The sequence below is a fragment of the Neophocaena asiaeorientalis genome, unplaced genomic scaffold (genome assembly GCF_003031525.2).
Source record: "Neophocaena asiaeorientalis asiaeorientalis breed wild unplaced genomic scaffold, Neophocaena_asiaeorientalis_V1.1 scaffold242, whole genome shotgun sequence".
Lineage (NCBI taxonomy): Eukaryota > Metazoa > Chordata > Mammalia > Artiodactyla > Phocoenidae > Neophocaena > Neophocaena asiaeorientalis.
Window position 1 is genome coordinate 6,006,373 of NW_020172451.1, and position 105,196 is coordinate 6,111,568.

Consider the following 105,196-nt stretch of genomic DNA (forward strand, 5'->3'; position numbering starts at 1 on the left):
GCCCGGGCGGCGGCCGCCGACCGCCCAGCGGGTTGGGGCGCTCCCTCCTCTGGCCGCCCTGACAGAAAGACGCGCCTCAGCCTCCCCCGGGCACGAGCGCGCCTCCCGGACGCTTCTCCTTCCCACCGTGACCGCCCCGCCGCGCAGACACTGCCGGCTCTGCGGGCAGGTCGCGTCTCTTCCGGTGCCTCATTTCTCCTATCTGTAAAGTGGGCCGATAGAGATCACCGATCTCAGAGAGGGCAATTACGTCGCCTGACGGCAGAGCCCTGAACATCCTTCTACACAGCAACCCTGGCCACCATCTCCGGAGGAGAGCCCCAGTTCCTTTAGCTGTTGCCCCAGGACAGGAGGCAGCCCTGGCCCAGCCTCTCTGCATGGTGGGACTAAGGAGGATGCCACATGGTAATGCAGGAGACCACAGGCGCTTGGCATTCAGTGACCATCACAGCCCAGAGGTGGCCTCCAGTTTGCCAGGTCACCCTGATGGGACAGCGTGTCCAGGCCCAGGCCTTGAGCACTTCACCGCCTCATCTGCATGCACTGCTTCTTTATTACTGCAGCCCAGGGCCTGTCACTGCCCCCTTGACTAACTTGGCCTGGCGGGGCCCGCAGACTGCCAGAACCACAATTGCCCGAACTGGACACTTGGGGTGGGGGTCGGGAGGCCCAGGTGAACCCTGCCTGCTGCTCCTGGGCTGACGTCTGACTTCCCGAGGCCCTGCCTTTTTTGCCTTCATGGACCTCTTCTACCTTTGACTGCGTTTGTATAAAGGCAGGTATAATCCAGGCTGGGTTCTTTTCACGTTTTTCTTCTGATTTTAAAAGAAATGAAAATATTTTCCTGGATCCCTCAAGGTACCATGGGCCCACACGTTGTGGGTACTGTTCCTCATGAAGTTGGTCTGGCCACGCCTTCCAGCAAGCTGCCAGCCCTCACCCTCTTCCTCTAAGGAGGCGCCCAATGGCTTGGCTGAGAGGCAAACCCGCCTGCCGCGGAAGACCCGTGGCGGGGAGGCAATGCAGCTTCCCTCCCGCCTCTCCCCTCCTGCTTGCAGGGCTCAAGGCCCACAGGGCATCCTGGGAGGCAGCGATTTCTGGTCCCAAATACTTGCTGGGCACCAGGGCCCGGTGCAGGGGGCGGGCAGAGGACAAACACACTAGGCCTGCCCTTTTCACAGGTGAGCCCCTGCAGTTCAGAGGGCCAGTGGCTGCCATAGGGATTAACACTGAAGGTCTAGATGAGATGTGGATGCCCCTCCTGGGGCGCTGGGAAGCCTCCCGTTACTTGTGCCCCCCTCTGCCCAACCGCACACACCCCACCTAAGCCTGGGCAGCGGCCATCATCCTCCCTAGCTGGCCCCCAGGGAGTCCCTTCCATGCCCCTCCTCTGCTCGGGACCCTCTGTGGCTCCCTTAGGATACAGTCCAAGCCTTTTACCTGGCACTCAAGGCCCTGACTACCTGACCCTATCCCACCTCCATGCCTTTGCATACACTGTTCCCCCTGCACAGAGGATCCTTCACTCCCACCCTGGGCAACTCCACGTGTCCAAGTCTGACTGCTCCCCAGTGTCACCCCAGGAAGCTCTTCCAGAACGCTGACTCTGTACCACCCCCACTCTAATCGGGCAGTGACCTCTGAACTTCACAGCACTGAGCATAGGAGCCTCTCCTGGGCATTTGGCATGTGCCAACCTCAAGGGATGTATATATTGAGTACCACAGGTTGCCCAGCTCTGGGCTCAACCCTGGAGGGTACAACACAAGCAAACGCAGCCCCCGGCCTCAGTTGATCGAGGAAGGAGACATGGAAAACACCCTCCCAATCCCCAGAGAATACTCAGAGAGGTGACAAGGTCACATAGCTTGTCAGTGATGCAGTCAGGATTTGTACCCCGGCAGTCCAGGGCCTGCGCTCTTAACTGTCGTGTCATTCATTAGGCTTCTCAATTCTAAGTGTGATTTGAGTACAGTATTTTCTTATATTTTGTGTGTTTACTTTCTTACATGAATAATTCATATTTATTGTAAGGGAATTGGAAAATACAGGCAAAAGGAAAAGAGTCACCCACTCTCCCATTACCCAAGCACAGTCAACACTTTGTGAGTTTTTCTATGCCTTTTTCTAAGCACATGCACGTGTTTCTTTACAAGAATGCCTTCATGAAATAATTGGTTTTGTAATTTGTTTTCTTCCCCTTACAATAAATCAGAAACCTCTTTCTACATTATCAAAAATTTGTCTACATTTAACACGTGTGCGCTTTAGGATAATAACAAGATGCCGTCTGTCCACCCCCAGGTTAATAATACGAAGATTCCCAGTGCCCTAGGAACCTCCTGGCGCTCTCTCTGGTGATTGCTGCTGCCACTCCAGAGGTCACCTCTGTCTTGACTTTTGGGTTAAACACGCCCTTACTTTCCTTTAGAGTTTTATTAAGACCCTTAGGTATGTCTCCCTGAGCCCTATATTGATTCGCTTCAAACAGCTGAGGGGCAGCATGCAGCTGGCTGGAGAGAGTGGACACGATGGCCGGGGCAGAGGAAGACCCCTACAAAGGTGAAACTGAACTGAACCACTGGGGCACAGACTGGCCTCAGCCTCCCTGAGCATTGACAGGAGTCCCTCTGGGGCAGCTGGCGGGCAAGGCTGGGTGTGCAGCTCCCCTGTCGGCACATCCCGCCAGGCTGTGGTGTGGACATTCAATATGAAATAGAGGCATGGGCTGTGTGTCTTCTTGCTTCTGAGCTCACTGCACCTGTGTCCAGACCTCAGGAGCAGGGGTGGACACTTCCGTGAGACGGAACAGTGTCCTTCACGGAGCCAGGCAGTAGAACATGGAAGGGAGAACAGGGTCTCATCAGCCTGTGATCAAGACGGCCAAGTGTGGATGGGAATCTAGGCCAGGCTCACCAGACAGTTCCTAAACAGGCAGGACAGTGACAGGTGGCAACTTGGTGATGACAGCCCTCTGTGCATCTCTGATGTACCGGCTGCTCGAAGGCCTGGTGCACAGGTCATCCTGGGATCTCTCTTCACCACCAGCCTGGGGGTGGCCTTGACCCCTCTGGTAGCTGGCTTCTCATTTCCTGGACAGCACATCTCGCCCTTCCTGGTCCCCCTGTGTTGGCGATGAGCCCATCCTCCAAGAATGCAGTCTTTTTTTTTTTTTTAATGTATTGTTTTTGACTGCATTGGGTCTTCGTTGCTGTGCGTGAGCTTTCTCTAGTTGCGGTGAGCTGGGGCTACTTTTCATTGCGGTGCGGGCTTCTCTTGCTGCGCAGCATGGGCTCTAGGCGCGTGGGCTTCAGTAGTTGTGGCGTGTGGGCTTCAGTAGTTGTGGCGTGTGGGCTTAGTTGCTCCGCAGCATGTGGGATCTTCCCGGACCAGGGCTCGAACCCATGTCCCCTGCACTGGCAGGCGGATTCCTAACCACTGCACCACCAGGGAAGTCCCCAAGGATGCAGTCTTAAGAAAGGCTACATAGGAGGTATCTTTTTTGAGATCTTGCACTCTGTCCTGTGGTTGACTGATGTTTGACTGAGTCAAAATTCAAAGTCGGAAATCATTGTCCTTCAGCATCACGCCGTTTTCCAGCTGCCATGGTGCCAATGAGCAGACTGAAGCCATTCTGTGTTCTGAGCCTTTGTGTGTAACCCCCTTTGTTCTTCCTGGGAGATTTTAAGCTTTTCGTCCCCAGAGTCCTGGAATTCCATGTTGATATTCCTCGATGTGGGTCTAATTTCATCCAATGTTCCAGCTCTCAGGAAACTCATATCTTTTATTTTTCAGAAACTCGATTTTTAGAGGGGATGATTTCCTTCCCTCCATTTTCTCGCTTCTCTTTCTGGAATCCCTGTTACTCAGAATCCTGGACTTCCTGGGCTTGTCTTCTAACTTCCCTTCCTCTCCTGCTTCTCATGGTTTGCTTTCTTCTTTTTCTGTAAACTTCTGTGACGTTTCCTCACCTTTCTCTTCTTGGCCCTCTATTGATTTTTTTAAATTCAGCTATCCTATTTTTTTATTTCCAAGGGATTTTTGTTGTTGTTGTTTTCTGAAGGTTCTTTTTTAAAAAAAAAATAACTTCCTGGACTTCCCTGGTGGTCCAGTGGTATAAGACTCCATGCTCCCACTGCAAACTTCCTATACATTTTTCACTGATGCAATCAATGTCTTCTTTTACCTCTCAACTATCAAGGATAATTTTCTTAAAACAATTATTTTCTTCTCTCATCATAGTCTCTGATTCCTATGCATTGTAGTTATTTTATTTTATTTTTTTCTGTATGTAAGAGGCTTTCCTCAGATGCTTGGGAATCTTTGCCTGGCTGCTCATGATAAGAAGACAAAAGGAAAATAAGTCTTTGGATGGTATTTGTTGAGTTAGCTTCACTGTAAGTTGAACTTGTTGGTCATTTGTCTGGTAACTTCCTGGGCTGTCAGTATCTTCAGCCTTTTCCTCTTGTACTGGTCAGACTCCCCAAGGCCCTGCAGTTCTTGCCTGGAGGGTAGGTCTGGTGGCACATTTCTGGGAGCATGGGAGGAGATCTCTGCATTCAGCAGTCAGTATCCACCTGTTTCAGCAGAGAACCCACATTCACCATGATCCTTGGCCTGCCCAGCCCTTTCCAGAGCTAAGCATTTGCCAGAATGAGGGAGGGGTATCACCCAGGGGCTAAAGAGAGGAAAGACACCTAAAGATCTAACTGTTCTTCAAAGACACCTGCAAATAGTTCTCTTAATTTCAGCCTTTTTTTTTTTTTTTTTTTGCGGTACGCGGGCCTCTCACTGTTGGGGCCTCTCCCGCTGCAGAGCACAGGCTCCGGATGTGCAGGCTCAGCGGCCATGGCTCATGGGCCCAGCCGCTCTGCAGCATGTGGGATCTTTCCGGACCGGGGCACGAACCCGTGTCCCCTGCATCGGCAGGTGGACTCTCAACCACTGCACCACCAGGGAAGCCCAATTTTAGCCTTTTTTAACCCTTAGATCTAGAAGTGCCTAGGGCTACCAGTTCCTAAGCATTTAAGGATTCTGTTGTATGAATAAGGGTTGGTTCTCAGCCTTCGGCCGTCTGGAGTCTGCTGAATCAGATAATACTGTTCATCCTGGTTTCCAGCTTGAAGAGATTCTGTTGCTGTTCCTGTTCTCCCTGTCCTTGTGTTTTATGTCTTTAAAAGATTCCTTTCCTCTGGGTTTATGTGCTTCTGGAGGCAGCGTGTGCTCTGTTCATGTCTTAACCTGAAAAACTCCTCCATATCTTTTATCACCACAGCATTGTATAGATTTGCCATCACTTATTTAACTAATCTCCTCTTGCTGGATATGCACCTCATTTCCTCCTTTTCCGTGTCAAAAGCAAGGCTGCTGCGGATGACCTGAGAGCTCATCTGATTCTTTTCTCAGGACAAGCTCACTGTAGTAGACTTGATGATGTAAGTCTGATCTCAGAGAGACAGCAGTAAGCAGTCCTGAAGAGAGATTGTAGTTCCCTGCCCAGGAGTCGAACCTGGATAGCCTAGATGAAAACCAGGAATCGTAGCTGCTAGACCACGAGGGGCTAGAGACTAGAAGCAAAGGGGCCCTAGCTCTTTCCCCCATTTGAAAGCAAGAGTGTTTCAAGGAGGCAAAAACTGTAAAATCAGGTACAAAGTTTATTATTAGAGACACAGCATAACATGTGGAAGAGCACACAGACAAACAGTTTGTTTGAGACAGAAGCAGGGCAGAAATACACACCTGGAGGGAAAGGCTACCAGCCTCCTCTCTAATGAGGGGGGGCCAGTAAGTCAGAAGCTAGCCAGAAATATACCCACAGAGAGGAGTGTGGGAGTCCTGAATGAGGAGCTCAGTAAAGAGGTGATTTAAATCACGTATATAGGACAGTTCTTCGGGTCTTGGTTTACATTTGGCCAATTATCTCGTTTCTTTTTTCACAGCTGACGGGTCCCAGGACCCTCCCCAACGTGCATGTGCAACATTTTGCTAAGATGGATCCCACTGCAGAGGCCTTCTAGCTGGGTGTATGTCCACACATACTATGGGGTGGCGGCTGCTCCCTTTCTGACCCCCAAGGAGCCTTCCTGCGCATGTGCAGACAGAGAAGTTTTTATTGACCTCAGGAGTGGGCGCCTTATCTCTTTACCTTAGCAGAGCTCAGCTTCTGCCACTAGCTTTGTCCTTGGAGTGCCTGGGTGAGAACAAAGCTTCAATTTTACTCCACTTGACAAACCCCAGCTGTGCAGCCCAGCGGCCCATCTATCTCCTACCTCAGGTCTACCTAGATCTTTCTCATTCTGAGGTGTGGAGTGAGCGTGTGTGTGTGTGTGTGTGTGTCCTGCGCTCCTTAGAAGAGGCTGGCAGGGAATGAAAGAGGAGCAGGGGGCGTAAAGGGGTGTAGTTAGAGATGAGGTCAGAATTAGACTCTCTCTGACCCAGCCTTGCACCCCCAATTTCCAGTCCTCCTTTTATCACTAACCACCTGTCTTTGAGCCCTTGTCTACTCGTGTGTAAACTGAGGATAATAATAGCACCTATTCGTCACAGCGTTGCTGTGAGGAATTAAACAGACTAATGTCTGAAATATATCTAGGGCTTTGTTCAATAGGACAAGTATTTATTGGACGATTATTTTGGGCCTGGCACCGTGTCTGGTTTGTAGGAAACATAAAAGGACAGCGCTGGGAAAATCAGATGCAAGAAAGAATGTGGAAGCGTTTCAAGTACTTTTTCCATGCTAGGTTGAATATTACATTGCATTGGGTTGTTTACTTAATAAATATGTTTGAGGGCTCACTGTGGTGTGGTGTCGTGTTTTATTTTTTCCTGCGGAGGTTTAGGTAAGCGTGTGGATCACCCGGCGCGCAGCCGACAGTTTCAGAGCAGGGACGGAATCTGTAACAGCGGAACCTTTCTTCCCGCCCAGCGGTGCCTCTGCCCGCCGGCAGGAAATGCGTCAAGGACCGCGCCGCGCTGCACCGCGCCGCCGCTGTCGGGCCTCGGTCGCCCTGGTAACGCGCGTGGGGCCGGTTCCTCAGCATGAACGTCCGGGTCGCGCGGGCTGCGTGGGCCTTGGGCCGGGGCGTGAGGTGCAGGAGCAGCGCCTCGAGCTTCCTGCTGCCTCCCTCGGGCGCGGTGGACGTGGAGGAGCTGCTGCGAGATGCGACAGCGGCGGAGGAAGGGCCCCGGGAGGCCTCGGTGCGGCGGTTGCCGGGCCAGTGCTCGGTGCTGCTCTTCCCCGGCCAGGGCAGCCAGGTGGTGGGCATGGGCCGCGGTCTGCTCCGCTACCCGCGCGTCCGCGAGCTCTACGCCGCCGCCCACCGCGTGCTGGGCTACGACTTGCTGGAGCTGAGCCTGCATGGGCCGCAGGAGGCCCTGGACCGCACCGTGCACTGCCAGCCCGCCGTCTTCGTGGCTTCGCTGGCCGCCGTCGAGAAACTGCATCACCTGCAGCCCGCGGTGAGGCCCGAGGCCCTGTTGCAGGCCGGGGAGAATGGGCTCCGCCCGAGCTCTCACAGCTCCAGCCTGCCAGGCCGGCGTGCTCCAACGTCTGATCTGTTCGGCAGATCCTTACTGAGTTCCCACCGTGCCGGGCACTGTTGTAGGCCCAGTGGATACAGCCTACAACAAACAAAACAAGGATCCCTGCGCCTGGGGAGCTTGCATGTTAGGGCAAGGAGATAGATAATAGAGAATAAATGTGCTATGTAAATTACGTAGTGTGTTAAAGATGAGTGTTTCAGAAAGAAGAATAGATCAGGGAGAGGGGCCGGGGAGTGGAGGGCTGGGTTGCGATTTTAAATGATCCTTAATCATTTAATTAATTACTAAATGATTTTAGCATGATTAAGCTTCACCCTTAAAGGAAGGGTCATTGAGAAGGTGATATCTGAAAGTATCAGTTCACTTGAAGTTGTGAAATGATTGCTATTAATATTTATTATCACAACAGTAAATGTTAAGCTCGTACTTTACCCCCATTTCATCATCACAACAGCCTTGTGAGGTAAGTACTGTCACTGAGTGGGTAAGGAAAGAAGACTCAGAGATATTAAAGGAATTAGTTTAAGTGGTCATGTCGAGTCATGATAATAACATTCATCCAGTGCCTGTCCTGGGCCAGGTCTGTGTTGAGCGATTTAGGGGTGTTATCTCCATGTAATTCTCTCAGCAGCCCTGTGAGGTCGGTCCTGCTGCTCTCCCCATTTCACAGATGAGATAACTGAGGGGCAGACGTTAGGGTACTCTCCCAGGCTAAAAATCAAATCCAGAGGTGATTCTGAAGGTCATGCTCTTAACTTCTGTACTTAGCGTCCTCTGTCTCCATCAGCCTGAGGGGCAGCACCAGGGCAGAAGCAAGAGAATCCAGAGCCCTGGGTTGGCATCACAGCTCAACCAAGGAGTCCGCCAGTAGGCTTTAACTTGCCTTGCCAGTTAAAGTTCCTCATCAGTAAAGGGCTGGATCAGTGATAGTCAAGGCCACTTCTGTGTGTTGTCTTCTGGCTGGAGCACCAGGCCAGCAGAACCTGGCTCACTGAACTGCTGAACCCCTGTCAGCTTGCAAGTGCAGAGCCCCGGACTGAACTCGCCTGAGAACTTGGCCTCATGTTCTTCTGCATGTGTCGCTGCAGGTTATTGAGAACTGTGTTGCTGCTGCAGGATTCAGTGTGGGAGAATTTGCAGCCCTAGTGTTTGCTGGAGCCATGGAATTTTGTGAAGGTACATAGGAAGAGGTTTGGGGTTTTTTTGCTTTTTTTAATGTTTATTTATTTGGCTACATTGAGTCTTAGTCGTGGCATGGGCGATCTTTTCGTTGCGGAGCGCATGGGCTTAGTTGCCCTGTGGCATGTGGGATCTTAGTTCCGTGACCAGGGATCGAACGCACGTCCCTGCATTGGAAGGCGGATTCTTAACCATTGGAACACCAGGAAAGTCCCAAGGTTCGGTTTTATGCATGGGGTATGGTCTTGCTGGGCTTACTGAAGACAAGGGGCACTACCAAAAATAATTCTGGACCTACTCAGGGGTAATAGAGAAGAGAGCCATGGGTGGGGGTGACAATGGGACCTGAGGACCAGACTTCACCTTGATTCCCTTTTAAGCTTGAAGGGTTCATCAGGGAATTTCTTTCTTCCTGTAGTCTTGTGAAATCTTCTTGCTTTAGTGTCTCCCACTACTTACGTGCATTTGTAGTCCACTCGTGTACCTCCAGTGCCTGTCGTGTGGTAGATCATCAGTAGATTCTCATTAAGTGAAAAAGAATAAATCAGTGTTTGATCTTGAGCCATATCAGTTACACCTTTTAAGATTTTTGTGTATAAACATGTAAACATTTTTGCTTATAGCTAAATACAAAGGACTTGAATAGACATTTCTCCAAAGAAGATATACGAAGGACCAATAAGCACATGAAAAGATGTGCGACATCACCAATCATTAGGGAAATGCAAATCAAAACCGCAGTGGGGTACCACTTCATACCCACTGGGGTGGCTTTAATTTAAAAAACAAAAGAGGAAAATAATAAGTGTTGGCAAGGATGTAGGAACCTCACACATTGTTGGTGAAATGTAAAGTGGTGCAGCCATTGTGGAAAACAATTTGGTGGTTCCTCAAGTTAAGCATAGAATTACCATGTGACCCAGTAGTTCTCCTCACAGGTCTATACCTAAGAAATGAAAACATGTCCACACAGAAAAACTTGTACACAGATGTTTATAACAGCAGCATTAGTCATAATAGCCAAAGGTGGAAATGATCCAAATGTCCATAATCAGATGAATGGATAAACAAATTGTAGTAGATCCATCCAGTGGAATATTATTCAGCCATAAAAAGAAATGAAATACTTATGTTGCAGTGTGGATGAACATCAAAAACGTGCTAAGTGAAAGAAGCCAGACACAAAAATCACATATTTTTATATGAAATGTCCAGAAGGCATAAATCCAGAGAGACAACAGATTAGAGGTTACCGGGGATGGAGGGGAGGAGAAATGAGGTGTTTTATGGGCTGATGGAAAGTTTTGAAACTAGAGCTGGTGGTTGTACAACATGAACAAAACAAATACCACTGAATTATACACTTGAAACTGGTTATATTTTATGTGAAATTCACCTCATTATTTTTTAAAAAAGCATTATAGGAAGGAATCATTATCAAGGAAGTGGAAAAAAATTTTCATATTTCCACATCCTAATAAAACTGTTTTATACAAATACAGTTTTATGTATATGTAATTTGCAGGATTATTGACATTCTGTGTTTTTTCACTTGACAATTTGCATAGTTATTTAATGCCTGCCTGGGAGGGTTTCCACGTTCCTGTGGGTTCTCTCCTGCCTGTTAACACAGGCTTTTAATGTATTTGCTCCACAGTTCTGCTTGTGTAAGGGCTAAAAGTCCAGTACAGACATAATACGGTGCCGGGTGAACGAAGGTGTGTTAGAGAGAAAGGGTGCAGGGTTTGTTCCTCAGACTTTGTTGTCCCGTCAAACCCTGGATCGGTCCCTTAACCGCTCCTTGGTCTGGCCCAGGACCAGGATGATAGCTGTCCAGTAATTGCAGTCCATTCTTTTTTGTTTTGTTTTTAAATTTTATTGAAGTATAGTTGATTTACAATGTTGTGCTAATTTCTGCTGTATAGAAAAGTGATTCAGTTATACATATGTGCTTTTTCACATTCTTTTCCATTATGGTTTATCACAGGATATTGGATGTATATCCCTGTGCTCTACAGTAGGACCTTGTTGTTTATCTATCCTGTATGTAATAGTTTGCATGTGCTAATCCCCAACTCCCAATCCTTCCCTCCCCCACGTCCCCTCCCCCTTGGCAGCCACGAGTCTGTTCTCTATGTCTCAGTCTGTTTCTGTTTCGTAGATATGTTCGTTTGTGTCGTATTTTAGATTCCACATATAAGTGATACATGGTATTTGTCTTTCTAACTTCACTTAGTATGCTAATCTCTAGGTCCAGCCATGTTGCTGCAAGTGGCATTATTCCATTCTTTTTTAGACTAATATTCCATCATATATACGTACCACGTCTTCTTTATCCATCTGTCAGTGGACACTGAGGTTGTGCCAGGGACAGCACCCTGCCTTTTGATGATGGTGGTACCATATATGTATGCTTTCACATACGTAGAACTGCGGCTTGTAGACTGGTGATGGATACCCATATCAGTGTCTCCAGCACACAGTGTGGAATTTGTGCTTTGTTTTTTGGGTCTGGGTTTCTCTTCTCCATTACATGCCTTGATTTTTCTAAATGCACTTCTCTCTGGGTAGGTTTGTATGCAGTGAAAATCCGAGCTGAGGCCATGCAGGAAGCCTCGGAAGCTGTCCCCAGTGGGATGTTGTCCGTCGTCGGCCAGCCTCAGTCCAAGTTCACCTTTGCCTGTCTGGAGGCCCAGGAGCACTGCAGGACTTTGGGCATAGAGAACCCCGTGTGCGAGGTGTCCAGCTACCTCTTTCCCAACTGCAGGGTGATCTCAGGACACCTGGAGGTGGGTGTTCACGGGAGCAACCTTCCTAGACCCCCGTCCAGTCCAGTCCAGAAGGTTGGAATTATTCCACACCTGGGAGCACACAGAGTGTAACAGGTGCTCTGCCCAGCCCTGGTCCTTGGGAGGCATCTGGGGGCCAGGGGTGTGTGTGGTGGAGCGAGCACTGCAGGGAGAGGCAGGAGGCTGGGGTACTGTCTCCGCTCCACCACGTACAGACCTTGGGCAAATTTCCAGCCCACGTGGAAAGTAAAGGGGCTGGGCCAGATAATCTCCAGGGCCTTCCTGTGATACGTTCTGGGCTTCCCACAGCCTCTGATCCAGTTGCTTCTTTGGAGAGAGAAGCTGTTTCCTGTTGGGTTACTCTGCCCTGCTCTCCATTTTCTTAGGTGTCTGTTTTTGCAGCCTTTCCTTCTGTCCATCCTTCCACTCACTGCTGCCCCAGACATCCTTTCTCGGGCAGCTCCTGTGTGGCAAGCACTGAGGACACACGGACGGATCAGCCGGGGTTCCTGCTGTCAAAGGAAGGCTGGCTGTGAACGGATGACTCCAGGTTTCAGGGCACAGTAAGGGTCGGGCTGACTACCAGGTTGCCAGGAGGCGGTGCCTGGAGGATGAGGTTGCCAAGAGCAGGGGCATCCCAGGCAGACAGGAGCGCCCGACGGAAGGGGCAGTTCTGTACCGTGTGCCTGGCTGGGGAGTGTTGAGTGCAGGCCGGATGGGTGCTTCCCCGTCTTGTCTCCTCCAGTCCTCCATCTGGTCCTGCGCTCTGTGGACGGGAGCTCTACAGCGGGAAGCTGAGGCACTGAGAGCCAAGTGCTTAGTGGTGGTGGAGGCAAGGTGAGAGCTCCCGTCCATGTGCCTCTGAAGTTCAGGTTCCCTCCACCCTCCACTTGACCATGCTGGCTCATCTCCCTGTTGAGGCCTTGCCAGTACGCAGGTGTCCTTACGTATCTCCTCTGAATCAGTGCGAGCCTCTGGGGCAGTTCTGAGATGACGCGAAGACCAGCTACGGTGGCCCCAAGCGAATCACGGAGCTGGTTGCTTATTCCCATTAATAGCCTTGGAAGGAAGCCCATAAGTGGGCCAGGAGGGGCCCCCCAGTCAAGGCAGGAGTCTCCCAGGCTCCCAGACAGGTGGGCATCCAGTGCAGGTGGCGATTCCTGGGATTCCCAGGTTTGGCCTTTGGTGCTGTTGGAAGTGCTACAGCAAAGAGCTTAGGTGCGGGCAGGGTCCCCTGAGCAGGTGAGTCCCTTTCCAACAGTGGATGTGAAGAAACTCCTTGCCCTTTGTTAGACCCATGCCTGGCCTGAGAGCCAGCCACAGGAGCCTCTGGACCCTGAGGCTGTGTCCTTGACTCCTGTGGCCCTGACCTGGGACTTGAGTTGGATGAATCCAGAGACTTCCCATGGAAAGCACTTAGAGACCATGGCAGTGGTGCAGAAGTGCCACCGAGTAGCTGTCTCCGTAGATGCCGGTGATCAGAAGTGTCCAGGCGTGGTGGGAAGGGCTTGGGCTGTGAAGTCCAAGAGTCTCCTGTTCAGAGAGGCGCTGGGGGCGCACCCCTCAGTGAGGTGGGGATGGATGGAGCGTGGAATTGGGTGTGAAGCACCAGGTCAGTCAGGTCAGGCTAGACTCTGCTGCAGTGACAGCCCAGACCCCTCCGTGCTTCCCACACGCATGGTTCACGCTCCATGACAGTTCGCTGCGCTGGGCTCTGCTCCACTTGGATTTCGCCCCAAGGCTCAGGTGGCTGAGCAGCCTCCGGGTGGAACAGATGGACTCACTCAGCAGAGGGAAGTGACACGTGATGAGCCTCGGGCCAGTCGCGCCTGGGCAGCAGGCTAAGCTCCTGCGGGGCGGGGCCCACAGAGAGGGAAGAACGAGCACCGTCCAACCAGAAACTTTCATCCCTCCCCTTTCGGGGCACAAATAGCTTCCCCGCTGTATTTTTTTTTTTTTTTTTGGCCGTGCCGCACAGCTTGCAGGATCTCAGTTCCTCAATCAGGGATTGAACCTGGGCCACGGTAGTGAAAGCCTGGAATCCTAACCGCTAGGCCACCAGGGAACTCCAGACCCTGCTGTACTTTTCCCGGTGGACATGGATGGGCTTGGTAACAAGTTAGTAATTGCTGCGCTTCTGTAGGGTTTGTATACCGAGCATAGTTCTTCATAGCCCTGTGACGTAACTGTTGTTATCACCATTTTACAGGTGAGGGAACTAAGGCACTGACAGGTAAAGTGCCCGAGGTCACGCAGCTGCCACGACTTACCTTGAGTCGTCAGGAGCAGCTGGCCCAGCTTCTGAGCAGGCCGTGGATGGTGTCAGGTTGGAGGGACGTGGCAGACGGTTTAGTGCATAGGAAGGCCTTTGGTGGATCCCAGTGAAGGGCTGTCAGGGTGGTAAGCCTTGGGCTGTGTCCCGAGGGCACGGGGTCTCTTAAGAATATATACTGTTCTAAAGATGTTTGCAAATGGTTCTAAGTTTGGGCCTGTTAGTCCCAGAGGCCCCTTTTAATCAAGCTCTTGTCTTCTCTAGAGTAGCCCAGATGAGGGGTTTCAGACCTTGGATTGTGAAGTGAGGCTGGAATCTTGTGAATTTTCATCTTGAAGGTTATGGAGTAACAAGAAAACAGGCTTAAAAAAATTATGAAGAGTAGCAGAATTCTAAGTGAAAACTAACACTTACTAGATACTGCTTTTTCATTCATCAGATACCTCCTATCTGATCACTTCCCAGCAATCTTATGAAGTAGGTGAAATTGTGCTCATTTTATGGATGGACTAAAAGAAGTTCAAAGAGGTTGTCTGGGGTCACCGGGCTAGTGAGGGCTTCTGGGACACTGACTTGGCAGCTGTGCAGGATGAAATAACCTGTGCTGATGTGTCGAGATAAGCATATCCTACACGTAGGACTGTGACGACATCAGCCAGTGGTGACTGCCTCTCTGTTTCTTCCCCTAAGATTTGGTTGGCTTAAACCTCCCTTCTTTTGCTTCCAGGCTCTGCAGTTTCTCCAGAAGAATTCCTCCAAGTATCACTTCAGACGCACCAAGATGTTGCCAGTTAGCGGTGGGTTCCATACCAGCCTCATGGAGCCAGCTTTGGAGCCCCTGGCACAAGTTTTAAAGGCAATTGATGTCAAGAAGCCTCTGGTGTCCGTCCACTCAAACGTTAATGGGAGTAGATACATGCATCCAGAACACATCCGGAAATTGCTGGTCCGGCAGGTGGTCTCCCCGGTGAAGTGGGAGCAGACGATGCACGCCGTATATGAGAGGAAGAAAGGCACCGAGTTCCCCAGAACTTTTGAAGTAGGACCTGGGAAGCAGCTGGGAACCATCCTGAAGAGCTGTAACCTGCAGGCCTGGAGGTCCTACAGTCACGTGGAGGTGCAGGAGGCTGACGAGGACCTGCACTAGAACCTGTAGGGGCCTCCCGAGGACCTTGGCGTGGAGGGCGCGTGGCTGAGGAGGCCGAAGGGGCTCCAGTGGGCCGAGCCCAGCCAGGCCGCCGCCTCCAAGTGATCGGGAGGGATTGTTGGCAGAGTGCTTTGAGCGCCACATAAAAAGCACTGAAAACGAGTATTTCTTTACATGACACAGTCCATTTCTCCCCCCTTGAAACACGTTCGAGTGCCGGGGAGAGATGCAGCCGTGACGGTTCTGTGAAGACTGGTGAGTTCCTGCCCTGCCTCTTGAGCAGGCCCCTCCGCCTCTTGGGGGCTCAGGGGCTCCTCTGTACAAGGGGCGGGAATGACCTGGCTGGCAGGTGTGTTCTGGGGACTGGGAAGGCCTGGCCTGCTGCTGTGGGTGCCGTGGGCAGGTGGCATGGCCACAAGGCTGACCAGTGGCAGATGGGCTCCTGCTGCCCCAGCATCCTCTGGCCACACACAGCCAAAGCCTTAGCTCCTTTGTCACTGAGGTTAAAGGGCTTTAGGACCCAGTGGGCTTTGGCAGCCATTCCGTCCACCCCTTCACTCAACAGTTGGGAGACCCAGGGCCCCATCTGTTTACTTACTGCACAGAAAGTATTGAGTGCCTGCTGTATGCCAGGGAGTGAGTGGCCTCTGCCTTGGTAGGGAAGAGGGTCCTTTAGCAAGGCAGGAGTGGTGCGGGGAGGGCGGCTGAGGGCCCTGTTTCCTCCCCCACCCCGAGTCATCCCTTTAGACTGCAATCACGGAGTGCCTGCTGTGTGCCCAGGGCCTGGTTCGGCTGTGTGCCCAGGGCCTGGTTCGGCTCAGGCCCACCCGCAGAGCTTGTCCTCAGCTGCTCCACACCAGAAGCAGGGCGCAGACTCTCTGCTCCTAATATCAATATTAAATACGAGTCATTCTAAACTTCTTGGGTGATTTTTTTCATTATCCAGCAATAGTAGGAAAACCATATTGGGAATGAAATCCCTGAGCTTGTTTTTTGGGGGTTTTTTTAAGATTTTTTTTAAATTTATTTTTTAATTTTGGCTGCATTGGGTCTTCGTTGCTGCACGTGGGCTTTCTCTAGTTGCGGCGAGCGGGGGCTGCTCTTCGTTGCAGTGCGCGGGCTTCTCACTGCGGTGGCTTCTCTTGTGGAGTGAGGGCTCTAGGCATGCGGGCTTCAGTAGTTGTGGCTCACGGGCTCAGTAGTTGTGGCTTGTGGGCTCTAGAGCACAGGCTCAGTAGCTGTGGCACACGGGCTTCATTGCTCCGTGGCACATGGGATCTTCCCGGACCAGCGCTTGAACCCATGTCCCCTGCATTGGCAGGCAGACTCTTAACCACTGCGCCGCCAGGGAAGCCCTTTTTTATGTTTTTTTGATGTGGACCATTTTTAAAGTCTTTATTGCTTCTGTTTTGCTTTGGTTTTTTGGCCTTGAGGCATGTGGGATCTTAGCTCCCGGACCAGGGATTGAACCTGCACCCCGTGCATTGGAAGGGGAAGTCTTAACCACTGGACCACCAGGGAAGTCCCCTGAGCTTGTCTTTAAATGTTGCTGTTGTGTAGGCACATGTCAAGCCCTGGGTAGGGTTTCTCTTTTTTAATTGAAGTCTAGTTGATTTACAGTGTTGTATCAGTTTCTGGTGTACAGCAAAGTGATTCGAACTCAAACCCCAAATTCCTAAGGGTTTCTCATTTTTAGTTCTGTGTTTCTCAACTGGGGCCCTGTCGGCCTTTGAGCAGAACTGGTCTTCATTGTATGGGAGTGTCCCGCGCTTGTGGGCAGCTGTCCTGGCCCCTAGCCATTACATGCCAGTAGCATTTCCGGGCATTGTGACCCCAAACATGGCCACACGTTCCCACAGCCCTTCCACGCTGAGAACCACTGCATATATTGCCACAGAACCCAATTTTCAGCATGGCCTGGGTTTGCGTGCTCTTTGGAGCATAATGAAGAAAGAACTATTATATTTCTTCAAACTTTGTTTTAGAAAATTTCAAACCTTCACAGAGAACTTTGTTATTGTTTTTAAACAATGCTGAAGCTGTTGGATCCCCTTTGCTGAGAGCTCTGAGAAAGCAAGCTCCCTGCACGGCCCAGGCTGTGGGTGTCTGGCTGGTCTGTGGGCAGCTCTGGGTACAGCCCCACGCAAGGGAGCCGGAGGAGCGGTGGAGGGCGGGTCTGCAGGCCTTACTGCTCCTCTGGACATAGCTCTTTGCCTCAAGGGCTGCCCAGTAGGAGGGAACTCAGGGACGCAGGTGGGCAGGGCTGCATCTCTACTTCAGGACCCCTGGAGGGTTGGTGGGCAGGCCCTTGCCCTGCCCCTGCTGACCCTGAATCTGGACAAGTGACAGAGGCGAGGGATTGTGAAGGGAGCTTTGGGAGGAGTCCTAGGGTGAGGGCCTGGGGGCCATGGTGGACCCTACATCCTGTTCCTTGGCAGGACCTTGGACAGTTCCTGTGCCCTTGGGGAAGCTACCAGTGCTGTCCTTGGTCCGCAGGATCTAGCCCACCCCGAGTTGGGACTCGCACCTGCCACCACATCTCTGGTTCCATGTCCGTGGAGAACCTTGGCCTGCTTCTCCTTCCAGCCACTTGACTCTCCAGGTCTACCTGGAACTGGGCACCGCTCCCCTCCCGTGGTCTGTGTGTCCACTTTGCGTGCGGCAGTGCCCCAGGGCCTGCCACAGAACTGCTGCAGGAGGTCGGGGGGGCAATTCTCTAGGAATAATGAGGCCAGTGGGTGACTCCTGCCCTCTGCCTGAGAGGGACAGGCCTCTGGCTCTTCCTTTTAGGGACCGGAGAGTGCTTTCTGGTACTGCCATTGACTCAGATTGAAGCCACTCTCAGCTCCTAAGGGCTGAGCATCTTTCCGCTACTGTGGAAACTGCCACGTGGAGCAGCCAGAGCGGGTTTGACTGGATCCCAATCTGATTGGGGTGGGAGGACCCTGGTGTGACGGAAGCCTGGGTCCCCTTGCTCAAGTCCCCTACCTCTGGGCCTCAGTTTCCCCCTAGTCGGGTGGGCTTGTCTGGAGCAGATGAGACTGAAGTGCTGGCCCAAATGGCGGGAACCGCATCTGCTCAGGAGGTCGAGCACCGGGTGGGAGCTAAAGCTGTAGCAGGCTAGCAAGGCCCCAGGGTTGTGTGAACTGGGAGACGCAGTGGGTCAGACACTGCCCCGAGCTGGCCAGTCTGCCTCCATGCCCAGGCCTGTCTCCCAGCCTAGGGCCTTTGTACTGCAGTTCGGATCCCCCAGCCCCTCCTCAGAGAGGACTTTTCTCACCCACCGCAGGCCCCATCATTTTCTCTGTCCTTTGGGGCCCTCAGAACACATCCAACAATACTCTTGGCTGATTTATGTGCATTTTTTCCTTCCCTAAAATGAGTGTGAGATCTGAGGCAGGCACCCATGCTGTCTTCACATCCCCAGAACCTGCCCCAGAGCTGATGTAGTACAGTGGGGGCTCCTGATACCCATGGGTGGGAAGAATGTTGCAAACCCCAGGACAGGATGATCCTGGGGAATGTATCCCCAGACTCCTGCAGGGAGAGGCCACTGCCCAGCCAGCATCAGCTGCCACCTGGGGGCCCCATATAGTGTTTCCAGTCTGTCTCTTCCCTGAGGAGCCCCACACTCCTTGAGAAGCCACAGGCAACCCTGGCCGCAACCACGTGGGTACATGGTTGGGTGGGCAGTTTGTCCTGAGAGCTCAGGATGGAGCAAGCTGGGTGGTCAGGGAGGACTTCCTGGAAGAGGTGCCTCTGGCTTTAGCCTTGCTACATCCTTGGCCACTCTGATTCTACAGTGGGTGCCCGGGCCTTGGAGTTGGTACATCCACACAGGGTGAGGCCTGGGGTCACTTCCAGGTCTATAAGCTTGGTGGGGATGGGGTACTTGTCTGGGATAGAAAGTGACCTTTCCAGATGAAGCAGCCTGCCACAGATGGGGCATCCAAGCAATTGCCTGGGAATTGGGAGATTCTGGGCTCACCCTGTGAGGTTCTGAGGGCCCGACATAGTGACACCTTACACAGGAAAGGGAGTGAAGTCAGGCCTTAAAGCTGCAAAGGGCCAGACGTTGGGGAGCTGTGGCATAAGGCCTGGGAGCCGCGTGGTCCCTTCAGTCATGAGGATTGGAAGGTGCTGGGGGAGTGGGCAGGATGCATCTCCTGCGGGGTCTGGAGTGGGGGCAGGGTCTGACCAGCCTGGCTGGAAGGAAGAGAGGCAGCTGCATCTGCTGGATCAGCTCCGGGGCTGAGTGGAGGGCAGGGAAGGCTCCCCAACCCTGGGCCCAGGAGGGGGCAGGAAGACGAGGCTGCAGGAGGTGCTGGGCTGGGGGAGAGGAATGTGGGTGGGGGAGCTGGAAGAAGGTGGCTCACCCCAGCCCACGGTTGGCATGAGGTAGGGGACTGGGGGTGGGGAGAGGCAAAAGGGCCTGGCAGGATCTAGAAACAGCGCTGGGTCCAGGTCTGGGGTGGGCCGAGCCTGCAGGGTGGGAGGCCTGGCATCCTGCCCCTGGTGCCCCCTGCCCAGCCCCCTCTCACCACACCGCTGCGAGAATCCCCACAGACTGCACTGCTCCAGAAGGAAGCGCTGGATAAGCAGATGTGAGGAGAGCAGGCAGCCCAGTTATAGGAGGCACTGACAGCCCAAAGGAAATAATCCCTAATGGCAGACTTCAGGCACTAAGGCTGACAAGGAGGGATGAACCAGCTTGTGTTGGGCCAGACACACCAGCATTTGCAGGTGCAGGAAGGAGCCGGGAGGCTGTGTGGTACACGCGGGTGCACAGGTGGCCAGGAGCACGCCCTGCCCTCCCCCAACCCCACAGGCAAAATGCAGCCCACACTGCAAACCCCTGCAGAGGACCAGAGGCTGGCTGGAAACCAACATTTTATTGAGCTCTCCTCACCCCGCAGAAATCTATTCCAGCAGATTCTTTTTACCACGGGCATCATGGATACGGGGGTGTGGCCAGCACTCCCCCTGCTGCGCACTATTTGACCGACCCCAGAGAGGGAGACGCCTCCTCAGGACAGGCCCCCGCAGAGCGGGCCGGGGCCAGGAGAGCAGGTCATTAACCAGTAACGACCCCAGAGGTAAAATAAATTCATTTCTCTTACAAAAACAAGGGAAAAACTAGTATGAACCTCAGTGTCCCAGCACTCAGAGTTTAAATATAAAAAAGGGGCAATAGAAAACAGTTAAACGCCAGCCAAACCGACAAGGCCACCTCCAGGGTGGTGGCGGAGTGGGCGGGGGTCCAGCCCCACCCCACGCGGGCCAGCAGCGGGTCAGTGGAGGCGGCGCCCCCAGCTGAGCGTCACCACCAGCAGCAGGGACAGCGCCAGCTCGGGCCACGGGCTGGGGGACACCTGCGGGATGAAGGTGGGGACGAGTGAGGACCTCCAGCCTGCAACAGGCCTGCTCACTACACACCCGCTGTGTGGCCGCAGCAGGGACAAGGCAGGCGAGGGAGGGGCGGGGGAGAGCCAGTGGCCCTGAGGACATGGCAGGAGTGGAGGCCAGCCCACCAGGGGCTGCCTGTCTGCTGGGAACTGGTGTGGGGGCCGTTCTGCTGTGCTGGCGGGGAGGGAAGGGGAGCAGTCAGGGAAGCTGCTCAGGACAAGGAGCCGCTGTGAGCCACCAGTCTGCCGCATGGAGGCGATTCCTGGCAGAGGGAGAAGCACGGCTCAGGTGTGGAAGCAGGCAAGGATTCGTGCATCTGGTCCACAAGCCAGAGTCTCAAACCCAGAGGCCTTTGGGACCAGGCAGCAGTAGAAACGGGGGAAGCAGGCAGGACCGCGTAGTAGGGAGTGGTGCGGACTGTGGCATCCAGAGAGGGTATGCCCCGCGGGGCAGCTGCTCTGCAGCTGGCACCACTGGCAGGAATGTAAGTCAAGGTCATGGAATCAAGGCTTACCCTGTCCCTGAGGGTCAGGAAGCTCCAGAGGCTTCTGTTCTCCCTGAGGTTAGTGAAAGCCACCATAAAACTTCTAAGAACGTCCCTCAGTCCTATGTGGCTGTAGGGAAAAACAAGCTGTAAGACAAAGGGGAGCAGGGCCATTACGCAGGAACAGGGGCGGAGACGGCCTTGGCTGTAGGTGACAACTGTCACCCTATCCCCCTTCCCTGGGCGCCTCCACCAATGGGAGGCCTCTCTCCGTGGGCTGTTTGTGGTCCCGTAGTCATCCTGCTAGGGGTCTGGACTTGCGTCCCAGAGCCGGACCCAGGGCAACGCCCCGCTGCCTACCGGCCCAGAGGCAGGTCCAGGAGAGGAGGAGCCGTGTTCTGAGAGGCCCGGGCTCCTCAGAGGAAGGCTGCCTCCCCGGAGACCAAGGGACCGTGTCAGCTTGCATCCCGGTCTTTTGTGGTAGGGTCTCTCCGTCCCCACCTGGGCAATTCTGTGAGGTTCCGAGAACCTGCAAGGAAGCCGGCAATTCCCGGAAGCTGAGTCCTCACGCGAGAGCCCGTCCCATGCAGAAGGCTCCGCCCACACGGCTGGGCACAGAGCTCCGTCTTGGCTCACTCGGCAATTCCTGTCATTTTAAGTCCAGGCTCTGCTGGAAAGGGGCTACCTCGGCTCGATGAGGGGAGGACAGAAAGGCGCCGGGGTCTGTGGCCCAGGCCAGCTCCAGGAGCTGGGGACCCAGCGGGGGAAGAGGGAGCTGCGGGCTTCAGGGCTGCCCAGGAGCGGAGCCACCGGGGGCCAGCCCTGGTCTGTGGGGGTCCTGGGCCGGGCAGGGGCTCGTCACCTGTACACGGTCATCCGGATGGGCTCGACGAACTGGGGTAGCAGCAGCCTCAGCTCCATCTCGTCAGCAATGGAGGCCAGCTGCATGGCCAAGTAATGGGGGCCGTCACTGCAGGGAGGCCACAGGGAGCTAGCTGTTGCGCTGGTGACCCACAGCCCCAGACCGACAGGTTCGTCGCGAGGTTCGGGGGCAGGGAACCTTCACACACCCCTCCTCTGGCTCCCACTTTGCTTCAGAAGAAGCCCGTGGGGTCCCCTCCCCTGGAGTGCAAGTCCTAGACCCCGGGGAGAGGGCTGCCCAGGAGAAGCCTGTGCCCACCGCCCTCCCCTTGTGGGAGTGCAGGGAGACACTGAGAGCCTGTGACAGCAGTCAGCTTCCCTTTCCCCTCCCAGGATGACTGAGTGCCCCAGAGAACCCTGGGAGGGACCCTGGCACATGTCCCCTGGACCCCAATCCCGAGATTACCTCTGATGGCACCACCCCTTCTCAGAAAGGGGGGGCTACCTGGCCCCTGTCTAGGCCCCCCATTCTCACTGAATGAGTCCCTGATGGAAACGGGGCCGTGCACACGCCCACCGGGCACCTGGGCCAGCTTCAGCTCTGCTCTCAGCGGGCTGCCCACATTCCATCCCGGTGACTTGGCTGGGAATTCCCAGGATGCTGAGCCCCTCCCAGCCTAGCCTTGGCCATCTGCCCAGTCTGGGGTAAGGGTTTGCTAGGGAGGGCTGGCCGGCAATCAGGTAGTGGGTTGGGTTCAAGTCAGGCAACACTGCCCCGGGCTCCATCTACAGATGCAGCGTGGAAGGGCAGGTGGCAGATTTTCAGGTCCCTCCAGCCCTAAAGTCCCGACCAGTCCCAAACCCCAAGTCCAGGACCTAACGGCTAAGTGATTCCTGAGGCCTAAAGCAGGGGGAAGCATCCAGAACCCTGGTGCTGATGCTGGGAAAATCTCTTCCTGGCTGCCCTGACAACTGGGTCAGGTCTGCATCTGAAGTGGCCTCCTTCTGACTTTCTAAAACTGAATCCATCTCTTAAGAGGCCTTGAGGTGACTGTGGTCCTGAGGGCCAGGAGGCACCCTGTCTTAAGGCCACAAGCTTGAGTCATTTTGATGGCCAGTGCCATCCTGGGACTATGAATATGCTGGGTGCTCTGAGGGGCCCCTCTGTGAGCTGCTGTCAGAGCACAGCTGCCTCGCCCAGGGCACCTGCCTGCGTGACCACGCCCGGGGAATTTCCACTCTGCAGCCCTGTCTGGAGAACCCAGAAGACTCTGCTAACCACCCGGCCACGGTCACTGACCAGGAATGGGGGTGGGCGGGGCCCAGAGGCAATTGGGACCTACCTGTAGGGGGAGACAGGGTGGAACTCCAAGATATTGGTCACGCCGGGTAGCCCCTCACCTTGGTCATCCAGGAAGCCAGGGCCATGGTTTTGCAGGAAGGTGTACAAAAAGAGGTTCCTAGAGAGGGGTCTTGCTTGATACATTTCTTCTCTGAAGAAAAAAGAAGTAGACTGGATGCTTTGGGGTGTCACTCACTAGTCACCTTACCTCTACCCTAGCTTCCCCGGCATGAATCCTGCTGTGTATGCTTGCTGTGTGCCTCTGGGCAAGTCACCGTGCCTCTCTGTTCTGTCATACACCCCTCAGGGATTTGGAGAAGACTCATAAGCGCCCTTGCCTTTTTCTCTTTTTTTTTTGCGAAAAGAGAATCAGGGAATTCCCTGGCGGTCCAGTGGTTAGGACTTGGTCGGGGAACTAAGATCCGGAAAGCCGTGGGGCACGGCCAAAAAAAAAAAAGAGCAAATCAGACTACAAACGTATGTTTCTAATACTGGCCCCCAAGAGGCCTGTAGTCAGACTAAAAAACCCAAGTGTTTGGTGTCACAGTGGCCTAAGGCTGGGCTCCAGCAGGAGAGCCAATTCGTTGGGTTCTGCCAGGTTCCAATTGCTACGCCCCTCGAGCAGAAAAAGCAAATGCAAGCTACACGAGGAAAAGTCACCCACAATCCCAACTCCCAGAGGGATACTGCCAGTTTCTAAACACATTCACAGCACACACATTTTCAAAAATGGGATCACTCCTGGGGCAGGGAGCGGGGCGGGGGGGGACGAATTGGGAGATTGGGATTGACATATATACACTACTGCTGTGTATAAAGTAGATAACTAATGAGAACCTAAAAAAAAAAATGGGATCACTCCTTACATAGTATTTTATAACCTCCTTTCTTCGCTTGATGTCTCACCTCTCCACTCCCCTGGCTCCCTGCTAATAGAACTAGTTTTTGGGGTGGCCCTGATCTGTGTTCATCTAAGGCAGTCTGACACTCCTGTTCTCAGTTTCCCGGCACGCCTTGCAGCTAGTGGTGGGCATGTAACCCAGTTCTGGTCAATGAGGTCTCAGAAGTCTGACATGGGGGCTGAAAGGGAACAGACACGGCCTGGGCAGCTGTGTTTACATGTTCACATCATCGCTTGTGATGGCTGGTGAGGCCTGTGACCGTGTTCACCAGAATTTACCCCACACTGTATCAAACAGCCTTCAGTCCGGAATATAGTGAATGAAGAACCAAAGGGCCTGAGTTCAAATCCCAGCTCTTCCACTCAGCAGCTGTGTGATGTCACAGTTTTCTCATCTGTAAGGTACCCCCCCGCCCACTGGGCTGTTGGGGAATGAAGGAATCTCCTTTAAGTACTTTGAGCAGAGCCTGGAACACGGGGGGAACAGGCACTGTTATGACCTCTGTACTTCAGTCCATTATTCTTATAATAATAATAAATTGTAGGGAATTCCCTGGCAGTCCAGTGGTTAGGACTCCCCGCTTCCACTGCAGGGAGCACGGGTTCGATCCCTGGTCAGGGAACTAAGATCCCACGTGCCGCGGGGCACGGCCAAAAAAAAATTAATTGTATTAATAACTAATTGGCTTACACCCAAGTCTCCTGCTCCCCAGGCCAGAGTGGACCAGCGTTCATCCCTGAAGTGGACTACAGGCAGGACGTGCACGGGCACAGAGACACGGAGCTAAACAAGCACGCGTGCGCTTACCACGTGCTTTCAGCATTAAAGGGTGACGGCTGGAAATGCAAAGAAAGACAGGGCAGGGGCTTGTGGGCACACAGGTTAAGGTTCCTGGGTCCTCCAGGTGTCTCGGGGCAAGTCTGGACAAGTTATTCTCCACAATGCATCCAAACTGCATGCAGAGATGGACATGATGTCATCAAGGGCGCAGACAGGTATTTGGGGGGTCTGGGGCACTCTGGCCTTTGAGAAAGAAAACCACATAAGGACAGCATTGTTCCAGAGAGAATAAATGCCCAGAATTTGTATCAAAGAGAGATGGTTGTTTCAGTTTCCTGAGAGGGAAACAGTTTTACATCTGTTCCAGATGCAAGCTCAGTGTGAAAGGCAGGTCCGCTGGGGCTGGAGAGATCAGACGTGTAAACACAGCCACAAAGGCCACAAAAGAGCCCCGGCCTGACATATGCCACCCGCACCTGTCAGGACAGCCCCTTCCCCTGTAGGCTGAAAGGAGCTGTCAGGTCAGATCTGGTGGGTGGAGGGAGGGTGGCCCCGGGCAGGGTTGGGGGAAGGGTGCTGCCACCTGCTGAGGGCACCTGCAGGCAAAGTGTTAAGAGCAGGCCTGACCCAGCGACTCCCCCAAACCAGCAGGGAGGGTCACGGGGACTTTCCTAAGACCCCACACCCAGCAGAGGTACCACTCTGGGTGCCTAAATCTTCACACATTTGTTCTAGAGACTGCTGGGTATCGGCGAAAAGCCATGAGGTGAATCTAGATCCACCGGCCATCCTTGAGGAAAAAGTAAGACGACAAAACTAGTATGGTTTGAAGCCACTTCTGTAGCCAGGGGTGACTTTCATCCCTTCCCCTTTTGATTAGGGGAGGCTGAACCAAGGTCACAAATCCTACTCCCAGGCCCCGGACCCCCGCGGGGTTGGGGCGGTGCATGGACACCACTTTGGGGCGGGGTGGGCTCAATTAAGTTAGGTTTACCTTAAGAAAACTGTAAATGAGTCTTAAGCTAGATCAACATACAAAAAACAGCATTCCTACAAGGCAGCTAGAAAATATTATAGACAATAAATACATCTACAGAAATATAAGGGTTTTGATCAGGAATGAATTTAAGAAAGGATGCTTAAAATCTTTATGGACAAAAATTTTAAATTCCATTAACGGACTTAAAAGACCCAGATAAATGGAGACAGGTTTTAACACTGCACAGGTTGTAAGCCCTGTGAACTTGACCTTGTGTTAGGCTGGCATTTCAGGAATTGGGACCAGGAGCTCTTGCTGCCCTCAGGCCCCAGGCCCCAGGGTGTCTATGCAAATGGCTATTTTCCAGGGAAAGCTGCCCCATCAGGGAGACTGATGTCATTTGCATCAGTCTCCCTGATCCCTCACCCCTCCACCCCCTCCCCAGCCCCCTGAGCACAGGGCTCTTCTCTTCCCAGGGATGGCTTATGGTCCCGTAGACACCCTTCCCAAGGGGTCACAAGGGAACTTCACTGGGCACATGGCCTGAACCTCACCTTGACCCACCGTCTCAATATCCCTCGTCCCCAGTAGACATGCCTAGAATCCCTGGGCACCTTGTGTACCAAATGGGATGAGGGGCCCTACCAGGCAGGTGCCTGACCAGGGACAGGGGCTACTGGCAGCTTGGCCAGGCTGGGGGTGAGGCCTGTGCTGTGTCTGACCAGCTCCACGGATGGCTAAGCAATGGAGTGGTGCCTCCCCAACCAGACTGAACTGTTTGGGGGCAGGACCCGCGTCTGCACCTTCAGGTGGGTCCCCAGACCCCTCCGGACCTCTCTTGGGCTGGCCTGGGAAGAGAACAAAGACACCAGACTCTCTTCTCCCCTTGCTCATCATCTGAGCCCTGCACGGATGCTCCAAGACAGGTGGGGGAATCTTGGGTTAACGTCCTAACGCACCCACTCACTTGCGGTGAGATCTTGGGCCAGACCCTCAATTTCCTTATCTGTTAAATGGGGATAATGGTCCCAAGATAATAGGGTTCCTCTTCCAGGCAAGAACAAGCACTAATTGTCTTATAATTCTGGCTCGTGTCTGGGTATCTACTATCGTCAGGCAGTGATTTAAGCCCTCCCTGTACATGGATTAACTCTAAAATGCTCCCCACTTAATCCCGTATCTAAGTCAGAGAAGTGAAGGTTGAATCCAAGTCCTCTGCCCTCTTGCTTCTAGCCAATGCAAAGGTTCTGGCTGGTATCAATGGAGGAGAATCAGCAGTCAGGCCTAGGCTGTCCTTGGGCCTCTAGATCCGAGCGAGAGAACAGTGTGGCCAGAGGGCTGGGGGCAGGGTCCCTATGGCAGCCTGCCATCTCTGGTCCCTCCCAGCTACCGCATCACCCCAGTGGAGGCCCAGGGCCGGTCCCTCCTGTCTGGCCCTGCTCCTGCTGGGGTCTCCAATCTGATCTCCACTCAGCAGCCTCAAATCTGACCCTGCCACCCCCTCTTAGCTCCCCAGTCCCCTTGGGAGACATGCTACACCATTACCAGGGCCCTCTTCTCCCCCTGGTTGCCTTAGCCCTGCCACCCCAATCCTGGACCTGGTTCCCACCACACTACAGGGCACGTGCCCAGACGTGCCAAGCCTCTAGTCTTTGCCTGGGCAGTGCCACTGGCCATCCTCAGTCTCCTTTTGACATCCCTGTTGGTCCCTGCTGGGTGTCCTTGGGTAAGTCAACCTCTGTGCCAAGCTTACTCACTCCTCAATGAGGACGCTAGCAATAGCCATTTCACGGGGGACAAACAGAAGCTGGGACTTCCCTGGAGGTCCAGTGGTTAGGACTCCTGAGCTTCCACTGCAGGGGGCCCGGGTTCGATCCCTGGTGGGGGAACTAAGATACCGCAAGCCACATGGTGTGGCCAAAAAAAAAAGTAAAAAGAAGCTGCCCTTACTGTTAATCTCTGCTTCCTGGCACACAACACAGAGCAGATAAATGCTTGTCGAATGACTAAACAAAGCCAAGTACTGAGGTCACTGCAGCTGCAGATCCAGGAGCCTGAACTGGTTTCAAGCATCTATTTTTTTCCAGCATATTTGCAAATGAGTAGTTTAAAACCCTTCTTTGGTGAAAGGAAGGCACACCCACCCAGGCTGCAGCCCACACACACCCTCCTGCACATGCAGTGGGGACCCGTCTTCCTCCAGAGCTCCGGATGCAAACTGCTGTCCCCACAGCCGTGAGGACGCCTGCAGGGCTTGGAAGGGAGGGCAGGCTCTGGACCAGCCAGCCTGCAGTGTCACTGGCCGTGTCTCTTCCACACACACACTGAGATGGGAACAGCTGCCCCCTCTTTGGAGGGGGGACCCTCAGTTGCCCGAAGCCCAGCCTTCCCCCTGTCCCTGCAGGCCTTGCAGCAAAGCAGGAACAGGTGATGACCCCTCTGGGACCACATCAGAGCCATCTGGTAAATGCAGTCCTGGGTGCCAGGCCAGTGGCTGCTGGGTGGATCCAGCTGGAAAGCCCTGGTCCCCAGTCTTTTCCTTTGGGGCTTCCCACCCCCTCCATGAGCAGGGCAATGCCCTGGCTTACAGAGCACCCAATGCTCAAAGCGTCAAGTGGAAAAGCCCTGACCTCAGCAAGACAGACCCAGCTTCCAGTCCCAGCTCTGCCACGGCTGTGTGACCAGAACCAGAGAGGGCTCTCTAGCACAGAAGCGGCACAGCCTCCAGGACTGTTCAGAGGAATAAAAGATACCACTGTTGCCCATTTTCTGCCACCTAGCAGGGGCTCCACAGCTGGTTAAGAAATCAACAGACCCAGAAGGGATTGGGAAACAGCTAGCCCCTACTTCTCTGGGGGCCAGTTTGACAGTCTCTACCAAAGTCACAAATGCACACAAGCCTTTGATTTCTGGAAATGCATCCTCCAGTGAGGCCGGCCTGTACCTGGCAGGATCTTGCTGGGCCAAGATCCTGAAGGTGCATGCACACAGCAGGGGGCACGACTTAACTGTGCTGCTACAGGGGTTAAGAAGAAAAGACAAACACCTCCACCTGCGTGAGTGCATCTCCTGAAGGAGAAAGAAGATTAGTAAAGAGGGGAAGGGGCCTCTCTGGGACAAAGGTAGGAAGGAGACTGAATTTTTACTATAAATGTTTTCCTCTTCCTGAACATGTGCTGGTATCACTGATTCAAAAAATAAAGCAAAAGCAACTGTTTCAAGTTCATAGCTTTAATTTGCGGTCTGAGATACTGATGTTTGTCTTAAAGGTCTGTTTCAGGAATCAGGCATCCAACCCCTCCCCAGCCCCACTCCCCGCCCCTGCACCACCGCTCCCTCCCCACCTGGCAGGAGAGGTCCAGACTTAGTAACCTGCAGATGCCCCAAGCAGCTGGTCTGACGTGGGTGGGGCTCACTTCCCTTAAGTGAAGGAGAAATACCTGGGGAACAAGGAGAGAGGAAAGAAAGGAGGGAGAGGGAGAGGAAAGTAAGGAGAGGGAAAGGTTATTTCAAGCAAAAGGTTGGAAATTCACCTGTGGGGTGGGCAGGAGTTAGAAAGCTGCAGCTTGGAAGGGACCCCCCTCAAGTCCTACTGCCGCAGCAGCACCGGAGCCCTCCCTCCACCTTGAACCCCAGCACAGGTGCTGGCCTGAGCCACCTGGGACCAGGCACAAACACTGCCAGCCACCGAGCAAGAGATCCAGGCTTGGCTTGGCTTGGCTTCCGGCTGGGGTGGCCTCAGGCAAAGGCTGCCCACTCTGGGCCTGGTGCTTACCGCTCAGTAACCCCACACCCTTTTTATTTGCATCTAGAGTCCAGCCTCCGTCAGGACTCGGGGTTGCAACAGGGTAGGGCTTGTCACACACATACGCGGGAGGAGCTACATTAAATCTGGCCTCAACCCCAGGACACACCCTTGGCCGCAGTTTAAGGTCACAGTTTGGCTGGAGTTGCTCAGGGCTGACTGGGCTCCAGGTCCCCAGCGCCTGGCCCGATGAGCTCCGGAATGTCAGCGGAAAGAACGATGCAAGACCAGCGCCCCCGTCTCCTCCCCACCTGGGCAGGTTGGCCCCGCACAAATGGAAGGAGCTGGGGCCTCTGGGTAGCGTGGAAAGAAGTCACGATTAGCTGTGAGACAAGAGCAAGCTAAGGACCTGCTGTTTATGCAGCTGTTGACTTCTCACTGCTTACACAGTATTTATGAATGGAAACGCTGTAGCAAAGGGGCCCTGGGCTGGGTGCACACCTGGGTTCTGCTCCAGCTTGGCTGTGCTACTCTGGATAAATTCCTTAGCCCCTCTGGACCCCTAATTCTTCACTTGTAAAACAAGCATTGGGGACAGATTCTTTTCTGTCCTTTCCTGCTCAAATATCCATTAAAAAAACAAACAAACTGTAGAGAAAGTGTAAAAGATTAATAATTCTCTTGACAACTAATTTTGAAATGGTTTTCAACCAGTTTGCTGAGGTCTGAAAGTTTCTGTCCCGCCCCAAATTCCTCAGTCGAAAACCTAATGCCCAGTAATGGGAAAAGGAGGTGGGGCCGCTGGGAGGCAAACAGATCATGAGGGCTCTGCTAGTGGGTTTCCTCTCTTCTAAACGAGGCCCATGAGAGCTCCCCTCCCCATCCTCCACTGAGGATACAGGAAGTCTGGGGCACCCTGACCTTGGACTTCCAGAATCCAGAACTGTGAGAAATACATGTCTGTGGCTTATGAAGCGTCCAGCTTGTGGTATTTTGTAAGAATACACACTTCAATGAATTGAACAGAAAAAAGGCAGGGGAAACACGGTGAGGAGACCCTGGAAGGCCAGGTCGGAAGGGATCCCAGTCGACCAAGTCCTGCTGACACCCCTGTGCTTCTCCATCACCATTAGAGAGGAAAGGTGCCAAGATACCGCCTGGGTCTGCCGTTTAAGAAGCACGTATTTCAAACAGTAAATGCCAAACAGTAAATGCCGAAGAGGGTGTGGAGAAAAGGGAACCCTCCTACACTGTTTTTGGGAATGTAAACTGATGCAGTCACTATGGAAAACAGTGTGGAGTTTCCTTAAAAAACTAAAAATAGAGCTTCCATAGAATCCAGCAATCCCAATCCTAGGCATATATCTACAAAAGGTGAAAACTCAAATTCAAAAAGATGCATGCACCCTCAATGTCCATAGCAATGTTATTCACAATGGCCAAGACATGGAAACAACCCAAGTGCCCATCAACACATGATTGCTTTTAAGATGTGGTGTGTGTGTGTGTGTGTGTGTGTGTGTGTGTATATATACACAATGAAATATTACTCAGCCATAAAAAAGAATGAAGTATTGCCATTTGCTGCAATATGTATGGACCTAGAGATTATCACACTCAAACAGAGAAAGACAAATATTACATGATATCACTTATATGTGGAATCTAAAACAGCACAAATGAATTTATTTACAAAACAGACTCAGACACAGAAAACTTATGGTTACAAAAGGGGAAGGGGGGGATAAATTAGGAGTATCAGATTAACAGATCCACACTATCATATACTATTTTTTTTTTTGGCCGCGCCAGGCGGCACGCGGGATATCTTAGTTCCCCAACCAGAGATCGAACCCGCTACCCCGTGGAGTCTTCAACACTGGACCACCAGGGAAGTCCCCACACCATCATATATAAAATAAACAAGGATTTACTGTATAGCACAGGAAACTACATTCAGTGTCTTGTGATAATCTATAATGGAAAAGAATTTTTAAAAATATATACTGTTGGGGCTTCCCTGGTGGCGCAGTGGTTGAGAGTCCGTCTGCCGATGCAGGGGACGCGGGTTCGTGCCCCTGTCCGGGAAGATCCCACATGCCGTGGAGCGGCTGCGCCTGTGAGCCATGGCCGCTGAGCCTGCGCGTCCGGAGCCTGTGCTCCGCAACGGGAGAGGCCACAACAGTGAGAGGCCCGCGTACCGCAAAAAAATATATACATATATACTGTTTCTGAATCACTTTGCTGTACACCTGGAACTAACACAATACTGTAAATCAACTATACTTCAATTAAAGTTCCTAAGAAGAATTTAAGTGAAGGACTACGCCCTGCTTTCTTCAGTTCTGGGTCTCCCTCCAGCGCTGTGGCGTCTCAACCAGTCACGAGATCCTGTCACGGAGCGCTCCAGTCAGCAGTCTTGGGGACTCCCATTTCCTCCCTGGGACAGATCTCAGCTCCCCACTCCCACCTTTTCACACCCTCAACCCCACCTTTACACCCTCCCTCTGCCTTCCCCAGGTTGGCGTCGGGGACCTGCTTCTTCCTCCAGGCCCAGCCCAGAACCCACCTCGTTCCAGGACAGAATTATCTGTTCCGTACCCAGCATCCTGTGTAAACAGACCTGGATTAGGCACTTAGCCCATTACGGGTCTCATTAAATGTTTACCTGTCTATCTGCCCCGGCTTGGAGCAGGAACCCTGTGAGCGGGGACAGCCCAGTGGGAACCAGACAGTACAATGTCCAATAGAATGAGGGAACTGGGCTCACAGGACAGTCAGCTCCTGGCTGGGGCACCCTGGACTGGACAGCCTCACCTTTTGAGAGGAGGCAGAGGCTGCATGCATGGTATACGGTCAGCGCTCACTAATGGGAAGCTCTCGTCTGGTGAGCCTGGAGCTCAGGAGAGGCGCATGCCCACCCTGTGTCAGAGCTGGGATTTCCCGGATGCGTCATTGTTGGCACACGGGAAATCCGGCCCATCTCCCTGCCTGGACTCAGAGCCTCCTCTGAGGTCCAAGCCAGACACAAGTGACCCTCCCCAGATAGCCACGTGGGGCTGCCCGCTCCGGCCCAGAGCTTGCATCTCCTGTCAGACTCTGGGTGACCCCGTGTCTTCTCCCACCTCCAGAAAAACAGGTTTACCAAGCAGTGCCTGACGAGGCCCAGCGGGTGTTTTGTGTTGTCACATCCTAATATTGACACTAGGATAATCAGCTGCCCTCCCCGAGCCGCCCCAGTGCCCTGACCACCAGGCCCGCCTCAGGGCCAACGAGGGACTTGGACCGGGGACTTATTTGCTTACATCCAGGGCCCGGCCCCAACCAACCCGCGGCAGGACAAAGCCACGACTGCACACGTCCACTCCAGACCCGCTGCAGGCTTCCTGGTGGCCGCCGACAACAAAATCCCGAGCGTGCCGGGAACTTCCTTGAAACCCCTTGGAATTGTTCTGAGCCAAGAAAAAAACAGCCGGACTCTCGTGGGATCCACTATGTCCACGGCAGGGGAAGCAAGAAGCCATTAATTGTCTACAAACTTAATGGGTTCACTAAAAACAGGATGCTTTCCAGGGAGAGGGGAAAACACCTCCGAGGTCAGGGTCAAGACCCACCGATGGATGGAGCCCTTCGCGGTGTGCCCCCTTCCATTTACTAGAGGATTGGACATGAAAAAATGGACTATAAAACTGCTGCTTTCTTTGCAGCTCAGTTTTTATACCTACTAACCACTTAAGAAAATTTACAATAAACATACATACAACCCTCTAACCAGCTTCTTCCCAGAGTGCCTAGGCTGTGACGGGCACTGGAGATGCTCTAATGAGTGTGACCTTTCTAAATTCCTCTTCTAATGGAACTACAGGCTAGTGTAAATCACACGAAGTGAGCACACATAATTCCCACACTGTCTCGAGTGTCCTGAAGACAGTATAGTCAAGTCTTAGGCCAGCCCACACTCTGGAGTGTTTCTCCCAAGACTGTTCCTCACTTTCTGAGACGGACCACATTCTGTCTATGGAATGTGTATCTCTCTAAATAAATCCACTTCTTACCTATCCAAAAAAAAGGTACTAGGCCAGAGGGACCGCTGGGAAGAGTGGGAGGGCTGTGGTTTTAGATCAGGTAGTCAGGGAAGACTTCTCAGAGAAGGAAGCAACTGAGTTGAGATGATGTGTCTGACATGCACAAAGCCTGTGCCGTTAAGTACATCACTCCATTTGTTTTAGGCCTCACACCCCCCCATGCAAGGCCACACAGAATCCCTGATGCTTGGAGAAATATTCCTGCTGACATAGTTCCACCAAAAAAAAGAAAAAGAAAGACCACCTGGCAGCCATCTTAGAAGATAGATTAAATATGTTCTCCACCCTTGCAGTGGTTAAGAATCCGCCTGCCAATGCAGGGAACACGGGTTCCATCCCTGGTCTGGGAAGATTCCACATGCTGAGGAGCAACTAAGCCCGCGTGCCACAACTACTGAGCCTGCGTGCCACAACTACTGAAGCCCGCGCACCTACAGTCCACGCTCCGCAACAAGAGAAGCCACCGCAGTGAGAAGCCTGCGCACCACAACGAAGAGTAGCCCCCGCTCACCGCAACTAGAGAAAGCCCGCGCGCAGCAACACAACGAAGACCCAGCACAGCCAAAAAGAAATTAAAAAAAAAAGTTCCCCACGCTAAAGGACATTTTGAGGCACTCCCTGAAAGCCCACGCTCTGGAAGCCACCCTCTCCAGACCCCTCAGGCATTTTAAACCAAACCCAAGCAAAAATAAACTTGTACAGTCTAATGTTGGTAAGGCTGAAGAAGCCACAGTGACCTTGAGGTTAAAACGGTGGGAAATCCCCAAATCCTGGAACGAGAAGGGAGGGGAGATGGGGGGGTGGTACACAGACAAGCAGCACCAGCAGCCAGGTGCTAAGACTGGAATCCAGGCCATTTAGGGATCAGGTGCAAATCACCCAAAAGGTGCTGTTCCTAAGGACCCATTCCAAGGGCATGTCCAAAATAAGTAGAAATAAGATTAAAGTGTTAACTCCAGAGAAGTCAGTAACAGCCACCAACACTTGGGGATGGTGTTCCTCCGTCCCTGTTGGGAAACCTCGTGGACCCATTTTACAAAATGAGCAAACTGAGGCTCAGAGGTGGAGTAGCCCGTCTAAGACAACACAGCTGGAAAATGGCTGCGTGGAGAGTTTGGCCTGGCTTCTAGGAAACGGCTCATAATGCCTCCTGAACTATGTCTCAGTTTCTCCATCTGTAAAATGAGGCCTACCATCCTTGGAGGCTGGCCGGCACAGAGCCTTCCCTAGCGTAGTAAGGATAAAGCCGATAACCCTCCCTTCCTCCCTTCCTCCCTTCCTGGGCAGCTGGAGCAAAGCCTGCGCAGAAAACCAAGCCACATGGGTGCTTGAAAAACAGCAGCGGCAGCAAGAGCAACAGCAGCAACACCCGGCCCCCAGGGTGGCTCCTCCTGGCGAAAATTACGGTAACAATGAACGGTTTACAAAACGACTCACACCCAGGAGGTAACGAGCCCGGGGCACCCCACCCCCACCCCCAGGGCTGGTTGGGGCCGCGCGGGGCTGGCGGCTGGAGCCCTCTTGGTCACCGGATAGAACGCGTCCGGCGGCCCCTCCAGCGCCGCGGCGCCCGGCGGTCCCCGGTTTACACAAGCGAGCCAGGCGCCTTCCCCGCGGGTCGCACCTGCACTGAGCGTGGGTAGGAGGAGGGCGCCGCGCCCGCTCGGCGCGCAGTTCCTGTTCCGGACTTCCCCGCGTCCCGAGGCCGGCCGGTCTCGGGCCCCTCGAAGGTGCGCGGCTCCGGGGCGCCCCGGCGTCGGCGGGGACCGGTGCTCGACGCCATCTTCCGTTTTTTGGTGACCGCGCGGCTGTACCGTCTCGGCCCTGGGCCTTGGCCCTGGGCTGGCAGCCCCGCTCTCTGGCCCGTCCCCCGAGGACGTGGGAGCCCGGCCCCGGAGGCCGCGCAGGAGGGAGGAGCGGGGCGATGCGGCGCCGGGTTCCCGGGGAGCGGCGCAGAGGGGCCGCCCCATTGCACAGATGCGGAGACTGAGGCCCGCAGGGGCCCCGGCTGCCACGGTCGCCAACCGGGAACTGGAGCCCCCGCCAGCGAGGAGGTGTTTCGGAGCCGGGGTCCCCAGACGTCGCCCGCGAGTAACACCCGGGACACGGAAACCTGGGTACGGGTCCCCCACCTTCCAGCCGGCGCCCAGGGCAGCCCCTGGGCGCTTACCTGCCGGGCTCGGGCTGGGCAGAGGGGCGGACGCCAGCGGAGTTAGGGTCACAGCAGCGGGGGCAGGGCTCAGACTCACCTCGCGTCGGCGGTGGCAATGGCGGTGACGGTGGCGGCGGCCGCAGCTCTCGAGCCGGGAGGCGTATTGTCTACGGCTAGGGGCCCGCGCGCGCGACCATATAAAACGCCGGGCCCCGCCCCGGCCCGCCCTCAGGGCCGCCTCCCCGGCCAATAGCACGGACTCCAGGACCCAGTCGGGTCCGAATGGCAACAGAGCTGCTACAAGTGTGATCTGTTTACTTGTTTACTGTCTTTCTGCCTCCTGCGGTCTGCAGGTTTGTTTTGTCGCGTGCGCTGGTTTGCTCCGGGGAATATTTGTGGATGAATCCCCTGGCTGCATTTGGGTGGGTATTCCGGGATCTTTATATCCTCAAAGAACTCCTAGGGGATTGATGCTTTTTTCTTGCCCGCGAGGCTCAAAGAGGACTTAATGACCTGCTAAATGACAGCATGAGTTCAGCGTTCAAATATTGGCGCTCTTAGTGCTGGCAGCTTCAGGAGTTAGGTTTTGTTTGGTTTTTTTTTTTCTTCAATTTTTTAAACTGTGGTAAAATGCACATAGCAAAATTTGCTATCTTTACTATTTTTAAGTGTACTGTTCACTGGTATTAAATACATTCATGCTGTTGTGCAACCATCACCACCATCCATCTCCATAACTCTCCATCTTTCAAAACGAACTGTATACCACTAAAAAATGACTCCCCGTTCCTCCCTCCCCCAGGTCCTGGCAACCATCAGGCGTTAGGTGTTTTTAAGCCTATTTCACAAATGTGAAAACTAAGACTCAAACTTCTGTAGAAACAGCATCAGCAGCATTCCACCAAAGCCTGGGGTCTTCCTGCCCCACTCCTTCCCACCCCGCATCCTTCCAGCTGCACCATCCGTCACACCTCCATTCCCACTGCCATAGTGGGGGCAGCCCGCCCTGCTCTGGCGCTCCTGGGCCTAGGGGGAGATGGGTGGCAGAGAAGGGCCCCCAAAGCCTCGGGGGAGGGACGAGAAATCAGAAAAGGTCCAGGTTGGGTGGTACCCAGCCCTGGGGTGGGCTAAGGAGGTGTAGGGTCTCAAGTCCCCAACCTGTTATTGCTGGGGTGTGTTGAGGTAGAGGAATGCAGAGCAGAGCACTGGGGTTACAAAGTAGCTGTTGTCCCAGGAACAAAACAAAGCTTGTTTACCTCAGTCCTGCTGCCTATTGGAACAGAGAAACAGCAGTGTCCGGGGAGCTCCCCTCCCCTTAGTTCTGCCATTTGCTACCTGTTGGAGATCCCCTCACCCCTTCTTCCCACCTCTGGAGTGATGACACTGATACGGATTTTTCCTTCATTGTTCTCATCTGTGAAATGGGATGACGGCATGCCCCCTCCCCCCCCCCCCCCCCAGAGAAGATAATCATCAAATGTTTAGTAAACTCCCAGCAGAGTTTAAGCTTCAAGGCCCCTCCCACCCTCTCTTCTGGCCTCTTCTGATTTTGTAATCCTTTCTTTGAGGGCCTCCCAAATCACATTGACTCCAAGCCCTACAACTCCTGGATTTCCCTGGGCTGCTAATAGCCACAGGGTGCTTTACAGGCAGAGGGAGGAGCCCTCCAAAATAGGGACCTCTCTCCAAAAGCAACTCTTCAGATGAGAAAACAGACTCAGAGGGGAAGCAATGGCATGGTCTCATCTATGTGTGTAAGAATGCTTCCAGAGGGGTCTCAAGGCTGAAGCCATGGTGCCAGGTACAGAGTAGGCATTCAGTAAACATTAGCGGAACAGCTGGAGGAAGGAGGACAGTTTAGGGACAGATGGAGGATAGAAGTGCCCAAGGAGGCGGTGGGTGAAAATATTTGCCTTGCAAGGTCCCCAAATAATATGCAGATCAAATGGACAGGAGGAAGCAAAAACCTTTTGAATGGGAATTGGGCCTGTAGAAGGCCTTGCCTTCCTATCAGTCCAAAAAAGATTAGATGGCAAATGATAATAGCAGTAACAATAACAATAGTAGCTGCCAGGATCTCCTCAGATCCCTCAACCCCAGGGCTAAGCACTTTCTATTATCACCTATAATTCTTACCACTGTCCCATGTTGCAGACACCAGTATACCCACAAAGGGTCCATGTACAGGCAAGAGAGACCTTGTGGACCCATTTTACAGATCAGGAAACTGAGGCTCTGAAAAAGGAGGCCAGCCACTTGCCCAAGACCACCCAGCCCTTAAGCAGCAGAAGCAGATTGAAGCCTGGGTCTCCCTACTCCTGCTGCAGTGTCCTTTCCACCCTCCATGGCTGGCCTCCAAACCTCCTGGGCCTCACCTTCCCCTTCCCCATCGGGATTTGCTGGCCTGTCCCAGGGCCATCAGGCTGTGGATCCTGCTGTCAGAAAACACCATGATCCCGTGGGCAGTCCCTTCCTTCCCTGGGAGCCTCCCTCCTGAACAGCTGCCTGCTCCGGAGCCTCTGGAGCCTCCGAGTCCCAGGCAAGACCCTCCTGCCGAGGCCGTGACCATGTCTCTCCGCAGTTCAGGGATCCATGACCCAGCAGACCCTCTGCTCCAACTTAGGGTTGAGTTTTGTCCTTACTGTGACTTTCTCTGATCATTCATTTAACAAATATTGACACCTACCATATGCCAGGCAGGGGGGTAGGTGATGGGGATCTAGAGAAGACACATTCATGGCATTAATACAGGGCCCACATCCAAGTGGGGGAAACAGTGGAGGAGAAACCAGTGACAGGAGAATAGAACTCTGGGCAGCTGGGCACACAGCATGCACTCAAGGAGGGAGAGTAAAGCCAGGCAGTGTGTGAAGAGTGGGGGTGGGGTGGGTCTTTTAACCAGGGTGTCAAGGGAAGCCTCGGTGAGGACGCAACCTTCCTGCAAAGGCTTGAGAGAAGTGAGGACGCCTTGCAGAGAAATGAGAACATTCCTATGAGAACATTCCTCCAAGGCCCAGGAGGGGAGGAGAGGGCAGGTGGGAGCCCCAGGGAGAGGGCTGGCCAAGCATGTTTGCCAAGTGCTGGCCTTGGCATCCAGGACCCACCTGTGGAGCCAGACGCCAGAGCAGGTTTTAAATGGCTGTCTTTCCACGTGCCATCCCAAACTATTGTCCCAGCCTTGGGACACCTTACCTGGAAAATCCTCCAGCTTTGACAGGGACTTTGTAATATCAGGAGGGACCCATCAAAGGGCTTCGAGGTTCTCTCCTGAGCTGGGCCTGAGCTTCTTGCCAGGAGCTAGAGCAACCTCACGGTGACATTCCACCCACGCCCACCTGGTGGACACCTTGTGGGGATACCTTCCCAGGACAAGAGGCTGTTGAGAGCCTGGTGGGCTGGGCGTGTTGCCTGGGTGAGTTCAGGTACCCTGCGTGGCCTCCTGAAGGGTAGATCTCCTCACTTTACGGATGAAGAAACCGAGCCTCGGAGATGGGTCCTAAGAGGTCCATGACCACACAGCCAAGAGATTGCAGGGCTGGGGCTTGAACCCAGGTCTCTCTGACCTGTCTGATTTGGGGGTCTGTAGCTAGGCTTCAGGAAGTCTGTGAACCCCCTGAAGTGAAACAAAATGGAAATTGGGGTAAAAGCATTTTCTGGGGAGGGAACCTGCAGCCTGGTGGGTGAGGGCTGGGACTTCGGGGCCACACAGCCCTGAGTTAGAATCCCGACTCTGCCACCTAAAACTTGCGTGGCGTCAGGTAAGTGCTTGGGCCTCTCTGAGCCTCAGTTCCATCCTCTGTGAAATTTCCCACCTCCCAGGGCTGCTGTGAGGATGAACACACAGGAAGCCCTCAGCGTGATGCCTGGTACCCAGTAGGTGATGGGTAAACCCAGAGGCTCTTATTGCAGACAGGGATTAAAAACTGCGGAAGAGTTTGAGGGAATTCCCCGTCGGTCCAATGGTTAGGACTCCATGCTTTCACTTCCAAGGTTGTGGGTTCAATCCCTGGTCAGGGAACTAAGATCCTGCAAGCCGCGGTGCAGTCAAATTAAAAAAAAAACAAAAAGCAAAAGAACTGGTGAAGAGTTTGACATATTCACAAAAGAAACTGTATCTTGGAGATGCGTCATTTATTAAATGAAATACACTTTACAGATCAGTGTGTCCAGTACAATCCCACATTAAAAAAAAAAATCCATATAGAAAAGTCTAGAAGGAAATACAGTCCTGCAAAATGGGAATAGTGATCGTCTCTGGGCATAAGGGTGATAGGTGGTTTAATGTTTGGCCTTGTGTTCTTCTGTATCTTCCCAGTTTTCTATACAGAAGTACATTAACTTATGCTAGTATCCGAAATACATCACTTTTTATTCCAGGAAGAGGAAGAAAAGTATGTTTGGTCTCATCCCAGGCCGGAGCTGAGCCAGAGACAGCAGCAAGCGCCTTTTGCTCCGAGTGAGACAGAACCAGGCTAGAGTACACAGTGGGGCTTAGGCAGGAAGTACAGGAGCTCAGAACCAGGATAGAGTACACAGTGGGGCTTAGGCAGGAAGTACAGGAGCTCAGGAGAGGGAAAACTAAGAGCTGGGATCCTAGAGAGGAGGCAAACATATCAGGAAAGGCTTCCTGGAGGAGGAGGTATTTGAAGGCACCCTGGAAAGGGGCTGGATTCCAACTGGAACAGAAAAGTGGGTTTGGCCTTATTGCCCTGTGGGTACCTGGGAACCATGGAAGGCCTCTGAGCAGAAGAGGGAATAGACCTTTGGGAATTGGAATCTGGCAGCCATGTGGGGAGGTATTAGAGGGGAAATGATGCCCCGGAGTCTCTGAGAATGTCCAGGGCTCCTGAACGGGGAAACCCCAGCCTCCATCCAACTGATAACAGTGCCCAGGTTGCCCCTCCCCCAAAGCTCCGCCTCCTTTATTTTGTGTTCCACACCCAGCCATACTCACTGTCCTCCAGTTAGTGAGGCCCTCTGCGGACAGAGCTGTTGTGAAGCCTCTGGGAACCTTATCACATCCCCATTTTACAGGTAAGAAGACTGAGGCTCAGAGAGGCCAGCTGAGCTGCAGGGTAGAGAGGTGTGGATGCTGAGGGATGAGAGACGGGACCTTCCCTTCCCTGGCCTAATGCATCTCCCTCACTTGCTGGGGAACGGGGATGGTGACACCCAACTCACACATCATGACTGTTCCGGTCACCCAGTGGTTGGTGGGGCTACTGCTCCCCCTCTTCCCCGCTCGCTTTATCTTCCTTCACGGCACCTTCTGCTCTTTGCACATGTATTTACCTGTTTACTCGTCTATTGCCTGACTCCCTGCCCCCCACTGAGACTAAGCCAGACTTGGCTTGTTCACAGCTCATGTAGTAGGTGCTCCGTAAACACCTGCAGAGCAAGCGAATGCCTGAGGGTGAGCATTGTGGGGCCAACACGCTCGTCTATTTTTGGTCTGTTTCCTCCCTCTGTCCCTCCCTAGGTTTTCAGACGCGCAGACAGTTCTCCCCCTTGAAGGACATTTTTTTTTTTTGAACATCTTTATTGGGGTATAATTGCTTTACAGTGGTGTGTTAGTTTCTGCTTTATGAACGACATTTTAAAATTGCTCACGGCTTCCTTCTCTTCTTTAGCAAGGCGTGTGAGGGGAGGGTGACGCTTCTCCTTGTAGGACCCCATGTAGGGGGTGAGGATGACGGTTGTCCCTGGAGCTGTGAGGGAAGGTGGGGGGATTCACAAGGAGCCCATGGGGGTTGGTCCCTCTCGGAGTCTGGTGATGGTGGTCCCGGGCCGGGGAGTTGAACCTTTGCATGGCTCAGTTTCCCCTGGGCATTGGGTTCAGAGACCTGGATCAGGCCAGCCCTGCCTAGACTTGCTGCCAGGCAGGTGTAGACTGACTCTACACAGGGCCAGGCAAGGCTGTGTGACCGGTGTAGCCACGAGGACCCCAGGCTTCAGGGTCCGGAGTCCAGACTGTGTGACAGCTGAGGGCACTCGGCCTCTCCGAGAACTCGCAGGGACTGCGGGGGTGACTGAGGTCAAGGCCAAGGACTGGCGCCTGGTGTGTGGTGGGTCTCCGGCCGAGGGCCAGTGGAGATGGAGAGGAAGTCATCGGAGTGGGGTGGGGTCCCTGGGTGCCACCTGGGGAGGCCCCTGGGGACAAGAATCGGTGGCAGTAAGATGATTTTTGAAAGTCAAGGCTGGTTCTTGGCAGCTTGAATAACATCTTGGAAACCCAGAGAAGAGAGTTACCCCAGCCACCTTTTTGGGGGGACTCAATTCCCCCCCAAAGCTTTGGCAGGAGCCTCCTCACAGCCATGAATAGGCAGATGGATTTCTGCCCTTCTGGTCCCTTAAAATTTTCTGCTTGTTGCAAACCCCTTGTAATGAGCTGGCCCAAGGCCAGCAGTGCCGCCCAAGCTCCAGGCAGCTGAACTACTGGGCCCCTTCTAGTCTTGGGCCAGCTCAGAGGGCCTCTGAACTTGAGGAGCTGGCGGGGGCGCCTGATGCAGGAGAGCCTCCGGCCTTGGAGGGAGGCCACAGCCGGCCAGGAGCAGAGCGCCACCAGGAGCGGGGACCAAGGGGCCCGGAAGCAGATGGCTAAGGCCCCCAGGAAAGCAGTGGAGAACAGAAGTGGGCAACCAGTAGACTTCACAGAAGCTTCTCCATCTCCCTTCCTGATATGTAAGAGGCACTCCAGGCCAATGCAGCCAAATTAAACTCGTCTCCCCCAAACTTACATCTCCCACAGTCTCCCCGTCTCAGCTGATGGCAGCTCTGTTCTCCTTGAATGTGGGTCAGATCTGGGGACTCTTTTTTTTTTGGCCATACCACACGGCTTGCAGGATCTTAGTTCCCCAACCGGGGATCAAACCCGTGCCCCCCGCAGTGGAAGCGCAGAGTCTTAATCACCGGACCACCAGGGAATTCCCTGGGGACTCGTTTCTAATGAATATAATGTGAAAGTCTGAGGTAGACCCACATGTACTAACGCGGAAGGACATCTGTACCTGTGCTGTGTTAAATGAGATAAAAACGTTGTAGAATAAGTATAATGTGAATTGATTTACGTAGAAGAGTGTTTTTCATTTGCCTTGAAAGTTCTGTAAGGAACACACTAGAAGGTCAAGGTTAGGTAACAGGTGTGGATATCACTCACTGGTCTTTTCTTTCTCTTGTACATTACTTGTAACTTTTGCCATAAACATGTATTATGTTTCTGGTCATAAAACAGTAACTTTTTTTTTTTTTTTTTTTAATTTTTGGCCTTGCCGTGCGGCTTACGGTATCTTAGTTCCCCAACCAGGGATCGAACCCGTGCCCTCGGCAGTGAAATCGTCGAGTCCTAACCACTGGACCGCCAGGGAATTCCCAAAACAGTAACTTTTTAACAGTGAAAGAAGTCAGACACAAGAGAGAACATACTGTATGAATCCATTTAGATGAAGTTCAAGAACAGGTGAAACTAATCTACATGATGGACGTGAGACTAGTGGGCACCTCTCGAGGTGGGATGGGTATTGACTGGAAAGGGGCGTGAGGGAACTTTCTGGACTGATATGCATGCTGGTCGCAGGGGTACCTACACCTGTAAATATGCACTGAGGTGAATGCTTCAGATTTGTGCACTTTTGGGTATGTGAATGAAAACTTGATACTACAAACTAAAGCGTAATAGCACAATGATCAGACCTGAGACGGCCAAGAGCGAGGATTTTAATCAAGACCCAGTTTTACAGCTCCCAGGGGTGCTTGGCAGGCTGAGCCCACGGTGGAGCCAGAGGGGCCAGCTGTGCTGGTGACAAGGAGACTATCGCAATTGAAAACAGAACCAGCACGTTTCAGAGCAGACTGTGAGGCCTAACCAGCCAGGTCGCTCAGCTCAGAGCCACGACAATTTAATAGACACGCGCTAGGGCCAAAAGACTAAATGGCCCGTGTGACCAAAATAACCTAATCTCATGCAACCTGTCAGGGGGACAGAGAACAGCCTCTACTCGGTCAGACAATTCCAGGAATCTGGGGTCAGGGAGGGGGTGATATGTGCTCCTGAAGCGTTGTAGAGGCCCTGGACAGCAGGCTGTGGACATCCTGCAGTGGCGGCCACCATTGTCCTCTGCCAGGAGCAGACTCAAGGCCCAGGTTATCGCTCAAGTTGAGTCTGGCGGGAGGGACGAGGCCCACGTGGGCGCCGGCAGGAAGGAGCCCCAGTCCTGCAGAATCTCCTTTCACCCAGAAATAACATCCCTTCTGACAGCCGAGTTTATCAGCGTGATAGCAGAGTTTTTCAAAACAATAACAGCAGTCCTAGCAGCTCCCTCAGCCGGCACTCAGCAGGGACGGCTGGCCATGGTGTCAGCGGGAGCTGCTGTCCACACCTCTGCTCTGGGGGAGGAAGCCCCTAGGAAGACCTGGTCTGTACCCCGAGACGGGAGGCCATGTACCCCACATGCTGGGCCCTCAGTAGCCATCTGTTTCACAGATAAGTGAATTTCCCCTTCACCATCCCGTTTCATCCTCACAACAACCCTCCAGGCTAAGAACTGAAGGTCCCACTTTACAGAGGAGGAAACTGAGGCCAGGCAGGTGAAATGGTGCACCCGACTCAGGAGCCAGTTTCTCATTTCAGGCCCTGGGTTTCCCTGTCTCATGACTGTTAATTACCACTCTCTCAACTCCCCTTCTCCTGCCTGGAAGAGCGAGGAGGACCTGGGAGACAGCATTTGGGGATGGTTTCTCTCACAGGAAATCATTTCTTTCTTTCTTTTCTTTTCTTTTTTTTTTTTTTTTTTTGGCCTCACTGTGCTGTGTGGCTTGTAGGATTTTTGTTCCCCGACCAGGGATGGAACCTGGGTTCTTGGCAGTGAGAGTGTGGAGTCCTAACCGCTGGACTGCTAAGGAATTTCCAGGAAACAATTTCCTTGTATTTAAAGTTCTTCAGCGGAATTCCCTGGCAGTCCAGTGATTAAGACTTTGTGCTTTCACTGCCGTGGATACAGGTTCAACCCCTGGGCAGGGAGCTAAGATCTCGCAAGCCATAATGTGAGGCAAAAAAAAAAAAAATCTAAAGCCTTGTCCTTTTTTCTGAGGAAGTGTATGTATTCCCATATCCCCACTAATAACAAAAGAAGTGCAAATAAAGCAATAATGATACTGTCCAACATCTAAGCCTTTGATAGCACACAGCGCTGGCAAAGCTGTGGGGACACTGTCTTCTTGGGCACTTCTTGGGAATACACTTGAATGCAGCCTCTTAGGAGGGCAGCTTGGTCAGCGTCTCAAAACACGCCAGATGCATGTGTTCTCTGACCCAGGTATTTCACATAAGGCTATTCTGGGCAGAAGGGATAGCGTGAGCAAAGGTGTGGAGATCGGAAAGCTGAAGTGTGGGCGTTTGACAGAAAAGGCTAGTCTGGCCCTTGGCCTCGGAAGGGAGGGAGCTGCTAGCCCCGCCAGGTGGCAGGACATACTCGTCCCCGCAAGGACTGGGCTGAGCCGTCAGTGAGTCGAATGCGCTTCAGGGGAAGGAGAATTCCGGAGAGGAGGCCCCGGCTTGGAACCTGGTCAAGGTTGGAAACAGATGCTTAGCTGCCTGTGCTGGGCTGGCGTGCACAGCCTGTGAAGCCCTTGCAGCATTTATTTCTTTTTTCTATAATCTGGGGAAGCGTGTTTTATGATCCCAGTTCCCAGACGAGCAAGGTGACAGGCTCAGCAACAGGCCGGGTCTACCATAAAACTCCAGTTTGAACTCAGGTGTGACTGACGTCCAGCTTCAAGGTCCCTCATTCGTTCATTCCTAACTGGAATCTTACATCTCCCCTGGCAGCATGACTCGGGACAACAGAGGGTGTCCAAAGCCCCTGCCCTCAGGGGACTCAGCATCTAGAGGAGTGGTTGGAACTGGGAAAAACTATCCAGCCAATGGCGTAGAGGTCTGAGTCCTCTGATACCCCAGTGCCTTTGAGGGTGGGATTGTTGGATCTGAGGGAAGAAATGAAACCTAGTGCAGCCCTTTCAGGACCAAATGTCTGCCTGGGCCAGAATGTCCTTGCACATTTTCTATGGGACGTGGCCCAGGTCTGTGTGGGCCCCAGGAGAACTGCGGGGCCTGGGCCAGCCTCCTTGCCTCCATGAGCCTCAGGTTCCGTCTGTGCTGAACAGGGATAACGGTGTCAGCCTCCAAGGCCACAGAGGGATGATGTGGAGACCCTGGTGTGAACGGGGCTTCCGTTCTCATGTTCCCACGGGAGGCTGGGTAGCTTAATTCATTGGCAGGAACTTTTCTATGACCTCCTTACCAACACCAGCCCTCCCTGTCGGCCACCTCCAGATGTTTTCCTCCCCACACCCTCAGTGTATAAACAGGGGCCAGCAGTAGAGTTTCGGGGAGTGGGGGTAAAGCGTGTGGTGCGATAGGCTGGAGGGAGGGACGAGGGCATATTGCATTCGGGTCCGCGAACTTCCCTGGTGGTCCAGTGGGTAAGACTCCGCATTCCCAATGCAGGGGGCCCAGGTTCAATCCCTGGTCAGGGAACTAGATCCTGCAGGCATGCTGCAACTAGGAAATCCGCATGCCGCAGCAATGAAGATCCTGGGTGCCGTGATTAAGACCCAGTGCACAGAGAGAGAGAGAGAGAGAGAGAAAGAAAGGAGAAAGAAATAAATATTTTTAAAAAATAAATAAATAAAATAAATTCGGGTCCGTGCACCTTACCCAGTTTGTTGAATTCCAGTGGCAGTGCTGCAAGGCCACGTGCACAGACACTATGGGGTGTGAAACCGAGGCCCAGAAAGGAGCCTGTAGACCCGAGCTCAGACCTGAAGAAAAGGATCAAGATTCGGGCCTTGTCTTCCCAGTCCTTACTGGTCACCTTCCATGGGGCACAGAGACGAGCAGACACAGGCAGGCAGTGGGGACACACAGGGGACTGGTCCTGGTCGGCCCCATAAATGGGTTCCCTGAGCCTCCCTTACCTGTATCCCCACTTCTCAGCCTCCATAGTTCACAGAACTGTCTGTCCACAGTCCCCCTGCCGCCAGCTACTATGGAAGAAAGAGCCCCAGATGCGGAGTCCCGCAGACCTGGGCTCAAATCCCTCTGGCACCTGCCAACTCCCTCCATCCTTCAGTGGCCCTCGCCTGGGCCATATGGAGGAGGCTGAGGCAAGAACGTCTGCAAGGGCCCGATTCCTGAGCTGCACTGGGCACTGGGCATGCGGGGCGTGCAGGACCCTGAGTCTTGGGAAGATCAGCCCGGTCTCCCTCGGGGGCTTCTGTGTCTGTGCTGGGGCCCTTTTGCAGGGGTGGGGAGGGAGGGAAGGGCAGATTCCCCAGGAATCTGAGATCTGTCTGGTAGAGAAGGTCTAGACTCTAGTCCCTTCCCTTCCAGACCCTCATCCCAACTCTCCAAACCTGGGTCCTGCTGTGGGTGAACGCACACACACACACACACACAGCATGTGATCCTCATCTGAGGGCTTCTTTTTCATTAATGATGGATAACAGTAACAACATCAGTAATGATAGAAACCGCCCTCTGTGCCTGGACTGTCCTCGATACCCTCCCCTGCATTAATCCTCACAGCGCCCATTCCCCTAAGCTGGTTCGTTATCTACTAGTAACTCCATTTGAAAGAGGAGAGGCCCGCACCAGCACCCCAGCTTAGGCGTCCAAAGCCACAGCCTGTGGTGGGGCGGCTCCTTCCTCTATCACTGACTGAACACCTACTCAGCGCTACCTGGCAGAAGGCCTGAACACCTGACCCCGGCTGGGGGACAGTGGGGGGAGCCCAGCATGAAGACCAAGGGAGTGCTCCCGTGGGCACAGAAGAGAGCTGGGCCCTGCAGAAGCGCCCCCCCCAGCCCAGGTGGCTTTTCTTTGAGGAGCTGCCCTCACCCGCCCACTGGCTCTGGGCATGGAAGGCTCTTTCCAGAAGCTGTCTGTACATCCACTTTGTGCGGTGACAGGCATTCTGACCTCTGAACTCCCTCTCAGCCTCAAAGCCCTGGGGATTCTCTCCTCCCTCTGCTGGGTCCATGAGCCGCCTGGGGCGTGTAGCTGGGACACGGCTGAAGCCTGAAGCAGCCATGTGTCCCCCGCCACCTGCTTGCAGATTTACCCGTCTTTCAGCTACCCTGTGCCAGCCCTGGCTTGGGGGCTGGATGGGGAGCCTGGGCCCTGGTCCCACAGCCCGGGCTTCTGGACAGGACCACAGGGCATTCAGGGCCAGGCCTGGGACACGGGCACGAGATGCAAAACCAAGGTGCTCGGGGTTGTGTTTTCTGCCTGAGTGGGGAGCAGCGTGGCGGAGGGTGAGGGGAAGGACAAGTCCACAAGGGGCCTGGCCCAGAGTAGACTCACCACCGATTTTGAAAAAAAGGGAGGAGAGATGGGACTTCCCTGGTGGTCCAGTGGTTAAGACTCTGCGCTTCCACTGCAGGGGACACGGGTTCGATCCCTGGTTGGGGAACTAAGATCCCTCAAGCCATGCTAGTGAGGAAAAAAAAAAAAAGGGAAGAGAGGAAGTGACAGGAGAAACTTATAGACAAAGAAGTGAAATGGAGGAAGCCGGAACAGGTTGCAGAGGTCAGAAATCACTGGCCCCATAGGGCCTGTGTGTATTTCTTGTCCACAAATAGTACATAAGTACTTATTCGCTTATGCGCTAATGGTCCCTCTCCCCCAAGGGACCTGTGTTTGTCCCACTGAAGCCAAGCTTGGGGTAAGGGCCCCGTAATTATCTTTCAAATGATAACGACAATGTTTGTTTACTAATGCCGGTGCTGCCTTCTAAACAGAGCCACGACCCACTCTTGGGCAGCCACAGTATCAAGAAAGATGCTACTCCTGAGGGGTTTTCCCAAGAGGGTCTGTTCTCACCCCCTTTTCTTTTTTTTGGCCATACTGTGCAGCTTATGGGATCTTAGTTCCCCGACCAGGGATCGAACCCAGGCCCTCGGCAGTGAGAGCATGGAGTCCTAACCACTGGACCGCCAGGGAATTCCCTTTTCACCTATTTCTTTTTTTTTTAAATTAATTTATTTTTATTTTTGGCTGTGTTGGGTCTTGGTTGCTGCACGCAGGCTTTCTCTGATTGCGGCGAGCGGGGGCTACTCTTTGTTGCGGCACGTGGGCTTCTCGCACGGGCTTCAGTGGTTGTGGCACGCAGGCTCGGTAGTTGTGGCTCGCGGGCTGTAGAGCGCAGGCTCAGCAGTTGTGGCGCACAGGCTTAGTTGCTCCGCAGCATGTGGGATCTTCCCGGACCAGGGCTCGAACCCGTGTCCCCTGCACTGGCAGGTGGATTCTTAACCACTGTGCCACCGGGGAAGCCCCCTCTTCACCCATTTCTGAGCCCACAGGGACTCTACCCCTTTGGCCCCAGGCCAGGCAGCTCCCCTCCCCCCACCCTCACCCTGGGGCCAGAAATGGGTGTGACAGAACCAGAGCTGGGCTCCAGTGTCCAGTCCCTTCCTCAGTCCCTAGCGGGTGCTCGGTCTGGATCTTGGTTCTGGCCTTCTGGCCTCACGCAGCAAGGGCCCGGGGTGAGGGTACTAGGGACCCCAGTAAGGTGGGGGGAGCAGAGGTCTGTGTACCTGCAGGGCAGGGCCAGCCGGCTGGCTTGAGCCTAAGCAGGGTGGTGGATTGGTGCTGGTTCTGTAGTAATGCTGGGCGCCATTGCAGGTTCGTCATGGCCTCAGGGAACTGGGCTGGGGCTCCGTGGAAATCCTTGAATGGTTCTGGCTGGCACCTTGACAATGGCAAGCTGCCCTTGGAGGCAGCATGAGTCAGGCAGGTCATTCAGTGCCAGTCACAGCTGGATTGATAATAGTAATGGGCGTCATGGCCTCGGGCAAGTTAATTAGTGCCTTGAAGCCTCAGATTCCATTTTTTTTTCAGATACCATATTAAAGAGTGGGGATATCACACCCATTAGGATCCCTGCTATTTAAATAAATAAATAAACAAACCCAACAACAGGAAATAAGTATCGGTGAGGATGTGGACAGATTGGAACCCTTGTGCCCTGTTGGCGGGGGTATGAAATGCTGTAGCCAGGGTGGTTGAGGCCTCTGGGCTGGGATGAACCTCGCTCGGGGTGGAGCCAGGGGAGCCACGGCCAGTACAGTGGTAGCAGTTGGACTGACCATTCCTGCTGCAGGGTTTGCAGGCTTTCTTTTTTCGGTACGCGGGCCTCTCACTGTTGTGGCCTCTCCCGTTGCGGAACACAGGCTCCGGATGCGCAGGCTCAGCGGCCATGGCTCATGGGCCCAGCCACTCCGTGGCATGTGGGATCCTCCCAGACCGGGGCACGAACCCGTGTCCCCTGTATCGGCAGGCGGACTCTCAACCACTGCGCCACCAGGGAAGCCCTTGCAGGCTGTCTTATGCTTTGCAAGCCAGGAAACACATGCAGCCTCAAGTAAAACAAGTTTTTCAAAGTCTACCAAAATGTGCCTTCTGTGGTGGTTATTACAGAGGTGGGTTTGAACCCAAAATGACAAAATGGGAAGCAGCATTAGCATGGTAATTAGTGTAAGCCCTCCTGCCAATAAAGGAAAAATAAGAAATGTTTATTAACGAGCTATGCTTTTAAATCACATGACAAGGGGGGATCTCCTTATATAGCAGCCCAAGATCAGTGATGCTAAAGATTTACTAGAAGGTCAAACTGAAAAATGAAATAAATGTATGATGAATTTTACTTTTTTTGGGGGGGGGGCGAGCCATGCAGCTTGGGGGATCTTAGTTCCCCGACCAGGGATCGAACCCATGTCCTCGTCAATGTTAAGCACGGAGTCCTAACCACTGGACCACCAGGGAATTCCCATATGATGAATTTTAAGTTCTTATTCATTTATGTGCTTGAGTACCAGCTTTTTAAAAATAAAGTGCCTCAAAACTTAAAATGGTGTAGACACCCCTCAAAAAACGAAACACAGAGTTATCATAGGATCCAGCAAGCCCACTTCTGAGAATATCTCCAAAAAAATTGAAAGCAGACTCTTGAACAGATATTGAACACCCATGTTCAGAGTTATTCACAATGGCCAAAAGGTGGGAACAAGTCAAATACACGTCCATTGACTGATGAATGAATGAACAAAATGATAAATACATACAATGGAGTATTATTCAGCCTTAAAGCGGAAAAAGCATTCTGACACATGCTACAACGGGGATGAAACTTGAGGACATTATGCTAAGTGAAATAAACCAGTCACAAAAAGACAAATTCTGAATGTTTTCACTTATGTGAGGCACCTGAAGTAGTCAGATTCATAGAGACAGAAAGTAGATGGTGGTCAACAGGGCTGGGGGGAGGGGAATGGGGAGTTAGTGTTTAGTGGGAAAAGTTTCAGTTTTGCAAGATGATTGAGTTCTAAAGATTGGTTACGCAACCACGTGAATATACTTTATCACACTACTGAACTGTACACTTAAAAATGGTTAATATAGTAAATGTTAGGGCTTCCCTGGTGGCGCAGTGGTTGAGAGTCCGCCCTTCGATGCAGGGGACACGGGTTCGTGCCCCGGTCTGGGAAGATCCCACATGCCGCGGAGCGGCTGGGCCCGGGAGCCATGGCCGCTGAGCCTGCACGTCCAGAGCCTGTGCTCTGCAACGGGAGAAGCCACAACAGTGAGAGGCCCGCGTACCGCAAAAAAAAAAAAAATATATATATAGTAAATGTTAGGGCTTCCCTGGTGGCGCGGTGGTTGAGAGTCCGCCCTTCGATGCAGGGGACACGGGTTCGTGCCCCGGTCTGGGAAGATCCCACATGCCGCGGAGCGGCTGGGCCCGGGAGCCATGGCCGCTGAGCCTGCACGTCCAGAGCCTGTGCTCTGCAACGGGAGAAGCCACAACAGTGAGAGGCCCGCGTACCGCAAAAAAAAAAAAAAATATATATATGAGATAACACTACTCACCAAGCAGGGTCCTTGAGAGGGTGTAATGAGGGGATTTCCGGCTAAGATCTTAGGGTGGTGTCCTGCACAAAGCAGGGGTGGGCTTCATGGGCCTGCAACCTGGGCAGCCATACAGGGCCCCTGAGCTCAGATCAGTCCCTCACTTGGTTAATGCTGCTGTAGTTGTGTTGAAATTCCTAATAATTTTTGAACAAGGGTACCTGCATTTTCATTTTGCATGGCGTCCTACAAATTATGTAGCTGGTTCTGCCCCTCAGCCAATGGGAGGCTGGTGATTCTTAGTGAAAAAGACACCTGGACAGACCTTGCCATCAACCTCGTTCAGAAAGGGTTGGTGAAGGATGTGCCGTGTTGGGGGTGGAGAAGGGTATGGGGGCCACACGACAACAGCACCCCTCCCTGGGGGTTGAGGAGGAGTGGGGCCACCTGCCAAGGGAGGAGAGGGCCACAGACAGCAGAGGCTGGTAAGGGGCTGGGCCATATCACCCTAAGATGGGGCCCCGACCATCGCCGAGTTGGTATTTCAAGTCTCCCCCGGCAGACCGTGGCCCCAAGGAACCAGCTTCAGAAACCAGCCATCGAAGGAACGTCTCATGCGGGAAACAGTGTTTATTGAACACCTACTATGAGCCAGCGGTAAACACACCATCTGTGATCCTCCCGTTCCCATTCACATTCTGGGTTTAAGGACTGAGGCCGGGAACCAAGGAGGGACCAGTGTCAGCAGTGGGGTGTGAACCCAGCCAGTCGGGCTCCAGATTAGCGCTGGCTCCACTAGATGGCGCTAAACGTAAATAATGATGGGCGCAAAGAGCTCCACGGGCCAGGGAGGGGTTGTGCGGAGGTTTCTGGAATGCCCGCAAGCAAAACTCAGAGCATCACCTTGAAAGTGCAGCCGTCTCTCCAGAAGGCGGCTCTTTGTTTTTCAGGGAGGCAGTAGTGTGAACGATCAGGTTTCCTAGGTTCAAATCCAGGCTCTGCCACTTAAAAGTTCCACACATTTTCACAACTTTTAAATTTTTATTTCTTTATTTTTCTTGCTGAATATAAGTTTTATTTGATATTCTTCCTAGCTTTTCATTGCTTTTTTTAAAAAAATTCACAACTTTTAAACTGATGAAATAAAAATATAATAACAATTGAGCATAATATTTTTTATAATACAGGTCTACTAATGAGAAGAATGGATTTCTTTGGGGGGCAGGAGGGGAGATAATTTCACTTAATTGGGGTCCAAAGTTAGTGTGTTCCCTAACAAATCGGCTGCAAACGGTCACAAGTAAAAATCATTCTTAGCTTTCTGGAGCCGGTAGTGGGCTGGATTCGGCCAGTGGTTTGCTGACTCTTGATCTAGTATTTTAACTGTGTTAACTGTTTCCTTGGCATTCAATTTTCCTTTTGCTGAATTTTGTGCCTTTCTTGAATGTTCTTGGTCTTTAATGTTTTTGGCTGAGTGTCTGAACTCTCTCTTTTATGAACTATTCTCAAGGTTCACGGACTGAACTGAATGTTTATGTCTCCCCTCACCACCCCCGACCCCACCCACCCTCTCATTCCTGTGCTGAAATCCTAATCCCCAATGTGATGGTATTAGGAGGTGGGCCTTAGGGAGGTGATTAGGTCATGAGGGTGGAGCCCTCATGAATGGGATTAGTGCCTGTATGAGCCACCAGAGAGCTCCCTCACTCCTTCTGCCATGTGGGGACTCAGCAAGATGATTATCCATGAATCAGGAAGCAAGCCCTCACCAGACACCGAATCTGCTGGTGCCAGAATGGCGAGAAATATATGTTTTGTTTAGAAGGCACCCAGTCGCTGGTGTTTTTGTGTTCTAGCAGCCCAAATGGACTAAGACACATGGATTTATCCTAAGTGTCAGAGGACTGCTCTCTAAGAAGACCGACCAGTGATTACCTTACTTAATTTTCTGGCCAACTGTCCATGTCACTGCTTCTTATCTCAGGGTAATTTCAGAGTTTTGTTCAGAAAACTGATTTTGGGTGGAACTTCTCTCTTTTGCATGTTGGGGAGCATTTGTCCTCATTTTTATTGGGGTTGCCCGTTTATCTGTTCTTATCTCATCTTCCAGGAATTCCTCACTTTTCTTTTTTGTCTATTGGGAATATTTCTACTAGTCTTCCAACTATGTCATGGATTTCTAGCAGATGATCACTTATGCAGTCTGTAGTTCAACTAACTTAACACCAAAAGGGAGATGTGTCTTTGAAAAGAATTTAACGACCAACAATTGCAGTTCAGTACTTTATACAATGGTTATCCTTCAAAATGTATAAACTGGGATCTGCCATAACTTGTGCTGTGATACCCCAAGGTGACATCTCCCCTTGTGCCTGAGTCCTTCTGCCCATGTGAGGAAGATGGGAGTGCCCCATATGGGCAATCCCTCTTGCCTGCCTGGTGGAGCTAAGAACACCAGTGATAACGCAGAATGGCAAACGGATCCTCAATAGCCACAAAGGCATGATTTCGGAACAGATGATTTTTTTTTTGGCCGTGCCTTAGGGCTTGTGGGATCTTAGCTCCCCAACCAGGGATGGAAACCCGGCCCCAGCAGTGAAAGCACCGAGTCCTAACCACTGGACCACCAGGGAGTTCCCAGAAACAGATGATCTTAAAACAAAACCTTTTAGAGAAATTCCTTTATTTGCATGTTTTTGGTATTCAGATTCCTGGATAGTTAATTTTCTATTGTATTTTTCTATTTCTTCTTCTGCCATTTCAGTGAGATTTTGGGGTGTGAAAAGATGTTCAGTCCGCTGTTTCAAAATGGAAAAAAGTTTGTTTTTTATTTTATTTTTTTAATTTTTAAAAATATTTATTTTTATTATTTATTAATTTATTTTTTATTTTTATTTTAGTTGCGGCAGGTGGACTCTTCATTGCAACACAATGAAGTTGTGGTGCATGGGCTCCAGAGCATGTGGGCTCACTAGTTGTGGTGCACAGGCTTAGTTGCCCCTCAGCATCTTAGTTCCCCGACCAGGGATTGAACCTGCATCCCCTGCATTGGAAGGCGGATTCTTAACCACTGACCACCATGGAAGTCCCAGAAGTTTGTTTTTTAACTTTATTTTATTGAAGATTTAAAAAATTTAAAAATAATACTTTTGTGCTACTAAAAAATTCAGACAATAAAAAATATAGGCTATAAGAAGAGAAAGTACTTTCTATTCCAACTCCTGAAGAGAATGACTCTTAACAGTAACTGCATATCTTTTTTCAAGCTTTTTTTATGCCTCTTATATATAATGCATATACATATTAATGATTTCTAAAATCATACTATACAAAGTTGTGTAATTTTCACTTTTCATTTAATATATTATGTATATGTTTCCAGGTCAGCACACGTAGATCCACTTTATCCCTTTAATAGGTAAATACTATTTCATTAAATTGATGAACTTTAATTTAGCCAATACGACTTCTGCTAAAAAACATTTATATTTTTTCCAATTTTTTTTTTTTTCTTTTTTTTGTGGTACGCGGGCCTCTCACTGTTGAGGCCTCTCCCGTTGTGGAGCACAGGCTCCGGACGCGCAGGCTCAGCGGCCATGGCTCACGGGCCCAGCCGCTCCGCGGCATGTGGGATCTTCCCGGACCGGGGCACGAACCCGTGTCCCCTGCCTCGGCAGGTGGACTCTCAGCCACTGCGCCACCAGGGAAGCCCGTGCGCCACCAGGGAAGCCCCCAATTTTTAATTATGAGAAATGATACTGCTTTAAATGCTATTGTACACATATCTTTGTTTACCTGTGAGAGAATTTCTATAGAATAAACTCCTAACACTGGGATTTATAGGTTAAAGAGTATATAATTAGGGCTTCCCTGGTGGCGCAGTGGTTGAGAGTCCGCTTGCCGATGCAGGGGACACGGGTTCGTGCCCCGGTCTGGGAAGATCCCACATGCTGCAGAGCGGCTGGGCCCGTGAGCCATGGCCGCTGAGCCTGCGCATCCGGAGCCTGTGCTCCGCAACGGGAGAGGCCACAACAGTGAGAGGCCCGCGTAATGCAAAAAAAAAAGAGTATATAATCAAACATGTATTAAAAGTCTGATGAATATTGCCAAATTGCCAGCCTTCTAAAAGCTATGCTAATATTCACTTCTATTAGTAGTGGATGTGAGTGCTTTTTCCCATATCCTTTCTAACATTAGTTGTAACTATATCTTAAATTTTTGCCAATTTTGTCAGTAAAAAATACCTCATTAAACATTTTAATATCCTTAATTTTTAGTGAATTGGGCATATTTTCATATTTTTACTTACCATCTTTCTTTATCCTTCTGCTCTGGAATTTGTGGTTCCATCACTTCTGCCAATTTTTGTATTTTTTTCTTATCGATTTGTGCAAACTCTTTGTATATTGTGGATATTAACTAATGCTTCGTCAGATGATGGACACATTTTCAGTTTATCATTTAACTTAGTTGATTGTATTTTTGGCCTCTTATAAGTTATGTTTTTACAACTTGTGAAGATGGATCTTTCTAGGCCCAACAGGAAACTGAGATACTATACAGGAAAAAGGTTAACAGATTTTTTTTTTTTGCAGTACGCGGGCCTCTCACTGTTGTGGCTTCTCTCGTTGCGTAGCACAGGCTCCGGAAGCGCAGGCTCAGCAGCCATGGCTCACGGGCCAAGCCGCTCGGCAGCATGTGGGATCTTCCCGGACCGGGGCATGAACCCGTGTCCCCTAGCATTGACAGGCGGACTCTCAACCACTGTGCCACCAGGGAAGCCCCAACAGATTGTAACTACATTAAAACTAATAACATATTAAGGAGTCTGGATGTTACCTTGATGGCAATGGTAAGTCCTTAAAGACTTTTTTTTTTTTTTTTTTTTGCGGTACGCAGGCCTCTCACTGCTGTGGCCCCTCCCGTCGCAGAGCGCAGACTCAGCGGCCATGGCTCACAGGCGCAGCCGCTCCACGGCATGTGGGATCTTCCCGGACCGGGGCACGAATCCGTGTCCCCTGCATCGGCAGGCGGACTCTCAACCACTGCGCCACCAGGGAAGCCCCTTAAAGACCTTTTAACTAGATTTACATGATTAGATTAGCATTGAGATTCTTAGTTTCCTGTCTTTCTCCTGGGACCACCTAGCTCCCAGTTAATTCTTCACATTGGCTAGAACTTTTCCTACTATTTGCTCTTGTGCTGTTGGTCTCCTCCCACTGCCTGCACCTAAGCCTTCTGGTATTTTGGCTGCTGGTGATGCTGTTTGGAGTGGCATGTACTCTGCACAGGGGCAGGACATGGTAAGACATGTTAAACATCTTCCTAGGTGCTATTCACCTAGGAATTTAAACACTTTTGCACCCTTGAGAGATGGAGATCATTATTCCCATTTCTCCATGAAAAAAATGTAATTAAGAGGCTAGAGGCTTCCCTGGTGGCACAGTGGTTAGGAATCCGCCTGCCAATGCATGGGATGTGGGTTCGAGCCCCAGTCCGGAGGATCCCACATGCCACGGAGTAGCTGGGCCTGTGCGCCACAACTTCTGAGCCCATGTGCTACAACTACTGAGGCCCATGCGCCTGGAGCCCGTGCTCTGCAACAACAGGGGAAGCCACCGCAGTGATAAGCCCATGCACTGCAGTGAAGAGGGCCCCCGCTCACTGCAACTGGAGAAGGCCCACGCACAGTAACAAAAACCAAATGCAGCCGTAAGTAAATAAATAAATAAATTTATTAAAAAAAAAAAAAAAGGCTGGGATTTTCCCATGCCCAGACACCTAGAATGTAACAGAGCAGGAATGTAAATTCTGTGTCTCTTCTTTTCTGCTGCCTTCAAGTACATTTTCATGGCTGACAGATGTCTGGGGTACATGCTCTTTTATTTTGTATTAATTCAACAAGTATTTGTGCCTTTTTTTAAAAAAATAATCTTCCCAACAACTCTTCAATATAGGTGCTGCTGTTCCATTTACAGACAAGAAACTGTGGCAAGAGAAGTGACGGTGACCTGCCAAAAGCCAGAAAGCTAGTAGATTTTGAAGTGAGGATTCAATCTAGGCCTGGCTTGTTTTTCTGGGTTTTTTGGCCACGCGTGCACGGCTTGTGGCATCTTAATTCCCCAACCAGCGACTGAACCCGCGCCCTCGGCAGTGAAACCGCGGAGTCCTAACCACTGGACCGCCAGGGAATTCCCCTGGCTTCAGTTTTAAATTTCTCACTAGGCTAGGCCGCCTCTTCCTAACAGAAGGCGTTTTAAAAATCTAGTTTGAGGACCTAAACCTGTCCCACTTTCAGGGAACACTTCATCAATGAGGTTACCTTTGAGTAGGCCATTTATTGATTACTGGTTGCTGAGCACAACTTGTTATCCTTACAACAATAGCACTAGGGAGGTGCTATGAACAGTCCTAGTTTTACAGATACTGAAGCTGAGCAGCAGAGGGGATAAAGAGCCGACTGGACCCAGGGCCCCAGGCATCATACTGCTCTACCTCCCACTATCAGGCTCGATCCCGACCCCTCGCAACCTCATTTCTGGGTCCTGAAGGTTGCAAGGCTCCCGGGGGTGGACGCATGACTCCTCGTAGGATCTCAGCGCCAGGCGTAGCAGGCCACCGGCATAGCGGTGTAGAGACCGACAGGGAAAGTCTGACCCCGGAATCAGTCGCGGCGCTGGCAAGGCCGCGTCTTCGGTTGCCAGGGCACCGCCCCGGAAGTAGAGCCGGTCCGCGCCGGGTAGCGGTCCGCGTCCACCTCTGAGCGCCGAGTGGGGTTGGAGGCGGGGCCGGGCCGCGGCGCGGGGCCGCCGTGCTCCGCGTTTCTGGGCGCTCCTCCGCGCTGTGCGCCCACAGGTGAGGCCCCGCCGCCGAGGCCGCCGCCTCCGGGGACCGAGGGTGTGGCCGTGCCGGGTGGGCGAGTGCGCATGCGCGAACGATTGTGGGCCCTGGTCTACGGGGCCGCGAAGGTGCGGTTTAGATGCTGCTCGCTGGACTCGCGTTCCCCGGGAAGCCTGCGCTGACCACTGTGCCCCTCTTCCTCCTCCGACTTCCTATGACTTAACTTGTGCCGCTCGATCCTTGTAATTGCATTCTTCTTATTATTGGTTATCCCAGAATTTCATTGTTCCTAGGCTTTTTCATTCATTTGCAACCTGTATTGTTCCTATTGGCATCTTGCAGGGCGCGGTGTACCTGTCGCTAGAGCTCTGGACAGGAGACAGGAGATAAGTGTTCCCCGCCCTGCTCACCTCTCTCTGGGGGACTGTTTCCCCATCATTAGAGGGGGTGGGGTGGTGGTAGTCATACACCCCTAGAGTAGCTGTGGCATTACAGGGGATTCATTCTAGACCTAAAAGTATCTGGTCGTTGTAAGCCGTTTGGAGGTTTGTTTGCAAAGCGGTTCTTTGTTCAGGAAATATTTAATGAGCACATTTGGGTGCTGGGTTGTGGCAGTACAAAAAGATTGGCCCTGCCCTGCACTCAGGGAGTTACAGGCACTGGTAAACAGGTACGTGGAGCATGGGGGTGAGGAGACTGGCAGGGTAACACAGCTGCGACCTAATGCTGCACGGCACTGATGTGAAGTCATTTATATTGTTACTTTATTTAAAGATGGCTCTTTTTTGCCTTTTCAAAAAAGACTTAACTAGCTGGAAAAGAATGCAGTGTCCTAGGATCCTGGCCTAGCTGGGACTTTATTTTTTCTTTTTTTGTGGTACGCGGGCCTCTCACTGTTGTGGCCTCTCCCGTTGCGTAGCACAGGCTCTGGACGTGCAGGCTCAGCGGCCATGGCTCACGGGGCCAGCCGCTCTGCGGCATGTGGCATCTGCCCAGACCAGGGCACGAACCCGTGTACCCTGCATCGGCAGGCGGACTCTCAACCACTGCGCCACGAGGGAAGCCCAGCTGGGACTTTATTGAAACTGATAGTGATCAAAGTGTCTGGGGTAGGGGGATGAGGTTAGAGACTGCTCTCATTTTCCGATGGCTGGACCCAGAAGAGTGAAGTGACTCCCATGAGGGTGAGTCCCCCGCCCTCCACTGTTTCTCCTCAGAGGTTGTTCTAACTTTTGTCTGGGAGTAGTCATAACTCCAGGAGGTAAAAGGCCTCTTGGCAGAGCTCTGTCCTCCTGGGGTTGTAGGCACAGAGATTTCCCAAGATGTTCCCTCGCTGGGCGGAAATCAGCTAAACTCCCGGCCTCCTATTTCTCACCAGGGTAAAGCTGTGGAAGTGTTTATGGGTGATGGTTTCCTGGGTCTCCCCCTTGGGACTTACAGGCCCTGTAGGGCTGGGCTTCGCCTACTTCACTGCTTGGCACAAACAGTGCTTGTTTGACTGTGTGTGTGGAGGGAATTCACGTCTTTATTTTTGTTAATTCGTCACGTATTGGTTGAGAGCCTGCTATTGCTAGACACTGTTCTGGGTGCTGAGGATTCAGCAGGAGATAACGTGGCACAGCACTGCTGCTCACAATGTGACGTATCTGTGTCAGACAGACAGTCACCAAGGAGCCAAATACATGAACTAGACCAGGTCTTTTTTAAATTAATTAATTAATTAATTAATTTTTGGCTGCGTTGGGTCTTTGTTGCTGTGCACAGGCTTTCTCTAGTTGCAGCGAGCGGGGGCTACTCTTCGTTGTGGTGCGCGGGCTTCTCATCGCGGTGGCTTCTCTTGTTGCGGAGCACCGGCTCTAGGCATGCGGGCTTCAGTAGCTGTGGCGCATGGCTCAGTAGTTGTGGCTCGCGGGCTCTAGAGCGCAGGCTCAGTAGCTGTGGCGCGCGGGCTTGGTTGCTCCGCGGCATGTGGGATCTTCCTGGACCAGGGATCGAACCCGTGTCCTCTGCATTGGCAGGCGGATTCTTAACCACTGCACCACCAGGGAAGTCCCTTTTTTAAAAAATTAAATTAAATTAAATTATTTATTTATTTTTGGCTGCGCCAGGTCTTCGTTGCATGCAGCACACGGGATCTTTGTTGCAGCATATGGACTTCTTAGTTGTGGCAGGCATGCGGGATCTAGTTCCCTGACCAGGGATCGAACCCGGGCCCCCTGCACTGGGAGCATGGAGTCTTACCCACTGGACCACCAGGGAAGTCTCATAGGCCAGGTCTTCTCAAACTTGCACTTGCATAAGAATCGCCTGAGAGCTTGTTAAGACGCAGATTCCTGGGCCCCGCTCCCAAAGAGTCTGGATGTGTGCACCCTTGTGTGTGCACGGGGGGAGCTGGAAGGTTTGTATTTCTAACGAGCTCCAGGTGTGATGCGGGTGCTGCCGGTCCGCGGACCATGCTTTGAGCTGGCGCCGACTCAGCAACTGTGTACAACGTGAGCACCACGGAGAAGTAAAGTGACAGCTCTGTAAAGGGGGAGGATTGAGATTGGGAAGCCCCGTCTGAGGAGCTGACCTTGGAGAAAGGGCCAGGTGTGGGGGAAGAGCAAAGCCTTAAGACTGGATGCCGCTTGGCGGGTGTGGGGAGCTGACAGAGGCTGGCGCCTGGAGAGGGAAGACAGGTGGGAAGGGCGCTGGGAGACGAGGCCCGAGAGGCATGGGGGTCCCGGGTCCCGCTGGGCCAGCCTTGCAGGCCATGGGTGGGCTGCTAGGTTTATTCTCAGTGCAGTGGGAAGCCGCTGCAGGCTTGTGAGAGGAGTGACGAGACCTGCTTTGTGTCTGAAAAGATTGGGCTGCCGCTGGGTGGGGAACGTGTTGCCGTGGGGTGAGAATGGGGCCAAGGAAGCCAGCTGTGGCCTGGGTTGTGGGGATGCTGGGGAGAGACACAGACGGATCCGGAATTTTCTGGGGGTGGAGCGGGCATGATTTGCTGCTGGACTGGACTGATGGTTACTTCCTCCCCAGGACTGAGGTTGGATTTTGTTAGGTCGTTAAAGCACTTTGCCGCCGGGGCTGCCGCTGGTTGAACGCGTCTCTTGCCTTCGCTGGATCAGGACTGTCCAGGAGCACCTGGCCCCGGGTGGCTTTCCGTCTCCCGTCACCCGCCTGGCACGGAGTGGCTGTCGGTGCCCAGTGGATGGATGAGAAACTACACTATCGGTGGCCCGGATGCCCAGGGATGTCCCGGCGGAAACCTGTTCTCAAGCTTGTGAAGATCCTGCCCACTTGCCCCAGGAGTGGGACCCATGGTGTTCTGGAAGTAACCAGCCACTGTCTGGTTTTAGGATGGCTTTCCGAGGCTGACATGCCTGAGGCAGTGACAGCGCACTCTGACTTCAAGCTGTGAGCAGCATGAGGACCAGCACGTCACTCTCTGCTTTTCCTGATTAGGTTTTTATCATGCTCAGTTTGAAAGTAGCTGACCCTGTGGCTTAAAATTCTGAGGTGTCAGTTCATATGAACCAGTAGAGAGGTAACGTGTCAAGTTCGTCACATAATACCGCTAATTCCACTTTTTTTTTTCTTTTCTATTTTAGGAGGAAGCCACAGGAAAACAATCTGACATCAGGTATTTATCTATTTACCTGATAAATAGATAAGGCTTAGTATTTCCTAGGGTTGGGAAGGCGTCAGCCCTGGCTTCCGTAATGTGGGGATTGGCCAGCTGGTTCCTTAGTCTGTTCTACAGGTGGTACCTGAGCCCCCTCATTGTGCCTGGCCCTGGCTGGGTGCTGGGGGACCCACCCCCTGCCCTGTGGGGTCGATGACGCCTGACAAGGGGGATGCGTGTAATGACGGTTGACACCCCGTGTGGGAGGGAGACTGTGCGGGTTGCCTCGGCAGCAGTCTCTGCTCTGCCTCTTGCTTTCCAAGCCCCACATTCCCGTCTGTAAGTGGGGAGAGTACCTGCCTGCCGGCCTCAGGTGAGCCGTAACCATGTACCCAGTAGAGAAGGATCTACACACACACCACCCAGCCCGGGGCCTGATGCCTCCTGGTGTTCGGGGAGTGGTAGCTGTTGTTTCAGGGATGATAGAAATACGTACTCACTTACTGTGTGAGGGCGGGGCCTGGCAAGCCCTCCGGGAGGAGGAGCTGGAAAGGAGGCGCGTGCGGAGCCGAAATCGGGGTGGGGGGGGCAGCTTCAGGGTGAAGCTCTTTCTGCCTGATGCACTGGTTTCAAACCCAGTTGACAGTTTGGAGAACCTGCTGTGTGCCAGGTCCACGCCCACCTGACCTTGCAGTAATCCCAGCAGCACCGCCCAGGAGCTGTCACTTTTTTTTTTTTTTTTTTAACATTTTTATTGGAGTCTAATTGCTTTACAATGGTGTGGTATTTTCTGCTTTGTAACTGAGTGAGTCAGTTCTTTCCCGTTTATTTCACTGGGGAGGCTGAGGCCCGGGGAGGATTTGCCAGGATCCACAGTGGCTCCATGGCTCAGACGCGTCTCTAAGCGAGCTGGGTCTCTAAGCCTCGGGTGTGGAGCGAACTGCCCTCCCTCCTTTGGCTCTTCCCAAGGCTGCCTTTTCATCTGCTCTCAGTGGTGGTTTCCACATTGATTTGGTGCACTTCCGAAAAGAGGTTCTTTTAAAGGAGAGGGGGCCTTCCTTCATCTTTTCCTTTTTTAACCGTAAATGACTCTCTTGTCTTCTTGCTCAGCATTTTACTGTGCTCTGTTACCCAAATATATATACGTAAACCTCCTTATGGGTGTACATTTCTTATTCTTCGTTTTTCCCTAGTGTTTAGGATGGCTGTCTCTTGTATTAGTTTCCTAGGTCTGCGGTATCAAAGTGCCCCAAACTGGGTGGCGCAGTGAGGCCAGAAGCCTGAAATCAAGGTGTTGTCAGAGCCGTGCTCTCTCTGAAGATTCTAGGGGAGGGTTCCTTGCGGCTTCCAGTTTCTGGGAGCCCCAGGCATTTCTTGGCTTGTTGCAGCATTACCTCTGATCTCTGCCTCCATCTGCACATGGCTGCCTTCCCTCTGTCTGTCTGTCCGTTCTTGTGTCTTCACAAGGCGTTCCCTGCCTGTGTGTCTGTGTCCAACTTTCCATCTCATAAGAGTACCTGTCATTGGATTAAGGCTGACCCGAATGACCTCATTGTAACTGCAAAGACCATACTTTGACCAAATAAGGTCATGTTTACAGGTACCCGGGTTAGGACTTCAATGTATCTTTTCAGGGACACAGTTCAACCCATATCATTTCCAGGGAAGCAATGAGTCAGGTTCCAAGGACCCAGCCTTGAGGACTTGTCCATCAGTCACTCACACAGCAAGGAGTCATTTTTTGCGTCTCATGTGCTGAAGGGCTGGAGATAATGGGGTCGGGCAAATGGACTGTAGGGTTCGCTTCAGATACTCCCCTTTTAATCTAGAATCAGTGGGTTGAGAGGGAAACGGGTGACTACGAGAGTCCCTCGCCTCACACATTTATGGAAGGAATGTACATAAAGAACTGAAATGCAAGTTGGGAAGTTCTGAGTGCCAGCAAGGATGGCAGGAAGGGTCTGTAGGGGGTCCCGAGGAGGGAAACACTAATTCCAGTGAAGGCGATGAGAATGGCCCCCTGGGGGAAGTGGCCTTTGAACTGTGCCCCGCGTGGAGCTGGATAAAGAGCGGTGGAGAGAGGCGTTAGGATGGAGGGACAGCGCGGGCACAGGATCGCGGGTGAGCACGTGAGCCCGGAGCAGCAGAGGGGGGTGCATTCAGCCAGAGCAAGGGCTGCGTGAAGTGAAGGGGTGGCCTGGCAGCTTGGGAAGGTCAGCGGGAGCCAATAAGTAATTAATTCAGAAGTACTTATCATGACAAGAGAGGAGCCCAAGGCATCCTCCGTTGGGCACTTAAACAGAAGACGCCATCCACCGAATGTTCTGGTTAGTTACCATTTGGCTGTATTCATAAACTGTTAGAACACCTCTTGATCTTGTGCTGTGTACATTTCTCTGTGTATTAATGTTTTTTCTCATTTTTACTATTTTGGCTGCATGGCATGTGGGATCTTAGTTCCCCAACCAGGGGTCAAACCTGCGCCCCCTGCCTTGGAAGCGTGGAGTCTTAACCACTGGACTGCCAGGGAAATCCCTAATTTTTTTTTCTTTTTAATTTATTTTTGGCTGCATTGGGTCTTAGTTGTAGCACGTGGGCTCTTCTTTGCGGCGCATGGGCTCTGTAGTTTGCGGCACATGGGTTCTCTAGTTGAGGCGCACGAGCTCAGTAGTTGCAGTGCACGGGCTTAGTTGCCCTGCGGCATGTGGATCTTAGTTCCCCGACCGTTGCGGAGCACAGGCTCCGGACGCATAGGCTCAGCGGCCACGGCTCACGGGCCCAGCCGCTCCGCAGCATGTGGGATCTTCCCGGACCGGGGCACGAACCCGCGTCCCCTGCATCGGCAGGCGGACTCTCAACCACTGTGCCACCAGGGAAGCCCGGAAGGTGGATTCTTAACCACTGGACCACCAGGGAAGTTCCCCTAACTTTTTTTTCCCCTAATTTATAAAAAATTTTATTGAAGTATAGTTGATTTACGACGTTGTGTTAAATTCTGCTGTATAGCAGTGTTTCAGTTATATGTGCATATATTCTTTTTCATATTTATTTCCAGTATGGTTTATCACAGGATATTGAATATATTTAGTTCCCTGTGCTATACAGTAGGACCTTGTTGTTTATCCATTCTATATATAGTAGTTTGCATCTGCTAATCCCAAACTCCCAATCCTTCCCTACCCTACCCCGTCTCCCTTGGCAACCACAAGTCTGTTCTCTATGTCTGTGAGTCTGTTTCTGTTTCATAGATATGTTCATTTGTGTCATATTTTAGATTCCACATATAAGTGATATCATATGATATCTGTCTTTCTCTTTCTGACTTACTTTGCTTAGTATAATAATCTCTGTGTCCGTCCATGCTGCTTCAAATGGCATTATTTCATTCTTCTTTATGGCTGAGTAATATTCTGTTGTATATACATACCACATCTTCCTTATCCATTTATCTGTTGATAGATATTTAAGTTGTTTCCATGTCTTGGCTATTGTAAATAGTACTGCTATGAACATTGGGGTGCATGTGTCTTTTCAAATTATATTAGTTTTCTCCAGGAGTGGGATTGCAGGATCATATGGCAACTCTGTTTTTAGTTTTTTGAGGAACCGCCATACTGTTTTCCAGAGTGGCTGCACCAATTTACATTCCCACCAACAGTGTAGGAGGGTTCCCTTTTCTCCACACCCTCTCCAGCATTTGTTATTTGTAGACTTTTTGATGATGGCCATTCTGACTGGTGTGAGGTGTTACCTCATTGTAGTTTTGATTTGCATTTCTCCAGTAATTAGCAATGATGAGCATCTTTTCTTGTGCCTGTTGGCCATCTGCATGTCTTCTTTGGGGAAATGTCTATTTAGGTCTTCTGCCCATTTTTTGATTGGGTTTTTTTTTTTTGTTATTGACTTGTATGAGCTCTTTGTATATTTTGGAAATTAAGCATTTGTCAGTTGCATCATTTGCAAACATTTTCTCCCAGTCCATAGGTTGTCTTTTCATTTTGTTTGTGGTTTCCTTTGCTGTGCAAAAGCTTATGTTTGATTAGGTCCCATCTGTTTATTCTTGCTTTTATTTCTATTGCCTTGGGAGACTGACCTAAGAAAACTGGTACAATTTATGTCAGAGAATGTTTTGCCTATGTTCTCTTCTAGGAGTTTTTTGGTGTCATGTCTCATAGTTAAGTCTTTAAGCCATTTTGAGTTTATTTTTGTGTGTGGTGTGAGGGTGTGTTCTAACTTCAGTGATTTTCATGAGGCTGTCCAGCTTTCTCAACACCACTTGCTGAAGAGACTGTCTTCTGCATTGTATATCCCTGCCTCCTTTGTCAAAGATTAATTGACCGTATGTCTGTGGGTTTATTTCTGGGCTCTCTAATCTTTTTTTTTTTAATACATTTATTTTTTTATTTTTGGCTGCGTTGGGTCTTCGTTGCTGCGCACGGGCTTTTCTCTAGTTGCGGCGAGCGGGGGCTGCTCTTCGTTGTGGTGCGCAGGTTTCTCACTGCAGTGGCTTCTCTTGTTGCGGAGCACGGGCTCTAGGCACACGGGCTTAAGTAGTGGCTCGCGGGCTTTAGAGCACAGGCTCAGTAGTTGCGGCGCACGGGCTTAGTTGCTCCGCGGCATGTGGGCTCTTCCCGGATCAGGGCTCAAACCCGCGTCCCCTGCACTGGCAGGCAGATTCTTAACCACCGCGCCACCAGGGAAGTCCCTGGGCTCTCTATTCTATTCCATTGATCCATATGTCTGTTTTTGTGCCAATCATTTGTGTATTTTATTTTAGGTAAGAATCCGAGTCAAAATTTGGTGAAACTAAAGAGAAATTCGATGTTCCCGGTGGCTCCATAAGTACCTATGGTAGGTCGGGGCTGAGATGTTTTCCTTGGTGACCACTTGTCCACACAGCAGGTGGAGGGTGCAGGGGGCCGAGAGGAAACCTGCCTTTCTCGGAGGCTCCATTTCCTGCTCAGTAAAGTGAAGGTGAGAATATTTGCCCCATCGGCCCGATTGGGTTAGGAGTTTACCCTTGGAAGCATTTTCAGACTATTTTATGACTGAAGCGCAGCACACGTATAAAGTACGGCCTTCATCATTGTTCTGTGTTGTTGCTCTTTCTTCTGCGTCATCTCCAGGTGGGAGCTGTGGCGGGAGTGAGGTCGCCCAGTGAGACTGGCGCTTGAAGTGCAGGGTGTGGGTTGTGGTGTAGGCGCTACCTGGCTTGGGGGTGATTCTCACTGAAATCCTGTGTCTGCAGTTGGACTCTAGGGGGCAGAGTACGAGCAGGATTGGTCAGGGATGCAGGGCTGTTTAGACTGAAATCAAATACAGGCCGACCTCAGAGATAACTGCAGATTCCAGTCCAGACCACCGCAGTGAAGCGAATTATCGCAAGAAGGCAAGTCACATGAGTTTTTTGGTTTCCCACTGGATTTAAAAGTTATCTTTACACTGTACTGCAGACGGTATTGGGCGTTGGCAACTTGTCTAAAAGAGGTACTTGCCTTAACTAAATACTTTATTGCTAAAAAATGGTAGCCATCACCTGCGCCTTCAGCGAGCTATAGTAGTAACACCAAAGATCACAGATCACCGTAGCACATATATAATAATGAAAAAGTGTGAAATATCACGAGACTGTTGTGACACGGAGACACGAAGTGAGCAAATACTGTTGGAAAAATGGTGCCGACAGACTTGCTCGATGCAAGGTTGCCACAAAACTTCAATTTGTAACAAACGCAGTATGTGCAAATCACCAGTGGTGAAAAAGTAAACTCCCCTCAGCAGTCGGCCTGGACAGTGCAAGAGGGTGTGAGGCGTGCGGGGTTTGCTCCGGTACAGACATGAGTTACCGGCACACAGGGACTCGGCTTCTGTGGTGCTTCTGCCATCATTTCCGTGTGGTGGCTGCTGACCTGCACGTGGGTCATGACGGATCAGTTGGCAACCTTATGTGGCTGTCATGTGGCACTTAGAGCTTGCAGAGAGCGGTCCATTTATTTCACTTTGACCCTGTGGGCGTTGTCATCATCCTGATGAAGGCCAAGTTCACAGAGGGAAGGGCTGGGCTGTGTGGAAAGAGGTTTAGAGTAGGGTCACGCTAGGTTTGGCTCAAGCCAACATCAGTCCCTTTGGTCTGTTCTTACACAGGCTCTTAACCTTTGAGCCTCAGCTTCCTCATCTGAAAAGCGGGGATAATGACAATCGTATGTGTTGCTTCCTTACGTGCCAGGCACCGTTCTCGGTGCTTTACATGTGTTCACGCATTTACTTCTCACTCCAACCTATGACATGGATAGGTACTGTTGTTATCCCCATTTTACAGAGGGGGAAACAAGTTCGGAGAGGTTAAGTAACTTGCCCAAAGTCACACAGCTAGTGAGTGGTGGAGCTGGGCCTCAAACCCAAGCCCCGGGACCTATGCTTGACCACAGTCCCGCCTCGATGATACTACCCGCCTTGCTGGGCAACACGAGGAGGGAGTGGGCTGATGCTGGGTGGAAGCACCCCGAGCTCCGCCTGGTGGATTCTATCATGAGAGTGTCTTCTCTTTTCCTCTCCCAAGCAACACATACCTGGGTCCCCATCTCTACGTCCCATGCCTTTTCTGCCCGGTTAAGTTGCCCAAATGTGAAGCTATTACAAGTCCATGGAGGAGGTGCCTCGTTTCATAAAAGGCCCTCGAGGCTCATCAGGTCCCCTGGCTTTCAAGCCCAGTTTTTCACAGAAGCCCTTCTTCCTGAAAGCCCTTCACCTTCTGTGAAGAGGTACGCAGAAGCATAACAAATGCAGCCTTCTCTGGTCAGCGCTGGGGTGGGAGCCTGGAATCCTGGGCTGCCCCAGCAGTTTGAAAATGAGAAGTCAAAGGAGGAAACAAGTCCAGAAACTTTCTCAAAGTCACATGGAGGTACTGACAGGCCTGTGACCACAGTCACTCATTCTCTCTGAAGTGATCATTTGCTGCATGCCAGGCACGGTGCCAGGCCCTGGGTGCAAAGCAGTGACAAAGAAAGCCAGCTCCTGCCCTCTAGCAAGGACAGAACTGCAGGGTGCCAAGGGGCCGCGTAGCTGGTCTGGAGAGTCAGAGAGGCTTTGTGGAGGAAGTGACATTCACTTATGCTGGCAGACTGGTGGGCGGTAGCTTGGCCAGGCAGAGCAGGGCGGAGTGCTGCAGGCAAAGCATGTGCCAAGGCCCTGAGGTAGAAGAGGAGGTGGGCAGAGAAGTCCAATGTGGCAGGAACAGCGGGTGAGGGAGAAGGTGGCACAAGATGCACCTGGAAAAGCAGGTGAGGGCCAGGGGGCTGCGTATTTTAAGTACAGGGAGAGCCACGTTGCTTGTTCACCAGGATCGATGTGGTCAGACAAACAATATCACCCACAGTTAGGGACTTCCCTGGTGGTCCAGTGGCTAAGACTCCGTGCTCCCAAAGTAGGGGGCCCGGGATTGATCCCTGGTCGGGGAACTAGATCCCACATACATGCCGCAACTAAAAAGATCCCGCGTGCCACAACTGAGACCCGATGCAGCTAAAATAAATAAACAGAGATAAATATTAAAAAAGATCACCCACAGTTAAAGAGAGTGAATTGGTGTAGCGAATCTGGAAGCAGCAGGGAGATAGGCAGAACTTGAGGGGACGGGGGGTGCCCAGACTGGGGTGAGTACTCCCACCCACCCATCAGAAGTCAGCTCCAGGGTCCCTGCTCAGGGCAGCCTTCCCAGCTGCCTCCGCTCTCACAGTGGTGCCTGTCCTCATGCCTGTCCTTGTGGCTCCAGTCACAGCTGCCATTTGGCATGTGTTGCCGTTATTTCCCACTTAACCAGGATTCTCAGTCTCAGCACAACCGGTCTTTGGGGCTGGATGCTTTGTTGGCGGGGGCTGGCGTGGGGCATACTGTACGTCGGAGAGCGTTGAGCAGGATCCCTGCCTCTGTTCCCAGATGCCAGAAGCATCCCTCACCCCCAGTCCTGGCAAGCGAAGTGCTGCAGGCGTTGCCAGATGTCCCCCGGGGGTGACCTGCCCTGGCTGAGAGCCACTGTGGGGAGGACTGAGCTGGGGGTGGGGGACGTCTGCTCGCCACGTGTAGAGGACTCCTTTGGGCGGAGGGACGTGAGTTGTTAAGTTTCATGGCTCCGACAAGGTGATCTCTTCCAGGATTATGGCAGGAAAAGTGAAATGGGTCACTGATATCGAGAAGTCGGTGCTGATAAATAACTTTGAAAAGAGAGGATGGGTCCAAGTGACAGAAAACGAGGACTGGAATTTTTACTGGTAAGTATAAACCAGGGTTTGGTTGTCTTCCAGAGCCCGTTTATCAGCGCGGTCAATCCCATGCCGCACGGACTGTCCTGTGTAGGCGCCTCCACGCCATCGTGCCGCCTCCCCTTACACTTCGCTCATCTGGGCCCTTCGTGCGTGCGGGGAGAAGGCCCTGGGTTAGTATACGTGGTGGAGTGTCCCCTGCTCCTGGTTATCAGGAAGTCCTGGGATGTCTCAGCACGGCTGAGTGTGGTTACACGGCAGTGGGAATTTGGGTGAGAAACCAGAGCCCTCCTGCCTCCAGTTCATGCTGGTCACAGTGGTGCCCTGTTGCCTGGCACCTCGGGGTGCGCTGGGGAGGTCAGCATCCTGTGGGGTGGTGTGGGGAGGAGACTGGGGGAAGGGCTGTGGGGAGAGCTCGGTGCTTCCTTTCACCTCCCTCCCGTTAGGCCGAGAGGGTGCCGGCTGGACTGACTGAGAAACCGCGGAAATGCGTGAGGCTGGAAAAGCAGTGTTTGGGCCCTGAGTCCCGGGTGGTACCACCCGGCCAGGAGCCTGGAGTCTTCCTAGACTCCTCTCCTCGCCTCTCACTTCCTCAGGGTGAGGTCCTGTGTCCTCCTTGGTCCAGGCCTGGTCTGCTCCCTCCCTCGGGGCGGCCTCCACATCCCTGCTGGGTTCCTCAGCCAAACACTTCGCCGACCCTGTGCAGCTCCTGGGTCCAGAGCACGGCAGTGAACCTTTGAGGGGGCAGGGGACCAGTGGGGGCACACGTCGGGGTCGGCAGGGCCTTTGTCACCCTATACATCCCCCCGCCCCGGACTCACTCTCCCTGCCGCCACCTTGAGAGATGTTACTCGGCTTCTCTCAGCCAATTCTCTTCCCCGCTCCTCCCCTGGTCCCCGCCGGTGCAGCGGGCTGTGCGTTTTCCCCTGTTGACCCACTGCTGAAACTGTCTTTCTTTTCCGTCTGTGTACGTGCTATGCTTTCTATGCCTCCTCAGCCCCCCATTTGGAGACGCAGTGCATCCAGGGGTTACACGTCCAGACCCTGGAGCCAGAGCCACGCATGGCTTCAGCCCTGGCTCTTCCGCTGCCGTCTGTGTGGCTGTTAGCAGAGGACTTGGTCTCTCTCTGCAAGTACCGTTGTTTGAGCTTTCAAGGAGGCAGTGAAGCACAGAACTCGGGGCAGTGCCTGGCGCATGGCGGGCACCCCATCAGCACGTGCTGTCACTGTCCTTTGTGCACCAGCACACCTGCCCTGGAAGCCGCCTCTGCCTCTCGCGCCCTCCCAGGCTGCTCTATTCTGGTGCCGTGGCAGCAAATGCTGAGTGCTGTGACTTGTGATTTCCCGGCCTGTCCCCTCTTCCAGTGTCACTGTGAACCCCTGGAGAATGAGGACCTGGCCTGGCTTATCTCAGCATCCCCGGAGCCTGGCCGGGCCTGGGTACAGAGTAAGCAGCACCCAGCCTCCAGCTGCAGCGGTGGATGGAGAGGTGACCCTAGCTTTGCTCCTGGCAGCAGTGAAGTCACCTGCCCTTTAAACTGCAACCTGGGAACTCCCTGGCGGTCCAGTGGTTAGGACTCTGCGCGTTCACTGCCGAGGGCCTGGGCTCGATCCCTGGTTGGGAAACTAAGATCCCACAAGCCAGGCAGCATGGCCAATAAACAAACAAACGAACGAACTGCAACCTAATTTCCCTTCAGGAGTGTGGACTGCAGAGAGGAAGGGCGTTGATGGAGTAGTTCAGTACCTGTGTATGGTTTAGTGTCAAGTTTACGTTCTTTCTTCTCAAAGGTAAAGTGAAATCCTTTATCCAGAGCCCTGTTTCATGGGAGCTCTGAAAAGAAGGCTGAACAGGACAGTATTTTGTACTTGCTGTTTGGTGTCCCACTGCCCAGTGCTGTGGGGCCCAGCAGAACTCAGCGCGTTCTTTCGGCTTCTCTGGGCAGCTGGTCACGTGCCAGGGATGGGGGCGGGGGGGTGGGGATTTGAATGCTTGCTTCTTCATGCCGAGAAGCGTTTTGGAGCTTTTCTTAACCAACAAGAGAATGACAGAGAAGAAAAGAGCTAAACAATATGATAAGGTTGGATATTTGAGATATCTTGAGAGCTCACGCTTTAAGCACTAAGTGTCCTGTCGGGTCTTAAAAATTGGTTAGGGAAGAATATTGGAAACAACTAAACATTAACTGGTTGGGGAAAGGTGAATAGATTAACCAAGTGGATTACGGTACAGCCGTTGAAATAATTGTGATGATTATAAAGCAGTTTGGGAAACTGAATAACAGTAAGTGTGAAGAAAAACATATTACGAAATTGTATTTGTATTCTGATAACAACTATGCAAAAACAGCTTGCATGTGGGCAGGAAGCAGAAGGAGTGTGAAACAGGTAAACACTGGCTCTCCTGGAGGGGGTGTATGGGTTATCCGTTGCCGAACTGATGGTGAGTAACAAACACCACAAACTTAGGGGCCTGAAACAACAACCACTTTTTGCCGCACATGAGTTTGTGGGTTTGGCTGAGCGGTTCTTTTGGTCTGGCAGAACTTCACTGTTCCTGCCTGGGCTCACTCACACATCTGCTGTCACCTGGTGGGTCATCTGAGGCTTGGCTGGTCTAGGATGCCCTTGGCTAGGACGACAGGGGCTTCTCTCCATAAATCTCTCACATCCCTCCAACCGGCTAGCCTGGGCTTGTGGTGGTGTCAGGGGCCCAAGAGGGAGGTGGTAGCTCTCAAGGCCTTTTGGGGCTAGTCTCAGAAATGGCACACCATCACTTCTGCCCTTCTTTTTGGCCAAAGAAAGGCATTAGGTCAGCCCCAGTTCAAGGGGAAATATATGTTACCTCCTGATGGGAGTTGAGGGGTGGACAATTGGGGCCCTTTTTACAATCAGGCTACACAGTAGGTGAACATTTATTTATAACAAAGGGTCCTTTGCTCCTTGGAGAAATGCCTGATGCTGGGCCTCAGGAAGAATTGTACAAGGTGAGCTCGGAATAGCTTGTCTTAAGGGAAAGCGAGGACGTCGTCGAGGCCTGCTGGATTCAGGTTAATAAAACTCAGGAGACAACTTGCAGAGTTCCTTCTGCCCAAAATAGGGACACCTAGAGCTTCCATAAGAATAATGACAGCAGACTGAAACTCATGAATCATGTTTGAATCTATGAGTTCATAAAAATTCCCCAAAAGAACTGAAACGGAACAAAGCCCCACATAATTTGTGGCACATTAAAATGGCCACAGAGTTTTTGACACCACTTCCTTCTGCAGATGGGGTCTTCGTTCCCCTCCTCCTGACCTTGGGTGGGCTCTGTGATTGCTTTGGCCAGTGGGGTGCAGTCAGTGTGATCCAGTCAGTGTGATACAGGCCTTAAGAAACCCGCAGCTTCCTCCTCCTGTGTGGGAACCCCCTGCGGGAGCCCTGAGCTGCCACATGAGAAGCCTGACCGTCCCGGGACCGTTGTGCTGGAGAAGTGGCAGCTGCACCCACCTTCCAGCCATGCCTGCCAAGGTGCCGGATGTGGAAGAAGCCTTCTCGGGGCCCCCAGACCAGCCGGCTGAATCCCACCCAGCGACCTCAGTGCTGCGTGGGGCAGAGCGCTCTGCTGAGCCCTGCCCAAATTCTTGACCCACAAAACCTCGAGATATCATAAAATGGTGGTTGTCTTAAGTAGCTAACGTTGGGTGATTCGTTTTGCAGTGATAGGTTCCCAGAACACAGCTCATCCCACGTCTGCGGGTGGTAGGGAACCAGCTCACTATTTTGAAAACTGGTAAAGGGAAAGAGTCACACACTTACTCAGTCTTCCCTGTACGAACCATTCATGGGTTACCTAAATTGTTGACGAAGGGAAGTTTCTCCTTGTAGAAATATTCCTGCCGATAAATGAAGGAGGAATGAAAAAGGAGAATTTCACTGTTTTGCAACCCCTCACGGCATAAGGATCTACGCCTGTGCAGGACGGAGGCCGCTGACCACAGGACAATAGGACACTTAAGTGTGGCTGGTCCAGACAGAGATGCATGTGCCGGAGTGTGATGTACGCTCCCGTTTTAGTACGAAGAAACAAATGTAAAATTCCTCATCACAAATTTTTATGTTGAAATGATATTTTGGATATATTAGGTTAAATAAGATACATTAAAATTACTTTCACCTCTTTCATTTAACTTTTTTTTTTTTTTTGGCTGCGTTGGGTCTTCGTTGCTGCACGTGGGCTTTCTCTAGTTGCAGCAAGCGGGGGCTACTCTTCGTTGCGGTGCTCAGGCTTCTCATTGTGGTGGCTTCTCTTGTTGCGGAGCACAGGCTCTAGGTGCGCGGGCTTCAGTAGTTGTGGCACGCGGGCTCAGTAGTTGTGGCGCATGGGCTTAGTTGCTCCACGGCATGTGGGATCTTCCCGGACCAGGGATCGAACCCATGTCCCCTGCTTTGGCAGACGGATTCCCAACCACTGTGTCACTAAGGAAGTCCCCCTTTAACTTTTGTTTTAATGTGACTACTAGAAAATTCACTATGTGACTCAGCTGTGGGTCACATTTTCTATTGGGCAGTGCAGCTGACTAGTCACTGACATCCCGAAGGGAGAGGCTCTCCGGCTGGATGCCACCCCGGGACGCAGCTCTGCCCCCATCGGCCTGCAGCTCATCAGACCTCTAGGTCTGACTCCCAACTTACAGGAAGTACAGGGCCCTGGGGAGCATGATAAATAAGGAAGCTGTGAGAACCCCTACAGAACAGATACCCGGTGTCTTCAACAAATAAATTACCTAGAAAAAAATTAAGGAGGGGTGGGGGAGAATGTATAGATTTAAAGAGATGTGTGTGAGAGAGAACAACTAATCAGAAGGCCTGGCCCTTATTTGCAAAAGTTGTAAAAAAATATTTATCAGACAACTGGGGAGATTTGAACACTGAGTAATATTTGATGATATTTAGGAATTACTGCTCCTGGGATTTCCCTGGCGGTCCAGCGGTTAAGACTCTGCGCTTCCACTGCGGGGGGCGCAGGTTCGATCCCTGGTTTGGGAACTAAGATCCTGCGAGCTGCGTGGTGCAGGGAAAGAAAAAAAAATGGAATTGGCTGCGCTCCTTTTTTTTTTCAGTTGTGATAACAGTATAAAATAGGATATCATATAATATAAAAAGGAGTCCTTAACTGTTAGAGATTCTAACAGGAATAATTTGGATGAAATGATATGGTATCTGGGAAGTGCCTCAAAATAAGCCAGTGCTGTGAGGTACAGGCAAAGCAAGGCTGGCCTCGTGGTGACTGTTGAAGCTGGATTACGGGGTTCTGTTGTACTTTTCTCTATACTTCTTCGTGTGTTTGAGCTTTCCCATAATAAACAGTGTTTTGTTTTTTTTTTAATCCTTTTAATCCTTTTGTTCTAATGATTATGGAATCAAAAGAAACCCTCTGGTTGGTGCTATGGGGAGGGGGCGGGTTGGGGGCAGGGAGTACAGAGAGGACCTTACCTTGTCTTGTGACTCCAGCACTCTCTTGTGGGTGCCAGCCCTTCCGTCCTTCCTGCTTCTCTGGGGGTGGCTAGGGAAGTCAGACAGGTGTGGCAGGGAGACTGGCTTTCTTAGAGGATGAGAAGGAACCTATTTCTCTTTCAACTCTCATTTCACTGGGGGCTTCGCGGTTTAGCTGGCCTGTCAGGGGTCTCTCCAAGAATATCACATGACAACTCAGGGTCCTTAAATAACCCCTGTTTTTTTGTTGTTTTTAATTTTTTGGGTTTGCCACATGACATGCGGGATCTTAGTTCCTGACCAGGGATGGAACCTGCGCCCCTTGCAGTTGAAGCACGGACTCTTAACCACTGGACCCCCAGGGAAGTCCGTGGGGTTTTGGTTTTAGGGGGTCCCTGTCCTTCCTGACTTTGGGTGTAGATATTGAGTCAATGAGTTTCCTGACTTCAGAGTCTGACTTTCATTAGTTTGGTATCAAAATCAATGTTATCATTAACTGATAAACATTTATTGAGCATCTGCTCTGTGCCAGAGAGTACCACCAATCAGGGCAGAGTCAAAACAGCCCCTGCCTCAGATAGTTGAGGTACAGCCAGCGGACACACAGCCTGCCGCTGTGGGCCAGGCACCTGGCTCGGTGCCGGGTTGGGGACAGGTAAAGCTCTGAGGGAGTGTGCTTCCTGGTCAGGAGTCCCCGGGCTTTAATGACACCCGCCTCCACATGGACACATTCTGAGCTTCTGTCCTGCACATCCCTTCTGTGCTTCTCTTTCAGGATGAGTGTGCAAACCATCCGCAACGTTTTTAGTGTCGAGACTGGCTACCGGCTCTCAGATGATCAAATAGTCAACCATTTCCCGAACCACTATGAACTGACGCGGAAGGATCTGATGGTGAAAAACATCAAGAGATACAGGAAAGAGCTGGAGAAGGAAGGGAGTCCTTTGGCAGAGAAGGACGAAAGTGGGAAATACCTCTACCTGGGTTTGTGTCCTTTCCACCGGCCTCACGTTTTAAATAGATAGTGGAGTATTCTCCAGTGGCACAAGACCGCGAGATGGTGACTGTTGGCTTTGAGGGATGAACGTGTTTGTGGGCACCTCTTTCATTCCAGGCATCTCCAGAATTGGGGGAGGGGGCTCAACTTGGAATCTGAGTTTGTGTGAGTGCCTTGGGAATGTGTACAGGAGGTGATGGGCGTGGGGGACACTCCCTGAGTTACAGACTGCCAGGAGGGATCATTACTGTGTCCAGCAATGCCTGGGGAGCGCAGTGCGTCCCTGCCCCGTCTGGTGAGAAAAGCTGGGCTGTTGGGTAATTTCAGAATCCCTTTAGCACACGTGGGGAAAAGTACATAAGTGACCTCTCTGGGCCTCGTTCCCTAATCTGATAAATGGGAATGATAACAATACCTATCTCACAGTTTACTGTGGGGATTAAATGATACAGATTTGTCAAGTACTTAGCACACAGCTAAAAGAGAAAACTCATTACAGGCAGACCTCAGAGGTATGGTGGGTCAGTTCCAGACCACCAAAATAAAGCAAATTACCACAATGGGACTTCGCTGGTGGTCCAGTGGTTAGGACTCCACGCTTCCACTGCCAGGGGCCCGGGTTCGATCCCTGGTCAGGGAACTATGATCCTGCAAACTGCATGGTGTGGCCCAAAATAAATAAATAAGTAAATAAAAAGAATGAAGTTTTAAAATAAAGCGAATACCGCAATAAAAGCAAGCCACATGAGTTTTTTGGTTTCCCACTGCATATAAAGGTTATCCTTACACTAAACTGTAGTCTGTCAAGTGTACAATAGCATTATGTCTTAAAAAAAAGTCAATGTACATACCTTAATTAATTAATTATACTTTTGGCGACATTGGGTCTTTGTTGCTGCACGTGGGCTTTCTCTAGTTGCGGCGAGCAGGGGCTACTTTTTGTTGCGGTTCTCAGGCCTCTCATTGTGGTGGCTTCTCTTGTTGTGGAGCATGGGCTCTAGGCACGCGGGCTTCAGTAGTTGTGACACGTGGGCTCAGTAGTTGAGGCTTGCGGGCTCTAGAGCGCAGGCTCGGTAGTTGTGGCGCACGAGCTTAGTTGCTCCCCGGCATGTGGGATCTTCCCGGACCAGGGATTGAACCCGTGTCCCCTGCATTGGCAGGCGGCTTCTTAACCACTGCGCCACCAGGGAAGTCCGTACATACCTTAATTTAAAAATACTTTATTGCTTAGAAATGTTAACCACCATCCGAGCCTTCAGTGAGTTGTAATTTTTTTGCAGTAGTAACATTAGAGATCACTGATTTCAGATCACCATAGCAAACATAATAATAATGAAAAAAAAAATAATGAAAAAGTTTGAAATACTGCGACCGATAGACTTGCTCCACGCAGGGTTGCCACAAACCTTCAGTTTGTAAAAAACGCATTATCTGTGTAGCACAATAAAGTGAGGTGCGCCTGTGTCGTACTGGGATTGAACTGCAGAAGCCCTTGCCCTGTGGGATGCTGGGTGGGGGCGTGAGGTAGCGAAACAGGCCCTGAAGCGGCAGTGGCAGCATCTTTCTGTCCGTGGCCCCCGGCGGGCTGGCTCACCGTTGTCCCCTCTCTGTTACCCTCAGACTTCGTCCCCGTCACCTACATGCTGCCTGCTGACTACAACCTGTTCGTGGAGGAGTTCAGGAAAAGCCCCTCTAGCACCTGGATCATGAAACCTTGTGGCAAAGCCCAGGGAAAGGGCATCTTTCTGATCAACAAGCTCTCGCAAATCAAAAAGTGGTCCCGGGACAGCAAAACGTCTTCGTAAGTGGGGGAGCCTGTTGCGTGTGCTTTGCCACGGGTGGGGGGGGGGCCCTCGCTTGCTTTTCCAGGTGTGCAGCATTTGTGCAGGTATACACGTGGCAGCAGGGCAAGGCTCTGTGGCCACTGTAGCGTCACCAGTCGTAGAATCTCACCTGGGGATGGTGGGTAAACTGGCGTAAGGTCACAGGAGCAGGGAGCCTCGCTGGCCGCTCTCTGTCCTGAAAGCTGGGGGGAGACCCGTCCAGTCCTGGTGCTTCTGAGGTGGCGAAGCACATGCTTAACACCTAGGTGCCTGGGCTTGAGCCCCTGTCTGACACTCACCACCTGAGTAAGTTTTGTTGTATAGACTCTTAGGTTCTTCATCCGGGTAAACTGGGGACACAAATAGCACCAGCCTCACGGGGTCGAGGTGGGGATGGACCCGAGCGCCAGGCAGTGTGTGCGGTCAGTGTAAGAGAAGACCTAAGTGACCATCAGGTCAGGTCTCCTCTCTGGATTGGGTGCCCCTCAGAACGGAGGACACCAGGAGATTTCATCTGAGGCTCACTCTTTGCCTCTTTGAGGTCCTTAACTGCCGGGAAGTGCCTGGAGGCCACCATCGGTGCCATCCTTTCCGGGTGGGCCAGTGGCTCCCCTGAATTCCCAGGAGTGGCAGGGATGCCTCCTTGTGTCCCGCATTTAAGTCTGACTGCATGATGCCAGCACCCGGGGGTTCCTCTGTGGATACCCCCCACCCTTGTTTTCTCCCCGTGAACTGGCCTCTCACTTAATGAGAGGCAGCAAGCTTGTCACCAGCCGACTAAAGACCTCTGGTCTTTTTTTTTTTAATTTATTTTATTGAAGTACAGTTGATTTGCAATGCTGTTTTCATTTCTGCGGTACAGCAAAGTGATTCAGTTATACATATATAGATCCTTTTTCATATTCTTTTCCATTATGGTTTATCGCAGGATATTTGAGTATATCTCCCTGTGTTGTACAGGAGGACCTTGTTGTTTATCCATCCTATGTATAACAGTTTGCAACTGTTAACCCCAAACTCCCAATCCATCCCTCCCTGACCCCCTCTTTGGCAACCAGAAGTCTGTTCTCTATGAGACCTCTGGTCTTTGCATCTAACCTCGACTTTGACACGCCCAGGTTCCTGACTCAGTCTACCAAGGAAGCCTACGTGATCTCTCTGTACATTAACAACCCGTTACTAATCGGCGGCAGGAAGTTTGACCTGCGCTTGTATGTTCTGGTGTCTACGTACCGCCCACTGCGCTGCTACATGTAAGAGCCGGAGTTTTGTTTCCATTCTTTAGACTGAGCTTTGGGAATTCCCTGGTGGTCCAGTGGTTAGGACTTGGCTTCCACTGCGGGGGGCCCGGGTTCGATTCCTGGTTGGGGAGCTAAGATTCCCGCATAATGCGCGCTGTGGCAAAAAAAAAAAAAAAAAAAAAAAAAAAAAAAAACACGAATTAATCACCAAACCCAAGCAGCTCGAGTCCTGAACACTGCTTTTAAGGCCTCAAGTTGGAAAACATGAACTGCTTCCTAAGAGGCTACCCTGAGCCAAGCATCACACCAAGAACTTGAGCCTCCTAAAAAAAAAAGACCGTGCTTTGACACGATACTTCCTACTCCTCGGAGACCTTGCAAGGGTTGGTCGAACTCCACGTACAAGTAGTGCCTGGCATGTGATCCATGTTGAGTAAGGCCGTAACTTTGACACGAATGTGAATCTTTAAAGCAAAAAGCAACTCTTTTACCCTTGCAAAGATACTCAGAGAAAGAAGCCAGACACAGAAGGCCACATGTTGTACAATTCCATTTATATGACGCATCCAGAAGAGGCAAAACTGTAGAAACAGAAAGTAGATTAGTGTTTGCCCAGCATCAGGGTCTGATGGTCGCAGGGTTTCTTTCTGGGGTGATGCAGATGTAAAATTGATTGTGGTGATGGTTGCACGACTCTGAATATACCAAACACCGTTGAGTTGTACACTTCATGTGGATGAGTTATATGGCACGTAAATTATATCTTAATAAAGCTATTATGTAAAAAGAACCATAAAAAATAACAAAGCAGCTGTTTAAAAAGTTTAAAACAAAAAGCAGCTCTTTTAAGAGAAAAAAAAGTGTTATATTTTGTTTACGCTTGTCCTCAGAGTATTGAATTCATCTGAATTCCCACTTAGGTATAAACTTGGATTTTGCCGCTTTTGCACGGTAAAATACACCCCGAGTACCAGTGAGCTGGACAACATGTTTGTTCATCTCACCAACGTTGCCATTCAGAAACACGGGGTAAGTGTTTCTTTTCCCTTGAGCTTAAGGAAATGGACTGATTTTATGGGTTTCTTTGTTTTTCTATTTGCAGGAGGGGTTGGGTGGGTACCGGAGTTGAATTTAAGATGCCCTGGCACTGATGAGGATTTTGTGGGTTTCTTCATTTTTCTATTTGCAGGAGAGGGTGGGTGGGTATAAGAGTTGTATTTAAGATGCTCTGGCACTGATTGGGAGGGGGAACCCCAAATATCCAGTGTGCTTGTCCCACTGGGGGTGGGGCATTTGGAGAAAGTCCCACATTCAAGTAGTTCTGGGACCTTGGGCAACTTAATTGACTCTTGGAGCCTGGGTCTCTCGAGTCATAAAAGGAGATAATATTATTACCTTGTGGGGCTTGTGGGAGGATTATATGAGAGGACTTGTGCTTGGTCATTCAGTTAAAGACCAGGTACTGAGCACCTGTCTGGGGTGGTCCCATGATGAGGGCTACAATTATGGGCAAAAACTTCCTTCACCCCTACTCTCATGGAGCCTAGAGCCTGTGGGGGGAAGGCAGTCATCAAATAATCACACTGCATCTGAGATACACGTTCTGCAGGTAGAGATGCAGGCCTGGAGGAGCTTGGAATGAAGGGGCCTGTAGTCCAGGTGGTCGGAGACCGCCGCGCACAAGTGGCCTTGAGCAGAGAGCTGAAGTCTGAGCGGGGGTTCCCTGGGTGGAGGAGTGGGAAGAGCATTCTAGCAGAGGGCACAGCACGTGCCAAGTCCCCGTGGCAGGAAGGAGCATCGCAGGAGCTGAAAGGAGTCGGGGCAGCTGGAGCCCCCGAGCGAGGCGGGTAGAGTGAGAGGACCCTGTAGAGGCCAGCGGAGGCCGGGACACAGGACGTGGTAGGTTCTGTGCAGGCTTTGGGGCTATAATCCAGTCCTGGCGAACAAGGCCTGAAGGTCTCATTTCTATAGGAAAGACTCTTCCATTTGGGTCTTGCTTGAATGGAAGCCTGAATACCCTAGTCTTTTCATCATTTGAATAGAAAGAGGGTAAATATTGATAGAAAACAAGCTTTTCTGAGTAACCTACTGAAGGGTTTGGTCAGACCAGCTTGGGCCCAATCCCGTGCCCATCACTTAACCTCTGGGTGACTTGGGCAAGTCACCCAGCCTCCCTCTCAAACAGGAGCCCTGGTTTTTACCTTCCTGGTCGTGGCAACTGGCTTCCCTGTGGGGCTGACCCCAGCTCACCTGCCCGTCGGGTTTTCCTGCGAGCAGACTGAGAGAGCGTTGTCGTTACAGCGTTCACAGTTAGGGGAGAAGGGGCGACTCGGCCAAGGCCTTACTCATAAGAATTTGGGAAAATGGTCTTTCAGGTGACACAGCACAGAACTTAACAGCCATTTGGGGACGCCACACCCTTCATAACCAAGTAGCACATTTCGTGAAGTCTGGGCGGGGGTGGGAAATGACAGTGACCGACCTCGAGTCCACTTGGTGTCCTGAGGTCAGTGCATGATGTGTTGGCCTGCTAAGCCGCCTCACCCTGGGGGGGCCAGACTGAAATTGGGAGGGTCCCATTTGATGAGCCTTCTCAGGACATCAAACACGAGGTCACTATTTCCATCACTAAGGAAAAGAAGCCATTTTAAAAAGACAGAAGGAGAGAGCTGAGGCTGTCTTCAGCCTGGCATCTCTTCGTGCACGGGAAGCAGCAGTGCTCTCCACATTCTTCCTGTTTCTAAATGCTTCGCTTTTTAATGTGAGAAACAGGTTACTCCGAGAAACGTCCGTTTCACCCTTGAATGAAAGCTTCACATGGCTCTAAGTTAGCATTGCGTAGAGAATAGATGTTATATCGAACACAGAAATGCTGTGGGCCAGTGGATCTGCTTGTCCACCGAGGGCCCCTGGGGGCAGAGCACCACCCGGCACTCTGGGGCAGGATGATGAGACACATCCCTGCCCTCAGGAAGCTCAGAGTCCAGCCAGAGGGGCAGATTGCAAAGGACAGAGTGTCAGGAAAGGTCAAGAGGCCTTGAGAGTGCGGGAGTGGGGTTTGGGGCCTGCCAGGAGGCTGGCTTAACCACGACTGCTGGCGGGTTTCCCAGGGTGCAGGGTGGGTCCTGAAATGTGCAGCGTTTGCAAGTTGATAGGAGAAAAATGTTCTGGGATAACTCTGAGAAAATAACTTTCCTACGGCCAAAAAGCGGCGCTTTTTGTATCATTACTTTGTATCTATCTATCTATATATATATATTTGCGGTACACGGGCCTCTCACTTTTGTGGCCTCTCACGCTGCGGAGCACAGCCTCCGGACGCGCAGGCTCAGCGGCCATGGCTCACGGGCCCAGCTGCTCCGCGGCATGTGGGGTCTTCCCAGACCGGGGCACGAACCCGTGTCCCCTGCATCGGCAGGCAGACTCTCAAGCACTGCGCCACCAGGGAAGCCCTGTATCTATACTTTTTATATCTATGCACGTGTCAGACAGTGTTTTGCATAAAGTGTATACTTTATGCCTCTGGAACTTTTTTTAAGTAAACAAATTTTTCTTGATAGTAAAAAGAATCTGTATATAGGAAAAGAAAAGGTATTGCTGGACAGTTAGCCTAGTTTTTCCTATAATTTATTTTAGGGCTACAGTCCTTTTTTTAGGGATACAAACACCAAGTAATATATTTGAGAGCCTGTTTGAGGTGAACAAGCTTGGACACCTCATCTTTTGAGGCATTTTAGTAAGAACTGACATGTAAAAGGAATTTGTCTCTGACCTTGAAAAGATGTTTTTAAAAATATGGATAATTCTTTGCTTTTATATGTAAACAGAGTGCTTGGAGTTTGTTCCTTATTAGGCTGATTTTGTTTTAGTTCACAGTTACCAACTTTATACTTAGAAAATGAAATCTCCGTCTCATAACTGTCTAATATACTTCAGTATTTTCTAGCTTTTTGCCTCCAAAGAAGCAGTGTGTGGAGAATTAATGTTCAGAGTCAGAGAAGTAGAAAGAGCACTGAACTGGCATCGGAAAACCTGGGCTAAGGTCCCAGCTCTGTCACAGCCAGGATGAAAGCTTGGGCAAGTAATGGGGCCTCTCTGAGCCCGAGTGTCTCAGACAGCTGGGACGCTGTGAGGAAGATTCACGTGTGGGTCTCTTAAACCATTGTGACCGGGGCATGGTGTGTCCCAGGTTGGCTTCTCCAGGAAACAGAGGTAGAGATGAGCGTGCAGGAGGTTTACTGGGGCACGATGTCAGGGGCAACACCAGGAGTTGGGGGGAGCCGGATTGGGCAGACGGGGGTCAAGTGGGGACACAGCTGCAGCAGGGGCCCCAGCCAACCTCAGCACGCTCTGCAGCTGGGTGCCCCTGAAGAGTTGTCCCAGACGGAGACAGGGGCCAATACCCAGGCACCAACCCCTCACTGGCTGTGGGCTGCCCGAGGAGGGGTTGGACTAGGCAGGTCCTCTTAACCAAGGGCAGCTCCCTGAAAGGGTCTCTGCTGTAAGAAGGAACACCTTGATCTTGAAGGGGTGTCTGGGTGGCACTCCATCCACAGCAGGCACCGTAAGGGATAAAGCATTGATTATGAGAATACTACAGAGTTGAGTGTAGTTGGCCCTCCATATCCCAGGACTCCACATCTGCGGGTTCAAGCAGCCGTGGGTTGAAAATATTCGAAAAGGGACTTCCCTGGCAGTCCAGTGGTTAAGACTCTGCGCTTCCTCCATAGGGGGCGTGGGTTCCATCCCTGGTTGGGGAACTAAGATCCTGCCAGCTGTGCGAAGCAACCAGCTTCAGAAAAAAAAAATTCCAGAAATTTCCAAAACAGCAAAACTTGAATTTGCTGCTCAATGGCAACTATTTTTGTAGTATTTATTTTGTGTTTACAATTTACATAGCATTTACATCACATTAGCTATTATAAGGAATCTAGAGATGATTTAAAGTACACAGGAGATGGGGAGGATGTGTGTAGGTTACAGGCAAATACAATGTCATTTTATATAAGGGACTTAGGCGTCCAAGGATTTTGGCATCCAAGGGGGGTCCTGGAACCACTCCCCTGTGGATACCGAGGGACAGCTGTATTTTAAAACATCACATGTGTAGGAGGCCCAGATCCCCAAGGGGCAGGGCCCATCCACTTTGTTCCCGGGTGCCCGCCCCCCCCGCACACCAAGGGGCACCAGAAATGCTCAAGGGTGAGAGCAAGCGCTGGGCTCCTCTGGGAGCATTGCCTGGGGCGCCACCCCCTTTTCTGTGGCCAGGAGGATTACAACCACATCCACGGGGGCAAGTGGACGGTGCACAACCTGCGGCTGTACCTGGAGAGCACCCGAGGCAAGGAGGTGGCCAGCAGGCTGTTCGACGAGATCCACTGGATCATTGTGCAGTCCCTGAAGGCCGTGGCGGTGAGTCCCAGGAGTGCTGGGGGCGGGGCGGGGAGCCCTGGGAGGAGAGAGCAAAGGAGACCACGCAAGCCTAGCAAGAGTTTGGGATTTGGGGGTGCAGGTGGCTCTTTTGTTAAAAATAGCTGTTTTTATGGTCTCACCTCCTACACATCTGCCAGAGGCCAGGGTGGTCTCGGGAAGGGAGAGGGGCTGGCTCCTGGCTGGCGTTGCTGCAGCCATGGCCCTGGAACCTCTACAGAAGGGCAGGGACCTCGTGACGTCATCGTCGGCTCTTCTGTGCCCACTGAGTCGAGAATGAGTGTTTTGTCATAAGCTGATGCTTTGGAGATGGACTTTTCAGCAGCCTCCCTATTTTTAGGCTTCCTGCTTTGCTATTTCATAGACATTTAGGGCTGGAGAGAGCCTCTTTTTTTTCACTCAAGTCTCATATCTGTTGTCTGGTTTGAAGTTTTGGTGTTTTGTTTCACCGTTCTAAAGCAGGTGTGCATCTATTTTCAAAGGGAAAGCAGAGGATAAACCCTGGGGCACCAACGTGCAGGCCGCTATTTCTGGCGCAGATGGCGGTGGGCAGACTGCAGTAGTGCCCACACACCGGGGTTGAGGGGCTGCGAAAAGAGCTGCGCTTGCTGGAGTCGGAAACGCGGGGAGATTGCTGTTCTGGAGAAAGTGTGATGTGGGTTTGGCAGCGAGGTGGACGTGTGTGAAAAGATTTATGTGAAACCTTCTCAGTGGAAGATTAAGGCCCTCTCTCCCCGCTTTTTCTTTTCCCCCTTTGGCCACGCTGTGCGGCTTGGCGGGATCTTACTTCCCCGACCAGGGATTGAACCTGGGCCATGGCAGTTCCTAACCGCTGGACCGCTGGGGAATTTGCTCTCCCATTTTTAACTTTGAAAATGCCAACTTATACTAATTCCCCTGTACGTGAAAAGCTTTGTTGAAACAACTGCGTAAAGAAAACTATGGACAGGAAAGGTGACCCTTCAGTGGACACTTCGGCTTTGCTGTGCCTTGAATCGAGCTCCTTCTGTGTCAGCAAGCACTGATGAGCCCTGCCTGTGCCTTCAGTCTGCGTCTCGGGCCCACAGGGAGGACTCGGCGGGGAAAAGCGCAGGGTCTAGTTAGTCTAGTTAGCTGTTGGAGAGAGGCGTCTCAGGGGTCACGGTGCGGATGTGTGGGGAGCCCTGGGCTCAGATTTCAAGCCGAAGCCACCATGTGCCTCCTGGCGACGTGGCACAAGTGCCTGCCCTCCGTGGGCCTCGGGGGTGTCCTCTGTGAAATTGGGGTCGTGACCCTGATGTCTCGGGCTGGTTGTGTGAACACGCTCCGCGGAGGCTAACTTACGGGCTGGGAAGGTAAATGGCGGCGGCTGTAACACAGGCGATGTGGGGGCCTCAGCGCCCGATTAAACCAGTGCCTCCGCTCCCGTCCTGGCCTGATTGGCAGAACTCTGAGAAAGAGTTGGCTGTTTAATCAAGAAAACCTGTGTCCTGGCCCCGGATACACAGCCTGTCTCGAGGCTGGATCTGCCAGGCGCCTCTGAGCATCTTCTCCTGGGCCTCAGCCTCCTGAGCTGAGAAGCTGTTGGATTTCTAAGGCTCTGAGGCTTTGGGGAGCAGGGATTTATTTTTTCAGTTTTTATTAATTTAGCAAATATTTGGTCACCTTGTTTTTAACCAGGTTGTTGCCTTCGGGGAATCGAGGGGAGGGGCAGGCAGGGAAACAGGAGGCTGCGGTAACTCGTGAGGAGGGCCTGGTGCAGGGTGTGGACCACGTGGGGGGCCCACGGAGAAGCCGAGAGGCAGAGCTTGGGAGCAGAATGCTCAGAGGGCCAGAGACAGCGGGGCTGGGGGATGACAGAGGGTGAGTGACTGTCCTCTGTTCCCTCTGTGCTGCAGACGCTTTTGGGGACAGTGGTGTGTGCGCTGGCCGGGTTAGGACACCAGGCTTTCAGTGGAAATGCAATAATTCCGCTAAATTTCCACGTGATGAAACAGCCCCCCAGCCTGGTTTTCCTCCAGTGAGTGGGGCTGCACTGGGCTCTCTCCCCCTTAGACGTTTCCTGTTCTAAATCCAGTGTTTTAGGGAGAGTCCAGGCATCCACTAACGTATGAATAGGCCTTACCATCCTCACAGTCGCGTCTGTGTGCTCCCCTCGCTGTGGGGTGCATGAGAGTCCCCGGGGAGCGTGTAGCACTGCTGCTGGCTGGGCCTCTCCTGGAGGGTTTAATCCAGGCAGCTTGGGCAGCCTGGAAGTCTGTGTTGTAAACAAGCTGCTGGTGGCTTTTTTATGCACTTGGAGAACAATTTTTGAAATGGAATTAAAAACTGAGAAGAAGGGACTTCCCTGGTGGCACAGTGGTTAAGAATCCGCCTGTCAATGCAGGGGACACGGGTTCGAGCCCTGGTCCGGGAAGATCCCACATGCCACGGAGCAACTAAGCCCGTGCGCCACAACTACTGAGCCCACGTGCTGCAACTACTGAAGCCTATGCGCCTAGAGCCCACGCTCCGCAGCCAAGAGAAGCCACCGCAGTGAGAAGCCCATGCACTGCAACGAAGACCCCAAAATAAATTAATTAATTAAAGAAAAAAAACCTAAGAAAATCCAAAAAACATTTTTTTTTTTTTTTGGCGGTACGCGGGCCTCTCCCGCTGCAGAGCACAGGCTCCGGACGCGCAGGCCCAGTGGCCATGGCCCACGGGCCCAGCCGCCCCGTGGCACGTGGGATCCCCCCGGACCGGAGCATGAACCCGCGCCCCCTGCGCCGGCAGGCGGACCCCCAACCACTGCGCCACCAGGGAAGCCCAATCGAAAAATTTTAAGTAAATGGATTTGACTTTTGACTTTTGTCACAGAGAGCAGAGGTTCGTACGCTGCATCCCGAGGGGTCTGTGAAGGGACTGACAGCCTGGTGGGCTGTGTGTGTGTGTGTGTGTGTGTGTGTGTGTGTGTGTGTAAAGACGCACAGGCCTGAACTTTGGGTGCCTGGGCTTGGAGCTGGACTTCTGTCCACTCTGAGGAAAGTCTTGTGCCAACGGAGACGTTCATTACTGGTTGTCAGACCTCAGATGAATGAGACGTGGAGATGGTGATTGCTTCACGAACCCCCTTTCCATCCCTGACCTTGCGGGAGGAACACGGAGAGGAAGGGGGGAGGGGAGAGGGCGGAGATGGGAAGCCACTGGTCACGGGAGTGAGCTGGCATCACCACCGTGAGTAGGGTCCTGCCGCTTTAACATCCCACAACTCCACGATGTGGGTCTTGGCTGGGCCCCCCAGTTCTGGCTCTGTAACCCGCCGGTCCTCTCCCTGCAGCCGGTGATGAACAACGACAAACACTGCTTTGAGTGCTACGGCTATGACATCATCATTGACGACAAGCTGAAGCCCTGGCTGATCGAGGTACCCACGCGCTGCATGCCCGCGTGCCTGGTCGCCCCGCACCCTCCCGGTGCTTCTGCCTCAGGCTCCGCGGCCCCAGCCAGATGTTTCCCAGGCCACGGTGGGCGCGGTAGGACGGGGCGGGCAGATGTCCAGGTCTGACGGTTTGCTGATGGTTGGGGAATACACACTCCCGGTCTGTCACCTCCGGCGAGCCTAGCCCACAGAGCCCGAGCCATCCTCCCCCTTCCGAATGGGTGCTTCCGGGTGAGTCCAGGTCCTGGGGCCCGGCCCTGTCGGACACTGTTCCCATTCAGGAAAGGAGCTCACAGACCCGGAAGCCCTTGGGAGGCCGTAGCGTTCTGTCTGGAAATAAGGAACGCTATCCTCTTGGGAGGAAGGCGTAGTTTGGAAGTGGACTCATATGCCCGTTTCAAGGCGTAGACAGGATGTAGTGATGGCTGTTCTAGAAAGAGCAAAGTGCATACACCCTTTTCCTGATGACGGTGGCAGCGGGCGCTGGCACACCCGTCTGAGGCCCTGACACGGAGCCCACCTTGCCGGGTGGTCCTGCTTTGCTCTGCTGCCTGGAAGAGGGTCTCAGGCCTCAGGGGCGCAGGGCTGGACGGGCAGAAAGGGTGCAGGCTTCCACTCTGGTGACTCATCTCCCCGCTAGTGCCCCTGAGTGCCGTGTCCTCTCACCACACCCATGTGGACGGGACGGCTCAGGCCCTTTAGCTCAGTCCTGTTTCCAGCCGAAGCTGAGTCACAAGAGCAAGTGAGTGGTCCCCTGTAGGGGAGTCAGTGGGGGCCCTGCAGGGAGCTGCCAGGAGAACAGGTTACGGGAGGGCGAGCTGTGTGTGTGTGTGTGTGTGTGTAGATAAATGTGCGTATAGATAGACAGGTAGGTCAGTCCTTAGATATAACATATTTATGGTTTTTTTCCCTCCATCTTAAACAGAGTAAATAACTTGAATGGAGCTCAAGCTTTCCTTGATGAACTAGGATCTTAATTGTGAACATTACATCTAAAATACTAACAGGTCTTAACTGTAGCATATCTGTAAAAAGAATTACAGTATTATACGATCAACCACAGTGGTAATTTCAGGGGCAACCGAGGTCCACCCTGCCGGTGGCACAAAGACACAGTCTGACTGCTGGGCGGGGAAGCCTGAACAGCTTGCACGTTTGCTGTCTCTTCTCTCTCACGGCCTGAGAAAACAGCCCACCAAAGTCATTACAGCTGTGCCTAAAACAAGGGTAGATAGGTACTGACTGAGGGCCCGTGGGACTCTCGGCGGAGTAAGTGGCCACGTTTTAACACACGGATTTTGTGACTTGGCTGACCTCCTCAGAGGCCTGGACGGGCTCCTCACCTGGTCAGAATGTTGCTTTGTTGGTGAGCTAGTACTTACTCTCTCAGCAGAAGGGGTCCTTTTCCTTTTACTCGACCCACGATGCTGCTTGGTCAGGGTCATTGGGTCACTGATTCCAGCAAAGCTCTGGGCAGCATTTGGTGCTGGGGACAGAGCTCATCACACAGGTAGTCGCTGAAATGACGTTTGTGATGGACATTGACCTACGATTTTTGTTTGCATGGTGACGGATTTGTAGCTTCTGTTCCTAATCCTGTCTTTAAATATCGTTTGTATTTCCCCTAACAGCTAATGAAATAGATCATGAAATGCTCCCTGAAGGCGTTAGGTATGAACGGTGTGAATCACAACCGTGTCTGCGTCGTGCGGCCTCGCTCCAGGCGAGTAAGTGGTCTAGCCAAAGGATGTGTTCTCTTTCCTCTCGTAGGTGAACGCGTCCCCATCCCTCACCTCCAGCACTGCCAACGACCGAATCCTTAAGTATAACCTGATTAATGACACCCTCAACATCGCCGTCCCTAACGGCGAAATTCCAGACTGTAAATGGAACAAGTCACCCCCAAAGGAAGTCCTCGGCAATTATGAAGTTCTGTAAGTTTGTGTGTCTGTGCAGCTGGCCCCGTGTGTGTCAGATTGGGGGGTACCAGGGCCCACCTGGGATTTTCTAGGTATACGTGGACTCACCTTATCGGGTAGAGTACTTTGTTTTTTGGTGTTATGAGATAGATCTCGTAGCAGACAAGCGTTTGCGTGCTGAACCAGGCCTCGGTCTAGTCTTGTGCCTGAGAAACATTAACGAAGCATTGCCACGTTTGCTGCTGGGGCAGCAGGAGCTGGTCACGTGCCGTGGAGCAGGGGCTGGCCACGCCCTGGCCCACCCCGAGAGCTGTGTGACACTGAGGAACTAATCGATCTCTTTGAGTCTCCGTGTATACATCTTTTTAAATGAGGATAATACGATCTGTCTTACGGTGGTGAGAGGAAAAGAAATGTAGCATTTGAGGGCTTGACACACGTGTTGTCACATTTCGTTTCTCCAGCAACTTTGTGAGGTGAGGGTTGTCAATGGCTCCATCTTACACGTGTGGAAACAAAGGCTCAGAGGGGTTACGTGGCACGTTGGTGGTGACATAAAGCGGGGGAAAGTGAGAACCCATCAGGAGGGCAGTGGTCGAGCAAGTCCAATTCGTTCTCACCATACAAGAGTGAGTGGACGTTAAAAGGACTGACCTGGGGCTGTGCCGGGGGCCCGGGAGGAAAGCGAGCTGCAGGAAAGGGAGCCTGATGTGATCCATGTGAAACGGGCAGTGGTCCCGGTGCCCCCTCCCTCGGTGTGATGGGCATTTCCATGTGCGGTGGCTGCTCTGAGAGTGGACGGGCCAGGAGGCGTGGAGGGACACGCATTAGGGTGTCAGCATGGACACCACTGCTGCAGGGGTGTGGGCCGGGGAAGGGGAGCCAGGAAGAGAGGGGAATAGCACCCAACCCGTAGGACTGGATATGTTAGGATCACGTTACGTGATCCTGTAAAAGTAAACATGTGCGTTTAACTTAACATTTTTAAAAAATGAAGAAGTGGTGAGTGAACTTTACACAGCGCACAGATCCCAGGCTCTTGGCTGGTAGCGCTGCTGCCATGTGGACGTAAGTGTGCAGCCCGGGGAGGGTGGTCGGGAACCGAAAGGGCGACCAGTTGGCCGGTCGGTTGTGTCCTCCAGTGCGTCTGCTGTGCAGGTGGGGTGGAGAGTAGGCAGAGGGTGGAAGTGCCCGCGGTGCTCGCCAGGTGCGGGAGAAGGGCAAGGAAGCGTGAGGGTGTGAGCAGGTGAGGACGGTGTGGGGGTGGGGAGGGGTCATGGGGTCAGGGCTGTAGGACAGTGAGCTGGGAAGAGGAGGGGCAGAGGTCAGAGTGAGGCTGGCGCCCGAGGTTTTGCAGGGGCTGCGGTCACCAAACATGGCAAGGTCGGGTGCCCTGGGAACGGGGCTGAGCTGGGGTGGAGGACAAGGTCATCGGAGAGGGCAGTAGGTCAGGGAGTCGGGGTCCCGTCTGTTTGGTGGCTGCAGTCACCAGCAACAGTGAGCCGAGAGCCTGAATCTTAAGGAATTAGGGGCAGTGACACGGAGGATTAGAGGTGACCAAGGCCGGGTGAGGGTGGTGAATTCTGCTGACCTGGGAAGGAGGTTTGCGGTGGGAGGGTCTCCTCCAGAGTGGGAGGGAAAACAGGCCCACTCCAGGGGCTGCAGGGGAAGCCAGGTTGCCGAGCAGGAAGGTGAAGGGGACCTTCCAGGATAAGGTGGGGGATGGGGGGGTGCTGTGTCCGTTGCTGACGATGGACAGAGCTCTCAGTGCGCAGAGGGAGGGAGAGTTTGCCGGTGGGGCCAGGATGGGGCCTGTCCAGAGCCTCGGGGGTTAGCATTGTGGGTGGTGCAGGGTGACACGCGGGTGACGGACGTCAGACTGTGATGGAGGGCCTCGTGGGCCCAGTCCTGAGACAGATGGGGGGCTGTGTGGGGAAGGAGTCTGGCCAGAGTCTGGTGGGTCCGCCTTGGTCCAGCTGAGGGTGGCGGGGAGGCGGGCTGCGAGGGCCCTGTGGGACCCTCTACGCCCATCAACCCATTGCCTCCTTGAGGGAGTGGGCAGACGCTCCATCTCCAGTTGAAGACGCAGTGGTCCGAAGCCTCAGTGCTTTTACTTGGAGAGACAAAAAGGTGGGCCGCCCTCAATCCGTTCAGCCACCCTCTCCCCAGATGAGGTGATAAGGAAAGCTCCAGCGCGGGGCCGACAGTTCTGAATCCTTCCATTCGGGACCTGCTCCCGTTGCTTCAGACGACCTGGGGCCGCGTGGGGTGGGCCCTGACGTCACACGCACCGCCCTGTCCTCCTGCCGTGCCAGCCTCTCTGCATTCCGCTGCGTGCTCCCAAGTGCCCTTCAGAGCATCCCGGCCAGGGTGCCGGTGCCCCTGATGTGGCACCCAGAAACAGGCGCTCTTGCTGCTGCCCCAGCTCGCTGTCCTGGCCTTGGGGCCACAGAGCCTGGCATTTTGCATCTGCTCCCTCCGGGGCCCAGTTCGGAAGGTGCCCGTTCTACTTTTATGGCCTTTCAAAAAAGAAATGCTCTGAACCCTGACAGTGAGTGGATTCTGCCTGTCGAAAGGCCAGGAGAGCAGCCCACCAGCACAGAAGGGGCCTGAGAAGAGCCATCCGGTCTCTGACTCTACTCCACGCCCGCTGTGTCCATGGGCACACCATCCCTGGGAGCAGCCCGTCCTGGATGCCAGCTGCTTGCCAAACGCTCATTTCAGTTCGTTTTGTTGGCAAGCTGCACAAATACCCAGTGAGACTGGGAGCCCACCTGTGGGTCTCCCCTGTGTTCATTCAGCAGATTCTTATTGCACACCCCCCCACGAGTGAGATGCTGGGGAGGACCGTGAAGCAGACGGGGGTGGGGGTGGGGAGGGGTCACTCCAGCCCTTTGGTCGGTACTGCAGACGCGTGCAGGCAATAGAGTGATGATGTATGAATGGGAGTGCCCAGGGGAGGGGAGGGGCCAGGGTGGCTTCCGGGAGAGCCCCCCACAGGCAGAACCGCCAGTGTCCCCGGGGAGTCCTCTGTCCAGCTTCGTCTCTCTGTAGGGAGATGGGGAGGAGAGGGGGGCCCACGTGTTGTGGTCTGACATCTACGTCTGGCAGAGGGAAACCCCATTGTGCCTGCCGCATAGACGACACTCGGCGACTGGCCTTCCTCTTCCCCCGCCTCCCCTTTCAGCCCCGTTTGCCACCAGAAGCCCAATGCAGAAATGTGTTCTTCAACCTCAGAGCCTCTAACCCACACTCAACCCACGGATTCTGACCCTGGGAATGAGCTTATAACGGAAGCACACCCTCTCCCAGAAGTCAGCAAGATGTAGCTAACGCAGCATAACTGAGCATCTTAGTACCGTCTGCGTGTGATGTGAACGTCTTCACACGTGTCACAGAGGCTCCTCGGTCAGGGTGTGGTCAGCAGTGATACCTACGCACACACTTCAACAGTGGCAGGAACTTCACGCTCTGAGCTACAGGGTGAAAAGTTCCGAATTAGGAATCCGGACTCCTGGGTTTTATTTAATCCTGCCTCTGCCGCGTACCAGCTGTGTGACTTTAGCACACTGAGTCAACCCCTCTGAGCCCCACGCTCCTCAAACAGGAGGTGGGAATCATAACGCCTCCTGGTCTGAGTCAGGAGGGTGATGTGAAGCCACGGCGGGGGTGGGTAGGAGACCCTGTTCGCTGGAGCCTGCGTGGTGCCGGGGCCCACAACAGGTCCTGCGGGTTTCACCACCCTCATGGGACCCCCAAAAGAGGGGCCCCACCCCGGCAAGAAAGGATCACCCAGATGCCAAAACGGTCAGGGGCGCTGAGGTTCTAGGCCAGTGCTTTCTGATGCAAGAGCCCAGGCTGTACTCTCTGTCCAGGCCGTGCTTTAGCGCCGCGCCAGCCTGACACAGGAACGTTGGTGGGGGGAGGGGTGGGGGGGTCACAGCTGGTGGAGGCGGCACTGGCCTTGCCTGTGAGCCAGCTGCAGGGCCTCCTCCTGGGCGGGCCACCCACACCCTGTGCCCCGTCTGAAATGGGGTTAGTCATCCCCGCCCCACAGATGCTCAGCGAGGTGCTGCGTGGAAAGTATTTCCAGACGTCACTTCTCTCCCTCACTACCCTGAGGGCTCATTTCTTTCCTTGGGGTCATTGCCAAGTTCAGTCTGGTGGCCTGTATAAAATGTCAGCTGCAGGGGTGGGGACCGCCCACAGTAACAGTTTGAGGCAGTTGTACTTGTGTTCCATGGCCTGGGGCAGTGGTTGGTGGGCTGGAGGCGTGTGGGACGGGGCCAGGCTGCTTCTCCGGGTGACAGGCCTTGGCCGCACCGCAGCCATGGTGACACTGCCGCTGAGCCCTGGAGATGCTTCTCTGTTTCTAGGTACGACGAGGAGCTGGCACAGGGCGACGGGGCTGACCGAGAGCTGAGGAGTCGGCCGGGCCAGTCGCTGGGACCCAGAGGGGGCCGATCGAGAGACTCCGGGAGGACCGTCCTCACAACCTGGAAGTGACCACCAGCGAGAGCAAAACTCCAGCCTGCACCCACCCTTGCTGAAGACCTATTTTGGAAACTTCCTTTTTCTAGAGCTTTTTTCCTTTCCTAAACCCTGTAAATAAATAAAGGCATTTCTTTGGAAGGTTAAGGAGCCTATTATTGGGGAAAAGTCCCTGTTTCTCCTTTACGCTCACACGACACTCTGACAACAGATGTATGGAGATTTTTCCCACACCAAGCAGTTCTGCCACAGCGCTGGGTGTCCTACCATTTAACTCAGTTCTGACGCTGTCTGCCTGGAGTTGGAGTCAGATCCCACAGGTAAGGCCTCAGTCTCACAAGACTGCCCCCACCGTCTCAACTTCAGACGCCGACCGCAAGCCCACGTTGTTAACTGTGCTTCTGACCAACTGGCTGTAAGTTGGAGGTTCCCACAACCCTATCCTTGGGTTCAATTAATTTGCTAGTGGGGCTCTCGGAATTCAGGAAGACAGTTTGCTTACTAGGTTACTGGTTTACATAAAGGGTGCAACTCGGGAAAAGCCAGATGGGAGAGATGCACAGGGCGAGGTGTGTCTGAAGGGGCATGGAGCTTCCATGTCCTCTCCGGGGACACCACCCTGGACGCTCTTCAGATTCCATAGTCCGGGGATATTTATGGAGGCCTCGTTACACAGACATGATTGATTAAATCATTGGCCATTGGCGACTGACTCAACCTCCGGCCTCGCTCCCTTCCTGGAGGCTGCAGTGTGGGGCTGAAAGTTCCACCCCTCCAATCACGTGGTTGGTTCCCCAGGCAGCCAGCTCACATCCGAGGCCACCCAGGAGCCCCAGCCCCCAGTCAGTAGCGCAAACTCTGGCTTGCTTGAAAGGGACTTGTTAGGAACAACAAAAGATACCCATTTCACCTTTATGCTCTGTAGCAATTTTAGGAACTGGGAACAAAACTAAATATAACAGAGATGTCCCTGTAGCTCTTAGAAAGGAAATTACAAGGGTTTTAGGAGCTGTGTGCCAGGAAAGGGGGTGGAGACCAAATATATATTTCTTGTAAATCACAATATCACAGTCTATTTCATAAGGGCTGTAAGAACTGATTCACAAATGTATGAAACGAGCTCTTTCCACAGAAAGTAACAGCTTCAGCCTGTGATTTAGTTTATTATAAGGTATTTACGTTTTTAAAATTTGGCACTAAATTAAAAACAAACCCCAAACCTGAATATCTTACAAAATCATGCCGCCGTGAGAAAACAAAACATTTAATCTGACGGCTGCTTTCATTCCTTTTAGCTTGACTGCGATTTGGAGGAAAACAGGCGACTAGAAATATTCCTCAGCATTTATCGTTACAAAGTCCTTTGTCTTGATGCTCTCAGACAACTCACCTGGGTTTTGTAGGTGAGTCTGTCTGTCCGATGAGCCCAGGCAATTCCCAGCATGTGGCTCATATGACATCAGCATCTGGGTTTGCCACAGACGCAGAGGTAAGCGCTGTTCGTAGCCGTTGGCGGCGGGATAAGCTCTTGATGTGATGTGTTTACCCACAAGCCACCCTGGTCACCACTGACCTACAGAAAAATATGGGGAGGCAGCCCGTGTCCCTCTGTAGAGCGACTGATGCGGCCGAATAACCCATGGGGATATTCCTCTTAGTAAGAACCTTTTACTGGCACATGTGACAGTTTTCATTGATGCTTCATTCACTGTCCTGAGTTTCTTTTTCAACTCCCCACCTCTTTTTGGTTACAACGTTAGGAATAGGATTTTGTTGTTAACATAATTACGCCAAGGACATAGAAGATAGAGGTCTTCCCCGTACCCATGTGCGAACACCTGTCGCGCTTACATGTCTCGTGTGTATACACGTGCTCACATATACTTAATGATGCTTCACTGCCATTTAGGGGAAAAGGTCCTTTTAAATGGATCTGGTACAGTACAAAGTGAACAAAATGTAATACAAATGGCATTTAGCCAGAATCCAAAGAAACTGCAACTTGGAGGGATCTGTCTGCTGTGTTCACGCTAAGCCTGAAACAGCTCCAGCTCATGGATCGAGGCGTTTCGTGTGTTCCTTAATATTTAGGCCCGCTGTGGATGGCAGGTGTGGCTTCGAGCCTCTGAATCAGACCTGGGCTTGAGGCCTGGCTCTGCCACTTATTAGTTTGTCCCAAGGCTGACAGTGGCTCTTTGGACCTCTGCTTCCCAGTGTTTAAGAAGGGGATTACCTATATTTGCCTTAGAAATAACAAGTGCCACCGCCTGCCCCACCTTGCTCTAGTTCCAGCTCTGACGGGGTTTTCTTCCCCAGGAGGGGACAAAATCCACGTGGCTGGCCTCCACCCTCAGCTTCTGCACACAGCTTTTCCACCCACCACTTCTCACAACCCAGGTTCTCCGTTATGTTGCTTTATTTTTGCCTCTCGGATGTGTCTGGGAAAGGGTGAAGTCCCTGGCTGGGAATGTGACCGCAGGCTGAGCTCAGGGGGCAGTTCAATCACGGAGGAAAGAAGTTAGTTTGCCAGTGACCAGGTTGCTAGGTGAGAGCAAGTGTCTGCTAAATAGATTTATGTCAGATATTGACTGTGACATTAGTGATGTCATGTTCTGGGGCAGATGTTTCCTCTGGACTTTTCTAGAACATGCAGGAGTAGGAAGTATGCGATGTGTGGAGAGGCCTTGGGAAGTTGTTGGGCTGTGAACAGACTGTCGGGTCACTCGGCTCAGGTCTTGGCAGTGGTGTCCCCATTTGGAATCGTCCAGGATGACAATTTTTGTTTTCTTATCAGCTCCCATTACTTTTTTCCGTTTGATGGGGTGGGAGCGGGTGGTTCCCGAAGTCTGAGGGTTGTAGCATCTGGTCATTTTCAGCGATTCTTTTTGTTTGATTTTTCGCACAGTGAACTCATCATTTGCCTGCCTCCTGAATGGGCTGCTCCCTCAGTATTCTTTGGCAGATGCTCAAGCCCAAAATGAAGGAGTCTTCCTACATGTTCCCCCCCTCACAGCCCGGCAGTCCCCAAACCTGGTGACAGGCTCCTCAGTGGGCCTCCCACCTGGACCACTGGGTCTCGGCCCGCAGCCCCACCCCATGCAACTGGGTTCCACCGTCTGGCCCAGAGGATTTTTCTGACCTGTGGCCATTTCTCCCAGCACACTGTGGTTCTTCAGCACCATCCACAGAGCCTCCTGTGCTTGGGGGGACCTGGAGGCCCTCCATACACGGTGTCCGCCAGCTCCAAACTCACCTGATTTTCTAACCCCAGGAGACTGGCAGTTCCCACCATCCCTCTAGGTCCACTTTCCAGCTCTGCTGTCTTTCCAGCCAGCCCCGGAGGAGCTTCTCTGGTCTCGCCAGCGTCAGGCCATGAGCCTCCTGTGGCCAGGGAAGCAGGTGAGTGTCTGCTGCAGGGACCCCGGCCAGCCGGCCTCTCGCCTGACTCCTGGCACTGCCCAGTGACTAGTGCCCACAAGGTGCTCATTAACAGGAGCTGTGCCCACGTGGGGTTCCCTGGGACAGTTCAGGACACCTGGGAGGCAACAGGAGCACCATCAGATTTTGTTTCCTGTTTCTCATTAAAGCAGACGAGGTATTTTTATCTCTCTTCTGATTTGTCCCAGCCTGAATCCTACTGTGTCTCATACGCTCCTCCCCCACGCCCCACGCCACGTGGCTCGCGGGATCTTGGTTCCCCAACCAGGGATCGAACCCAAGCCCTCGGCAGTGAAAGAGCAGAGTCCTAACCACTGGGCCTCCAGGGGATTTCCTCATATGCTTTTAAGCTGAAGATAGCATCGTCGTACTTCTGTGCCTAGAGGGTTCCGAGCGTTCCATCTCGTGCTCATTTCTTCCATGGCTGCTGTGCTCCCTTAGCAGAAGGGAGCCTGAGGGTCTGCAGGGTCCCCTGCAGGGAGCCATGGGCTTCCCTGCCCCTTGATTGTCCTTTTTTTTCCCCTTTCTTTTTCAAGTTTAATTCCCTTGATTTTTCTTATATGATAATGCTGCGTGGTAGCCCCATATCTGGAGTCTGGGTTCTCATCCCGGGATCTCGAGTGGGTCTAAGAGAGCAAATTCTGAGCAAAGTCTCCTTCCAGGGGTTAGCGGTGAGGACACTGTAGCTTGGGCAGGACACGGAAGGTGGCCTGGCAGATTGCCTAGGTGGCTGTGGCCGTTAGCAGCAGCTTGGGCAGGGGGACCAGGCAAGCTGCAGAGCCATGGTAGAGGGGCCAGTGGGGCCTTGCTGGCCTTGTTCCCAGTGGCCCTCCACACCGGGAGGTTGGAAGCTTGGCCAGGATGGGCCCTGCGGGTGGCAGCAGCAATTTCCTTGGAGCACTTGACACCCACTGAGTAGCCTCCAGTGCCAGCCAGGGCTTTGAACTCGGCCCCTGGGTCTACTTCTGCAGGGGTATCACCTTCAGAACCTCAACCTTGTGGGACACCAATGACCCCAGACTTCTTTGTGGGTATACTGGGTTGAACAGTGTCCCTCCAAAACTCGTGTCCACCTAGAACCTTGGAATGTGACCTTGTTTGGAAATAGGTCTTTGCAGATATAATTAGTTAAGGGTCTCAAGATGAAATCGTCTTGGATTTGGGGTGGGCCCTAAATCTCATGACTGGTGTCCCTATCAGAAGAAGAGAGGACACAGGCACAGAGGACAAGGCCGTGTGAAGACAGGCAGATGCCGCCCTGAGCCAAGCGAGCCAGGCATTGCTGGCTGCCACTTTGAAGAGAGGCGTGAACAGATCCTCCCTTGGAAGGAACCACCCCTGACACCTTGATGTTAGACTCCGGCCTCCAGAATTGTAAGAGAATAAGTTTCTGTTGTTTAATCCAGCAAGTTTGTGGTCATTTTTTCCAGCAGCTCTAGGACACGAACACAGTGGGTGAGCAGCGGAGACAGCCCCAAGGAATTGGCCCTTGACCGAAGGGCCGACTGGTGACAGGTGACCACCTGGTTCTCAGGTTTGCTCCACCGCTCCCAGCTCTCAGTCCTGCTCAGACTCCCTGCGAAGGCCCTGCAGGCTCGGCAGCGCTGGGCTGGCCACGTCTGTTCTCGGAGAAGAAGCATCACACCCGTGCCTTCTCTCTCCCCAGATCCCAAGCCTCTGCGACCTCCCCTCCTGCGTTCCCGGGCCTGGCTGTGCTTGTCCCCTGTTCTCTAGTTACTCTCTCACCTGAGTCAGATGCTTCAGAGAAAGCCCAAGTTTTCTGGGTTTTTCAGCAAATGTGATTGCTATGCTGATGTAGGTTGTGGCTGACCCTCTTGCCTGAAGGACAGCAATGGCTGCGGTGTGGTGTCTCTGCTGGTACAATGCAAGCCACATGCCCCTGGGGCTTTCGTGCCTCTGGTGTCTGATTCAGGGCCATTCTCCAAGCTCCTCTCCTTCACCTTTTTTTTTTTTTTTTCGGTTCGCGGGCCTCTCACTGCTGGGATCCGGACGCGCAGGCTCAGTGGCCATGGCTCACGGGCCCAGCCGCTCCGTGGCATGTGGGATCTTCCTGGACCGGGGCACGAACCCGCGTCCCCCGCATCGGCAGGCGGACTCTCAACCACTGCGCCACCAGGGAAGTCCCACGAGTGCTGAGCTTTGTCTGCTGACATTGTCCCCGAGGAAGAGAAAGCAGCCCCGACAGCCGAGAGCAGGCCTGGTCCCTGCAGCCTGGTGTTCTCCTGTGGAATGTAAATAATCGCACAGACCGTCGGCATCAGACCAGGCCAGTGTGTAACTGATCATCAAGGCAGAATCCTTCCATCCTCGTGTCTGAACCTGAACGGCAGCATCAACATTGTCCAAGCCGCAAAATGACCAAGCTTCCCCCACCCTGTCCCAGCCACAGGACTGACTTCACCAATCATTGCTTGTACCTGCCCCAGGCTCCACTCCCTGTAGACAAGGTTTACTGAGACACCTGTTTACAGAATCACCTGCCCTTCCTCAGAGCATCCAATCCAGAGCAAAGCCCACCTCCTCAGACCTGTCACCCAGCACACACCCAGTGCCCTAAAGTCCCAGGCGTACTCTCCTTCTAGGTAACAAGCGATTCACCCACCCTGTTGCCCCGCAGGGATGTTCCTGTCCTTTGGCTGAAGAACATAAGACTATGGGAATGTTTAATGATTTAACGTGGGGAATTGCACCAGTTTTGACGTGGCTGAGTTATAAGAAAGACTGAGTCCTTCCCCAAGGCTGGCAGAGGTCCTGTTCAGTCTTAGAAACAGGTAAACACGTTTTTCTCTTCAGTTGGGCTACAGATGCTGTGAGTGGGGAGGGGATAATGGAGGAGCTCCAGCAGCAGCTTGGAGAAGGAAGCCGGCCTCCAGTGTCCCTGCTCAGGAATGCAGCCACCTCCCTTACTGCAAGGTACGGGGACGGTGGGGGGAGAGCCAGGGAGGCCCTGGGCACTGGGGGCGGGGGCTGCCGTGTAGTTATTTAACTTTTACAAATTACATTTCCCACAAAGCCTTGAGGGCCTACTAAGTTCAAAACAAACAACAACAACAAAAACCCAGCACCTAATCTGAGAGACACAGAATGCTGCCCAGTCCTTCATGTGCGGGAGGAGGTGACTCCCCAGGGTCACACAGCTGGTGGAAGACAGAGGCTCACTGGAGCCCGGTGCATGTGATTTCCCACCCAGCTCTTTCCAACAGGTCCCTATGGTAGCAGGACAGTATCCAGGGGTTGAAACTGGAGATTATAAAATCAACAAATATGGGTTGTCACTTGCCATTCAGAAGGTTTGGGAAGTTGGAAGATGCACAAGGGAGACTGCAGGGGGTAACAGAACAAGGATGGAATCAGGTATCAGAAGACCCGTGGCCTCTCCCTGCTCTGCTGCTTGTTTGCTGTATGACTCTGAGTTTTGCTTTCTCATCTGCCTGGTGGAGATTATAATCTGTGCCCCGCCTACCTCACAAAGCCATCCCGAAGAAGGAAAGGCAATGATTGCAAAAGTGCCAAATCAGCATTAGTTAATGTTTTTTACTGTCACTTGAGTTTTAAGACCTGGTGTCTGCCCTCAGGGAGTTCACAAACGATTTCTTGTAAGAACAGTGAGAAAGACAGACTGAGCCTATACTGTCTTTCAGAGAAGTGGCATGAATAATATATGCTCCAATAGCTGTGCTCTGGTTCGGCTGGGTGATCTGGGGGTGGTTTCCTTGAGCTATGTCTTAAAGAATGAGTGGAAACTGGATGGGAAGCAGGGGAGCAGTGGGGGGTTAATTTCAGAAAGAGGATTCAGGGCCAGTTTATGAAGGATCCTGGATGCCAGGCTAAAGGATTTGGCACTAGGGAGCCATTGAATGTTTCTGAGGAGTAGAGTGACAAGGGAGGTGTTCTTAGAGATGAGACTCTGTGGGTGGTTCAGAGGATGATCGAGGCGGGGAGAGGCTGGAGGGAAGCACAGCAAAGAAGAGCTGAGGTTGTGGACTAAGGAGGCTATTGGGGGTGGGAGGGTCGGTGGAGGAAGTGGCTTGTGCGCCCTGGGTTGCAGATCTTTAGAGCCAGGAGCAATTCTCAGTTGACCAGGAGGGGGCGTGTGTGCAAAAGGGGTTTGAGCTTTCTAAGCAGAATTAGGTAAACTTGGCAAAGTTATGTTAACTAAAATACTTTCCAGGAGCTGTTCAGTGAGATCCTATTATTCATGGCTATGAAATAATATTGTTTCCATGTAACAACTGTGTAGCGAGAAAGTCACTGGTTTGCTTCAGTTCCTGAATCTTGTACTCAGAATAAGAATGAAAATAAGTCTGCCAGAAAGCTGGGCTGACAGGCAAACTCTTCTCACACACGGTCTGTCCCAGGCACAAACTTCTCCTTAGCATGCGGAATTCCCTGTTTTCCCATTAAATCACCCAATATTGAAGGAGCATTAGCGATTTGATAGCACTGGGTGCTGGGGGCACAGCCCTGAGCAAAACAGGCAAGTCCTTGCTCTGCAGAGTTCAGTCTGAAGGGGAGAGAGATAAGAAAGGAACATTCCCAGAGGTGGGTGAGAGCAGAGGGCAGGCTGCTCAAGTGGACCCTCGGAGGGGCCATGAAGGGCCTGGAAAGAGCTGACTGTGACGGGGCAGAGGTTTTGGAGGGGCGGAGGGCAGCGGATAAGAGAGGCTGGCTCTCTGTGTTGTGTCTGGACAGATATTCAGGATTAGGGGAGCCATCTGATCTGCTTGGGGGATGGGAGGGCTGGCTGCTGGGCACAGGTGATTTCTCCTGGTCTGGAAGGAGCTTGATCCCCCAAGTGGGTCTTGAGGACATGTCTGTGCTACTCGGGTCAGCACAGAAACTGTCGAGGTGGAGGCCCCTCGAAGACGTGTTCCAGAAAGAAGGACCATGAGCTTCAGAGGGTGAGGCTGGGGGCTGTCCGGTCACTTTCTTTCCCTCGTCCTGACCTTTCAGTTCTTCCTTCAATTGCACGGAACACTGCCTGTCTCCTTCTTGTAACTCCACCACTATTTTCAGCCAGAGTTAGAGAGAGTTGGCTGCAACTGAAAGAATTTTAACCTGTAATAGGTCACTCAGGTTACAATGTGGAGAACAGATGGGAGAATGGTCATCCAGACGATAGATGACGGTGTCCTGGAGAAAAAAGTGATGTTTGGAAGTAGCGTCGACAGGACTTGGTGGGGGAGGATGGGTGAAGAAGGGGAGAGAGACCTCAAGAAGGATGCTCAGCTTTCTGGAAGGAGGTGCCATTCATGCAGGGCTCAGGGGAAGATGATGCCTTTAGTTTTAGGGATGTTGAACTTGAGGAATCTTGGGGACACTCCTGTGGGGTGTCACGTTGGCACTTGAGGATCTGAAGTTGAACTGTGATATAGAATCGAGGGCCACTGGCATGGAGCTGGGAAAGGATGCTCCAGGAGATTGCCTGAGGGCGGAGGCCACAAGGAACAACAAGAAGGGGCTGAGAAGAGGCAGTCAGAGAGGAGTGAGGAGCTCGGCTCAGCATCTCGTGGAAGCCAGGATGTAGGAAAGCGTGACAAGAGCTACGAGGGGTCACAGGAGCTCAGCCCTGAAAGGGGCTCTGGGACTTCACAACCGGGGCCATGGTGGGCCTGGTGAGGTCAGGGTCGTGGCGTGGCAGGGAGATCCCAGAGGAAGTGGACCAGCCGTGGGGATAAGTGTTTCAAGTAGGGAGGTGAGGGAGAGGAGAGGAGAGAGAAGGAGGCTGTGAGGTGCTGTGCACGCAACTGAAGATTATAACTTTTAATAGGCTTCATTCATTCATTCGTTCTACTGGTATTTACTGGGTGCTCACTGTGTGTCATAGCTGTTTGAGGTCCTGGGGACACTTTGCTAAACAAGGTGGGTCAGTCCCTGTCATCATGGAGCATAAAATCCAGAGGCTGCTAGAGGAGAAATCTTCGTTTTGAACAGTTTTATTGAGGTCTAATTTACACACCATAAACACTCATTTTAAGTGTACGATTCAATGACCTTTAGCAGATTTACAGGGTTGTGCAGTGATCACCAGAATCCGATCTTACAACATCTCCTTTGGCCACACAAGATCTCTCAAGCCCATCTGCGGTAACTCCCTATTCCTACTTCTAGCTTCCAGCAACCACTAGTCTACTTTCTGTTTCTATAGATTTGTCTTTTTGGGACATTTCATATAAGTGGAATCCTACAGTATGTGGAGTTTTTGTTCTTCTAATTCTTTTTTTTTTTTTTAAGCTGGCTTCTTTCACTTTGCATCATGTTTTGAGATCCATGCATGTGGTAGTGGGCATCAGCATTTCATTTCCTTTTATTGCCTAATAGTATTCCATCGTATGGATAGATATACCACACCTATGTACCCATCACCAAGTTGATGACATTTGAGTTGTTTTTACTTTTTTAGCCATTGTGAGCTGTGAGCATCTGTGTATAAGGCTTTAGGCGGACAGATGTTTTCGCTTGTCTTGCGTAGATATCTAAGAGCGCTAAGTCATAGGTAAATTTATGTTTACTTTTTAAGAAACCGCCTATTTTCCAAAGCAACTGCACTGTCTTACACTCCAGCCAGCAGCGTGTGAGGGCTCCAGTTTCTCCACATCCTTGCTAGCCCTTATTATTTTTCTTTTTTTCTTTTTTTTTTTTTTTTTTTGGGACGCGGGCCTCTCACTGTTGTGGCCTCTCCCGTTG

General features: G+C 52.3%; 3 protein-coding genes and 1 pseudogene across 8 annotated transcripts; 3 read left to right on the forward strand and 1 right to left on the reverse strand.

Moving 5' to 3' along the window:
- The first annotated feature begins 6,951 nt into the window (after positions 1-6,951).
- Positions 6,952-15,092, forward strand: MCAT (malonyl-CoA-acyl carrier protein transacylase). Of its 2 annotated transcripts, none has more exons than XM_024737612.1 (4): positions 6,952-7,458; positions 8,631-8,718; positions 11,293-11,510; positions 14,510-15,092. In XM_024737612.1, exons 1-4 carry the CDS (start codon positions 7,039-7,041, stop codon positions 14,927-14,929), a joined length of 1,146 nt encoding a protein of 381 aa, XP_024593380.1. In that variant the 5' UTR covers positions 6,952-7,038; the 3' UTR covers positions 14,930-15,092. The 2 variants fall into 2 exon arrangements, 1 of the variants encoding a protein (XP_024593380.1); XR_003002190.1 differs by having other exon boundaries at positions 7,015-7,458; positions 11,293-12,347; positions 14,510-14,577.
- Positions 15,093-16,381: 1,289 nt separating this feature from the next.
- Positions 16,382-35,834, reverse strand: BIK (BCL2 interacting killer). 3 transcript variants are annotated; one of them, XM_024737602.1, is made up of 5 exons: positions 35,763-35,830; positions 23,024-23,173; positions 21,682-21,789; positions 20,850-20,949; positions 16,382-20,301 (listed from the first exon to the last, which is right to left on the reverse strand). In XM_024737602.1, exons 2-5 carry the CDS (start codon positions 23,164-23,166, stop codon positions 20,221-20,223), a joined length of 432 nt encoding a protein of 143 aa, XP_024593370.1. In that variant the 5' UTR covers positions 23,167-23,173; positions 35,763-35,830; the 3' UTR covers positions 16,382-20,220. The 3 variants fall into 3 exon arrangements, with proteins under 3 accessions (XP_024593370.1, XP_024593369.1, XP_024593368.1); XM_024737601.1 differs by lacking the exon at positions 16,382-20,301 and adding an exon at positions 31,998-32,037 and having other exon boundaries at positions 20,409-20,949; positions 35,763-35,834; XM_024737600.1 differs by lacking the exons at positions 16,382-20,301; positions 35,763-35,830 and adding an exon at positions 35,138-35,730 and having other exon boundaries at positions 20,409-20,949.
- A 13,908-nt stretch (positions 35,835-49,742) lies between these two features.
- LOC112394610 (mitochondrial import inner membrane translocase subunit TIM14-like) lies at positions 49,743-50,342 on the forward strand (annotated as a pseudogene).
- Positions 50,343-58,299: 7,957 nt separating this feature from the next.
- TTLL1 (TTL family tubulin polyglutamylase complex subunit L1) lies at positions 58,300-95,197 on the forward strand. Of its 3 annotated transcripts, XM_024737651.1 has the most exons (12): positions 58,300-58,421; positions 62,000-62,031; positions 66,791-66,864; positions 70,164-70,280; positions 76,525-76,733; positions 78,367-78,547; positions 79,688-79,822; positions 80,731-80,839; positions 85,079-85,222; positions 88,539-88,625; positions 90,411-90,574; positions 94,936-95,197. In XM_024737651.1, exons 4-12 carry the CDS (start codon positions 70,168-70,170, stop codon positions 95,063-95,065), a joined length of 1,272 nt encoding a protein of 423 aa, XP_024593419.1. In that variant the 5' UTR covers positions 58,300-58,421; positions 62,000-62,031; positions 66,791-66,864; positions 70,164-70,167; the 3' UTR covers positions 95,066-95,197. The 3 variants fall into 3 exon arrangements, with proteins under 3 accessions (XP_024593419.1, XP_024593418.1, XP_024593420.1); XM_024737650.1 differs by lacking the exon at positions 66,791-66,864 and having other exon boundaries at positions 58,306-58,421; XM_024737652.1 differs by lacking the exons at positions 66,791-66,864; positions 70,164-70,280 and having other exon boundaries at positions 58,306-58,421; positions 94,936-95,193.
- The last annotated feature ends 9,999 nt before the right edge of the window (positions 95,198-105,196 follow it).

Coding starts and splice junctions, on each gene's coding strand:
- MCAT (XM_024737612.1), top strand. CDS start 7,039: ATGAACGTCCGGGTCGCGCGGGCTGCGTGGGCCTTGGGCCGGGGCGTG. Junction 8,719..11,292: donor AGCCATGGAATTTTGTGAAG/GTACATAGGAAG, acceptor CTCTCTGGGTAG/GTTTGTATGCAGTGAAAATC. Junction 11,511..14,509: donor TGATCTCAGGACACCTGGAG/GTGGGTGTTCAC, acceptor TTTTGCTTCCAG/GCTCTGCAGTTTCTCCAGAA.
- TTLL1 (XM_024737651.1), top strand. CDS start 70,168: ATGGCAGGAAAAGTGAAATGGGTCACTGATATCGAGAAGTCGGTGCTG. Junction 79,823..80,730: donor CGCCCACTGCGCTGCTACAT/GTAAGAGCCGGA, acceptor ATTCCCACTTAG/GTATAAACTTGGATTTTGCC. Junction 85,223..88,538: donor AGTCCCTGAAGGCCGTGGCG/GTGAGTCCCAGG, acceptor CTCTCCCTGCAG/CCGGTGATGAACAACGACAA.
- BIK (XM_024737601.1), bottom strand. CDS start 23,166: ATGTATCAAGCAAGACCCCTCTCTAGGAACCTCTTTTTGTACACCTTC. Junction 21,790..23,023: donor CACCCTGTCTCCCCCTACAG/GTAGGTCCCAAT, acceptor GCCTCCCTGCAG/TGACGGCCCCCATTACTTGG. Junction 20,950..21,681: donor ATCCGGATGACCGTGTACAG/GTGACGAGCCCC, acceptor TTTTCCCTACAG/CCACATAGGACTGAGGGACG.